The sequence below is a fragment of the Diplotaxodon limnothrissa genome, linkage group LG16, assembly GCF_057381915.1.
Source record: "Diplotaxodon limnothrissa isolate DT_005_m linkage group LG16, D_limnothrissa_male_GT1.1, whole genome shotgun sequence".
NCBI lineage: Eukaryota > Metazoa > Chordata > Actinopteri > Cichliformes > Cichlidae > Diplotaxodon > Diplotaxodon limnothrissa.
The window spans coordinates 18,694,243-18,837,413 of NC_140611.1; the positions used below are offsets into that span (position 1 = coordinate 18,694,243).

A 143,171-nucleotide genomic window follows, 5' to 3' on the forward strand; every position below is an offset into this window, starting at 1 on the left:
GGAAACACTTCCCGAAAGACGAGCTGTCCGACATTCACAGAATTTACAGAAAATGTTACATTTCTGTGATTTATATCGTTAGTGACGATAGAATTCTTATATCGGGATATGAGATTTTGGTCATATCGCACAGCCCTAATTATGGCCTAGAAAAAGGGTCAGTGTATGCCTCTGCAGATTTCAGATCTTCTATCGCATTTAGTAAAAGATTGCAGATCACAGTTTCCAGTTATAGTAACTGATTATCTATTTATAACAGAAACAAAGCACTGTGAGCTAAAATGAACAACATTATCTGTATCACTGAGGTAATTTGTCCAACACAGCATTTGTAGACTTGCACTCACTGACCACTTAATTAGATAAACTCATTCAACTGCTCGTTAATGGAAATATCTAATCAGCGAATTGTGTGGCAGCAACTGTCATTCAGGCATGCAGACATGGTCGAGATGACCTGCCAAAGTTCAAACTGAGCATCAGAATGGGGAAGGACGGTGATAAGAACAACTCTGAATGTGTTATAGTGCCTTGGTAGAATGCCCAGGCTGCTTCAAGCTGGCAGGAAGGCAGCAGTAATGCAAATAACAGAAGAGAAGTATCCCTTAACACGCACCAAGATCACACCAAGTGCCACTCCTGCCAGCTAAAAAAAAGGCAACAGGTTATAATTACATGTGGTCACTGGAGCTGAACATTAGAAGACTGGAAAAATGTTTCCTGTTTCTGCTGTGACATTCAGATGGTAGGATCAGAGTTCACACTAAACAACAAGAAAACATTTATCCATCCTTACTTCTCTCAGTGGTTCAATGGCTGTGGTGGAACACGAGATTCACAAATCCGACAGTCGCTGCTGAAAAATCTGCAGCAACTGTTTTGTGCTATCATTCAATATGGACCAAAATCTTTCCATGACTTTTATGAATCTGTACCATGAAATCCCACTCATTGCAACGTGTACTTACTAAAGTGGCTGGTGAGCATATAACTTTAATAGCTTTGTAGACTATGCCTGAATTCATGACTGACACACACAAATAATACTGATGCTACCATTTAGCAGAAGCATTCAGCAAAGTGAGGAAGCAGATGGGGTAAGTTAATGGGTTTTATTTTACAACAAAAAGTGAAAAATGAGACTGAGCTCCATAAATTTAAACAGAAACCACCACATTAAAAGCGTGACCCTTCAGCTTTACGTTCTCTTGTAAACAGTCCTAAAGGCAAGAGACAGAACAAAGTATTCACAGTAAAAATAAGTGATCCGTCCATAATCACCAAAGCAAAAGTGTTTTTAGAAAATACACATGTAAATGATGTTTGGTGCGGTGTTATGATCTTAATGTACTTCTGTATATATAGCAGCAAATATAGTAGGTGAAAGATTGGAGTCAAAATCAAAAGAAAAGCCTCAGAAGCATAAGCCTTCATATTTAGATACCCAGTCTGCCAGATTAGAGTGTAACAAAGTATAAATCACAGAAGTAACCAGAAGAGTCACCAACATGTATGTTTCATACAGTTCCTGACTGTACAGTGTTACTTACGCTGCCTGAGCTTTTGTTTTATTAAATCCAGTATAAGGGGAAAGTGTCCTGAACCTCATGGCTGTCCTGATTCCTCCTTGAGAATTTGTTGTCTGCATTTCTCTCTCAGTTTATCAACAGTCGACATCGACAGACTCTTAGGTTCCGTAAAGATCTTCTGCAAAGGAACATTTAAGGAGTGCTTAGGCTTTTTTCTACTCAAAATAAAAATAAAAACTACAATTAAAACTGTGTAAATACTTTTAACAGATTATCTTCTGCACAGTCTCATGGACTGGTGAAGTTAGAATAGCTGAAATGTAGCACTTCCCCATGAATTGTTTTTCTTTTTCGGGAAGTATTCTTTAAAAAAAGATGTTTTATGACCATAAGTAGTGTCATTTTTCTCTGGCCCCTTCCTAACCGTCATTGTATTTGGCAATCTCACCTGCATAAAGGTGTGGCAGTCTAGAGTGAAAGCCCCAGAAGTGATCTGTTTGAAGCATTCGCACACGTCAGGCAAAGAGCGCGCTCTCAGGATCTCTGCCTGGTGGTGAAGTATGAGAGTAAGAGCCACGCGGAAAAGTACTTTGGATCCCTCGTAGAAAAGACAATCCCAGACCCGCAGAACAGTCTGCAAGAATAAGACAGAAGGTGGATGTCAGTTAAATGATCGCCACATGCTTCTAGTTTGACCCCTCCACTAAAGCGCAGCTTTTGCCTCACCTCGATAGGGAGTACATCGATGTAGAGGCAGATAAACCAGCGAGACACCACCAGCGTCCATATGCCAGGGTACTGGGCCATGAGCTGTCCTACTGCAGGAGCTTTGACCTTAACCAGCTCACCAAGGACCTCCTGGTCAGTCTTCAGACCCAACATGGCCGGGGTGTAGTAGTCTGCAACACATTCAGATGAATTCCTCCTTTTCTTTTGCACAATTGAAAGCCATTGTAGTGCATTTATTTATTATAGATAATATTTATTATTATGTAAACTTTGAATTACATTTATTTATTTATTTAACAGCCCTCCTTAAGGAAAAGATCAGGCTAACTGATTATTATTTTATCCCCAGTACCTCAGAAAAACAGACTCACATGCTCACAGTTAATTTGCTGCTTAATAAACTGAACAGAAATAAATAATGATGGTCTGGAGCATTGTTTTATAAAAGATCTCAAATTTTTATAGACCGAGTGTCAGTTTAGGAAGGCGCTATGAGAACTTAAAAAAAAAGAAAAAGAAGTAAAACGGAAGAGAAGCGCATCTTTGGTCTCGTTCTCTGCCGCCTTGACATTTTGCTGTACGTTTCCTTTGTTGTGGTTGCAAAATGTTAGCTGAGGCTGCCGCTGGCCCTCGACACGAACACTGAAAACCCTGCATCTCTAAAGTGGAACTGGTTTAACCTATGGAGCAACAGTGCAGGGTAGGGGATGTTTGCTGTGGGGTAAACAAAAACAAAAAAAAGAGCTCTGAAAGGAAGCCGACGTTAACTGTCACCTTACCTGGGAGTATCCTGCCCACCAGTGCATCCATAAGCCAGAAGGATTTCTCTTCGTCTTTCGTGATGATCATGAGGTAGCCTGCAATGAAGTTCATGCCCTAAAAACGAAAGAGCATGCTGTGGATCGCTTAGAATAAGAACTCCTGCTGTGTGTGCATACAGTATGCCAGGTTTTACATTGAATAAGTGCACTGACCGATATAAGAGCTAACAGATGAAGGTTAAGACGGAAAATCCTACACATGTATTGGTTAAATAAGGAAGTAGCCAGCCCTGATCTTTAGGTAAACAGACATGATCTTAGATAGAGGGAGAGTCAGAGCTTGTCGCTGACTGCATTTTCTTCACCTGACAGTAGCCCACTGTAGGATTATGGTGTCCGTAGGCCAGCAGCACATTGAACAGAGCCTTCTGCATGCCTGGCTCTGCTTTGCTCTTGAACAGGATGTTGTCAGGAAAGGTCCTGTGCATATCTTTTAAAAAGCAGAAAGAGTGAGTGAATTATTGGGACATAATTTAAGCATTGAAAGAGCATGCTGTATGCTGCGACAGTTTTGGTGCACCTGTGTGAATGGTTTCTTTCAGCTTGGTGTCATGCTCCATGTCCAGCAGAGACTGGTAATAACCCGGCTTACTCTCCAGCTGTTCCTGGGCACCACTAGCCGCCATCCAGATCCTGGCACGGTGCTCATTAGGCACACCTTTACGAACAAACCTCTTCACTGCCAAAACATGTTTTATTATTACCCATCACACGACCAGAGAGCTGGAACGAACAAGCAAACAAAACCCATGGAGGTGTCTTTTGTTTTTGTACCTGTGAAGTTCTTCTCCACATGAGGCTTCTCCTGAAGGAGCTTTGACCATCTCATGGACCTCCTGTTGAGGACATCTACATACTGATTCATCATCTCCTTGTAGGAGTCGAAATCGCCACGTCTCTCAAAACCGTAGGCGTCAATCCTGCTGGGACAAATTCACACAGTTCTCCACCAGTGAAGGTCTACACATAACACTCATAGACGCTGTGAAATCAGGATTGCCGGTGGACCTGCTTGCTCCCCTCCCTTCTTTCATTCTCCTATTCAGTGATGGCAGACTCTAAAACTGCCTCCACTGGGTAGGGTTTCTGTAGCTGAGTGATCAAATGCTCCAGCTGGATGAATAGTTAAGTGTTAAATTACTTCTTAGGGGAGCAAGGAGAAAAATGTAAAAACTCTGACAAGCTCCTGTCCCTTAAAAGCCAACAGGTGACAAACTTTAATGGTAGATTTACACGTTATAAGATGAAATGTGAAGTGGAAATACAAAAAGCTGAAGAGGAAGAAAGATGTTGTAAAAACAAGAAAAGGTTGCCAGTGAGGAAGCTGCAGGCAGATATGCTGACTAAATAACACAGGCCGACAACAAAACAGATAAAAAAAGAAACAAGAAAAGAGAAAATGAACTTTTTAAAACGCAATGAAACAAAGCTTACCTGTCACTGTCATCATAATCGGCCAGAGCCTGCATAGCATTTCCTTTCATTTCCCCATCCATTGTGTCTCATGTGCTAAAGGTAAAGTAGTCCAAGAAAGCAGAAAAAAAGAAAAGAAAAAGAAAAAAACAACTGGGAGCAGGAAGCTTATTCCATTTTTATTCCCTGGAAAAGAACCAGCTGCTGTCAAGGTAAATAACAAAGCGGTCTGAGTTTCCTATGGCTCACCTTACAGCAGCCACTGCTGAGAGGAGGAGCTAGTATGAAGAAACCCACAGGTAACAGCCACAGGCGTGTACTTCTGTTCGCACACAAAACAGTTGGAGGAAGAGACACTGTGGTGTTTGCTCTTATGTCCTCTGCTGGCTGTAATTCCAACATTTTATTAATTTCCTGCAGCAGGTAAATTTGTTATTTCTTTAAAGTGATTTGGAGCCAGACCCAAATTTCCAGTGTTTCAAAGCTGATCTGTTTGGCAGACATATTATTAACACAGAGATGATAGGTGGACTTAGCCAATATTTTATATTTGGAATACATCGTGTTCTGAAACGTGTAGCCCGAAGTAATGAATTATTAGACAGCATTACTGTGGATCAGTCTCACCTTACTTCAACATTATTTTTGACAAACACACAGACAGCTGGCATCTAAAAAGCCTGATATAAAAGACTGTATATATAAGATGGACACATGCCTTTCCATTCTGTTAATTTTAACTTGGCATATTTTTCGTGTTGTATGGCCATGTCCTGTGTTATAAAGTTTAATAAAGTTTAAACAAAAGACTAAAAAAGATGGGGATGGATGTAGCCTCCAGGTCTGAAAAATGACCTGAAATGCTGAAGTGCCTTAAACCTGCATTCTTCTTTTATGACCTCAGTAAGCCCACTGGTAGGTTCATGTTCTCATATGACACTTTTAAGTCTCAGTTTTAACACAAACTGACTCGTTTGTACACTCTAGTCCCAAATAGACTCAAAACTGGTAAATAAAACAGTGAACACTTTAGCGCGTGGCTGCATTAGTTACTACAGTATGAGCGTGCAGTGTCACTCACCGCCTGTGATTTTAAAACACCAAGAATGCTCATCCTCAAGGCCCCAAAACAGGACTTTATAAACCAGTGGGTGATTTTATGGGGGGTTACAGCCATCTTTTATACACAGTTTTGGTCTACACTCCACACTCTGTTTTTAGCTTAATTGTCTCACCCTTTGGTGGGTAGTACAGTGCATAGAGTGACGGAGAAAGGCTCAAAGTGGACTCAAACCCAGGTCACTAGCCCTCAGCGCAACCAGTTGAGCTATAGTGGCACTCCACACGGAGTACTCTTAACAATATATGCGCCATACAATTAGTTTAACTGCAAACAGATTTTAAAAAAAAATAACAGTCATGTGTCCTGTTTTGTGGAATCATATTATGAAAGTAATCTGGATTTATCTCCTCTGAAACAACATTGTTGTACCTTCCTATTTCACTTATTTTTAGTCAGAAACTTATAGGAGTACTGCAGTTATTAACAGAGCTTTTACTTTCTAATTATTTACAAAGATGATCCCTGGAAATAAATAGATGAACCCTTAAGCCATATTAGCCCTAAAAGAAACTTTGCTGGAGTTGAATTACTTCTGGTGAAAAAGTATTTTAATGATACTTGAATACATTTGATTGACCTATGAGGGTAGCTTAAATAATTCAACCTACAAACATAAATGTGACTTGCCTCTAGAAGTCAGCGTTGTGCATGAGTTGCATATGATCCCAAAGCAGATGATGCCACACAAGAGAACGCCACTTCAACTGCTTGTTAACAGAAATATCTAATCAGCCAATCACGTGGCAGGAACTCCGTGCATTTAGTTATGTAGATAAGGTCAAGGTGACCTGATAAAGCTTAATCAAAGCATCAGAATGGGGATGAACGGTGATTTAAGTGACTTTGAATGTGGCAGACAGGCTAGTCTGAAAAACTGCTGACCTACACAATCATGTCTTGAGTTTATAGAGAATTACCAGAAAAACAGAAAATATTAAATGAGAAGCAGTTTTCTGGTATTTCCAAACATTTCCCCCCCTCAGTGTCGACTTGCCTTCGCTGTAACTGTGCTTTTTTGTACTCTTTAGCAGTTGTTTTTTGTATCTGTGATATTAAGCGTCATATTTCTCATCAGCAGCAAAAGAGCTAAATACACACATCATTATGGAAAAACTCATGCTTTATTCATCTTTCGTAAATGAACAATATTAGGCTACTTACACGATGTATCAACAATATTTTCTATTTTTCACTACCTTCAGGAACACTGAACAGATGGGGTTAAACAGAAATACAAATATCAAACAGACAGATTTTTAATCTTAAGGCTTACTTTGTCGTCCTGTTGTCGCCCTCTTTAGTGTCCTGATTTCTGTATTAAGGGCTTTGCACTGCCTAAACACACAGATATGTGCCATGCAATCCTAAAGGTCAGTCGTTTCCTAATTTCAGAATTTCTCTCAAGTGCTGCTAAACAGTTGTTTAAGCATAAAAAACGCATCAAAGTGATGAATTGATAAAAAACAAAATTGCTTCTGAAAGAAAGTCGACTATGTGACATTTAGGATTCAAGACCCACTCCCCACTGAGATTATTCAGACAACACAACCCAATATCCATGATCTAAATTAAAGTACTGCCTTTACTTTAGTGAAAATGTATTGGTGTAACCAGCCAGGGGTGACGTAAAATGTGTTTCAACATGCTTTTGATGAGAAGCTCACAATTCCATGACTTAACAGAGCCACCTAACAATTTAACCAACAGCATATCATCCACAATATTGAGGCATCCCGTTAGAGAACTTAGCATTTACTGTACATAAAACAATCATCTTTTGTATTTATAAATTGAACATATTTATATTATTCTTCATATAGCTCTCTTTGTAAACTGTCCCAATAGATACAGTATGTACAGTAAAAACTGCAACAGTTCTGTTGGTGCTGGTGTAGTGAGCACTCTGTCCCAAGGTTAGAATAAGACAATAAGACATGGGAACTTTGCACAGTCACTCAGAGCTTTGAGACACGGTTGACTAGGAAGAATCTTAAAACACACAGCTTCTCCAGTCCATTCAGAGTACACGCAGCCAGTGAACCTCCTCTCAGTGCTGTGTCTATGCCCACCTATGGGGGCTGTAGTGCTCCTCCTGGAGCAGAGCACAGGGGCATCCAGGATACTGAGAATCTGGCAATGTCCATATGACGCCTCAGACTCAAGAGGGCAGAAAACGTGGCCAGTTGTTCTCGTAGTTTATACTCAGCTCCCTGAAAGGTGGTTTCCTGACAGTTTCAAGTGCTTCGGTTTTCACTCTGAAGTCTACAATTTTCTTTTTTTTTTTCTCTTTTGTACAAGTCTTAAAAAAAACTATCAAGTCACTGTAAAAGAAACAATGTTCTGGTTTTCCAGAGTCGGGATTAGATTTAGAGAGTTTTGCGTTTTGATCCTGTTACAATTGGTCGAGCGAATTCCACAAAATCATCTATAAGGACTGGCCAAGCTCCTGGGTGAGAAACACCGAAATATCGTTAGTGTCACAGTGATGGACGAGAGCTAAATATGAAGCATGTATTATCGATTGTGCCGGCTCACCTTCCTCATCATAGTTTGACATGTCGTCTGCTATCATGTTGCCAAAGTCCAACAACAAGTTCCATGTGTCCTTTGGGATAGATCGTTTATGGTGTTCCTGAAACGAACGAGTCCTGGTAAATTCACAGGTACAGAAACAGCTTCACATGTTTTCATTTCCTTCCATCTTTAATAATAGATTTTTTTGTCACTGTAAATAACTGATGGACTGAATTCTAGAGTTCTGTTTCAACCAAAACACCAGGGACAGGTTGCACCAACTGTACTTTGCTAAGCCTGGTCCAAACACCTAAGTCAGTATTTCTGAAAAGCAGTCTTGAGACTGGACTTTACGCTCAATAAAAGAAAAAAATCTGTAACATTCTCCTGATGTCCGCCTAATTTGTCAGTTCTGCTTTGGAGTAGATTTGGAGGATCAAAGTAAACAAAATTGCCATTACTGACACAGAAATAAGAAAATTAAGAGCTGTGCAGGCAGCGCAAGAACACACAGACGGCCAAGTCCAACTTTATAACAAGCAATAAGAGAGCTAGGAAAGAAATAACGAGCACAATAAATCATACACTAACTCAGACAGCCTCTGTTAATGAAACGATGCAAAGAAAAGTGGAAAAACCAAACAAAGATGTTTCTTTGAAAAGAAATCCCTTCAAACCAGCACAGCTAGGCAGATTTTTATTAGCAGTATATAACTGTTTAAGTTGCCAGAGTGGGTGTAGTTTTGTCGGACAGCTGCAGGCTTGTGGTCCAAAAAACCAAACAAAAAACTGCAAGTCATGGTACAGCTCTTCAGTATGTTCAAAAAGATAACTCCTACAAGTTGAAACCACTCAATCACCCCCCTGGCAGCAGCCTGCTTATGTTATCTGAATAACTCTGACATCTAAATGTCTGTTTGCCTCAAACATTACGCCACTGGTACTTTAATGTAATGTGCTGTGTTGACTAAGCTGTCGGCAGAAATGGTCTGAATTTGGACTTTTACACCTGCTTCGGACTAAGATTCTTGAAAAGTGCAGGGTTGGTGGAAACATCATGGTGGAAACAATCTGGTTTTGCCCACTCTTTTTTGTGATCACGTAGGTATCTAACGGAATAATGGCCCAGGCCTCTAGAATGGATTCCTCCTTAATTAGAGGATTAAAATGGCTTAAAAAGTTTGGCTAACTGATTTAAAAAAACAAAACAAAAAACACACACACACATTTTATTCTGGAGCAAATAAAATGCCACTTAAAAAGGTTTAAAAAGAATTACAATCTTGGTGACTTTTTGGGGAAAAGTGAACACCTTTTTAGGTGTAATGAGGACATCACCTGACCTTTTTCTCTTAAAAATACCAGTAGTAGTATCTCAGCTCTTAGAACACAGCTCCTTCCTCACATTTAAAATCTGTATACATACATCAGTGTAAAAACAAACAAAAATAAAAAATAATTTGCACTTTTTTTTTTTAAATAATGCCCCAAATATCCAAACACTGCGCCTGCCAATAAAAATCAACATTACGGATTTCTTAATAAGCAAAAATTCAGGGTCCATCGTGCCCAGTTTTACTCCTTTGACTCACCAAAAGGAATCTATTCCAAAGATCGAGGAATTTAAATCGTCCCGAAAGGACCAGGTTCCAGTAGGCTACGGCCATCTCCAAATCTACACAAATGAGACAACTTTGTTCAGATGTTTGTGAATCTATAATATTAGTCAAAAATCTATTGTTAGGTCACAATCCGTGAACTTACCGAGACCCTTCTGGCCAGGATTTTTGGCAAAGTTAAAGGTGAATTGATAGAAGTCCTTGAACTTTCCACTATCTTTTAGCTCTTGTTCTAATCTTGGCAAAAGTGCCTTCAGTTTTTCTGGACTGTCACACCTAGAAAAAAAAGAAAAGAAAAGAAAATATAAGCAGCACATACACAAATCACAACACATGGACAAACAAAACTGTTCTAACATTCAGTGCCCTGAAAGCCTACTCGGACACCTGAGCCTCAAAAGTCAAAACACTGCAACTGTTTCATTGAGTCGTTCCACGAAGACACAGTATACCCAGGCTGTGGGCGGATGTATAAATAGACAGCCTTCCCTCCCTGGAGCAACACTAAGAGAACCGCCATGCGTAGATACTTCAGTAAGAGTGTTTTTGTCCCACTTTAGAGCGTGTCACGTGCCGTTCATGTCAACACTCACCCCAGCTCGGTCATTCCATCCATAAACTCCTTCTTGGTGAACTCACACTGAGTGGCGGCACGAAACTTCCACGCAATAACCAGCACAGAGATGCTGGCTGGATCCAGTGAGAGGTCGTCACAAAACTGCTGGATCCCATCAATACCAATCTTATTCTCATCCTGGGGATCTATCAAGACAAAAACACAGTTTCACTCGAAATACTCAAGCAAGCAGTGTCTGTAACTCTTCTGGAATAAGGATCTTTACACTGTTCTTGTAAACAAAATTACAGCCTTAAACACTGTATTTTAAGATCCTACTTGCCTTTGTAGCGATTGTAGAGCTGTTCCAGCTTCTTACGGTCTACTGAGGTTTTCATGGATTCCTTACAGTAAAGCTCTGGATTCTGAAAATAGTTGTCTGTAGCAACTTCTAGTTTCCAGTCATTCTGTGTGAGACAGTACACGGCCGTTTTCTCCCCAGCCTGTGTGAAGGACATGAACTGCCGTACCTTGTCCCTCTGCGAAGACTTCAGCTTATGCTGTACAAGTACAGGACAGGGGCTGTCAGGCACCGGTGCAATCAAACCAGTCAGTACAGACAGAACCACACAAATGCAGAGCGACACACAGACAAAAACACACAGCGAAACATAAAACTCCACAGGCATTCAGGCAACAGGAAGAAAGACTGGGACACGCTCAGGAATACTCCGGCACATATTTCAAAAGGTTAGTCAGTCACGCCGACAAACGCGCTACAAATTTTGAGCCAAGACGCGCTGGTAGTAATGACGTCCTTTCCAAAAACAAGGTGGGTTTTTCTGAAAGGGGTTGTTATGGATTCTCAAAGCACATGCTGTACCTTGGAGGGCCCCTCAGATAACTACATTCATACTTGTAACATGAGTAGGGACATAGGATGCCATCACAAGGACCCAGAGGTGCAACAAGTCTGGAGTGAAACACAAGCCGCCCCCCACCAGAAATACTCAACAAATACCCCTTACATAAAAATATAGAGTGCACTTTCATTACATAAATACTTATAAGGTGATTTTAATTCATTATGGACAGAGGAACAAAAGAAATTACTCAGTGTGCACTTCTCTTGGCTAAAATCAGTAATGTTCATTTAGAATAATCCACCACTGAATTATAGACAGCCATATAACAAGTTTTTATCATATCTTAGACCAAACCTTTCCAGAGATACTTGTGCTAGTGTGCAACTACCATCTCCTCTCCAGCAGAAATTAACCAGCAATCAATCATTAAAGCCATAAATCTAAAAGAAAAAATTGCCAAAAGTTATTTTAGCAGCTCCAAAGTCTAATTTCTACTATGAAAATAAAACGAATAAGTTTGGGATTGTGGACCGTTTGAGGACAAGTCTACCTAATATTTGTGATGCTGTATTCTGATCCAAAAGGTTAGAAAAGCTTTTAAACAGTTCTGTCTATTTTTGCAAAAAATAAATAAATAAAAAATCACCATCCTATGCCATGTCCTCCAACTAGCTGCAGCGTCTGAACACCTCACTGAAGATCAGCATGTCCTCAACCTGAGTTCACCGAGCTGCTAATAACTCCATTACTGATGTAGTCAATAACGATGTATGAAGTCATGTGTCTGTCCCGGTTTGCTGCTCTGGCAGCACGGATTATTGTTCTGTTACAGGAGGGTAACGTTGGGTTAGCATTGTCTTCACAAACACCAGCTAGTAACTTGCACTGGCTAACGTTAGCTGAGTTAGCCTCTCTCTCTGACATTAACGATGGGGTTAATATCACGGGAACAGACTGTCATTGTGGTTACGCGTTAGCCGGGACTTAACTCAAACGGCCCTGTGTGTGTGTGTCTTTGAGGTCCAGCGGCTGACCTGCTCACAGCCGAAGTTACCAGACTGCCAAAAAGGGACGTGTAGCTAATGCTAGCTGCTCTTAAAATATCCAACTGACCTTCCCTGTAATAGCAACGAACACGAGTAAATGGCCACTGTACGCTTGCCAAAACGCGACACATCATGTACTTTAATACCACGACAATAGTCTTGTAAGCAAACCTTACTGGCATTAAATCCAATGCCTGGGTTTGTGTTTATTTTGGTTACCTACCATTTTTACACCCGCTGTTTGACCAGTTTGGTAGTCCGACTGTCGTTCATTATACGCATGCGCGGAAGTCGCCGGATTGCATAAAAAAGATGAGGTCTGCGGTAAAGGCTCCGTTTGATATTTGCATTATTTGCGCTTATTTGATTAGAAAATATGGGCTTGTGCAAGTATTTGTCGCGCAAAGAGAGTTAAAACGACACTTTCAAATACGATGTTATACCAAGTGTAATACACAAACAGGAAAACTCCCTCAAAACTGCATTCAGCACTGTTAAAAATAAAACTCAACCCCACCCTTCACCCGCTACACACACAGACACACACTTGTTGACTGCCAACATCCTCACACACCATCCGCAACACAATACACACTGTAAAACACAGCATCAGTAATCCTCCTTCACGGCACATCACACCTGCCTTGCTCTGTTAGTGGCAGACATATGAACAGCTGACCGAAGAAATTTATTTAAACTGCATTAAAACAACGACTGTTGTAGACATCCAAGATTGTTAGGTGACCCAAAGCCTCAAAAAAAAAAAAAAAAAAAAAAAAAAAGTCAGAGCAGCCTTTCTGAAATGCCATTGCAGGGTAAGCACAGGTGTAATAACATTCATCGTGGCACTGCTCCATTTAGAAGGGTCAGGGTTTATTGTGCTTGCCAGCTCACTAGAACGACTGATAGACTGAATATAACAGGGTTATAATTGAGTTTAACACTTACATGCTTATTGTGGTATGAGATGTCAAAGTGGTTATTGTGAAAAAGACCTATTTTGATAGCAACCATTAATGAATATGGCTATATTAGCAAGAAAAAAATCTAGAGTATTGTTTGTAGTGCTTTGGAAATGTATTGGGTTATGCTTACAGTGTTTACTGAATAAGATAACTAGCTTTGGAATAGTAAAGTTTAAATATTTTTAATACAAGTCGCATCCCAGACCTATTGAATCAAGAAATCACGTAAATAAAACCTGTGTGACAAAGTAAAGTAGGGTAAAAGACCTCAAACATCAAAACATCATGCAACCATTTAAAGAAACTCCAGAACAGATAAGAAACAAATTCAGTGACATCCATCAGTCTGGAAGGGGTTACAAGGTAATTTCTAGAGCTTTAGGACTCCAATGAACCATGGTGAAAGCCATTATGCATAAAAGAAGAAAACCTGGAACAGTGGCAAGCCTTCCCAGAAGTAGCCGGCCTACCAAATTTACTCCAAGACTGCATTAACGACTCATCTAGGAGGTTACAAAATAACCCAGGACAACCTCTAAAGAACTGCTGGCCTCACTTGTCTCAGTTAAGGTTTATGATTCAACAGTAAGATTTGCATAACTTCAACATTCAACATCAATCACCTCAAGGTGCTTTACATTGTAAAGACCCTACAATAATAAAGAGAAACCTCAAAAATCAAAGCAAGTGCACACTTTGAGCAAGTGCTTGGTGAGAGTGGGAAGGAAAAACACACAGTCTTGTAGGAATGAAGCCTCAAGAAGAACTAATTACTAAAGTTAATTCAGAAAAATACCAAGGAGAAAAAAACTGCTGACCTAAAAGATCACAAAGGCTAGTCTCACATTTGCCAAAAAAACCCCCATCTTGATGATCCCTAAGACTTTTTGGAAAATATTCTGTGGACTGACAAGACAAAAGTTCCACTTATTGGAATGTTTGAGTCCCATTACATCTGACATAAAACTAATACAGGATTTCAAAAAAAAAAAAATGATATCAGAGGATTGGTTTATGCATCAGGACAACGATCCACCCCCCAAACAAACAAAAAAGACAACATCCAAAAACGTTTTTGGAGTGACCTAGTCAAAGTCCGGGCTTAAAGCCGATTGAGATTCTTTGTGATGACCTTAAACATGCCATTAATGCTCTGAAACCCTCCAACGTCGCTGAATTAAAACAATTCTGCAAAGAACACCAAGGCCTTGGTGTTCCCCCGGAAAAGGTGGAAAAGGTAACTAGGGAAAGGGAGTTTTGCTTAGGCTGTTGCCCCCACAACCTGGTGCCAGATACACATAAGAAAATAAATGGATGGATGGATGGATGGATGAATCTATGGATGGAGAAAGTTTACCTTGCCCAGCTTTTCAAGAGTTACAAATACACAACTCATATGATAATTCAAGCAAAGAAAGGCAAACGATTAAACCCTTATGAGCGAAGAAAAACATTTGTGACTACTTTATTAAAAAAAATTGTATGGTAACAGGGTTAAATGAGAGTAACAGGCCTGCACAAGATAACGGGGTTGAACGGATGTATTACTTTTATTTGTAGATTATGTCATACATCTGACAAATAAATACTCAGGACTACACAGAAATGTTGTTTATCTTTATATAATATCTTATATATTTTTTAACATGTTTGAAATGTTTGTTTTATATGTACAGTAACAGGATTGCAAATCAGTGCTGATATTAGAGTTTTCTCAGAAAAGGATGTAAGCTGATAGTTGACTGTGAAAGTCAAGAATAAATATAGAGATATAAACAAAGGAATTAAACTTTTAAATTAATTTCTATTTTGGTAATATAAATATCAAGGTTTGCATTGGTTGGAATGACACAATCTAGTCAGAAAAGACTGGAAAAATACAAAATATATCACAGAGAACTGACCTTTCATCTAACCACGGTGTTAACACGCAGCTCAATCGTGTCACTGATTTTTTGTCAAGTCACTCACTGTTTAGGCTGCACATAGGGTTGCAGTGCGTAATGACTCTTCTTTAATATATAATATAAGTTGATGATGAACAAAATCAAAACAAGAAAAAAAGTGGATTTATAACTATTTTTAACTGTTATAAATTAGTTATTGAGAATTTGGCAAGAGAAAAAAAATGCTATTTTGATAGTTCTCAAGAGCTATTTTGCATTTAAATGATATTTTGGAATTGAACCACCTTCACACTACAAATGTATGTTGTAGTCCTTTGTGAGTGGATTGTATTCAAATTCGTGTGTGTGTGTGTGTGTGTGTGTGTGTGTGTGTGTGTGTGTGTGTGTGTGTGTGTGGAGTGGGGGCAAAGAAAATCTCCTGCATTTGTACGATGGCTCACTAACAGTGACAAAAGTGAGTGTTAAGACCTCTCCAGTGCACTTGCTATCACTGTTATTTGCACCAAATCAGGTGAAATTGTTTCACAATGACTCATGGCTTCCTAACTGAACAGATTTGCATCCCTGGAGATTAACTAACTTTGTGTTAAACCTTCGATACTCTGACCCCTTACTTATTTCACGTCTTGTCATATTAACACATTTTTTATGGCGCACTCCTGTGCAGCAGACGGCGCTACATGTATCACGAGGGCTCTGGTATCCACCAATCCAAAGAGCTCCAGGTTGTGGGCATGAACTATTTTGACCGCTTTGCTTTCGTCTCATTCGTGCTGTCCAATCAAGCTCCACTAAAGCGAGGCACCGCCAAGATCAGATTGTGAGAGACGCTGCTGTAGCAAGGCTAACGGAAAGTCGATAGGAAAGGCTAGCGAGCGATCTGTTAACCTGTAAGGTGCACCGGTAAGCAGCATCTACTCAACTGCAGCTTGTCACTCAGCTGACGCATATGATAGCACTGACGTTAAATATCTGTATGACCGTCTATTGTTTAAGTATATAGGAAAAAAAATGTTACCGCCAATAAATACAAAGCTAACCGTCGAGGTAAACTTGTAGCTAATTCTGGGGTTGTCGATGACAGCTGGGGTTTAGCTTCTGTGCTAACCCACTAGCTAGTCAGTGGGCTAACAAAGCGCTGAAGCACCTACTTCTTGAAGTGCAATCGCGAGCTAGCTCAGTGTTAAAATAAACATTTTAATAATAAAGTAAAGTACCTTTTGCATTGCATTTAATATATCCTCTTTCAAGTCGCTAACTTACGGCATGTAGCTGACGGTAACGAAGTGAAGAGCAAAGCTAGTTTTTGCGGTTCATGATGATTGTAATCGACCTGATTACAGTAACGTACTTGTATTGGATCCATATGCAACAGTTCGTTTGGAAGCGAACCTTATAAAAACTAATATTTAAGTTTTAGACACCTCAAAATGGCCACCTTTCTGTGAATTTAGCGTCAGGAAAGTATTCGTAAGGCTCTTCGTGTTTTATTAAGAACAAATAAGAAAGGTTACGCGATTAAATGCGTGGAATAATAATAATAATGGTAATACTAATAAGTCGAGGGTTTAAATGTAACTTCCAGACAACAAAGCGTGTTATTCATTAGTTAGCTATGTGTTTTGATACTGGTTACTACACTGGCAAAAGGAGGTCAGCGGTTGACAATAAAACGCAATCAACTCACGGAGTATATACGGCTACCTGCAACTGGTATTTTAGAAGTTGTGGTTAACTGTGGCAAAAAAATTTATCGTCTGGATAAAATCCACCTTGCTGGCATCGATGGCAAACTTTGTTTACTTTTTCAGTCTCTTTGACTTGGAAACGATCACTCTTTGTACAGCTAGCACACAGCAAGTTATGCAAATCCTGTCATGGCTTGTTGTATTAAAAAATAAGCTTAAAAGTGAAATACTCAATGTGAATACATTATTTCGTACTTCAAATGAACTATATAATTGTTAAAAAGTATCTCGACATTTCTTAGTTTGTTTCCTGTTTAGTGGGGATTTAGACCTCCTCTTCCTCCATTCTCAAATGCCAACAACAACAGCCGTCGAGGAGACAGAGTGCACTCGTAAGCGCATACAGTCACCACAGTGAAGCTCATTCATCGTGCGAAAGGCACGTTCACTATTTTAAGTGTTAACCCATGCTGAAGTGTAGCTGGGATCTGCAGCACGGAACCAATAATCGCAACATTTCTACATGAATCGTCTCAGAGCGTGCAGGAGCTAACTAGTAAGCTAAGACCAGCAAGCTGGGTCTACCGCTAGCTGTTAGCAGCTAGCTGCGTCCAACAAAAGATTGTTCGTGCTAATCGACATATAATATGACCGCTGTTACAGTATCATGCAGCCACAGTGCCTGGAGCCATATAGTGCCTTCTCTGTTGCGACATTATCAGTTTAGCGCTGTTGTGATAAAGTTCGCTTGTTTGCGTGACCTGTAGCAGAAGTTGGACGGTGCCTCTCCTCCGGACGTGCTCGGTACCTGAAGTAGGCCTTGTGCACACTTAGCGTAGTAAAAGTTGTGAGCATCAAGGGATGGCTTAATATGGTTTCCTGCATAAAAAGAACACTTAAAAGTACTGCTCGGTGGCTCGTTCACGTGAGATTGGTGTGAGAAGCGTACATGTCTGCGCATTTTGGATAATAAAACAAACAGTGACGCTAACATTGGTGATGTAGTTAGCTTTCTACAATGTGCTCTTAGCAAGCAGACCAGATGGGCCTTACTTCAGAAATAAGTTTAAATTTCCTCTCCAAAACAAAGTGAAACACAGCTTAGCTTGGGAAACAGTATTGGGAAATATAATGTTTGGGTCAAACTGCAATTTTGTCATTATTTAAGTAATAGTTTGTTCTCTTTCTGTTTGCAGGGGTCTGAATAGTGACTGGCAGAAGAAAAGTCTTTTTAACCTAAAGCATACCTCTTTTCGGTCCTTTGGGATCATGGCTAAAGATGTAAGTAAATATATACATGGTTTCATGAGAAACATCAGGCTATTTCTGCGGTGTCACTTAAGTACTGTAGCTAATTTGGGTCCTTCAGTTTACTGGCTGCACTTAGTCTTGTAGTGTTTTCTTTTCTTTTTCTCTTTAAATAGACTGTGGGATTTGTTTAGTGACTTCATAGTGGAGTGGTTTATACATTTGCCTTACAAAAGATCCCCTGTTAGGTCCTGGAAGGTGACATAGTTCCATTGAATCAGGAAGGGCATCCGGCGTTAAAACTGTGACAAATCAAACTTGTGCAACTCGCTGCGGTGACCATTCGTAAATAAGGCATCAGCCAAAAGTAGCTTCTACTGTATGGAGTTTGTTTAACTTGACTCGTCTTCAATTCTTTGGTTTCTGTAGTATATTAAGTTGTTCTCTTTTACAGGCTGGTCTAATTGAAACCAATGGAGAGCTAAAGGTTTTCATCGATCAGAATCTGAGCCCTAGTAAAGGTATATTTTATGTATATTTTACAGAAATTGTGCATATGTGATATGCAGGGCTTTCTAAGCAACATGTACAGTCTAGTTTAAGAGGCAGCAGAGCTGTTTGTTGGTAGGTGGACAATAGGGGGCAATGGTGTTTCATTCAAAAGCTTCCCTCATTAATGATCTTCTCATGTCTCCTATAAGGTGTCCTGTCCTTGGTTACTGTCCAGCCCACAGCTGCCCCTGTGGCCAAACAGCTACTACCCAAAACCCTTGGGCCATCCAATGTGAACATCGCTACACACATGCAAAATGTGCCACACATGGTGAGTGAGGTCCTGTTAAGTCAGCATTATGTGGTTTCTTTTCTCTTAAGGCGTAGAAACCCTCAGCAAATTTAAAGAATGCTTTGGCTCTGCTAAATATTAGCTAGATGAATTTTTGTAGGGTTTTACTCTGCTTTATATGAATGTTGTATAAGCCCCCTCCATTATCATTGTGAGGTGACCGGGGAGAGGGTAGCTGGAGGCAGTTGATCCTAAGCTCATCAACTCTACAGTCAGCAGGATTACACCCATCATCCCATTATGTACAAGGAATGTATACATAACGGAAATCAGCTTAGATATCACCTTACTAAAGGAATAGATCACCCGTCTTCAAGATGCCTCACATTGCTGTTAGGGATGCAGTTTTTTAAAGCTGTGTCTTTAACTGTCATCAGCCCAATTCAGCATCAGGTTTTTACTAGTCATCATAAATGACTGAAATTCTAAAAATGTCTTATTTCTCCCTTAAAGCTGTATTCAAACAATCGCCAATGATGATTTTCATGACAAACCAAATATTTTGCTTACAAAGTCAAATTCTGTCAAATTAAATAACTGTCATTTAACTTTACTGCTTCACCTGTCAGCTATCTAATGCAAGGCCAAATGTATTTAAATCATTCCTTATTGCACTGAGGGTAGTTATAGCTTTCTGCAAGGTATCCTCAAAATGACAGAAATCAGCAGAAGATGCGCGTCCTAAAGAGAGTGAACAGAGTCCCACCTTGAGTTTATGTTCAGTGTGAATTGGTTCTTGTAGTTAAACATAAAATATTTAAGTGTGAGGCTTTAGAAGAAATATTACATGTCAAGATTTGAGTACATGAGGTTTTAGAGGAGAAACTCATTGTTGATGACAACAAAAGCATGACTATCAGTGTGTGTTCTTTCTCTTCTCTGTGGTCTTCCTGTAGGTGATTGGAACACCCCAGAGGCCTACCGTATCGAACACCATTTTGGTAAACAGTCCACACACACCCAGTTCCCAGTTCCTCACACAGAGTCAACCAGCCGATGCCTCTCCTTGGTCATCAGGGTAAGGCTTCAAATTGCCCTTAAGATTTTAAGCTTGGGACATTATTGGTGAGCTCTGTCCAGATTAAGCTAAGCATTTTAGAATGGGTCAAGTCTGATAGCTATTCATAGCAATAATAAAAAAAAAAAAAAAGTGAATGCCAGATTGCCACACATCAGTGTGTTTGTGTTCATAGTGACGTGGGCTCGTTTTTTTTTTTTTTTTATGTTTGCAGAAAACGTGGGAAGAAAGGGGAAAAGAATGGGAAGGGCTTGAGGCATTTTTCCATGAAGGTGTGCGAGAAGGTGCAGAAGAAAGGAGTGACCACGTACAATGAAGTGGCAGATGAACTGGTGGCAGAATTCAGCTCATCAGACAACCACATGTCACCGAATGACTCAGTGAGCACTGCCGCTGTGTGATACTGTCTCAGTGATGCAGACTGATTACTCCTGATGAAGATATTTTAATTCTAAGATATATTTTTTAATGTTTTGAATTGCGTCTTTTTTTTTCTCTCTCATTTCAGCATGTGTATGACCAGAAGAACATTCGGCGACGCGTTTATGATGCACTTAACGTGCTTATGGCCATGAACATTATTTCTAAAGAGAAAAAAGAAATCAAGTGGATTGGTCTACCCACCAACTCAGCGCAAGAGTGCCAAAACCTAGAGGTAGAAACGCACAGCGAAGACAGTCACTCCTGCTTTTGTTACCAGTGTTAAAACGCTTTTATTTCAACTGTAGGTGGAGAGACAAAGGCGGCTGGAGAGGATTAAGCAGAAACAATCACAGCTTCAGGAGCTCATACTGCAGGTTGGATTTGAGTGCTGGTACTTGTGTGATCAAAGGGGGGCTACAATTATAGTCTTTATAGTGGTAATTGTGCATCAGGGCTGCAGAAGACGCTTCATAAATACCCCACGAACTGATTGGCCTCTTTAGATTGCTTTTGTCTGCGTTTTGTCTCTTTTTGTGATGCTGGATCATAATGAATCAGTAATAAACAGAAGTTCTTCTCATTGAATCTCTATATATGCAAGTAGCACATGCAAAATGGCAACTTAAAATTGTTACAATGTAAAAGAAAAAATTAGTATTTAAAAAAAAAAAAAAAAGCATAAATATATCCAAGAATGCTGTAGTGCTACACTTAGTTCTTTGCAGCTGTTTGAGTTTTAACTTGTCTTTGATCTTGTCTTACAGCAAATAGCTTTTAAGAACCTGGTTCAGAGGAATAGGCAGACAGAGCAGCAGGCAAACCGACCTCCACCTCCCAACTCCATCATCCACCTTCCTTTCATTATTGTCAACACCAGCAAGAAAACTGTCATTGACTGCAGCATCTCCAATGACAAGTGTGTGATCATCAGCTCTGTTATTTAAAATGCTGGCACTTGGAATAATTTGTAACTGGGGGGGGGAAAGAAATTATCCAAAAAGTGGGGGAGGTGTTCACATTTTCATCGAGGCGCTGGTAGTGCTTCACCGGGCTGTATTTATTAGGGCTTTAATAAATAGTTGCGGAACAACATGTACTTGACAACAGCCCGTCAGCCACATAAGCTGCTTTATTTTTTCTAGCCATGTGACATGATTGTATGTAATACCTTGGAGCTGCATAGGTGGGAAACTCAACTATAATTGCAGGTTAATTGTGTTCTGGTTCTTGGCAAATAAGCTAAAAGAGGCTTGGAAGCCTTCTGTCAGTGCAAAGCCATTATAGTGTGGTATCAAGATGTGCATTATAACAATAACTAGAATCTCCTCATTTTTAACTCAACATTTCAGTGTGTATAGGATTAGTGGCTGACTTGAAGTAAATATGAGGCCTTCCCACATGCAACTAAACCAGGGGTGTCCAACTCCAGGTCTCAAGGGCCGATGTCCTGCAGGTTTTAGATATCACCCTGGATCAGGACACCTAAATCAACTGATTAGTTCATTACCAGCCTCTGGAGAACTTCAAGACATGCTGAGGAGGTAATTTCGTCATTTAAATCAGCTGTGTTGGATCAAGGACTCATCTAAAACCTGCAGGGCACCGACCCTTGAGGCCTGGAGTTCGACACCCCTGATCTAAGCTAATCCCCGCTTTGTAGATTAACTTTATTTTGAAAGGAATACTAGTAGCTGTCCTCAACGGGCTAACTAAAATACTGAAGAACCTTTGGCTAATTTCTTCTTAGCCAAAGGTGTTGAAAATGGGACCCATGTTCTATTCTATTCAGTATGCTGTCCTTGATTTGGTACCCATGATCTTCTTTAAAATTAGAACGAACACTTGTTTGGATAATTGACCCTTTCCCATTTTTCCACTCTTCAGGTTCGAGTATTTGTTTAACTTCGACAGCATGTTTGAGATCCACGATGACATCGAGGTGCTAAAACGTATGGGCATGGCCTGCGGCTTGGAGGTGGGAAAGTGTTCTCCAGAGGATCTGAAAATCGCACGTAGCCTGGTGCCCAAAGCTCTAGAGCCTTATGTTATAGGTAAGTGACCAATATCCCTATGAGTTCGGCCCCCCTACCCCCCCTGGAAATTACGCCCCTGGTACTTGGTGCAGTTGTGAACACAGTAATCACACTTGGATGGGGACCAAACAATTGGACCAAGACCCTTTGGAGCAGCGGTCTCCAACCCCTGGGCCACGGACCGCTACCGGTCCGTGAGTCATTTGGTACCGGGCCGCAAGAGTTGAGGCTCAGGTGGGAAACTTATGGTTTTCAGAGTTTTTATTAGTTTCTATCGTTTTTGTTTTTTTAATCATTTTTATCGTTAACTCTGTTTCCCTGGGTCTTTTCCCCTGTGGTGCAAAAAAGGTTGGGGATCGCAGCTTTGGAGGGCAGGGTCTTGGGACACTTTATAAAGAAAATAAATTAAAAAAAAAAAAAAAAAACCTCCAGTGCGGCTTATGGTATGATGATCTGACCTAACTACCAGGTCTGCATTTTCTGAAAATGAGTGAAAAACAGCTACACGTTTACAAACTCGTCAACTCGGTCTAGAGTGAGAGGTGAGAAAAACAAGCTTAGACAGAAACTGCTTCAAAGGGTTAGTCTTCATCTGCAGTTAAAGTAGGCAAGAATCTGATTGTGCTTTCTGAATCCCTTTGTTCTATATCTCTTATCCCCACTCAGGTCTGCAAATAGTCGAAGGTCTTCATTCTAATTCATTTTCTCTTTATCCAGAAATGGCCAAAGGTCCCATCAGTAACGTCTACATCACTGGAGGTTCCTCTGCTAATGGAGCCCGTTACCCTGCAAACAGGTAAGAGTTGCTAAATGTGATGTAGCTCTAATGTGCACACTGCTTTTTCTAACATTTCCCCATCCTCTTATGCAGTGATGGCTGCACTGATGGCACCATGGCGTCCAGTTCAAACGATTCTCACTACAGCGGGTCTCGTGTGGAGACTCCAGTGTCTTACATGGGGGATGACGACGATGAGGATGAGTACGATGAGAATGACGATGAAGACTAACCTCCCTACACCTCGCCACTCCAACAAGCACAGTCTTCAAAACCACCCTCACCGTGGGAATTTAGTCCACTGTCGTGTGTGCTTTTTTTTCCTTTTCTCCCCCCCCCCCCAAAAAAAAACAAACAAAACTCCCCTCCGCCCTGTTTACCTGTATTTCTGTCTGGCTTTCTCAGGGGTGTCGATGAAAATTAAAAGAACAGAGGTGTTTGCACCCACCTTTTTCTGCTCCTGAGTCACCTGCACCACAGCTCAGTGGGAGGTGTCGTCCAAGGGAACTGTAGTCTTTGTCCCTGCCACCTGAAGTCTTTGTCTAATCCACTTCTTAATAAGCCATCCCACTAAAAAGCAACTCTAAGGCCTACTGCTGTTGGAGAATGTATAATGTACCCGTTTGACTTATAATTTTTTTTTCTGCAGTTGCATATGGCAGACATGATCAAAATGTTCCAAGGTGGCCAAAGTGTCTGCTGTGAGATGTGTTGTTAGTGCAACACCATGGATTCGGAATGGCTTAACACAGATGCCACTGCATCACAGTATGGGGCTCCATCACATCTCGTCATGCTTTGTTTGTTTTGTTTTGGTTTTGTGTTCTGAGCAATTTGAAATGGTTTCCCGATTGTTTTTGGGCTGGCTTCCTTCTGTTCCGTAGGCAGCTGCTTTCCTGATCTTCTTTGCTAGTTTTATTTGTATTCCAGAGTTGAGGAATTCTCCATCACCGCCCTGTTAATGCCTTGGTAGTGTTTACAAAATAATGGCAGCAGCGAGGTAAAGACTTTCATAACCCAGGCTCCTAGGTAAATAAGCTTTCTTTGTTAATTACATATATGAATCCTACAACAATTGTAGCTTATAGTTTCCTTTAGAGGCCAGTGGTAAAGATAGACCTACAAAAATTATTGATGTAACAATGTGTGGTTGTATAGGTCTTTATGTACACCCTTCAAAGATCTCCCTTTTAAAACTGAGCAACACGTGTACTGACTCTTCTAAATACCTTTTTCTGTAATCTAATATAAGTTTGCAAATTAAATATAGATTGTTTTAATAAGTTTGTATCCACAATTCATGATTTTTCTGGGGTTGGGGTAAGGTCGACTGTCTGTTGGGTTGGAAACAAAGTTTGCTTAAATAGTAATATGAGAGGTGAGCAGAAGGCGCTAGAAACGTCTAGCTGGGTCGTTGTCTCAACCCTGTCTATTAAAAGAACTGGGGAAGGAAACTAGCTCGGGTTTTAAAGAAGTTGACTGCTTGTCAAAAGAAAACCACAAGGGATACACTGCTTGGATGCCTAACACTTGGGAAAAGGATGCCTGACAATGATTATGCTGCTGCAGTGTGATTGGTTCTTACATTATGCTAGTTTGCTTTCTGTCAGCAGTTTTTAATTAGATTTGGCCAAAAACTGTGGATACACTGCAGATACTGGAATATTGGGGGGGGAGCATTTATTTTAGCATCTGTTAATTCTCTGATAAACCGGATCCTGTGACTTGTTTAGAGCTGTTGAGTTCTTTTAATTCAGAAATCCTGGAAGACTAACAGTTTATCTAATTTTGGCTCTGGAATCCACCATAAAAAATACAAAATAACACACAGATGTGGTTGGAGGGAGTTTGCTTAAATTTAATTAAACTGTAAAATTACACCAATTTTATACATGGGCCCCAATGAAATTAGACAACTTCCAATAAAATAAAGAAAAATTACAAATGACTGAAATCTATAAAACTATGGATATTACAAAGAATGAGTTTTGCCATTTTTGATGTCTTGCCCAACCTCCTTTGATTGTTTGTTCGTGGGTTTTTCTACCTAATTTGGTTGGTTTGGCATTGTCATTGCATAACTTTCCACTTTACCTTTGTCCAAACACATTTGGGTTGCTCTTGCATTAACGTTTAATTCACTGTTTTAAGCTTTGCTGCGTTTGGCTGAAGACAGTAAAGCTCTGTACGATTCAGAATTCATCTTGCTGCTTCTGTGTTTTGTCACATCATCAATAAACAGTCGTGAAACCAGTTCCAGTGGAAGCATGCATGTCCATACATTACACTGCCTCCGTTGTGTTTGGATTATGTAGTATGCTTCGATTCATATTCTGTCCCACGCCTCGTCCATCCTGTTTTGTTTTGTTTCTCCCTCCCATCATTCTGTTACAGGCTGCTGTTGTAACTGTCCAACAGTGCTGTTCCTCAGTATGATTTGGGTCAGTTGTCCATCCACAGTTCACAAGAATCACTACTTCTCCTACAGTGCTAGTTAGTTTTTACTTGTGCACAGCTGTCACCCAGTGGGTCTTTAACCTGTTCTCATGATCATATTCATAATGGATTGTGAGCCAGATTAGGCGCTACTTTGATGTTCTTGTTGTAGATGGTTTTGGTCAAGTCTGTATGTTCTTTCATGGGCTCTTTATGGTAGACAGGGACCATTCCTTTGACAGGATAGGTGGTGTTTGTCTTTACCATGGAAAGGATCCTGTGATCATCCCGCTCTATTTTTATTCTGTTTACTAAGCATTTTCACTAGTGCGTTTTGTGTTGTTGTTGTTGTTTTTGTTTTTTTGCTGTCAAAGAGTGGCCTGTTTAATTTGCATTGAGGGCTCATTTGAACATATAGAATTTGAAAGCTGCCGTTTCCAGCAGCAGCTTCCAGAAGTGCTATACTTGAACGTGTTGCCTTTACCTGCTTGATTTATGACAAAATGACAGGATTAGACAGGTACATTCTGGGTAGGATCTCATAAATTGCCGACAACAAGAAAAAGCAAATTCCTTCCGTCCATAATGGAACCTGGGGGACTGAACACACTGTTCTTGCAACCTGAACTAGATATATCGCCATTCAAAGTTAAATAAGACACTTCTGAGGATCATCCTTATGTAGGGCCTGCTTTAAACAGTGTTTCTTTGCTGACTCGTGGCTAATGGAGTGATCTCAAAGACTTCTCTTGGCCTTACATTTAGTATTTAGCCATATTTTCCATTTTAAATGCAATATTTTGAAACTTTTAATATTTTTCCCTATGCTGCCAAACCCTATTGGCTGTTAAAAACATCCCAGTGCATTTCAGCATTTGGTAGGCCTTTTGGGTTATCTCAAATATTATTCCTCATTCAAACTGAAGCTTTAATGTGAAGCAGAGTGGTGCTTATAGGCTGTATGAACTGCTAACTGGTTTGCCAGTTGACTGGTAATATCCTGCATATATGCTGCTTGTGTTGTTCTGTTCCAGCATGTGCTCGCACACTTTGTCTGGGGCATTGGGGTGTTAATGGATTACTGAAAGGTGTTGACTCAGGTGTGTGTGTGTGTGTGTGTGTGTGTGTGAGAGAGAGGGTGGTACAGTGCTCAAAGTGTGCTGGGATCTAGTTCAGTCTCCAGTTCCCGTTTGTCTCTCATGCTCCCTCTGCCACTCTGCTGTGATCTGTCTCCTGTTCTCTCAGTCTTGCTTCAGCCTGTCCTCTTTTTCTTCCTCACCCCTGCGCATTAGTTGGCAGCATTTACCGTTCACCGCCTTTCTCTCTTTGCGATGTCTTCTTTTTGCATTGCTTAACAGTCACTTACCCTCAACATGGATATCGGAGGACTCACAACCGTGGTAGCAAATTCTGCTTACATCAATGCTCGTGGAAGCATCGATGGCTCTAATCCAGCAGCAGCTCGGGATAAAAAGTACCACTCTCGCCTCAAATTGCCCCACATCACTGTGTGCGAGGGTCTGAAGGACACCCTAGATTTATCCTTTGACTCAGTCTGTGTTGAACAGCCAATTGGCAAACGTCTCTTTAGGGAATTCTTGGACGCAAACAAAGCGTATCACGGGGCATGTCGCTTGTGGAAAGACATCGAGGACTATGACCTGGCAGAGGACTCTGAAAGGGCAAAAAAAGCTTCGAAGTTAGTTCAGCGTTACATGGACCCCTCTGCCAAACACTTCTGCCCATTCCTCAGTGAGGACATCATAACGAAGGTGAAAGAATCCCTCGAGGCTGTAGGTGATGATTTGTTCTCTGCAGCGCTGGCCAAGACTTTGGACTATCTGCACGAGGCCCCCTACACTTTCTTCCTGGAGAGCATGTACCTGAAGAGGTTCCTGCAGTGGAAATGGCTGGAGATGCAGCCCATGGATGAAGACTGGTTCCTCGATTTCCGTGTGCTGGGGAAAGGTGGGTTTGGAGAGGTGTCTGCCTGTCAGATGAAAGCCACGGGAAAACTGTACGCCTGTAAGAAACTCAACAAGAAGAGGCTGAAGAAGAGGAAAGGCTACGAGGTGAGAGAATTAATGTCATTTGCTCGATGCTCATTTACTGAACATGCCTTTGGCTTTTTGCCTCCCCCAGTGGTGGAAGAAAACCATTTTAAATGGGGGCAAAATCACAGCATCGAAATACTTTGTGAGAAAACATTTATCAACAACGTAGAAGATCTCATCAGGCAGAGTATTTCCTCTAACAGGATTATAATTATTCATACATTTATATAATAACATGGCTTTCATAATGCAGCTCCTATCTGGGGATATTTGAACTACTACCCGAGTAACTGCCACGACTAACACAACACACTGACATAATCATGCATAATTCATCTGTTCATTCTTTTTTGTATTATCTGAAGTAAAAGTTACTGCAAACTACTAGTAAACAAGGTAAAACGAACAAAACATACTTCAGACCCTAATGAGCTTTTGCAGATTTATAATATCTGTTTCAGCTGGATGGTAATAAATATATTTAAAAATGAAATGGCTTTCTCTCCATATAATGAGATGTGGAAATTGGAAGTGTGATCAGGAGATATTTTATTTTGTATTCTCACAATCAGTTATCATTGATTAATCATTTACCATTGTTGAATCTGTTGACAGTATAATCTTTTAATTACATCTGTGTTACTTTGAGCAAATATTAATGCACACTGACTGTTTATATAAAGTTGTTGCACGTTAGAGCAGTCACACCATTTAGACCCACCAGTCCTGTTGGGCCTGGGAGGCCTGCGTGTGGTTCTGCACGTACGCCGGCCTGTAACTACATGCACGCACTTATGTAACACACACGCACGTTCACCTACACACTTAGTAATAATAGGAGGGTCATCTGAGGACAGTTTTTCTGATAAATACACTTTCACAAAATGCACAATGTAATACACACTTGTTTTTCTTTTAAGAGTAGCAGTTGATGTCTATATAAGGGAGAACTTTGGGATAGGCGGGGAATTGTTATCATTTGAGATCATTTCCAGTAAAGATCCAACTGTGATGTCATAAAGGCAATATAAGGAGACTGATGCTTCAGTTGACGAGAGGATTCGATTGCAAATTGTCTTTTCCCACTCTTGTGCACAGAGTGTAATAAAGATCACTATTTTTGACACCTACTTCGACTTGGGCTTGCTTTCTTCTCTTCCCTAACTCGAACGAACCTTAACAACCTGGTGCCGAAACTCCGGGTGGGGAGGAGTTGCAACCTGCAGCTCGTCGGGGAAGGTGACAAAGGGGGCAAGGGCCAGCAGCCTATCTGAGTGACGCCAGGCGACATAAGAAAAGGTGAGTGCCACCTGTTGATTTTTATCCAAAGGCGCTATATTGGAAGTTAAAACTAAATTTAATTAAATAATATTCACTCAGTCTGGGCTTCTGGCGTTGGTCCATAGTGATCTTGACTAATTAGTTTTAAAATAGGGCATAGTAGTCTGACTAAATTCATTGTTGTTCATTTTGGGGGTGAATTTTGAGTTAAGAAGTTATGTGTTTAAGTTAATACGGTTTAAGGTGTGTGGAAACAAATAAATACGGTTTAAGAGGTTTATCTGTGGGTTGACTGGGATGCCAGCCAGTCAATCGGTAGTGTAGGGATAATTTGGTTTTGATTGAGTAGCAAAAACGCGGTTTTGGGTCTCAGGTAATTAAACTGGAGGGCAGGGTACCCACAGTGAGGCTTTTAAAATAAGTAAATTTAATTTAGGACTGGGGCGCGGCCCCTAGGAATGCAGTTGTTCAGCGTTTTGGCAGACGCCACATGCAACGGACGCGTTGTTATGTTTAAGCTCGGTTTTGGCCTACCGGGGGAATGTTGGGACGCCCTTAATGGCCAGGCATTCTAGGAGTGAGTGTCTTATACTGCATTAATTGGCAGGTAGAGTCGCGGACCGGCTGCCTCCTATTTAAACGTCAGGAGCTTGTGAACTTTAAGTAAAGCCAAAAGCGTGATCTGGGATATTTCACGCCGCTGGTGGAGATCCGGGTGTCCGGGCGGGGAAGCAGTTTTAAAGTACTAGAACTTAGTAATGAGGCCGTTTTCAAGGCGGCGTACTTGAAACGTGTAATTGATCAGCAAGAGCGAGGCTCTGGGCTGAAAGATGCTTTTAAATTAGTCAAAAATTTAGCAACACCAGCAGAGAAATAGAGAAGTGAGATAAAGTTGTTCTGGCATATGGTGTTTTTTAGGAATTTGAGCGCTATCGGGAGGGCGTTCCCGAGGTGTGTATTGACCAGCAAGGCGAGGCCTGGGCTATAGGTGCTTTTAAATTAGTCAAAAAAGTTAGGAGTAACCTCTTCTGGTATATGACGTCTATGGGGCCCGTGTATACTGTATATAAATTATTCGTGTGTCTGTGCATTTAAAAGTGTAAATTGTATAAACTGTCTTGTGTTGTTGAACTTTTTCTGTGTGGATTCAGAGTGTGTGAAAAAACGAAAACGCCTTTCTCTTCTCTCGCTCTCAGGGAACAGAGAGTGTGTGTGTATCTCTCCCAGAGGGGAGGGGTTGTGTGGTGCGGCGCAGTAGCGGGCACACGCGCGCGAGTACGAGCGGAGTGTGTGTGTGTACAGCGGCGGCCCTATTTCTCCCTTTCTGTCCTTCTGAGCTTCTTTTCGTTAGGTGAAGGGGGGTCTCAGAAGTATGGTTGAAAGATTTCAGTATATTAAATAAACTAAACCTTGTAGTTTTGTGTTGGTGATTTCCTAATGTGATTATGGTTTAATAGAATTCCATGAGTAATGATCCCTTGTGTAAAACTCCAGTAAGGTAGGATGCGGGGATAAATATCTTGACAAAATTTGAGAACTTTGGGTGATTGCTGGGAGATTTTTAGTTGGGTCGTATTTCTTTCTCTACCTGGAAAAGGCAGAGATCTGTGCTCTATTTGATGTTGTGTAAATAAAGCTTTTAAAAGTTGGTTGAGTCTCTCGTATAAGGAGGGAAAACGGTGCGTAGTAGATTGTTTGGATTATTCTTGTATGTGAAAACTTTGTAGTTGTTAGGGAAGTGAATGTGAGAGTGAATTTTCGCTGGCTTTGCGTGCTTAAAACTGTTATATTAGACGTTTGTCAAGCTTTGAGCTTGAAAGGAGGATTAGAGAGTGTGTGTGTGTGTCTGTGGGCGGTCTCTCTCTCTCAGGCTGGAGCCTAGCGGAAGTTCGGCTTGACCAGCTTGTGAGATTCTGACTGCCGAAAGGAAAATACAACGAGGCAACCCCTAGGGGAGGAGCCTAAGACCGGCCATTTTGGTAAGGTAAGTGAGGTCAAAAAGCAAAATGGCTGAAGAGGAAAAGGCGACCCCTGGAGGGGGAAAGAGATACAAGCCACTGAAGGAGCAAATACAGGAATTGAAGAAAGCCATTAAAATGACTGAAGGGACGTCTTCAAAAGAGATTGCCCGTCAGTGTCAGGATTTAGAAAAAGAAGTGAAGGAATTATGTGAAAATCAACAGAAGACATTGGAGGACAGAATCCCTCTCCACTCCCTCTTTCAACGACAAGGGGAGAAATGTGAAGAGAGAATCAAGGAGCTTGAAGAGGAATCTTTAGGACGTTTCCAGGGGAGAAAAATAAAGGCTGAAAAGAAACTTATGATGGAAAAACAAAGTAAGTATTGTAAGCTTATGATTATCTCCCAAGGTGTTTCCCACTGGATGCAAGAGGAAGTGAACGACATCCAGCCAGCCTTAAAGAAGGAAGCTGAGGCTGAGGGAAAGCTATATCCCAGCCTGAAGGACTTCCTGAGTGGCCCACCCCCACCTTATATTTGTCCAGTGGTGGCTCTGGAGGGTGGTACTATGTGGGGGCCGGAAGGAAAAACAGGAAAAGTGACAGGTGGAATTGTCAACTTACAGGAGAATCCTCCATCATCGACATCTGCTCCAGCCACAGTGGAGGCAGACACAGGAGTAGTGCAGCCACAATCAGGGGTACCTGCACAGAAAGCGATGCAGTCCCAATCAGCGGCAGCTGCATCAGAGGTAAGTCAGCCTCACCCAGTTGCTGGGACATCACAAGGAATTACTACACGGGGGTTGATCTTGATTCCTCCCGCTCTTTTTAGCCCAGATAGAGCTACAGAAGAAGCTCAACCTGTGGCGTCTACAAGTACCGGACAGGTGACAATGCAACAGCCCAGCCAGGAAAATCCATCTCAGGAGGTCTGGACTTCAGAGGAAGACTCACCTTCAATGCAGTATCAGAAGGCGCCATCAAAGGCGACCCGAAAAACTAATCAGAGGTCAACGGTTGATGAGTCTGAGAAAGAACAGTGGCAAGGCCACGTTTTTGGAAAAGAATCTGACAATCGGGAGGCTGTGATACAACTGGAACGCCTCTTGAGAAAATTGGAGGAGGAAGGCGTAGCAACACCACGTAGCGTGGCACAAACACTTTATGCCTTGGAAAAGGACTTGGCGGCCTCAGTAGAAAGCAACACACGAAAATCTAGAGAAGTGTCAAACCTGCAAAGGGGAGGATTTGCCCCAAAGTTTCAGACTCCCACGGGAAGGACGACCCTTCGCTCTGGGAGGGTTCTGGAGGAACCAAGAGATAAAAGACTGTCCATCTTTGAGAAGAACCAGAGGAAGACTGTTGCATTGCCAACTGAAGAAGGGCAGGGTGACACAGAGGAGGAATTATCCCTCACAATGCCTTTATTGAAGGGAGGAAGGGGTGAACCAGTCTACCACCCCTACAATATCAGAGATCTTGAGGCTCTGGTGAAGCAGCTGCCCCCAATCACGGAGGGAGGAGCCGCTTGGTTGAGGAGACTAGGAAGTCTTACAGAAGGAGAGGAATTGGCTCTGGGAGATTTCCGAGCTATCGGTGGGAGGACCTTCAGAGGAGGAGGCCTCGCAGATGTAGAAGAGATAGCAAGAACTGTATGCCAACCAAACGACGTCCCCTATGCAAGGGTGCGAAATGCTCTCTCTGACGCAGTGCGTGAGAAGTATCCGACTCATAACATGGGCACTACACCTAGGATTGTTTGGACCCCAGAACATTCCCCTAGAGAGTATATGGAGCATGCAAAAGAACAGTGGATTCTTCAAACTGGTGAACATCCTGGGCAGAATGGTGAACCAAGGGCGTGGTTCCGATCTGCAGTATTAGCAGGTCTCCCAGAACGAGTAAGAACAGATTTACAAAAGAATCCTGATTTTGCGGTGGCGGATTCAGCAAAATGGGAGAGGCACATTATACATCGACTTGAGCTGGAGAAAGACGAGGTGAACAAGAAAAAACAGGAGCTGGAGGAGGCGCAAGCGCAGTTAGTGAAATTGAAATTGGCAGAGGCGAGAGAAAAATCAAACGAAAAGAAAAAGGAAACCAAAGATGGACCTAAGAAGATGCTGGTGGCGCAGCCACGGGGCGATCCGGGGCCTGATTGGCCAGATTTGAATCCGGTTCTGTACCCTGATGACCGATGGCCCGCCAATGAATTCCCAAGGCAAGGAAGACCCGCGGGGAATTGGGGGGCTACTAGGTCGCTGAGGGGACGTGGTGGATCCCAAAGGGGAGGTGGACCAAGGGGCCGTGGTCTGGGGGGACCTATGCTGGACCCGAATGTATGCCGAAGGTGTGGAGGACGAGGACATTGGGCTCGTAATTGTCCTACGCCATGGCTACCAGAAACAGCTTATTCATCATCACCCCAGGCACAGGGAACTTTTCGAGGCAGAGTGGGCCAGACAAGGGGACATCAAGCTCCAAACCCAGGCATGGCGCCAGCGGCTCAGTATCCCCTGGGATACTGGGGCGGAGAGGAGGAGCTGTACTGACGGGACCCACAGAGGCCAGACAACATGGGAGTGGCAGATCCTATGTTGTCAATGAGTGTGGAAGGGGATGAAATGACCTTCCTTGTGGACACTGGGGCTACCTATTCAACACTGAAACAAAAACCAAACAGTGCCACACTTTCCAACCATGTGGTCAGTGTTGTTGGGTTTTCTGGGGTACCAATGACGCTGCCAACAACCAATCCAGCCCTGACGGTGCTGGGAAAACAGACATTAAAGCACAGCTATGTGGTGTCTCCCCATGTGCCTGTGAACTTGATGGGCAGGGATCTGCTCATTAAATTGGGGGCCACCATCATGTGTTCAGCTGATGGACTAACAGTGACACTTCCAGGAGGAAAAGAGTTTCCGTGCCTGGGGACATTTTCAAAGAACCAGTACTTGCTGAAAGACTGTGAACAAACGACCGCTGACATCTATTGGGGTCGTGTGGTGGAAGAAGGCATACTAAGACAATATCAGTTGTGGAAACCTTGGATTATGGCCTTGGCAGTCTTCTCTCCCCCCAGGGATCCGTTCCATGTCACCCTCTATTATGATAGAAATGATGATGAAATTTACAGGGACCTGTTCCAGTCTGACCTTGAAGGCCAGACTTGGAATGTGTGTTCTCAAAACATCTATGTCGGTCCGGAGGGCGTCGCGGCAGCAGTAAAATTAATCGACGAACAACGGCCTTGGTTCAAAATGGGACCTGATTCAGTGCCCCATATAACATTGGCGGTCCATGAGAGTCATCAGGCGAAGGAGCTGGGGACGATGGTCAAAAGAGCCCTCGAGGAACCGGGCTGGCAAGCTACTCAGATTCCAGACGTTTGGTACTCGCCAAAATGCAAAATTTATCGTATCACTTGTCAATCAGAGGACACAGTGATGTTGGAGCATCAACAAATCTCAAGAATTCATGGGAGAGAAAGAACAGACCATGCGGATGCAGTTGCCGCACTTGCGACTCTTCCTGACACTTTGTGGTCAGCAGGGCCTACGGATGTGGGCCAGGCCACGTGTTCGCCTGTTTTGTTCCAGCTGAAGTCTGAAACGCCAATTTGGAAACCACAGTATAGGCAAAAGAGAGAAGCTGAGGAGGGAATTGCAGAAACTATTGAGGGGCTATTGAAAGTAGGGGTGCTTGAGCCCTCTCAATCCTACTGGAATACTCCTATTTTGCCAGTAGAGAAGCATGGGACAGGAAAGTACAGAATGGCACATGACTTAAGAGCCATCAATGCCATTTTACGTACTGACACGGTGCCAGTCCCAAACCCATACACAGCCTTGACGGCATTAACACCAGACCAGAAGTGGTTTACATGTATTGATTTAGCGAATGCATTTTTCTGTCTCCCATTGCATGAGTCTCTGAGGGACATTTTTTCATTCACATATGGGGGACAACAGTACAGATACACAAGGTTGCCACAAGGGTTTGCACTTTCCCCTGGCATTTTCAACCAAGTGTTGAAAGAAGCTTTATCGCCATGCCATCTCCCAGAGGGGTGTTCACTAGTGCAATATGTTGATGATTTGCTCATTGCAGCTCCGTCTGCTTCGGCATGCACGGCAGCTTCACTTACCATACTGAAGAGACTCGCTGAGTGCGGTTTCAAGGTCAGTAAAGAAAAGTTGCAGTTGGTCCGGCCAGAAGTAACATTTCTGGGCCGTGTCATTGCTCACAAATCAGTGGGTCTGCTAAACACTCATCGTGATCAGATTTTGACACATCCAAGACCGCGTACGGTTAAGGAGTTGCTCTCATTCTTGGGGTTAACAGGATACAGCCGGCACTTCATTCCAAATTATGCAGGCAAAACAGCCCTGTTGAGGGATTTGGTAAAAACGGCAGGTGTCAGAAATCTTAAGGCTGAACTGCCATGGACATCGGCCACTGAGTCGGCATTTATTGCATTAAAACAGGACTTATCCAGATCGGCTGATCTTGCTATCCCTAATTACGAACAACCCTTCTATCTTGATGTTTCTGAAACACACGGGATAGCTAATGGGGTGTTGTTTCAGAAAAAAGGGGGAGGAAGAGATGTACTTATGTACGTCAGCATCAGGCTGAATTCATTAGAGACAAGGCACCCGAGATGCACTCAGCATGCCATTGGGGTGTCAAAAATTATACAAAAGACAGCACATATAGTGAGGGACCATCCGTTGAAGGTGCTGACCACCCACAGTGTGGTGGCATATGTTAACTCACAAGCCTTCACCATGACACCTCTTACACAACAGAGAGTGTGTAGAGTTTTAGACGCTCCTAACTTGACCTTCACACATGAAGGAATTAACATGGCAGATTTAATGGAGTCAGGAGGAGAACCTCATGACTGCGCAAAGAGAGCTGAAGTGGACGAGAAGATAAGAGAAGACTTGAAAGCAGAACCTCTGACAGGAGCTGAAGATTGGTTCACTGATGGATGCTGCTACAGGGATGATGAAGGATTAAAAGCAGGCTACGCGGTAGTTTGCAGAAAAGGGGCTGCATTTGAAGTGAAGGAGGCTGGAAGACTTGAAGGGCAGCAGTCAGCCCAAAGAGCAGAAGTAATTGCTCTAAGTCGAGCTTTGAGACTTGCAAAAGGAAAAAGAGTCAACATTTACACGGACTCAGCTTATGCTTTTGGAGCAGCTCATGTGGAGCTCGCCCAATGGAGAAGAGCAGGATTCAGGACAGCAGATAACGCACCAATCTGCCACAAAAAGGAAATGGAGGAACTTGAGCAGGCCTTGGGAGATCCAGAGGAGGTGAGCATCATAAAATGCAAAGGCCACTCCTCAGGGACCAGCCTGATGGCCAGAGGAAATCAGGAAGCCGATCGAGCTGCCAAAGAGGCAGCGGGTTATAAAGCATCACGACAGATGGTACAAATAACGGTGGAAGAAGAATCAGGAGTTAACATGCTAGAGGAGGCCAGGAAGGCCCAAGGGGAGGCTGCCCCAGAAGAGAAGGGGATCTGGAAGAGTCGAGGAGCCTGGGAAGAAGGAGGTCTCTGGCGAGGACCTGACGGTCGACCAGTGTTGACAGCCAACTTGGCAAAACAGAAGATTGCCGAAGCGCACGGCCTTGGACATGTAGGTGTCGCCCAGATGGGGAGACATCTGTGCCATTGGTGGCATCCCTTTTTGAAGGATATGATCAAGGAAAAGGCTAGGACGTGTCTGATCTGTGGGAAGCACAATCCAAAGCCAGTGATTAAACCAGAGGCAGGTAAGTTCCCCATTCCAGAAAGACCAGGTGAAGAGATTGTCATTGACTTCACTGACATGATTGATCCAGGTCCAGGAGGAGTTCGATATCTACTGGTAAGTGTAGATGCTTTGACGGGTTGGCCTGAGGCATGGCCTACCAAGAGGGAGGATGCAAAAAGTGTGATTAAGTGTTTAATCAATCATTACATCCCCCGGCATGGTTTCCCTAAGCGGATTAGGTCCGACAATGGGACTCATTTCAAAAACAAAGATTTGGCAGAGGTAGAACAGAAGCTGGGGTTACAACATAGATTTGGCACAGTATATCACCCCCAGTCGCAGGGAAAGGTAGAAAGAATGAATCTAAACCTGAAGAATAAAATTGCTAAGATTTCAGCTCACACGGGGCTAAATTGGGTAGCGGCCCTGCCAGTTGCATTGATGATAATAAGATGTTGTGTTAATCAATCCACAGGTTTCACACCATATGAGCTGTTGACAGGACGACAGTTTCCAGGTCCTTGGACAACAGTTCCGGCGGAAGAAAGTGTAAAAAGTAATAGAAAACATATTGAATGTTGGAAAGAATTAAAAGCTCTTGTGTCTAGTTTCACACAACAGGTTGGAGAAGGGGTGAAAGCGGAGGACAGGTCCATCCCCGATGCCAAGGCGGTGTGGCTGAAGGTCATTAAGCGAAAGTGGAGAGACCCAAGGTGGACCGGACCTTTCGAAGTAATTGCCCGAACCACCAGTGCTGTCCGTCTAAAGGGGAAAGGGGAGACCTGGTTCCATTGGTCTCAGTGTGCAGTCGCGGACGAGAGTTTGTTGGAGCTGGCTTCCACCCAATCGACGCAGGAGGGAACATAGAGCCAGAATAATACTCGTTCCCCCTGTGCTACGGTCCTCCTCAGTAGTCTACCTGAGTGAGGCGGACAAAGGAGAGGAGCGTCACGCGCCAAGGAGGAATCCAGTACAGGCTCTAGTCTAAAGTATTTGATAGTTTGAAGGAATCGTAATAGTTTTGTATGTTACTCGCATATTTTTATACTCATAACCTTATATTCTTTTTGTAACCTTATCTTTTTAGTATAGAGTAAAAGTAAACGAGCCTGGGAACAGTCATCATGAAATTGTGGGAAAATTGGAAAATAACGGGGTTGTTGGGGTTAATAAGTGTTATAACGTGTTTCTTTGTTTTTTGGCAGACAGGTGAATTGCCCAGACACAGAGGTCTATCCGCCCCTGAGCCCGAACCGATCAAATCGTCGAAAAAAGTCAAGCGTGCGGTCGGTTCAGGTGGGAATGATGGGTGTCTCAAAGCCAGTGGCGGAGTCGAGTTTGGGTATGTTAATGGATCCACAACAGCGTTCACATTTGATTTGTGTGAGGTAATTAAATGCTCGGGTGACGGGAATAGCTGGAGAACATATAATGTGTGGGTTTGTTATCATCCAATGATGTGTTACCCTAAGTCGGTGTGGGGCCCATCATGGGATAGTGACATCCACACTTACGTAACGGATCAGTGGTGTTCTTGGCAGGATGTGGTCGCGTGGACAGGAGTAGGATGGCAGCCAACGGTGCCACCGGCCCTTGAAGGAATAGCTATTCAGAGAGATTATTCTGTTACAAATAACCCTATTACTCTTTCCCTAGGACCATGGAGTGAACTCCCTGAACCTGGGTTTGATGGAGGTGCGTTTTATTTAGTAGTAGGGGTAGATAAAGTAGGGACAGATCCATTCGGGTTAATTCGGGTGAATTTATTTAATCCCAGGTCTAAACCGCTGGGAAATGACTCAGCACTGAATCTCACGGTGCAAACAGATCCCGTAGAGACACTTATTTACAAGGATCCAGAAGAAAAATGGTTTGTTGCCACTGATTATACTAGGTTAAAACCTCAGGAGTTGATAGAGCGTGCCACAGGTTTTGGAGATAGGAATCTTTGGTTAGATTGGGTGGCTCAAAATGCTAAGGAGCAGAAAGTGGTTGATTGTGTTGCTTGTGCTACCGCTCGACCACATTTGTTTACTGAACCCGCTCCTCTGTATCCAGAGGATGAGTGGGGATATAATTGCATGTTGAGATTAACTAGAGAGGCGGTGGACACAGGTAACTGCACCACTTTGTCAGGTTTATATCCGCCAATTGATAAACGCACACAACCAGGTTCATTCACACCAAAACGAGATAATTATACATGTTTTGAGTTTTCTACAGACAGAGTGAGATTTAGGCTAGGAAGGATTAATCCAAGCTGGTGTCAGAGGACAATCACAGGTAGGACTACCAATGATGTAAGTGACCCAAGCACAATTATAGGCACCTGGGCGAGAGGTGGGCTATATTATTATTGTGGGGAGTACACCCTTTTGGTGCAGGTTCCCTTGGGGAGTGTGGGAACGTGTGCTTTGGTGCGCCTAGCTGCACCTTTGATGCTCATAGGCAGTAGGCTAGAGACAATTCCACAGCAAGGTGCGAATGTGTCTACAGCCAGACGGAGGAGAGCCACAGGAGCTATCCACAAGTATGATCCAAGACGGGACTCGCCAACCTGGATAGACTCAATAGGAGTTCCCCGAGGAGTTCCAGATGAGTATAAGTTAGTTGATCAGATAGCGGCCGGGTTTGAAAGTGTGTTTCTGTGGGTGACTCCAAATAAAAATGTTGATCGCATTAATTATGTTCATTATAATGTGTTGAGACTCTCTAATCTCACCAGGGACGCGGTGGAAGGTCTTGCAGAACAATTAGGTCCGACGTCGTTAATGGGAATCCAAAATCGCATGGCGCTGGACATGTTATTGGCCGAGAAGGGAGGCGTTTGCGCGATGTTCGGAGATTTATGTTGCACCTTTATTCCCAACAATACAGCTCCGGACGGAACGGTCACGCGGGCGTTGGAGAATTTGAAAGCGTTATCTAGAACCATGCATGAGCAATCAGGCGTGAACTCGAGGCTGGGAGACTGGTTCACATCTGTTTTTGGGCAATACAAGGGATTGTTTATGTCTGCCATGTTTTCTCTTCTAGTTTTTCTAGGTTTGTTGCTGATTGGGTGTTGTCTCATTCCTCTGGTGAGGCAGGTGTTGGGTAATCTGGTGAGCAGGGCCATAGCTTCTGGTTCAGCTGGGTCAGCTGGTCCGGAACATATGATGCCGTTGCGAGAAGCCGCCTGGACGGAGGAGTGACACAATATCTCTAAATGTTGGCCTTTTTTCAAAAGGCCAAAGAGGAGGAGTGTGATCAGGAGATATTTTATTTTGTATTCTCACAATCAGTTATCATTGATTAATCATTTACCATTGTTGAATCTGTTGACAGTATAATCTTTTAATTACATCTGTGTTACTTTGAGCAAATATTAATGCACACTGACTGTTTATATAAAGTTGTTGCACGTTAGAGCAGTCACACCATTTAGACCCACCAGTCCTGTTGGGCCTGGGAGGCCTGCGTGTGGTTCTGCACGTACGCCGGCCTGTAACTACATGCACGCACTTATGTAACACACACGCACGTTCACCTACACACTTAGTAATAATAGGAGGGTCATCTGAGGACAGTTTTTCTGATAAATACACTTTCACAAAATGCACAATGTAATACACACTTGTTTTTCTTTTAAGAGTAGCAGTTGATGTCTATATAAGGGAGAACTTTGGGATAGGCGGGGAATTGTTATCATTTGAGATCATTTCCAGTAAAGATCCAACTGTGATGTCATAAAGGCAATATAAGGAGACTGATGCTTCAGTTGACGAGAGGATTCGATTGCAAATTGTCTTTTCCCACTCTTGTGCACAGAGTGTAATAAAGATCACTATTTTTGACACCTACTTCGACTTGGGCTTGCTTTCTTCTCTTCCCTAACTCGAACGAACCTTAACAGAAGCTCTAAGGGAGAAATTTTATAACAACCTAAAAGTAGAATTAGTTTTGACCGTATCAGTTATTTATTTTATCACTGTGTAATGAGTGGCATCCTTTGGATTTATACTTTGGAGTAAGTGCCTTCCACTGAGCAGGGCTGCAATGGTGCTAATCATCTTTGTCCCTGCCTCTGTCTCATTTGGCTTTAGCCTGCAGTATTAAACACTGAGACAGGGATAGAGTGATTACTGGGAGCTTTATGGAAAAGCTCTTCTGAAGGGAACTCCTTGGCGCTGTTGCATTTTGCCCTTGTCCGAGGTCATTCTCTGAAGTGTATACCTGAACCTCTCCTCCAAATGGCACACACAATGAGACAAACATTACAGTTTGGTTCAACCTGAGCAACGAAACATCCATTTAGTTTCACATTGTTATTCTTAATTTAAAAGATGGCATGTGAGCATTTTTCAAAGTTCTTTCCTATTTGTTTCCTGTAGGGGGCGTTGGTGGAGAAATGTATTCTTGAGAAGGTTCACAGTCGCTTCATTGTGTCGCTGGCATACGCCTTTCAGACAAAGGAGGAGCTTTGTCTGGTCATGACCATCATGAATGGAGGAGATCTCAAGTAACTTTGTTTTGAAGCATGAACATCTGGCTGTAGCACACACCCCTTAACCCTTATTAGCATGTTGTTGCTTTAGTTGCAGCCTAAACTTCTATAATCTTTAAGTATCTCCTTTGCCAGCGAAGCAAAGGTTATTACAGAGATGTTGAAGTCCGCTGTAATGTGCTGGAAATGACATTCACCCAGATGTGTCAGTGTTCATCTGCAGACTTAGTGTAACAAGTGCAGAGTCAGATTATGCACAATTTCAGCTAAAATATAAAGTATTTGCCTTTTTAGCTCAGATTACTTAGAAAGCAAGACAATAGATTTTTTTTTTCTTATTTAAAGCAAACATCCTTTAATCCTAGAAAATCAAATTTTAATGCTTACAGTCTGCACACGTAGAACCAGCAGCGTATGGGCATGCTTAAGATGTAAAACACTGCAAATGTGTGCATATTGAAGGTCTTTAATAATTAGCCTTGGCTTATCTGTTCCCTGTAGGTACCATGTTTACCTGGTGGATGAAAACAACCCAGGGTTTGATGAGCCTCGAGCCTGTTTTTACCTTGCCCAGATCATCCAGGGCTTGGAGCACCTCCACCAGAAAAGAATCATCTACCGAGATCTCAAACCAGAAAATGTGCTGCTTGATAATGACGGTAATACATTATAATCACATTTTTGGAGAATAATATGATTATGAGCTAATAATATATGTTTTTTTAAATCACAACAGGGAATGTACGTATATCTGACTTGGGTCTTGCTGTGGAACTAAAAGAAGGCAAAACCATGACAAAAGGCTATGCTGGGACTCCAGGTGGGTCTCATCTGCACCCACTGAGAAATCTGTATGCAGGTTCACGTTTAAGGGTAATCTTGCAGGTTTAATTTTTAATTGTAGCTCATCTTGTCGTTGTTTTTATTTTTATTTTTTGCAGGTTACATGGCACCAGAGATGCTAAAGGGAGAAAAGTACGACTCCTCCGTTGACTACTTCACTCTTGGAGTGACTTTATATGAGTTCGTGGCTGCTAAGAATCCGTTCAGAAACAGAGGAGAGAAGGTGAGAGTCTAAACTGCAGGTGGTACTTTCTGTGCAAAGAAAGCAGACAGAGGAAAGAAGAGGTTTAGAAGCTGTTGATCTTCTTCTCAGGTGGAACGTGAGGAGATGAAAGAGCGTATGCTAACTCAGGTGGTGACCTACACTGACAGCTTTAGTGAGCATGCAAAGTCGTTGTGTGATGGGCTGCTGGCCAAGGAGGTGGATCAGAGGATGGGTTTTAAGAATGGATGCTGTGACGAAATCAGAGCACATCCATTTTTCAGCGGTATTAACTGGAGGAAACTGAACGCAGGTAACCTTTCGATATTTGCTCAAGATCTTTTTGATTTAGGAAAAAGTTTGAAGCCACTAACCATTTAATGTGGTGCTTAATTCAAATTTGTCACTTTATTTCAGGAATTCTACCTCCTCCTTTTGTCCCTGACCCCAAAGTGGTGTATGCTAAAAGTCTGGATGACGTCGGGGCATTCTCCTCTGTGAAGGGGGTGGCATTGGAAGATCCTGATAAGAACTTTTTTGACGAGTTCTCCACGGGCAACATCTCCATTCCTTGGCAAGAGGAGATGATCGAGATGGGAATTTACGGAGAGCTCAACGTTTGGGGCCCTGAAGGCACCATCCCCAACGATCTCCGCAGGGAGTCCATACTAGAGCAGCCAAAGTCATCGACGTGTTGCTTATCTTAGAGTCACTAACACGCGTGAACTGCACAGACTTTCGTTTCTTTAGAGCATGCGGCATGAAGACACCATGAGAGACACCAGTCGGTTCTGAACTTTGTGATCGCACACTGAAAAAGTTTATGTCGACATGGGAACAGCAAGAATAGACTGGAGGCGGACTTCCAGCCTGAAATGAACTTGATCATAGATTTAGGTGTTGAAAAATTCCAAATTGCTGACATCTGTCATCTATTGTCCCTTCAGTCTTCTGCCCCTCATCTCCTTTCACCATCAACCTGCTCACTTACTTCTCTTTATATGTATATGTGATGAATTATTGTAAAGCTTTTAGATTTAAAATGCATTAAAAAAAATCCCATTTTGGAGCCAGGGTTTAGTGATGTGTTATCTTTGGTGCTAAGTGACAGTTACATGTTGACCATGTAAGAGCTGCATATCTGCTCCTGTAGGGTTCATGCCACTTAATAGAAGGTGTCTTTTTTTCTTAGTGTTTAATACATACTAAATGCTAACACATCAGAGATGCAAAGTCTCGTGCCTGTGGAACTCTTTTTCTTAAGGGGTTTATTTCATGGGTTTTGATGACTTTCGATGGTTTTATGACTATTCCAGCGCAGAGTCACTTTGATAAGTTTATGTAGTCTAGATAGTGTGAGACAAATATGAGTATAGGATGAATGTTTACGGTAAAATTATTTATTTTCAAGAACTGTCGGACTGAAGTTGAAATATCAAATATTTGGGACAAAACACCCCAAATCTGGCAAATAAAATAGCTTATTGAAACTTGAGTCAGGAACTTCATTTCTGCTTAATGATGGTTATAGCACTGTCCAGGAATGTAAGCACAGATCAGAACCAGGCGTGGAATATCTTTCATAACCTTTGACATCACTGGAAGCTCCCACTCCTAAAGCCTCCTTGTCACTCCTTTGCCATGGCTTTATAAATCCTGATCTCCTGCTGCGGCAGCTCGGTCAGCAACGTGGTGTTAAAATGGCTCTTAAAGCACTCTGTGAACCTCAGGTCTGACTGGAACCGGATCTTGTTGGCCCACAGCAGCGTTGTTTGACTTCCTGGTGGGCAAAAGTGACGCATAGTTTTCAACAGTTCTTCAATGCAGTCGTGGTGATAGACCACATCAGCTGCGAGCACGAAGTCGTAGTGGTATGATGCATAGGGGAAGTCTCGATCCAGGTCCTGACCCCAGGAGAGAGCAACCACTTGAGGGGTGTAGCGGCAGCGGCCCCTGGTGTTTCGCAGCAGGTTGAAGGTCAGGTTAGATAATATGTCTGGCAGATCTGTTGCCGTCACCCAAGCACCTGGCAAAAAGTGGGTTGAAACGCAAAACAACAGAGACATCAAAACATAATGATTATTTTTTTTAATTTTGTAATTATTGTGCATTTTGTTATGGAAGCTTGTTTCCCCCTCTAAAAAAAAGAAAACTATTCCTAACTGGCAGTCAAAACTTCAAGTTATTTTCTCAATTTGGTAAATATATTTTTTTAAATAAAAGCAACAATTCTTAACTTGTGGATAACAAAAAACTAAACTAAATATAAACTTACAGGCTGCTTTGAGTTTTTCACTAATTATAGTTTCTGCTGAACCAGTAGCAAAATGATTTACTCTAATTGTAAGGAATTTTGGTGAGCAAGCTGAAGTTGCATCGTTTTTGTTTTATTTATTTATTTTTTCCAAGTTTTTTACTTTAAATTCAATCATTTTATTTTATTGGGAATAAATGAAACCTTTGTTTCCACTCTGGGCTTAATGGAGGGGCTTATGGATAACAGCATCAATCCAGTGATCGCTGTATCCATAATATATCTAAGTTACAACCCCTCTGTTGTATGCAGTACAGGAGAACTATGTGGGAGGATGGTCGTTGTGCTTTAACAATGAATTCCAGTGTTTTTAGTTGCGTCATGACTTTTCCCGCGAGTTCCATCACCAAGCTGAAATGTAACTTTTGCATAAAAGCAGAAATATGAAATATTCAGTGCACACATTATGCGCGAGTGGGAATTAACCCTTTATGGATTTTTCTTTGTCTTAAAGCCAAGAATATCACCACTTAACTAAGTCCTAAGCAGAGATGGGCAGTAACGCGTAACTTGTAAATAATTACTTTTGAAAATAAGTAATCAGTAAAGTAACGGGATTACTTTTTGGGGGGAAGTAATCAGTAATTAGTTACCGATTACTTTTTTTAAGTAACTTGACCAACACTGGTCCTAAGTAACAAATATAAACTAGTGTATTGCCAGTTTATTAGGATGCATCATTTATTCTTAAATGAATGTGTTCCCAACATCAAATCTAAAAGATTAAAGGTAAAGTTTCATACATGCAGCACATGCACAACTGCATTATCAAAATGCACTTACCAAGCAGACTTGCTACAATAGAAGCTAAGCCAGTCCCAGCTCCAATCTCAAGTACTGCTTTGTCCATCAGGTTCACTTGTTGCTGGTTGTTCTCCAAGAACTGGCACAAAGCTATTGCCTACAAAAATAAAATTCTTGTCACATTTGCAACACATTTTCAAAATGAGCCAATGCCCACGGCAGCCCCTTACCCCAGGCCAGATCAGAGCACCGTACGTATCCATGGACTCTCGGATGCTGATGTCATGACCGGCAAAATGAAAAGACTCGTTTCCCCGAGCGTAATAAACACTCGGCTCCCAGAGGTTCCTCCTGCTCAGAGCCTCTTTTGCCATCACCCTCTGGTCTGTCAGTACTGCATGAGCAGAGCGTGACATGAAGAGACAGGTTATACTAACAAATTAGCAAAGTTCAGTTAAAAAAAAAAAACGAATTATACTTGCCTGACATGCAAAAACTAGACTTGTACATAAGAGATACAGTTTGAATATACCTTTAATAGCAGTTCCCTCCTCCTCCACCTCCTTATCATCTTCCCTTTTCTTTCCAGGAGGCTTTTGTCTTACTGGCTGGCTGAGTGCAGATGATCTCTCCATAAGCATCTTAAATTAAAGTTCCCATCATGGGTCAAGAAAAAGAAGAAAAAGAAAAAAACCCAAAACAAAATTATTATTATTATTATTATTTTTTAAAAAAGGCCCCTTTATGTAACGATTGTTCATTTGAATCTCAGTAAAAGTTGGAATGGATTCAGAGTGGACTGGATTTAGTCCGCTAGTCTCTTTGGCTGCCACTGGACTGCGAACTGGAGCCCAGAAACACAGCTGGTTAAATCCTGAGGTCAACAAGCCACAGTCATGGATACAGAGCACACTGTGTTTACCTCAGATGAAAAGCACACTCAGATAAATTCCAGTGCAAAGACTAAAGTTACATTGCCGTCCTGGGAAAAGCAAAGCATATGTTGGATCAGAAAGCACTGCACATTTTATACTGTGCTTTACTACTGCCATATATGAGCTACTGTGTAGAGGTCTGGGGAAACACATACAAAAGTAACACACAAACAATAACTATAATACAGAAAAGGGCCATTAGATTAATAAATAATGTAGGGTACAGGGACCATACAAATGCACTCTTTGTCAAAATGCAAGCTATTAAATTCCAAGACTTGGTGAAGCTTAAAACAGCGCAAATAATGTATAAAGTCAGAAATAAATTGCTTCCCAAAGAAATCTGTAAATTGTTCATAGAAAGAGAAGGTGGGTATAACTTAAGAGGGAGATGGAATTTAAAAATACAAAGTGCTAGAACAACTTTAAGAACTATGTCAATCTCAATTGCAGGAGTTAAATTATGGAACAGTCTAACAGAAGAAATAAAAGACAGTCAAAACATAAAACAGTTTAAAGTAAAATATAAAAACCTAATTTTAAATAAGTATAAGAATGAAGAAAACGGGGTTAATCCAGGACGGTAATGTTGCTGGTAATGGTGTTGCGGTTCTTTTTTGGTTGTTTTTTTGTTTTGTTTTGGTTTGTTGTTATTCCATAACTTGTGTATCTGCAAATATACACATTCTGTATTTTTCATATGAAAGAAACTATACTGTGGTGGGGCTTGCTAATTTCTTGTTTTTGATTTATGTATGTTATGTTTTGTTTTACTTCATATGTTTATATGTTTCATATGTTGTTTGTTTAATTTAAGACAAAAAAAATTAAATGAATGAGAGGTAAAACTTGAGGGGGTAGGGACAAATAAGTAAATACTTCAGCCTACTCCTTTTCAAACAAATAATGGAATGATATTTTGTAATGATTGTGAAGGCACATGTTTGAAATGTTTGAAATAAAAATGAACTGAACTGAACTGAACTGAACATTTATACAATTTTATAAAATAATTAGCGTCATTTTAAGAATTTTCAAACGAAATATATTCTTAATAAAATAGAAATAGTTTGCAAGAAGATGTGAAACCTACCAGTAGGAAGTATGCCCCGTGTGTTTTCTTGTTGTGTGTCTGCACTTGCCTCTGTGTGCTCTGAGTTTATACACAGAGCATCGTCTGTGACACACCCCTGAGTAAAGCTGGGGTCTGCTAACATAGTTTCCCCCTCCCAGTAGACTTTATTATATACGCTTTTATAGAATTGCATCCTGTTATCCTGTTTCAGCACTAAGATTTACTGCAGTGAGCTACTTGTTTATTCTCTCCTGTCATCATTAATGCATCACACATCTGTCTTTAGGTAGGTTACAGGTAAAGCTATGGGGACATGTAAATATTTGAAAACAAAATGTTTTCACAGTGAGCCCAATTTGCATATTCATATCAATCATGACAGGGCTCTCAGCCAAACTGTATGAGGCTTTGCAGAGTGGGTGCAACCTGGCATGTCCAAAGATTAGGTTAATTTCTAATGTGCTCAAAGTATAGATCCAGTCTCAGTGTCCAGTCTTAACATTACTTATATGGTTAGCAGTAGTGAGTGAGTTCGTGAGCTCAAAATAGTCGAGCACTTAGTGACAAACGCTACATGTCAGTTTGTGAAATTTCTTCCTAACACTCCTCTGGCATTAACGTCACCACAAACTTGGTGAGCTGGAAACTTCAGGTGCATTCAAGCCTTAAATCACCACCAATGTATAGCATGCAGCCTGTGGACTCTGGAGCAGTGGAAACATGCTCTGTGGACTGTCAGATCCTCTGTCTAGAAGTTCAGTGGATCAGTCTTGGTTTAATGAATCCCAGATGAACTAAACTGTGGTTTTGTGGAGGAGGGATAAGGCTATGGGGCTGTTTTTCTAATTAATCACTAATCTTACAGGACTATCCAGAATATATATACTGTATATTGCAAAATAAAGAACCAAAAGTTGTCAGTGGGGGGGATGATGTTAATGTTTCAGCTTATCAGAGCATTTCGGACAATTCTCAGTTTGGGAAATCCCCTTCAAAAAGCAAGGCATGGTTGGAGGAGCCTGGTGTGAAAGAACTTGACTGGCCCACGAAGAGCTCTGACCTCAGTCCCATCAAACACTTTCGGGATGAGCAGAGAGAGCCAGGTCCTCTCGTCCAGCACAGGTATCTAACCTCACCAATAATTTTCTGGATGAATGGCAAAAATTGTCACAGAAACACTGGTAACACTGGTAACTGGACTTCTTTAGGACATTTCACCTCTCATGGATTGTCTTCTGTTTTCAAGCTCTTAAGACCACCATGATCTAGATGACTGAAAACCTGCTGAAAAGGGGGGGACCAACCAACTGCATTTGGCAGATTAAGTTTTTGTCAATCGCATCATTTTGCTCTCTTTTACAGTAACTTTATTGTTGAGAAGCCCGGTTTCTTCTTTCCGTTGCTTCTCCATCAGTCAGTCAGTGTGTAAACACTCACTAGTCATCTTTTGGTTCCTACTACACACCTGTGAAGTTTTGTAAATGCACAGTCGGGACTCAGATGGATTCTGTACACAAATGACAGACAGTTAATCACTTGCTCAAGAACTTAGAGCCTCCTTTACTCTGTGGGTCAGAGCAGAGACTCACAGAATGGAGACAGAAACAGCTAGCCCGATGCGTTGATGATAATATGCAGAATAAGCTGCAAGATTCGTTGCTTGAGAAAAAGTAAGAATACAATGTGATTTGGTCTAGGCCATACTTACAAAGCAGTAGAAGTGTCTTGCTTTGCAGATTAGATTAAAAACTTAAAGTATGGATGATTTCTCATTTCAAATATTCACAAGTTTGATTGTCTTTTGTCTTCCACTTGCCTATTGATCAATTAACCACCGCTTCCTGTACCAAAGCCAAGGTGAAAGGTAACCCCCCCCCTCCCAAAAACGAACAAGTTAAATTTCACAAAAACTAATTTAAGTGGTGGAGCAAATAAGAACCCGTTCATTTTGGTGCTGCTCCGATTTGTTTGCTTAACACTGCAAGGATGGAGGGCTGTGCTTTCTGAGTGGCCTTTTACTTTATGTATGTTTTCTCCATCCATCCTGTTTGGATGTCTTTCACAGCTACTATAGGGCGAGAGGCAGGGCGCACCTTGGACAGGTCACCAAGCTGATGCAGGGCTAACACAGAGAGACAGACAGCCATTCACACTCACACCTATGGGCAATCTAGATTCACCACTTAACCTAATCCTACTAACTGCATGTCTTTGGACTGTAGGAGGAAGCCGGAGTACCCGGACAAAACATACAAACTCCATGCAGAAGCCCACAGCCAGTGGGCACAACAGTGCTAACAACGTTGCCACCGTGCTACCTCCTTTACATTTTCTCAGCATTTTAAAATAACGGAATTCTGATAAAAAATATAAAGTGGATCCATTACATCAAGGTCCATTACTATTCGGAGGTAAATCAGATTTGAGTACAAAAATGTAACATGCTGACTTACTTTCATTTATTCTAATGGTATACACTTTATTAACTTTATCAAACCACTGGTTTACTCACAAAAGGTTCTCAAAATTGAAAGCCTTCAAAAATGAAAATACATTGTAAAATACTGCTTTAGTTTTGTGGATATATATTCATATATTTTGCTAAAATCTAGTGATGTTATCTGGCAGTTTAGAAATGTCATTCAGAGCAAAACAAACAGGATGCTTAATTCTGTAATTTGTTTATGTGGAACTGACATGATGAACACCGATGAATTTAGTACACAGATTAGTGCTGGTATGCATCATCTCTATAAAAGGGAGTGCTGTAAACACTGCTCAGAGTCTGTTTTTGTCGTAGCGGTGGAGTCCAGGCTGACCATGGATACAGGGGTATTCACTGTACCAAGTAGCTGTAAGCCGGGCTGTAGAGCTTTAGGTGGGAGGATTCACAGCCTTGCATGAGTGTACACTCAGAGCGGCCAGGAAACAGCTGGTTGTGCCGCATGAGGTTAGAAAATGACTTGAACTGACAGACGGTAACAACCAACACTCAGTCACTGTCATCTAAACAGCAACACAGGTAATGAGTCAAAGTATTTGGAGCTTTCCATCACAGCAGGGCGGCATTATGTCGCCCAACCCACTGGATTTAATTTATTAATCACTACTGATGAAATTCAGTGTGTATAGCTGCCTCCTAATGATGATAAACCATAGCCGATAATGTACTCAGTCTGTTATGAAGCCACACAATGCTTGGCAAAGCTTTAGGAGATAGCTCTCTATTAATAGATCGAAGATACACATTCAACTGGGATCTCTTAATTCCAGGGAAAGCCATTTTTCCTGGTGGGGAACAAAAGAGAATTACCAAGGCTCAGCCTTCAAAAGATAGCTCATGCAATGCTGAGCTGAATCTTTTTGAATATTGATAATAGTGTGTGAGTATGGTGGCGGACCGGTCAGCAAATATAAGAGAAGGATAAAGAGCTGCCAGTCATCACCTTAGGGTTGGTAATCCTCACCTCCGCGTCTAAAGGTCAGGAAAAGGTTGTGTAGGCCAGCGGAAAATGAGTCACCATCACACACAGCAGCACGTGAGCTGCAGCGGGCTTACAGTAGCCACGTGTGCAGCGTGATTGTGTGAATACATCACTTAATGGGCGCTAAGCTCCCTGTTATTTTAAAGGGTGTAGTTAAGAATGATACTCACTGTGTCTGGATGCCTCTGTGACAGAAAAACGTAATCAAACGTTTAAGCAGACAGAAATGATGCAGGTATTGAATTTGGAATTTGGAATCTGAATGTGAACAGCTTTTATCCCCCTGAAAGATTCTGGGCACAAGAACAAATCGCTCTCTTAGGGTCTTCATGGGGTGCTGAGGTTGCCATATATGGGGCCTTGGATGTGCTGGAGGTTCATTTAAACCTCATTCTCACTTTGCAATGCTGCCTTGACTGACGGCAGTCAAATAGAGCATCTCGTAACAGTCGATGTTGTGTGACTGTCCTGCATTCAGTCGTGCGTTTGAAAGGTCTGAGTTCTTCAGCTTTGTTGAAAAATTCTTATTCAGTTTTATGGTCATTATCAAGGATGTATTTTTGGATTCTGGATAGGGTTATGCATGTCTCTACATTGCAAGCAGTGGCTTTGGCTTACAGTTGGTCTTCTGCTAATTGGGAGGTTGGTGGTTTAATCCCTCGCTGCTCCAATCTGCATGCCAAAGCATCTGCGGGCAAGATACTGAAACCCCAGTTGCTCCTGATGCATTCACTGTGTGTGAGTGTGTGAATGTTAGATTGTGTGTTTGAATGAGTGTGTGTCAATAGGGGAATGACTCATATTTGAGCACTCAAGTACTGAAGAAAAGCCCCATTTACAGCTTTAACATTTGTGAGATTCATTGCAAGACTGTGGCATTAGTATTAATTCATTTGGCACATAAACTCACAGCTGTCTTGAGTCACATTTTCAGGGATTTTATTAAAGTGTCCAGAGTATACAAAAAGTATTTATTGGTTTCTGCATTTGACAGACAAAAAAGTGTGCGAAATCCCCAAACCTCCACATAAAAACTGCTTTTACTTATCAGGGCTTCTAGTCAAATTTTCAGGTTTTTCTACTTCAAAAACACTTTTTTTCATAGTAATATTGTATTCATTATTAATAATGTAGCAACAAACAGCACAATGTAGATATTTTTATTACGTTTTTTGTGTAAACTTCTTATATAAGTATATGAAATGTGTCTTAGAGAGTTGACTGTGGATTCAGCATTGTGATGGAAAGATTTTGGTCCATACTGAGATGACAGCATCACACAGTTGCTGCAGATTTGTCAGCTGCACATCCATGATGTGAATCTCTCGTTCCGCTGCACGTGAAAACTCCTCTGTTGGACTGACGTGTGGTGACTGTTGAGGCCATTTGAGTACAGTGAACTCATTCTCATATTTAAGAAACCAGTCCGAAATCATTTTACACGTGACGTTGTGTGTTATCCTGTTGGAATCAGCCTGTTATTAGAAGATTTAAGATGGCGGCGCGCACAGACGCAGCGGCCCGGAGCTCCTACACTTTTGCACAATAAATACTAAAAAAAAAAAAAAAAAATGAGAAGAGGCATCAAGACTGCCAAGCAGCAGCACAGGAGGCGTATCGAGGCCAGGTTTGAGAACAACACAAACCCAAGGCAGGTCTGGGAGGGCATCAGGGCTATCACGGACTACAAAAGAAGAACACCATCACCCTCAGCCGACAGTTCTACTCTGGCTGAGGATCTAAATCTCTTTTATGCCCGTTTTGACAGGGAGAACACCGACCCTGTCCTGTCCCCTCTCCCCTCAACCGACCCTGCTCCGGTCCTGAGCACTCATGAGCTGAGGCGTGTGTTCCGGAGCATTAACACCAGGAAGGCGGCCGGGCCGGATGGAGTGCTGGGCCGGGTGCTAAAAGACTGTGCTGCGGACCTGGCGGACGTCTTCACCTCTATATATAACACCTCGTTGTCCTGTTCACTGGTACCATCCTGTTTCAAAGCAGCAACCATCGTTCCCATCCCAAAACAGTCAAATGTCACATGTCTGAACGATTTCAGACCTGTGGCACTCACCCCCATTCCCGCCAAATGCCTGGAGAGACTGGTCATTAAACACATCAGAGCTGCTTTTCCACCATCCCTGGACTCGCACCAGTTTGCATACAGGGAGAACCGGTCAACCGAGGATGCGATCGCCACAGTGCTGCACACATTACTGAAGCACTTGGAACACAGGAACACCTATGCACGGCTCCTCTTTGTAGACTACAGCTCGGCTTTTAATACCATCCGGCCATACAAACTCCGTCCCAAACTCCACCAACTGGGACTTAACTCCTCTCTGTGCAACTGGATTGTGGACTTCCTCACTAACCGTAGACAGAGTGTCAGAGTGGGTAAGAACACCTCTTCCACCCTTGTGGTCAACACCGGTGCCCCTCAGGGGTGTGTTCTGAGCCCTCTGCTATACACTCTCTTCACCCATGACTGTATTTCCTCCTGCGCGTCCAATCTCATTGTTAAGTTTGCAGATGACACTACAGTGCTCGGACTTATATCCAACAATGATGAGACAAACTATAGGACAGAGGTGCAACAACTAGAGTCATGGTGCCACGACAATAACTTGGTCTTAAACACCAAAAAGACCAAGGAGATCATTGTAGATTTCCGGAAGAGGGGCCATAACAACCATCTGCCTCTCTTCATTGGCAGTGAGGCGGTGGAGAGGGTGAGCAGTTTTAAATTCTTGGGGGTAACTGTGACCGAGGACCTGTCCTGGGGCAACCATATCACCTCAGTTGTACGGAAGGCCCAACAGCGCCTCTACTACCTGAGGAGACTGCGGAGCGCACACATTCCCAGATCTCTGATGTTGAACTTCTACAACTGTGCCATCAGCAGCGTTCTGACGTATGGATTTCTAGTGTGGTTCCCCAGCTGCACCAAGGCCGATCAGCAAGCACTCCAGCGGGTGGTGAAAGAAGCTGGCAGAATTATTGGAACAAGTCTGCCAGAGATCAGTAATATCTTCCCCACTCGCTGTCTGAGGAGGGTGCACAGTATCCTGCGGGACCAACATCACCCTGCGCGCCACCTTTTCCATCTGCTGCCCTCAGGGAGAAGGTACAGGTCTATACAGGCCAGAACATCCAGACTGGCCAACAGCCTGTATCCACAGGCTGTGAGGCTCCTGAACTCTCTGCCCCCCTCTCACGGACAATAACCATATCCAACTTCTTAATAGCAATGAACTGGTCTGCATTGGTGCATCATATCTTTATTCTCTTCCCCCTCCTGCCCCCCCCTCTTTCTTAAATAGATAACTATCATATCTGATATCATATCTCACAGTACAATAATATTGAATGGGTTGCATTGTTGTATTTTGTCATGTTTCTCAGGTCTTTGTCTGAATTTCTACGAACATTATTGCTAAGGATTGTCTTATTGCATTGGAGTCACACTGGGTTAAATATGTACACTTGGGTTTTAAGGGGTATTTATTATTTTCTTCTTTTTTTTGGGTTGTATGGAAGCCCCAAACGCAATTTCATTGTTCTTGACAATGACAATAAATAAATAAATACTAAATCAGAAGATGGATACCCTGTGGTCATAAAGGGGTGGACATGGTCAGAAACAAATGTTTAAAAGCCACAGATAAGCTGTGGCCTTTAAATATCCCACACACATTTACACCACCCTCAGCAGCATGAACCATTGATATAAGACAGATGGATCTATGCTTTCATGTTGTTTACATCTGAATGTTGCAGCAAAAAATGGAGACTCATCGGACGAGGCATCACTGTATGAATTGTAGCCTCATTTCCTGTTCTTGGCTGACAGGTGTGACTGTCTGTTGCTTTAGCCCGTCCACTTCAAGGTTCTATCTGTTGTGCTTTAAGAGATGCTCTTCTGCATACACTGGTTCATACACAGGCTTCCAATCAGCTCAAAGCAGTCGGGACATTTTCTTCTCACTTTAGGCATCAACACTGCATTTTACATCAGAGGACTGCAGCTCACTGGATATTTTCTCTTCTTTGGACCATTCTCTGTAAACCTTAGAGATGGGTGCTGAAATCACCTCTCCTCCCTGTTATGATGCTCGGTGTGAACTACAGCAGGCTGTGTTGACCTGGTCTACTTGCTCCCATATGACTGGGTGATATTTTAATTTAACAAACATTTGAACAGATGCACCTAATAAACTGGCAGGTGAGTGCTTATACAATTATGTATACAAATGATAAAGCATAGTAAGAAACAAGAAAAAAAAGCTCTTAAACACATTTAATAACAACACACTGACTATACCACAACACTATACTTTAACTATACTTAAAGTGTGATGGTAATAATGAAAAACTCAAGAATAAAATATCAAATTTCCTTTATTTACACAACAAGCCGTATTATCAAAAACAACATTGTCCATACATTTTGTCTAACTTTATTAAATGTGACTTCTTTATTTATTTATTATATTTCTAAATACCAAATAGGCAATATTGCATTTAAACAAAACGATGGATGGGACTCATTTACAAAAAATTTACTTTCAAATGTGAAATAACCAGAGCGTCCTAACTGAGGTTAATGCAGGTAAATGAAGAGTCCCGTGACTAACAGATGCTGACAGTTCATGGTTTCTAATCATTTACTTTCCAATTTAAGATAAACTGCAAGTAAAGGGGAAAAAAAAGTTCAAACTCAGCACCCAGCATCTGACAAGGATAAGAAAAACACCTCACTGTACATTAACTAATTGTAATAGGAGCAGATGAAAGCCTGGGGTTCCCAGCACGTAAAGTCGTTAAACTTCCCGTTTCCTGAAAAAGACGGACAAACACAGGGTAAGAAATAAAGTAAGTGTGTCTAATAATTTAATGTGAGATCAGTTCAGCTTTATTGAATACATTAATCATATTTATTCAGCAACGTAACTTCTTACTGACTGGTTGAATAATTAATTCAGAGCCATCTTATGAGTTTGGGAAAAGTTCGATTTAACTAACATAACTACACATTTTTGCATAATTTGCAACAACACAGACAGATTATCCTTTTAAATAAAGAAAGAAAGAAAGAAAGAAAGAAAGAAAGAAAGAAAGAAAGAAAGAAAGAAAGAAAGAAAGAAAGAAAGAAAGAATGTCCATGTAAGTATAATCAGATAAACACTGTTTTAGGAGCTAGATTGCACCTAGATTGCAGAATTGTTCCGCATAAATTTTCACAAGCACCACCACCACTATTTATGTATTTTGGGCTTCTTTCAGCTTTGTAACACTGGTATCTGTGCGTTAGTGATGCTAAAAAAAATGCTAAAAACAAAAATGAATTAACACAAATGGAGGAAAATGAACTAAAATAAACATCTTGGATTAAACCGACTCATACCCCAAGGCAGAACTTCCAGGCAGTTCTCCTTATTTGCTGTGTTATTGGGCTCCCCTGACAGCCAATCAGCGTAGTCCCATTTGGACCCGTCCAACCAGATGAAGCGACCAGTCTGACATGTAACAAGAGATTAATGAGAGTTAATCAAGAGCAGTAGTTTAACATAATGAGTCTCTAGATACAACACATCAGGGACACGAACAAGGTCTCATAGTGCAGTTAATACAAAGGTAAATCATTATTTTGTGCGCTCAACAAGTTCAAGACCTCCACAGATCCCCAGCTCAAAATACATACGTCTAGAAATCGAAGCCCTCCAATCCATGTGCGCGTATACTTTCCATTTTCCTTCAGTATCATCTTCATCAGCTCAGCGTGGTTGTGATTGCTTGTGATGGAGGCCAGATGGCCACCGGGGAACGTTTGGCAAAAAAGCTAAAAAGGAAACAGTGAAAGATCCACATTAATGTCAGAGTTTATATGGAGTCATTGGTGCTTAAATGGAATTACAGAGGATGCATGAATACCTCAGCATTTGCAGGCGTCTTTGGCCCTTTAAAGAACTGGTAACACTTCTCTCCTAGTACTACACCAGGGCAAGAGCGCCGCCCTGTGGTGAAAATTGAGATTACAACATTTAGTAATTTAGCTGGCCTCAGAATATGCACACATGACTACATTTCTGTCACTCTAATTACTTTCTTTGTGCATATTCAGTATGGGTGTTTTACCTTGCATGGCTTGTTTGAACCTGCTACGATTTTCTTCTTCTGACACCAGACCACTCGGCTCACCATCATCAGGCTCAATCTGGTCTTCTGTTTCTGGCTCTCCATAGAGCTGCACTTGTGATTTTTCTTCCCCTGCGAGTGGGGATTCCTGTTCTTCAGACCTCGCTGCCATCTTAGCTTCTTCATTTGGAAAATAGTTTTCCATAAGTGACACTGGCTGCTCCATTATGTCCAGCGCTGGCCCTTCTTCCAAGATACTAGGATTTTGAAAAGGCTCTTCCATCATCTCAGGCTCCAGTTCCATCACTGGTTCTTGATCTAAAGCATAGTCCCGCTTCCTCATGAACAACTCCTCTTCTGGCAAAGGTTCAGCTGGGCTATTATCATCTAGAGGCTCTAACTCCATGATTGGCTCATCCACCATTTCATTTTTCGCCTCCTCCTCCTCCTCCTCCTCTGGCTTAGGTTCAATGAGTGACTCTTGACTCTGAAATTCTGCATTTGCAGCCTTTTCTTCTTCTGTCAGTTCTGATTCAAACAGGTTGTCATCATCTAGAGGCTCTAACTCATCCACCATGTCATTGTGACTTTCTTCTTCTGCTTCTTCTACCTTTTCTTCGTACTCTTCTTCTTCTTCTTCCAGACCAGAGTGAGCTTGAAGCTGCATAGGCTCCTGATAATTTTCTTCATCTAACATGTGCTTCTCCTCAGGTTCTAGCTCCATTAGAAGTTGATCTGGCTCAACTTTTACCTCTGACTCCACCTGGAACTCGGGGTCATCTTTGAGCTCTTGGTCACCCTCACCTTCTGGATTAACTCCAGCCATTTGAGCCTCAGCTTCCACAGGAACCTCTGCTTTAGCTTCTTGCTGTGCTTCAGACTTTTCCTCCACCTTAACTTCTGGCTTCACTTTGACTTCTAGTTCCACTACACCTGCTTTCTCCACCTCAGCCTCAGCCTCAGGCTCTGCTTTCACCTCTTGCTCTTCATCTGGCTTTACTTTAACCTCTAGTTCTGCCACATTCTGCTTCAGGTCTTCTTCAGCCACTTTTTCCTGCTGCTCTTTGGAGGGTAGTACGGCCTGTGGTGCAGGATTCTCCACCTGTACATGACCCTGCAGTGGAACCGAGTCTCCCAGCAGAGGGAGCTGGTTTTCTTTAGTTAAAACTGGACTTTTTTCCACACCACGGGGTAGTGCTGGCAATGCCAGAGCCACTGCAAAGAGAAAATATTTGAATAATTACTGAAGAAATCACACAGACATCAAACTTTAATAACAAATGCTATGTCTTTTTTTGGTGGTGATCTACCTTCTAATTGTGGGGGAGCCTGGTAGGCCTGTTCAGTTCAATAGCTAACAATCCTCAACCCAGCTTTGGTTTTGAAACACTATATAAGTGAAGTTGTAAATGTTCTAACCCATTAAAAATAGCAACATAATCATTACTAGCTGTTATATCAATATAACACCTAGAAAGCAGCTCATAATGAGTGAATGAAATGTTTTCATTTGATTGATTACATCTTACAAATGACTTCAAATCTAAATTGATTTCAGCTATTTAGGAGAAAAAGACCGTAAAGAGCACAGATCGGTCACGCTCGAGCAGCCTCTTACCTGCAAGGCTCAGTGAGAGCAGCGCTGGCGTCTTCATCTTCATCTAGATGTCAAAATCTGTAAAACTGTTTCATTGACTGTAGACTGATTGACCATTAATGTTTAGCATCTGGGCTACAACTGTTGGATTGTGCGCTTTGAATCTTTATAAATAGTGTTAGTCCCTCCCATTTCATTTAAATTTCCCATAAACTCATAAAGGTGGGTCGTCTCCCTCCCTTATCTTGTCTAAAGTGCTGTTTTTTTTCTTTGTTTCCTTCTGGCGAAGTATAAAGTTCATGTTGTTCAGGGCTGCAGACTTGATTCAGAGGTCTGACCTCCAAACAGATCAGAGTAATAAATGATGTCAGTAAGAGACATGAAATCTGATCACTGTTTTCACGTGCGCTTGTTTTCGACGCCTGACACGTGAGCAAATAAAAACTGAAAACGTAAACTGCTTGTTTATCTGTTGGTTGAACTTTGATAGTTTTAGGAAGTAGAACAAAAAGCGTGCTTGACAACAGATATAAAGAAATATTGGCGGATGCCGGTGTTATCTCTAAGCCTCCTAGTAAACGCGTCTATGGTATAAATGTGAAAATCCTAGAACGTTGAGCATGACGTTGAGTTCAGCATCGCTGAGCTTCAAACTCTTACAAGATTTTTAGTAGCTAAACCAATGTTATCACTTTGAAAATAGATGACTTCCTTCTGGAGTTATCGTATTTACAAATTCAGGCGTCCATGATGCCCACCCACACATCAGGGTGACGACAGTACTTCATCGGCCTTTTACAACTGAGTAATAAAAGCTGAAGACTGTCTTAAAGAAATACAGTATGAAAGTATATAGTTTCCTAGTAAGGCATGTTGATATTTACCTAACAAACTAACCTTACAAGCTATAACATCAAAAGTTTGTACAGGAATAATTGTCATGTGTCTCCACAATAACCCACCACACAGTCAGATACTGATTATTAATTTATTATTACTATTATCATTTTCTCTCTTGGACAAAATTAGGACCAGTGCTTTTAATTTGCAGTAAAAGCAAATAAAATCAATATTCAGTGCAACGAAATGTAAATATTCTCCATCTAGTTCACATGCAAATATAATATCTTCATCCCTTCACAGTAAAAACTAAAGGTGTTTATCAGATATAGAGCTTGTTTTGATGTTTTTAGGCTTCTCATTCTCTGCACTTCTACCATTAAAGCATACAACAATACAGCAAAAAGCAGTGAACCCCATAATGCACATCTACGGAAAAGGTTCTCACACCCTTACAGTGACTTTCTTTAAGTAGTCAGTCGGGAAAAAAAATGCAAATGAAGGAAAATCTCTGATGGATTTAATGGAAGCAATTACAGTTTATCCAACCGAAACATGTCAGGCACCTATGGATGTGACATCCTGGAGGAGCTGCACTATCTGTGGATCCTGAATGTGCTGCAGGGACCGTCTCATATTACAGCAGTGACAGACAATAACAGAAAGCAAAAGTAGATTAAAATCAGTCAGGAAAGAGCCAGTCTGTGGCCACCAGCTTCAAAGCCTTTCCCTTTTTTGGGAGGGTTGTCGTGTTGTTGCCTCTCCAGTGCACCTGTTGTCACTTGGATTTTCACTCCATTCAGTTTCCACCAAACCAAAGCCTAACATTAAATGGCAGCTGTGTCGCTCAATATTCATGGACTGTGGTCAAATCCTGATCCTCTGTGATATGTTCAGGTTTTACAAGTTGCTGAATGTCGCTGTTTGATTTATTAAGAAAGAGATCGTCGGCCAGTAGACTGCTGCTTTCTAAGAGTATGTTGGATACTCTTACGCTGAACACCATGGGGATTATTGCAGTCTCTCTTTGTTTTTTGTATGAATGACTGTATTAAATATTTTAGAAACTCTGTGATGAGAGCAAGGGTGAGCACAGCGACAGTCCTGATCTCATAGTGTGGCTCAAGGTTGTTGGTTTGAGTGATATCAACAAAACAGAGCTGGGATCTCTGATAACTTTGGCAGCTCCCAGTTTGGGTTCAGGAGACAGACAACCACTCTACTTTTAAGAATATGTTTAAAACTTTGCTTTTTAATAAAACTTACAGTTATAGCTGGATCAGGTTTCATGCATCTCTTGGTTATGCTCTTACAAAGAACAAATCAGGTTTTTGTTGTAGTAAAGTGTGAGGTGGACAGCTGCTCCGCTGGCTGTTATCAAAGGTCACCGTGCATTTGAAAGTCACCCGTCCTCTGAGATTCACTATCTGACTGACTTTGTTTCTGTATGTTTGTGTAAAGTGAGCAGTGGTTGCTGAGATGTGCTGCTATGCATGTGCATGTGTGTGTTACATGACATCAGTGTGTCCCGCTCCGAGCAGAGCAGCTGGGACTGTCGATTGTGAACAGGTGTTGCAGCTGAGATTTAGGGAGTTAGTGTTTCACTGTTTCTCTTTGTGTGTACTTACGCACACGTGTCTGGATGTATGTCCCCCGTGTGTGTCTTTGTGTGTGCGTATGGCCACAAATGTAAGCATGTGTGCACATTAACCAGAATGAGTGACAATGTGCCGTTGTGTGGGCGCTGGTGGTGAGAAACCTAATAGCCAGAGACACAGTAGCTCAGCAGCAGCTGCCACTTCTCTCCGACTTAGGCTCATCACTGCAGACATATGGAAAACTCCAATCCCTGTGATTTCCATTCTTTATATGCAGGCAAAGGGTTACATGTTCCCAAGAAATACTTAAAATAAGTAGAAACACAAAGGCATCAAATACATTTATTTGTACTATATAAAAGCCTTTCATGAACAGAGCCCTTTACAGTACAGTTACCTCTACAACTGCAATTCTGGAGTTGCTGCATGGTTTGGGACTCCGGTGGACCACAGTGAGAGCCATTATTCATGACTGGAGAAAACTTGGAACAGTGGTGAACCTTCCCAGGAGTGGCCAACCTACCAAAATTACTCCAAGAGCGCACTTTCAACTCATCTAGGAGGCCACAAAAGAACCCAGAACAACATCTAAAAGAACTGCAGGCCTCACTTGTCTCATCCATGGGAGATTTCTGCTGAGTAAAAAACTCCACAAAGTCTCGACTCACATTTGCCAGAAAACATCCTGATGATTTGACCAGGCAGCTGTCAGCAGGTTTCACCTCTGCAGTCACTAAACTGTTGCTATTGGAACCTTTCAACCCCCTGAGGTCTAAGTCATCATTAGTGACTAACCCTATATTAGTCAGCGAAAGGCAAAACAAACATGTAAATATTATTTTGATGTTTCTTTGTTGCCTGACTGGGAAAAAACGATTCAGCTTGCTAGCCAGCATTAGTGGATAAATTAGCAGTCAACCCTCTCAATCAAATTCACCCACTCACATATGGTGTCAAAATACTGTGATGGCAGCAGGTAAAACTAAAGGCCATTATACACTGAACACGTTGTGAAAAATCAACATGAAATTCTCAATTTTACAGATCGGAACTTGCCGTGTGAGTTATATACACACCCAACACAAGAAACTCAACACGTTCTTAAACAAGAAAAGGAGGAAATGGGGATTCTGATTTCATCCCATTTTCACGAGACAGCAGCAACTGGGAGATCTCCATAGTTTGATCCAGCAGTTGAAGCTGGATCACGGCCGCTTTCGTATATGTTTCAGTGTGCCAGTTTGAACTCTTGGGAGCACATCTGTGGAGGCAGGTAAATCCTTTCAGAGAGCCTATGAGCGCACTTGTTGTTCCGACACAAGAAACTGGAAAAATCTCAGTAGGTTACAAAAATAAATGCCAGTGAAATGACATGGTCAGTTGAACTGCTGCATTAAGAATACGTGAGTCCGAAAAATATTTTGACTCACGAAATATTCACAGGGATTTTAAAATCCTTTAGGCTGAGGCTTCAAAGTGTGAAGAACAATCTATTTCCATCTTTTATATACAGTCTGTGGTCTCTAGAGACTACAAAAATGATGTGATGTACAAAAAATTCCAAAGAGCTTAGTGACAATGTAGTTAATAAAATGTGTTTCATGTAACGAATCCTCAAACGCTTTTGTGTTTAATGGCTGAAGAAACCATTCAAAAGCTTCCTTTCTCATTACTACTACATTACTACTCGATACTACTACAGCCGGGCAGGTCCCCCTGTCAGAAAGAAAGGCTCATGTTTCCTCTGAGAGCTTTGTCTGAGAAGAGGGGGTAGTCACCCTGAACTTGTGCACGCGCCCCGTAAGTTGTCCGGGATACGTGAGCGCGCACGTGGCCGTTGCACATGAAACTTGAAGAAGCTGCAGAGAGTTTAGAGTAAAACTCATCTGCTCCACGGACACCGACAGACCTCAGGAAAGAGCTCCGACACCCGAGAAAAGCCATGAAGATGCTGGCGCTGCCTCTGCTCATCACCATTTTGCACAGTGAGCTTTTTATTGTGTTCAAAACTTCAACAATTTCTGTTTTGATACTGAATCAGAGAGTGTGTGGAGCTTTTAGAGTCAGCCAATTTTTACGTTGCATTTATACACAGTAACAGTGCAAACATGTATCCATACGCGATGTGAGGTTGAACTACATGTTTTATGCATTTATTTATTTTAATGTCAGACCTTTTTACAGACTTATAAATATGTAATTACGCATTTTCTCCTCTTTCTTTCATTCTATTGCAATATAACAGTTAAGGACCTACTTTATTTTACTAAAGAAAACAACACATACCACCGTCTTACGTGATTATGCAACTCAAGTTTTATCTTATTAAGCTGCAAGAGGCCACCGAAACAAAATGTAATTTTGGGCCAAATTAACAACTTTAGAAACGACTGCATGTAGGCTAAGTGTCAAAACGGGCATTTACGAGGCTCTGATATTTATTGATTGATTATTAGTGTGTGAGTTGTAGAGCTTGTGCGTGATTTCACAGACAGCGCGGAGGAGGTGCGATGTGTTTGGGGAGTGCAGTGGGGGTAGAGATTGTGCAGGGAGTGGCTGGGCTTCATGTTTACACTGAACCCGCTCTGATGCTGTTTGAACCCGAGATCCACGGGCTGATGAGACGGATCACGTGACCCCCGCGGAGGAGATTGAGATCCCAGAGTTTCAGGGAAGATAGCCCCTGACTGACCCTTAGTTGTTAATTGGACTGAGATGAAAAAGCAGTAAAGAAAAAATGCATTTGATGCTGCTGTGGGAATCTTAAAGGCCAAAGGCTGTCGTCCAAACAACATGTTTTACGCAGTTAATTGCGTCTTTGACGTGCATGTGTTTTGATTTTTCTTGTATTTACATGTGAGGACCAAAAGTCCTTGTAGAGATGAAACGATTACAATCTGTTTGTTTAGACACACTGCCTTTTAATATACTCTGAAAATATTTTTTTCATTACTGCACAGGAGGTATCATAGGTGGTTTTTCAGTTAGGTTACAATGTCTCCTTAAAACAGCAGAAACCCTAAAACACGTAACTTTTTTTAATAGTAGAAGCGGATTAAGTTTTAGGGTTTTCAAGTGCACATTTGAATAAAATAAAATATGTAGTGTTAAAACACCGTTATTATGCATTCTGTATTAAAGTAAAAGTAAAAGAGTGCAGGGTGTTCAGGATCAGTCAGCAGAGATCCTCACAAGTGTGTTTTACAGATGTCTGTGCATGTGTATGCTATGCCAGCTGAGAAGGGTAAGGTTACTGTCATAAAGAATGGCTTTGTGTGCAACACACACACACACACACACACACACACACACACACACACACACACACACACACACACACACACACACACACAGAGTGTGCCACACAAGAAACATGCATCGCTACATCGCTAGTCAGGGGTTAAAGTGGGATTTGGCAGGTGTAGTTTGGGTGTAGCATTGGAAAAAGAATTACTAAGAAATAAGTTACAATATGATGTTTTTTGGGCTCCAATATAATTTTTATTTATTTTTTAAAATCTGTAGAGGTTTTAATCAGCTGACCTGTGCTGCTACATTATTGTTAACTGTTTTTTAAAAACAAGATATAAGCAAAGGCTTCTGATTTTCAGCTGTTGACACAATCCAGCTAATATAAAAGTTAGAATTCAGAGAGCGAGTCTGATCAGAATCATCATGTGAAAAATAAACTGATGTTTGCTACCCTTTATATACATCCTTTTTTTTTTTTTTTTTTTTTAGAAGGGGAGAAAGAAAGAGGGAAAGAGAGAAAGCTGAGAAGAGGGACGGGGGAGAAGGGCAAAAGACAAAAACCAACAGAACGGGCAGAGAAAAGAAAATGCATATATCGATCACCTGGATCACCTGTTGAGAAAGAAAAAAGAAAGCAAGCAGAAGAGAACAAGAGTAATAGAATAAACAACATCACAATGATATATGGGAATATGACAGTAAATACTAAATGTTAAACATTATTGTGCAGCACATAAGATCAACAGAACACAGTGTGCTTTGAGGTAGGAGCCAAAAAGGGTGTAGTTTGTGGGTGTGATCACCCGTGTGTACACCTGTGAGCATGGACGCGCTTGTTTTTTGTTTTTTAAAAGGTTCCTTCATGTAATAATCTGCTAGAGGGTGTGGGGGGGCCACAGCCCTGTCCTCCAGGGCATGAAGCAGGTGTGGAGGAGATCAAAACTCCAGACATCCAGAGGCCCCCAGAACACAAGAGACCAAGGAAGACCAACAGAGGGGCAGCTGCGCCACTGTCCCGGAAAGAGCTGAGGAGAGTCCCAGATGAGGGCTCACTCAGCAGCCGCGGAGCAGAAGCCAGGGGGAGTTGCAGTGACGCGCCCGTGAGCTCCGCCGGCAGCCAGCTGCGCCTGAGTGACCGAGCCCCAGGCCGAGAGGCCGGGGGCACCCCACCTCCGAAGTGGCCCGAGCGAGCCCCAGGCTCCAGGCCCCGATAAGCGGCCGCCAAGGAGTGAGCCGGTGTGTACCTGGACGCCCATCCCCGGACACAAAGAACCACTAACGCACCGATGTCTGAGGGGGTCCACCACTGGCAGGGGAAGTGGTGGTAGGGGGAGATAGGCCTCCAAACCTTGGAGGGCCTGAGATGTCCCCAGAGAGGTGGCGCCTGACACCCAACCTGACATATAGACACAGACATACAGGCACACACAGATACAAACATCCATTCCCACCCTCATGCTCTCATATGCACTTACTCCACACTCAACCAACGTGGAGACAGACATAAAGAGACGTACACACGATCACACTCCCCAAGCGTACTCTACAAACCGGGTCTAGGTGCCCCCGCCCCTGGAGGGGGGAACTGCACCCAGACCCAGGTGGTGTTTCCCTTTTCCCTGCGGTGGGGGGAGGCAGACCGCCCCGACTCCGCAGCAGCAGGAAGGCTCCACACTCCAGACCGCAGTCGGACGGCCAACTCCTCCTCCTCCTAGCCCCCCTGCTCCAGCAGGTCGCAGAGAATGGGGGTGAGAGAAGACTCCAAACCTCCCTCCACCCGCTCATTGTAGTGTTGATGCATGTGTGTTCTAAGGTGCATTTAAAACCCAGGAGGGCATGGAGCTACCTGCCAGAGAGCAGCAGGTAAGCGCATGGTCCCTCCTGCTAGCCCTCAATGTCTACGTGTATTTAAAATTGAGAGGTGGGCAACGATGCCAGGGGTGGGGTGTACACCCTGATGGTACTTTGGACTCCGTGCATCGTGCCCACCCCCAAGATCCTATATGTATGTGTAATGAGAGTGTGAGTAATGTGAATGTCTAAGTTGTGGGATAAAATTGAGGCAGAGGCAGCCAGAAGGGGACAGAGGGGGGGGGTAGCCTCCTCTGCACCCTGGTGACATACCCCTACTCCAAGGCCCTGCATGTGTGGGTGGTTGTGGTGGAGCGGGAAGAGGGAGGCAGCTGGAGATGGGGAGGGAAGGAAGGGAGGGGCAAGTGACCCCTCCCTGGGGCCAGCTCCCCCGCTGACCCCAGTAGGCACCCCCATACTCCGCGACCCGCCAGGGAAAGGGGGCCCAGGCCCATCCAGACCGGGGCCCAGTGCAGCAGCGCCGCCCGGCCCCACAGAGCCCGGGACAGTCCACCCAACCCCACCACAGAGAAAACTGCACCCACCCCACCATCCACTCTTCTTCCAGACTACATAAGATAATAAACACCCAGGCTGAGATCTTCCTCCACCTCTCCTGTATCTCCTACCCTTCATATACATCCTAACATTGCCCACGGACAACACAGCCTGCTGTGCACCAGTAAACGTCACTACAATACTGCAAACGTATCGGTTTAGCCAACACTAAACTTTACCAGACTGCTTGGTATTTTCACGCAAATTTGAATAGCATAGAATTTGTAAGCTTCAATTAGTTTGTCACATGTATAATTCCAAAATCGGGTTTAAAAACTCTAAAATCAATTAGGACATTATATGTAAGATTTAAATTTCAAGTTTCAAGTTAAACCGATTTCACTTGATGACCATTTCCTACCCTTAAAAATCTTCTTGTCCTCTCTTTTCTTACCTCTTTCTCCATCTCTCACATTTACAACTATGCATTTATTAGCAGTTATTTTATGTAAGACTGCACAGAAGTACTTTGTCACACAATGTTTTTACCACATATTTGTCGTATTTTTCGAGCTGTTTGCAAGTTTTATTTGAAATCACCAGCCAAAAAAATGTCACTCAGTTCATGCTCGCTCCTCTTCTGTATCGCTAAATGCTGGACGGAGTGACTGAAACTTTGAACACCGTTAAAAAGAAAAGAAAAGATGCGTTAAAAGCACAAGTGGGCTGTGGGATATCATTATTTTGTTATTACTGAGCATAATCCATACTGTCAGTCTACAGCACATGAAAAATTAACTCATTGGTCAGTAATATGCATTAATCTGTTTATCGGATTTAACTGCTCGTTAACTGAAGGACCGTTCCAGCCCACTTTCTCCCCATCTTTAATCCTCAAGTACAAGCCTGTTATGTAATTCAGTTTTACTACCAGTCTCCTCTCTGCTGCTTTCAAATGTTTATTTTTTTTTTACTTAAAGCACACTTACAGCTGATGGTCACGTGACACATTTAAGTTTCACAAAGCAGCTCCGCTTCAGTTTACGTGATGTCAAGGGAGTATCCTGTAACAGCAACCTCTGCGAAGCTTCCAAGTTCTACAATAAAAACTTTATTTCCAGCAAAATTGCTTGCCAATAATATAAAAGTCAGATTTTACAGCCACGTTTGAAGCGTTTATTTATTTTTTAGGTGGCGTGTCACTCTAAATTATTTTCTCTTATCTCTTTCTGAAGGCGTCTGCTTAATGTCGAGGTAAACGTGGGTGTTTGATTGCGTGTGCTGAAGGGACAGATCACTGAAGGCGGTTATCAGGTCGCCTTAAAGCAGCTTGTCAGAGGGCCATCCATCACTTGCATTCCTGCACAGCACCGCTCCTGGCACCACCAGGATGTAGCTCCACACTCAGTGTCTGTTTGTCTCTGTCGGCATGTATTACTATGTTTATGGGCACCAGTTGCAGTTTGAAACTTTTCTTGTGAAGAACATTTTGCGTTGTGAGAACATTCAAGCCCCACAGGTTATTACTGCTGTTCTATACTTTGCGTTAAGGCTTCGACTGGAAAGTCAAATGTGTGTGAGTGCGACTGCTTCCACACAAAAACCAAGCATTAAGCAAACGTCCTGTTTACATATGAGTAAGCTTCTTGTGTCTGATGGTTTACCATGTAGCTCCTTGATCTGAAACTATAAAGATGTTTAACATTTCCATTTATGTGCTCCAGTAAACATTTAAAGATTGTACTCGATGGTCTGAGAGTAAAACTGGTCTTTCACAGGACGCTGATCTTCTCTCTTCTGCAGGTCCTGTCAGTTTATCAGTGACAGTAAGCAGCAGTAAACCCAAAGTGGAGGTTCACGAGCACACTGGTGAGACCGACGCTGCAGTTTTTCACATTCCTGAACATAATTTGTCTGCTATCTTAAAATGGCCACAGTCTTATTGTTTCATCTTAATAAAATATATTTCATATTTAACCTATTGTAATTCCAAATAATAGGAAAACAACAAACTAGATATAAACATATCTAATATCATATTGTCCAATTTCTGTCTTTTTCTCCTCTAAAAAAACACATTCATGTTAACTGAACACTTTCAAATAATTATTCTTTATTGAAAATTGCAACTACCAGAATATATTTCAGAATACATGGATATAAATAAAGAAATACATCATCCGTAGTCATGAGTGTGCATGAGTTGGTAAAAATCAATTAGTTTGAGACATTAAAAAAGGTAACGTAAGGATTAAAGATGAATATTGTTTTACTTTTACTTTTAGACGCTGTGCTGTCCTGTGAGTTCAAGACAGAGAAAGATCAGAACCCTCGAATCGAGTGGAAGAAGAAAGGAAAGGGGGTGACTTTTGTTTACTTTAATCACAAATTCACAGGTGAGTGACGGATCATTACTGCACGCATTTGTTTTTAAACTTAACCTGATTTAATAAAGAAGATTTTGTGTGGCCTTTTTTTTTATGTTTGCTGACACTTTGCTTTGATTGTTTTCTTTGTTCATCATTCTCCGTCTTTTGCACTTTAGGGTCTTACGCTGGACGGGCTAAGATAGAGGGAGCGACGCTGACGATACACTCCGTCACTCAGAAAGATTCAGGGGAGTACCGCTGTGAGGTGACAGCCAGCGAGGATCACGTCAACCTCGGAGAGGCCACTGTGACACTTAATGTTCTTGGTATGAATATATTACGAACGTACATAAGGATAGGGATAGGACAGATCTGTGTAAGAGGTGAACACTAAACTATTTCAGGGTGCAAGTCAATGGCACTTAACTCCTGTGATGTGACATGTGAAACAATAACGTACATGTTGGTGGAACCAGGAGGATTCACAGCAAATCTTTTAAATGTGATTGTATTGCACAAATAACTGCAAACAATTCACACAAGCCTCCCTCACCTGAATTGTGAGATTAGGGTGAGGACAGTCGTTAAAGGTGCAATATGTGGAGTAATTTACGATAGAAGCAGTTTCTTGATAGCATGGAGCAGCCACTCTGAATCCGCTCTGCTATGGATAGGAAATTATAACTGTTACCTCAGTGCCCGATCCGTTTATGTTGGACTGCTGTACAGGGTGCTACTCTGAGTAACTACCCCATCTCAGGCTATAGCCATATTACATTAACCTTTGGACCACCATGACTTTATTAGCATGCTAACTTTAGTAGAACTCTCCATTATGCTTGGCACATGGGTTGTTTTGCACAGACAGTGAAATCACCACAGGTCTGTACTGTTTACATCAGGTGTCTCCACTCAGGCAAAACCTCCACATCGGCGCTCGTATATGTGGAAAAGAAGTCAAAACTGAAAGCAGAAGGTGTGTCATCCTTCAATTACATCACAGTGAGGCGACAAATGTTGTGCAAATTCAAATGTCATGTTCATTTAACAACAGATACATCATAATTTTCTCCATTAAGGTAAAAAAAATGATATAGAACAAAGATTTTCTCCATTTCTGTCAAATGTTGATGTCCAAGATACATGGTAATGGTTGCTAGGTGACAGGAGCAGAGCATCCAGTTTAACAGCTAAGAACTTCTGTGCGTCTCTGTCTTTACGTCCTTTTGAGGATGCGATCCCTGAATTTGGACACATCCAATGAAATCCCTGAGACCTTTTCTGCCACTTTTGTTGTACGGTGCTGTTCACCACACCGAAAATGGTGAGCGCAAACGAGCTGTTACACAATATCCGAGCGGCTTGGTAGTGCATAGGTGTTAAAAATGACAATCTATTAATAAATCAGGTTGATTTTTTGTGTTTCAACATTTTTAAAACTTAAATGTGTAAAAGTGCTAGCCAGATGAAATCAAATCAGCCACCCTGCTGCTATGAATGTTAGGCCAGCCACCCACTAGCCATCAGTGAAGTGTGGTATTATATGATGTGGGATGTTAGGTTATCTCACTTCAGTTCAAGATGAACTTTGTGATGTCGAAGACATTTTGACATTTCATTCAAAGAGAAAATAGAGTTATTTCGTATCTTTTGGAAATAGGTAAAAATGGTTTCTTTGACACATCCTCAGCTTGAAATGAGAAAAAATGGGAAAAGTAACATTAGATTCATAACTTGTATAATGTATAATAATATATATATTCTTTATTTTCATTGTGATTTTAATCAAGACACATATGGTACTTTTAAAGGAAACACAATGTTGTGTTCTTCCCTGTGCGGTACATGTGAATATACTCTGCACTGAACGTTTGAACTCAAGGCTGTCAGGCAAAAGTCTACATTGCCTCACTCAGCTTTCAGAAATTATAAATGAATTGACTATTTTGTGCATTCCTGCTCGAAGAGATATGGTTGTTTCTCTGAGGTTCGAGGATAACGACTCAGTAGTTTATGCATTCCTGCCATAGCACAAAGATCCAAGCTTCTAGTTTCCACGTGAAGGTCCAGCACGCACATAGAAATACCTCTGGATGCCCTTTGATATTGTTCCCATTTTATTTACATTTCCAAAGAGAATTTAGATTTTGGGGGTTTTGCAGTTTGCAGCATGAAGTAATGAGTTTACAGAGTATGTGAGATATATTTGGCAAACCACAGAAATTGTGCAAATAACAACTTCTTATAAACTTTATAATCTCTTCCATTAGGATATGTTGCAACAGGCAGACTGTTTTGTGCCAGTGTAGTTTAATTTTCTTTAAGATTATTCACCAACTTATTGAAAAAAAGCCTCATTATTATTAAATCTAAATGTCATTTGAGGTGATTACATATATACTTTCACAAAAATAACATGGTTGCAAAACAAGAGTTTCACGGATAAATTCTGTTGGCACTCTTAATACAAGTCGTGAAGTCACACGTGTCATCATATTGTGGTAAAACTACACACAGTTTCTTTTACATTGTTAGATTTCAATGTAGGTCGATGCTCACATGTTGGTCATTTGTGGACATTGTAAAGATAAAAGAATGATCGCACAAATGTTTTTTGTTGGTGGAGTTCCTGGTTGGCAGCCTCCCAGCTGGCACGTGTGAAAGCCTCACTTTGACTGATATCTCTGGAGTGATGTATGGGAAACATGTTTGGCTGAATAGACACTTGGTTGGTGGCTGCAGGAAATGCACTTCCAGATCAATACATCAATCTGACATAATTTATAACAAAAGGAATCATCAGACCTCTCTAGTTTTGCCTAAAAAAGTCTATTAAGTGATATTACACTATGCAGATGTTAACATTTTAAGCATTTGTAGGGAGACTTTCGTGTTGTCTTACAAATTGAAAACATAATATATTTAAAAAATATATAGTTTTACCTTTCTCTGTCTTTCCCCCCTCTCAGTGCCGCCTCATGTCCCTTCCTGCAACGTGCCAAGCTCTGTGTTTGTAGGGTCAGGCCTGGAGCTTCTCTGTAAGGACAAACTGAGTGTGCCTCCCGCTACCTACCGCTGGTACAAAGACAACAAGGCACTAACAGCCACGGGAGAGACTCCTTACAGCATTGACACAAACAAGGGCACACTGGTGAGTGCTACCTAAAGTTTTCAAATACAATATAATATAATGTACAGAATGTTATACAAGGGTCCAAAAACACAACTGTTATTCCTTTCGTGTACCCTGCCGCCTGCCTCTGTTTGTCTGGAGCAGAAGTTTAAAAGTGTGTCCAAGGTGGATGCAGGGATGTATCGCTGTGAGTCCTCCAACAGTGTGGGGGCGCCCAAGAGCTGTGTGGCCCAACAACTCAAAGTTATTGACTGTAAGTATTTTAAGAAAGTACTCACTGGAGATTATGCATCACGCTCTGGAGACCAAATATTAAAAAAAAATCTGATTCTGCTGCTTCCAGATCCTTTGAATATGACGATTTTAATAGCAGGTGCTGCAGGTTTGGCAGCGTTCATGCTTTTCTGCTGCATCTGTGTGTGTGTCTGCCGACACCGAGGCTGCTGCAAAAGTAAGTAGTGCAGTGCTGCCACAAATGTGTTCAATTCAATTCAATTTTATTTATACAGCGCCAAATCACAACAACAGTCGCCTCAAGAGCTTTATATTGTAAGGTAGATCCTACAATAATACATGCAGAGAAAAACCCAACAATCCTATGAGCCCCTATGAGCAAGCACTTTGGCGACAGTGGGAAGGAAAAACTCCCTTTTAACAGGAAGAAACCTCCGGCAGAACCAGGCTCAGCGAGGGGCGGGGCCATCTGCTGTGACCGGTTGGGGTGAGAGAAGGAAAACAGGATAAAAGAGCACGTTTAGGCGTGTGAGAAAAACACTCGAGTGCGTCCTGTCATGTAATAATTCTGCATTATTCGCGTAATATGCCAACGATTTGTCACGTCCCGAGGCGTTCCATGGGAATGTGAAAGGTGACCGTCTGCGTTCCTATGCTACGCACCGGATTGTGCATGAAATCGAATGATACTCCCGCTGTAACACACAACCCAGCTGTGTATTCCAGCCCTAACCACCACCTTAATCATATTATATAGTGTTTTCCAAAGCGATTTAAGTAAAATAAACGTACATGTGTAGATTCATTCCAAACGGTTCTCGAACTCGTAATATAGGGATGTGTTGGGTGACCAAAAGCGTAATATACCGATGATTTGTCACCTAGCGTAAAATGTTACGCTTTGGGAGTGAGAACGTGTTGTTTTTTCACACCTTCACTTATATTTAGTCCATCCATTTGGACTTGTTTCTCAGAGTGCATGTCAATTTATTGATCTGCACCTAAGCAACCAGATGAGTGAGCAGCTATTTTTTTAGGCTGTCAGCCTTTTATTTAAAAATAAATAAATACCAGATTAGATGAATTTCGTCTATGGCCGTGGAACAGGATTGAGTTGACAAATGCAAAGTTTAATTGTAAACAAAATTAGAATGAGAACAATCACGTGTATGTGTTTCTGAACACGGTACTTTATCAAATATCCAAGAGCTATTTGGGTGGAAGAGGTCCTCTTTGCCAGTCTTTCATATTAAAATGAATAGTTTTTGCAGAAAGTATTTGGTTATTCTTCTGATCAGGTTGTAATTCTAATGCTCATGCTAATGTTTTGAAAACAACAATAAGGTGAGAAGCACAGAGAAAACAACTCTGATATATGTAGTAACATAGTGTCACCATTTAAAAATGCTCTCGTGAAAGAATCCTTCCTGCATTTAAAGCCTTACCTAAAAAAAACCCTTTCAATTGTTTGGATTTTACTGCTTTCAGATTTACTGTTTTACTGCTCTTCTTATCACTGTTTCTTGCAAGCAGTTGTTTTCACCAATAAACTCTCTTTGCACAACCGGACTTAGCACCAAATAACAGAAAGACACATTTGGTGACTAAATGAAGGGTTTGGTAGAGACCCAACAGAACTAATAAGAAAAACTTCAGTTAAACATAAAAATGACTACTTGAGTAAATCTCTGTATTTTCGAGTTCTCCCAGAATTGAGGTATTGTGACCACAACTGACAAATTTTCATGTATTGACTAATTTTTTCTTTGTTTTTTATTCGAACAGAGAGCAAGAAAACAAAAAGGTGAGAGTTTCTTCTTCCGCCCTGCATGTTGCCCTTATTGTTATTCCAAAATAATAAGTGTTGACTAAACTGCCCTCCCCCTTGCCTTTCAGCACCAAGTCCTACAACCCTCCTCCTCCTCCCACCCGCAATGTGAGTGATCAAAGGCCTCGTTATCAAATCAGGGCTTGTTATGCATGCATTCATTTGGAATGCAACTGTTGATAAGCTTCCGATAACACCAGGCACAAGCTAATGAAAGGAAATGTGTCACTGTATGTCTCTCTGCTCCCTACAGCTCAAGCACTACAAACAAACTCAGTCCTTCATGATCTGAGGGCGAAGCCTTCTTCCTCTTTGACATCAAACCATCCAAAAAACCAAAGTAACTGCAGTTACTGCTCAAAACACCGGGAGGTTGATCGACTGTCGCCTGCTCGATGCCGTCTGGGATGGAGATGAAGATCGAGGCCTCTTGAAACGTCAAGCAAAAGCAAAGACGTGAAATACTTAGCAACAGGTTTGCTGCTTTGTAAATAAAATAACGCACTGACAGTTTAAAGGTAGCTCAAGCACACGTCAAAATGTATGACTTTACCACTTTATCAAATGCTGTGTAACTGTTTTCACGATGTTCTTTGTCTTCAGTGTTTCAAAACACTTCTAAAATCGGTTTTCCACCTTTACTTGGAGAACGTTTTGGCTCTTTAGTCCCACCTACTGGTCAGGAACTAACCACCCACAGTATTACTGCATACACTAAACCATGGATCGAATCCTTCTTCCTGGTTTCACTTAATATTACATATAGAGATACTATTATATATGTCGTTATCTTTCTCTTCGTGTTTTTACATATTTTTCTAAACCTATTTGTGAGCCGATCTCTTCTGTATTTTTATATCTTTGGTTGTATTTGCTTAAATTCTGATCATATAAATTGAGTGAGAGATGAACAGGTGTCTGCACACACTGAATGACGTTTTGGAAGCTTTGTAAATGTTTTGTACTCAAATCTTGTGATGACTTTAATCCAATAAAGAAAGGATAAGAAAGCTCTTTGCAATTCAAGCTGGATTATTTACTGTCACAGAGTCAGGCACACAGTCAGGGCAATATGCTGATTTGTGCTGTGACATTAATGTCGGTATGTGTTCAAAGTATTTGTGCAAATTTCAAAGAATAGAAACAGGATTTACATTTAATCCTCAACATTTTGGGCAAAGCTGCTCTCAAAGCAAACTTTCCAAATGCTTTTTTACTCTGCACTGGAAGTTTTTGAACTACAGCAAAACTCCCACTTTATGTAAGATTGCACAGTATTGTGTCCCCTTGTCCCACATATTGTTAACTTTTGACATTTCTATTGGCGTCTTTTATAAAAACAAATTGTCTGCTGCTCAAAGAGAAATGTTTTTCTAGTACTCAAAAACATTGTAATAGTTCTTGTCATAAAAAAGGAATACGCAAGTGTACAAAGAAAACATCGAAACAAACAAGCTCCATTCAAACTGAATACAGTGTACCTGTCCTTCACATACCACAAATCTTTAAACTGCACTCATAGTGTTTCTTCTTTCATCTCTTCTGCTCCAAAATGAGTGACTATGCTATTCTTTGCCACCCGTTTGGTGTCAAAGAGAGAATCTCATTTGGGAACTGAAATTACTTTTAAAGGTCATTCAAACTACTTAATATACTGTAAAAATAATGTTGAAATAAATAAACTGATTATTACTGCACGCTGTGAACATAAGCAACAACAGAATTAATGTGCTTTCCTCTGCTTACCCACTATGATGTGTGGTTTTAAGGACTTGTGTGATATGATCTCTCATCCCCTCTGTGGGTTTTTGTCTTTCCAGTCAGGCTAATAGGAGCAAAACTTTTAATACTAAAGATGAAAGATTTTATAGGAGTCATCACTTATTTGTAGCAAACAGCTTTTTGAGTGTGCACACATTCCTTACATTCCTCACTTGACCACTAGAGAGCAGTGCAGCACTGGCTGTATCTGTTCATACCACCAGAGACCACAGGCCTGTGGCTACAGGATGCCTTTATCTATTATTTGTCTACGAACAGTAGCTCTATTGTCATTCTCCTTGTGTGCTTTTTGTTCTCCTCATTGTGATGCCCATAAATTAAAACCCTGAAATGCACTTGTTTCCTGCAGCTTTTATTCCATTTTCTTTTCCAGGGGAAGATCTATTATCGCTTAATGCATCTATATTTTTTTTAACATTTGATTCACGTTTTACTCAGATCTTCAAGATCCGTAATGGCTACAGAATGCACAATGTCAGGAACCGGCAGGATCTATTCTCGCACATGGTAATAACCTTTTCTAATGATCACAGTAAGCACATCCTATTGATCTGCTCCTATGGCTCTATGGAAGCTCAGATTATTCTCTGTCTCTCTGGCTGCAAAGGACATTAGGCGAGCTATAAAACGCAAATGTTCTCACAATCTGTCACGTGTGGGGGAAATGTATCCTCAGTGGGAGCCAATTTTGATTTTAGCATAATGACAACACATTTTTGTTTCATTTTTTCAGTAATTAACTGCTCACCATTGGGTGTAGTGTATGCAGATGAGATGCCTTCCACGCTGTAGGCCTATGCATTGTGCAGACACTTTTTATGTCTGTCTGTGTAGTGCACGATGGCCGCTAGCTCTCAGCTTAAAGCAATTATTTCAAAACTCATTAAGGTTATTTTGAATGTTATTTTAAATGCACCAGATTAAGACAGAAATTTCTATTACACATTTAGCCAACAATGGAGCACGGCAAGAAAGGAAGGAAGTGACCCTTCTTAGTTTGTCAACACCTACAAAATGTAAAAAAATCCTATTTTTAGATTTCAAAAACCTTTAACCTTCTGAATCTATCTGGTTTTTGAACAACATGCGCTTTATGTAAACTGAGCATTGCAAGTTTAAATAGTGATGTAATTTGTTCGTTCTTGATCCAGTCCTGCAAAGTAAGAGACTGTAGATGTTTTGCATTCACAGATTGGCTTTAGAAATACATGAATGTTTGAGCAGCAAAATGGATTTAAAGTGTCAAAAGTGAAAATACTCAACATGCAGAATGGCACCATTCAGAGTGTCACATCAATTTGTGAATTGTTATAAATGATGTGTTAAAATGCTGAATTTTAATGTAGCTTGTAGAGATGAAGCCAGCTGAGACCATTTTCTGAGCACTTGGATTTCTAAAGGCTCTCCATGCCCGTGGTCCAATCCAACTCCAGTTTTTTTTTTATCACTTAATTAGACATACAGGGAGTGCAGAATTATTAGGCAAGTTGTATTTTTGAGGAATAATTTTATTATTGAACAACAACCATGTTCTCAATGAACCCAAAAAACTCATTAATATCAAAGCTGAATGTTTTTGGAAGTAGTTTTTAGTTTGTTTTTAGTTTTAGCTATTTTAGGGGGATATCTGTGTGTGCAGGTGACTATTACTGTGCATAATTATTAGGCAACTTAACAAAAAACAAATATATACCCATTTCAATTATTTATTTTTACCAGTGACACCAATATAACATCTCCACATTCACAAATATACATTTCTGACATTCAAAAACAAAACAAAAACAAATCAGCGACCAATATAGCCACCTTTCTTTGCAAGGACACTCAAAAGCCTGCCATCCATGGATTCTGTCAGTGTTTTGATCTGTTCACCATCAACATTGCGTGCAGCAGCAACCACAGCCTCCCAGACACTGTTCAGAGAGGTGTACTGTTTTCCCTCCTTGTAAATCTCACATTTGATGATGGACCACAGGTTCTCAATGGGGTTCAGATCAGGTGAACAAGGAGGCCATGTCATTAGTTTTTCTTCTTTTATACCCTTTCTTGCCAGCCACGCTGTGGAGTACTTGGACGCGTGTGATGGAGCATTGTCCTGCATGAAAATCATGTTTTTCTTGAAGGATGCAGACTTCTTCCTGTACCACTGCTTGAAGAAGGTGTCTTCCAGAAACTGGCAGTAGGACTGGGAGTTGAGCTTGACTCCATCCTCAACCCGAAAAGGCCCCACAAGCTCATCTTTGATGATACCAGCCCAAACCAGTACTCCACCTCCACCTTGCTGGCGTCTGAGTCGGACTGGAGCTCTCTGCCCTTTACCAATCCAGCCACGGGCCCATCCATCTGGCCCATCAAGACTCACTCTCATTTCATCAGTCCATAAAACCTTAGAAAAACCAGTCTTGAGATATTTCTTGGCCCAGTCTTGACGTTTCAGCTTGTGTGTCTTGTTCAGTGGTGGTCGTCTTTCAGCCTTTCTTACCTTGGCCATGTCTCTGAGTATTGCACACCTTGTGCTTTTGGGCACTCCAGTGATGTTGCAGCTCTGAAATATGGCCAAACTGGTGGCAAGTGGCATCTTGGCAGCTGCACGCTTGACTTTTCTCAGTTCATGGGCAGTTATTTTGCGCCTTGGTTTTTCCACACGCTTCTTGCGACCCTGTTGACTATTTGAATGAAACGCTTGATTGTTCGATGATCACGCTTCAGAAGCTTTGCAATTTTGAGACTGCTGCATCCCTCTGCAAGATATCTCACTATTTTTGACTTTTCTGAGCCTGTCAAGTCCTTCTTTTGACCCATTTTTCCAAAGGAAAGGACGTTGCCTAATAATTATGCACACCTGATATAGGGTGTTGATGTCATTAGACCACACCCCTTCTCATTACAGAGATGCGCATCACCTAATATGCTTAATTGGTAGTAGGCTTTCGGATGATGTGGACAAAATACTCATTTGCCTAATAATTCTGCACTCCCTGTATTTACAGGACTGTGCAGATGCACTCTCGTTTACTCTCCTGCGGCTATGCTTCATCAGCTCCAGTAGTGTATAGAGTTTAGGGATTTCCAGTGGAGCTTCGCATATATCCAACCTAAGTCATTATTGTTTTCTCTGTGTGACTTGTTCCTAGTTTAGTTATCTGTATTTCTAGTTCTTGGTCTTGTCTCTGTGTGTCCTCCCCATCATCTCCTGTGTTATGCCTTCCTGTAAAGTCTGTCTCGTCTCCTGGTGTAGCTGCATGCCCCTCGCTCTCTCTTTCCTGTTTTCCCTGGGTTTTGTCTGTCTGCATCCCGGTGTGTTTCTCCTACTTCCTGTTTTAATTTGACAGTCTCTTGTCTTGTGTGTTCCATGTTCAGCTGTGCTTCCCCTGTCTCATTAGTTAGATTATGTTCAGCTGTGTTTCCTCGTTTGCCCTTTTGTGTATGTGCGCATCACCATTTGTCCTTTGTCGCGATCTCCCTCATTCCACGCTGTGTGTTCTGCCTGCTTGTTTAGTTCCTGTTCAGTCCAGTTTGGTTTTTGTATAACTGTAGTCCAGCATAAAGCTGCATTTCAAGTTTAGTTTTGTCCACCAGTCTGCATTTTGGGTCCTCCAATCCTGCCTGCCTCACATAGCTCATAACAATAACTGCACCCATGTGGGTTTGCAGAGCCTAAATCTACAATAAGGTGGCTTTTACATCATATTTGATGTATAAGCTGATTGGATATTTGCAAAGCTACATCTCAGACTTGACAGGCCTCAGTTAGAGTGTTAAATGCTGAAGTTCATGGCAGTACCATTAGAAAAAGACTGAACAAGTAGGACATGTCTGGAAGAGATACCAGGTGAACAAGGCACATCTTAAGTTTGCAAAGTTACATCTGAACAAACTGCACAACTTGTGGCACATATCAAAGTGGAGATGTCTGGCCATAAAGCAAAAAGTCACATTTGTAGAAAGCCAAACACTGCATATCAGCACAAAAATCTCATCGTAGCAACTGCAAAGCATGGTGGTGGAGGAGTGATGGTTTGGTCTTCCTATGCAGCCACTGGTGAACTGTCCAGGCAGGCACTTTGCAGTCTCTGAGTGCAGTCTCACGCACAAAGTATTCTAGAGTAAAATGTGTGGCCATCTATTCAACACATAAAGCTTTGCCTAAAGTGGGTCATGAAACAAACACAGCAGCAAATCAAAACCAGAAAGGCTGGAAAAGAAAAGAATCAAGGTGCTGCAATGACCCACTCAAAGCTCAGACCTGAACTTGACGGAAATAAGAGGTGAGAGGAAACAAATGGTTGCAAACCTCAAGAGCTTGGGGGTTGTATTTGATAGTAATTTCACCTTTGAAAAACAGATTAGCTCAACTGTGCACTGGTCTTTTTTCAAACTGAGGCTTTTCTCTAAGGTGAAGGCTGACTTTGAATGGGCGATTCATGCTTTTATTACATCCCAGCTTGACTATTGTACCTCCTTATATGTTGAAGTTAGTCAGACCTGCCTTGCAAGACTGCAATTGGTCCAGAAAGCTGCAGCTTGTCTTCTGACACAAACTAGAATACATGAAACTACTTCCCTTGTGCTTGCCTCTCTTCATTGGCTTCTTGTTCACTTCAGATTTGATTTGAAAATGTTATTGTTGACTTACAAATCTCTGAACAGACAGGCTCCTGGGTATTTGTCTGACCTCTTGCAGCCTTATGTGTCCTCTAGATCTCTTAGATCGAATGATTTTTAGCTTTTAACCATACCAAGGGTTAGGCTGGTTCACAGAGGTGATCAGGGGCTTAGGGTAGCAGCACCTAAACTGAGGAATAGTCCGCCCCTACACATCAGACAGGCTCCTACTGTCAATCTTTTCAAATCATATCTAAAAACACATTTGTTTTCACTGTTTTTGCTTTTAATACAGTATGAGAGTTATTTGGTATTTGGTACTAGTTATTTTGTATTTCTGTACCACCTGTAGCACTTTGGTCAACATTGATGTTGTAATTAAATGTGCTATATAAATAAAAACGATAACAATAACCACATTGTGAGAGACTAATAAAGTCTCCCAGAATCCTGTAAATATTGAGCAATGTTGGAGCAGAGCATTATGGGTAAGGCGTCAGTGAATACAATTTTGCCTCCAGGCAGCAAAGATCGGGGGATGTCCTGGCTTGAGTATTTGAATTCTAAGAAAACAGTAGTCCCCACACAGACATCTACATCAACAATATTTTACACATGCAAGTAACACATGCTCCAACCTGGGCGTACCTTCCAATTAATTTATAGGGAGAAAGAGGTGAAGGAGCACTCTTTACATATTTATTGCCGCTGAGAACATATATCTGTCACTGGAGCTAAACGAATATGATAAGAAAACACACAGACCAACAGGTGTGTTTCGTCTTCCTTGGGGGATATTAAAATGACTTTGTGGAGACTCACGCAAATGAAAAGCAAATATTTACCATAAGACTTGGTCTTTATGCACCATATAGTCAGACCTGTTTGTCTTCATAAAATTAAAAATACAAGTACACACACACACAGTTCCTTGTAATATCCAGTTCCTGCTCAACTGCTTGCTGTGGTCATTTTTTGCAATTTCCTTTGAACATCCTAACAGGCCTCCTTTATGGATGCTCACTCTGGATTACAGCTCAAGGGGGCTGTTACATCACTTTTGTGAATGTGTGCATATCTGTCCAATAGCGACAGTGGGGGGTGGAGGGGAGTGAGAAAATAAGTGAGACGGCACAGTTGAGTGCGAGTGGGCGGTATCTGTCAAATAAATTCTGTGTCACGATTGCTGCTTTCTTAGATGTTAAATCCTCGAGCCAGGACATCCTCTGACCTGTGCTGCTGCCTGGAGCTGAAATTGCCTTCACTGGGGCCTTACCCATAATGCTCTGTGCAAGATAAGACCTCCCTCCCCCCACCCCAAAAAAAGCACCTGATTTTTATGAGCAGGTGGCACGACGTTCACAGCACGTGGCGCACCATTCTCACAGAGGACTTGACTTTTTCATTGTTCACAAGTCCTGATCTGCTATAAGAATCTTCTTCTGCGAGCTGTGTTTCTTTGTGTGTGATGATCATTTTGCAGCACATTTACAGTTGCCATAGCCTTCCACCATTAGCAGCTATTGGCTTATGCAAAGCTTACATCATACGCGCATTAATTCATTCGTGCCTCAGGGAAACTGTTGCGACAAAGGGAGCTGGAAAGAAGACCAGTGACACGCGGATTGCCGCAGGAAACTGTCTCTTCCCACTGTGGCAGTAAGAAATAGAAACAGTTAAACATTTAAACCCCAGCAGAAAACGTCCCCCACACTTTCATTAAATCTTCATGCCGTGGTTCTCTCTTACAATGCAAAGAGTCCTGCTGTGTGTTTGTGCGTGAAGCCGAGAGGGAGAGCAGAGGGAAAGTTTGCTATGTGAGCTCTCTCTGTTTCATGTCCATTTGAATTGCGCTGTTATTCAGCGTCGCTCCCTGACAGGACTGTTATGTGCAATTACACAGGATGGAAATGGTTTTGCCACTACACGCACAGACGCACACACATGCATACACACATACACACTTGCACCAGCAATCAGTCAGGACTCTAACTCCCACAACAACATTGTAATTCTTCTTTGAGTTCAAACAGTGGTGTGAGCGGAGAGGAAGAGACAGAGTGATGAAATGTTTTGTTTGCGTATGTACATTTATGTGTTTTCTTTGTAAACTTTGTTTTGTTGTTTTTTGTTGCCTTAAGTCAAAGCAGTTTTTATGTTTTATATGTTAAGCACGTGGAGTTTAAATAAAATTGCTATTGCCATTTGAAGAAGCCAAACTGTGTCAAATCTGGGGTGGTGCAAAGCTTACAGCAGGGTTCAAATCCACCTCAAATCCAGTTTGCATGTTCTCCTTGTGCCTGCGTGGGTTCCCTCTTGGCACATACCTTTAAAGAAATGAAGGTGTTCAGGCTTTATGGGCCTTATTAGTGCAATCAGCAATAAACAATCAGCCCTGATGCCACCCTTCTATGTGTAGGAAATATGTCAGCCTTATATAATGTGTCGAGACCTGCAAGAAAGTCCCTGTGTAGGCGCGCTGGCTTCCTCTCACAGTCTAAAGACATGCTCGGGAGGTTAACTGGTGATTCTAAGCTGGCCGTAGTTGTGAGCATGAACCGTGTGCTTCGGTGTGCGTGCTAGTCGTGCAGTAGACTGGTTAACTGTTTAGGGTGTACCTTGCATCTCATCCTACAAGAGCTGTGATACACTCCAGCCTTCCTCTGACATCCTAAATCGGATAAGAAAAGCAATGGGTTGCTCATCCATCAATCTTCTTCAGCTTATCCGGGGCCGGGTCGCGGGGGCACCAGCCTAAGCAGAGAAGCCCAGACCTCCCTCTCCCCAGCCACCTCCTCCAGCTTGTCCGGGGGAACACCAAGGCGTTCCCAGGCCAGCCAAGAGATATAATCTCTCCAGCATGTCCTGGATCTGTCCCGGGGCCTCCTCCCAGTGGGACATGCCCGGAACATCCAGGAGGCGCCCAGGAGGCATCCTTGTCAGATGCCCGAACCACCTCAACTGACTTCTTTCGATGTGGAGGAGCAGCGGCTACTCTGAGCCCCTCCCGGATGGCTGAAATTCTCACCCTATCTCTAAGGGAGAGGCCTACCAGGGGGCAAAAGCTTCCGGACAACATAGCCGGTGGGATTCCTGGGACACAAACCCCTCTACCACAATAAATTAGCGATTCATGGAGGGGTAAAATTCATCCTATAATTAATAAATTTTTTTCTGCTCTGTTCTGTTTTTTAAAACCCAGCTTGAACAATTTAAAGAAAACTGAAGACACTACTGATTATGTCTGATTATTATCGTCATTATTGATTCAATTACAACGTTGTTGACAGGAGGCCAAGCTAGAGGTGACAGAGTTGAAGATGCTCAGATTTTCAGTGGGTGTGACCAGAATGGACAAATGAGTATATCAGAGCGACGGCTCGGGTTGAGCAGTTTGGAGGTAAAGTTAGAGGAGAGGTAGTGGATATACTGGACAAAGGAAGTTGAATATGGAGCTACCAGGCGGGAGTAAAACGGGAAGACCTCAGAGAAGATTCATGGATATAGTGAGGGAGGGTTGGTGTGAGAGAGGAGGATGTTAGGTATACATAGAGATGCTGGCAGATGATCGACTGAGGTGAGATGAGAAAAGAAGAAGGAGAAGATGGAGAAGACGGGTGTTAGTGTTGAGATGTTTGGCATAAATGATGTTCTGCCTGATAAAGAAATGAGGTTCGCTGTGATGTGTTCAAGTGTAAAGTGAGGGAAAGGTTGGGAGCTCATTTGTGAATTTTCTGGCCTCCAGAAAAAAAACAAAAAATCCCACTAGCTTCTTATTATTCTTTTCAGTGATATTCAGGTGGCTGACTTGATTTTCTGCTTTAGCTTGTTTACAATTTTACTTGCTGATCTGTGGCTGCAGAGGTTTGTGCTGATTTCGTTTCTAGACCTGCAGGGTTTCAGTACATTAATTTACTCCAAACTAGCCGTGTGCAGTTGTCGTGCCGGCGATATGAAATGTTTACGAGGAGAACGTGATGTAGAAAGCAAACATGTTGCGCAAACAGTGAAATCCCCGAGTGTGATGTTCAAGCAAAGTGTGAGCCCCGCAGGCTAATGTAGCGCGCATAAACAGTCCTGGGTGCAAAGGTAAAACAGCAAAAACTGTTCATTTCAGTCTTGCTGATACGCTGTGTGCATTTTTTCTGTTTTGGCATTCATCAATACTGCATATGGTGAGCTATATATGGTGCAATGGGCTTGTTAAAAGAGGATTCTGCTGCACTAGCCTACTCCTGACCTGAGTCATTCAAATTTAATGATTTAATCAAATAAAGTCAAATACTCTCTTGGATTGTCCACCTCATGATTTGCATAATATCTGACCTTTATGTTGTAAAGTAAGAAATATGAGCTTAGTATTTTTTTTTCAGTCTCTGTTGATCACTTCAATGCGGAGAGAAAGAACATCCAGGTCACAGCTGTTTGTTGCTTTCTTGTGTGAACTTTCACTTCATTTACCTATAAATTTATATAGGTTTAGTGTTAATACTGTAATTACATGCCATGTGAATGCTCTCTACAGACAGCATTGACACAGTTTCTGTACAGTGAAATTAGTGCAGAGCTGCAGGTTTTACAACTAACCCTTATCACCCTTTGTTTAATGGTAATGTGAAATCCTTTATTAAGGTAAAGTAACTCTTATCTCTTTGCTGCAGTGTTGCCTCAAACGTGGACCAGGTCCTAATTAGCTGATTATAGTTTCAGCACTAAAATCACGAGTCTCGTGAGTTATGATTTATTTCAATATTTACACCGGGAGGTGTGCAGTCTCGTCAGATGTCTGTATAGCTTCTCACTGCCCATCAGTACCTATGATCCTGTGCTGCAGTGTGCTATTTGATAAGGCTGCTTAGCATTCAAGAGGAATCCTCAGCACTCAAGTACTCTCAGTATTATGCTTTTAACTCATTCCCCCCTGAGGAGCAGTGGGATCGAGAGAGAGGAGGGAGTGGAAAGAGAGGCAGAAACAGAAGGATCCTTATGGGAAGAGTGAGATTTCACAGGACAAAAGCGCCGTTATTGAATTCTTGTCATGATTCTTTGTATAATAGCCTCCACTATCCAGCCCCCAAGATGCATTTAAAGGCTTCCACAATCCCACTCCCATCGGCCGGCGCTGGCTGGATGAGCCTTGCTGTGCACAAGCCCTTGCACTGTCCCGCCACTTGCTGGATGTCGCTGAATGCCTCTATATTGGATTAGACTTTCTGTCCCTTGAGCAGAGCTTAGAAAACAACCCAGTGCAACCCATCAGTATGTGAAAACACAAACGATGATCATTTTGTACGTGGTCTTCATACTAACGACCAGAGAAAGCGGTACCCCGTTAGGAAGGGAGGAAAAGTGTACCTGAGCCTTCACTGCATGCTGATTGTCTGGCCGTGGGAGCTATGATGAGGCCTGATTGCTGTGTGATTTGAGCATCCTCAGACCAACAGCTCATCAATATCCCTTGCAGTAACACGCTGCACTGCAGCAGGACGCGGGCATCGGCGAGATGAATATTTATCAAAGCCATGAAAAGACGAAAAACAAATATTTGCTGCAGAGAACAGACAGAGGCCAAAATTCCCCTCATCAAAAATGACCCTTTAATAATGTGGTTTCTACAAGTTGTTGGTGAATTAAAGGATGCTTTGGTGAATTAGCTAAAGTCTTGTGTTGTTGTGAATTTAAAATGATAGTCTGCTAATCTGCTGGGATTCATTAACAGCCTCAGACAGCCACCAGGATTGCAGAGTGAAGAGTGAGGGCAGAGCCCAGAAGAAGCAAACACCGAGGAGACAGGCTGATTTTATCCTCACCCTATCTTGAGACACAACTTCCCACTCCCCCCACCTCCTTTTTTTCCTTGCTTTGCCCTCCTCTGCCCAGTTAGGATGGGGAAAAACGCCCGCCTCCCAGCTTATTAAACCCCCGAGTCTCTACAGGAAGAATTTTTGATGCGTAGACGATTTACATAAGGAGGCAAATTTACTCAATTCTGTGCTCATTTCCTTGTGCCCTTCTTTATGCAGCATATTTGAGTCTGGCTTTGCACAGTATTGTCCTGGCATCGGTAATTATTTTTCCCCTCTCTGTTTCTTTGCTCCGATTAACACAGAGTGGCGTCTTTGCAACAGGCCACATTTGATGTGCTGGCTGTGATTAGTGCATGTTAAAAATACCACCCTGCTACCCTTCCATTTACTCGATCCTGCCTTCTGTCTCTTCTTTCTGTCCACCTCTCCCACTCTGTCTGTGTTCGTTTTTTTTCCTTCTAATTTCTCAGCCACACAGCTTTCCTTTGTCTCTTTCTCCCCGTGTGATTAAAGGCTTTCCTTCAGATGTATTTTTATCAAATTCTTCGCCTCTTTGCTGTGATTATGTTTTTTTCTTCTTCTCTTTTGTCACGCTTTGTCTGTTTTCTGCCAGAGGTCCATGTTTGATTATAGCATAACTCTTTCTGATTACGACCTCTTGTCTCGGTGAGTGCTGCTGTCTTCCTGGCACTCCCCACCACCACCACCACCTCCACCTCCCGCCGGCTATAGGGTGACCTTGGTAGAAAAACAGAGACAGAGACAGAGACTTATCTTGTTACAAATGGGAAAAAAGACAAAAGTACAAAGATACATGTAAGAAATTATAATAGAAATTTTAAGGTTAAGCGGAATCGAAAGGATTAATAGATGGATACATTTTTCCCTGAGAATTCATTTAACTGGAATAAAACTCATATATAATTCTCAAAGTGTTACAATATCTCAAAGTTATTATTCTATAAAGACAATAAGTAATAAATCAACAACAAATACTGTGCTTGTTTCTGATGTTGGTCACAGCAGGAACAAGCATGACTGTCCTTACGCTTTAACTTATTACAAATTACTGCTAAAGAGACAGACAGTGAAAGTGGACAGTATATCCTCGGTTTCTTAACATGAAACTCATTGTTGCAGCCAGAAGCAGCACAAATGTGCTCCCCTTAAACTGATTTTTAGCTCTTATTTTTCTCTGAGTTATCCATTCTGTCACTAGTTAGCTAGCATAAACTAATGTGAGTCTATTAGCTTCAACCACCCACTTAAATCATTGTCAACTGAGTGAATTTTTTATCTGTCATTTTGAGTCTGTATTAGTTTATAATGTCGACTAGTTTAATTCCTAAACAGGATTACTGCAGGATGTGACATTTAACTGTAGTGGCTTAACGAGAGGGAGTCAGGTGGAATTGGGAAGCTGCAAGGAGTAGAGGTAATGAAGGTAGATGAGTTTAAATACCTGGGGTCACCATCCAAGGAAATGGTCAGTGCACAGGAGAGGTGAAGAAGAGAGTGCAGACAGGGTGGAGTGGGTGGAGATGAGTGTCAGGGATGATTTGTGAGAGAAGGATGGCAGCCAGAGTGAAAGGGAAGGTTCACAGGATGGTGGTATGATGTATAGATTGGAGATGGTGACGCTAACAAGAAAGACAGACGTTAAGCTTTTAACTGGGAGCGACTCTGATGGACAAGATTAGAAATGAGCACATCAGAGGGACACAGAGCATAGAGCAATTTGGAGATAAAATTAGAGAGGCAAGCCTGAGGTGGTTTGGACATATGAGGAAAAGTAGTGAAGGAGGACATGTAGAGGGTTGGTGTGACAGGGTAAGATGGAGGCAGATGATCCGCTTAAGAAAAAGGAGGAAAAAAGAAACTGCAATTGGAGCAAATTCATCACAGGCTACAGTATTTAATTTATATAATTTATTTTTATACTAGTGATATAATATAGCTGCATGACAAACACGCAGAATTAATTATATTAGGGAACTTTACTAAATGTATTTTAGTTACATGGCACCACTAGTTAGGGTACAGTGGGTAAGCTGCCGGCTTATGATCCATAATACAGTCGAGTATCTCTATTTTTAGCAGCTTTGAATTAGCATCAATTCCCATTGGCTGTGGACCAGGTGTCACAGATTTGACCAAAGAGGCAAATCCACGAGCAAGTCCAGGTGTCAGCGCTGGTGCAGACATTTCTGTAATAGCTGGAGGAATGGGAGCACAGAGCAGAGATTATAAAAGAAAGGGGAGAACTATTTCAGACCACCAACTACCAACATAATTTCTCTTTAAAGCAATTGTACTTTGACTTCCTGAAAAGTTGCAAAGGTTTCAACATCGGATAGCAGGTTGCTGTAGAAGACGGCCATTTTCCTTTGAACGTTGCAAGAAAACCCCAGGAACACGCTTCAAAAAGACAGATGAAAGAAAAGCAGAATCTGAGATTGCGTTGAGTTACAATACGTAGCGGAAGAGAGACCCGACACTGTTGCTTTGACTCAGGAAAAATGCTTTAAAATACGCCACTAATGGAACAAGAACTTAAATATAAAAGGAGATTTTTTTAGCGTAGCGTGTTTGCCGAATCTCTTTGAAAGCAGAACAGGACCAGATCTCATTAAAAAAGAAAGAAACAATTTAATCAAAGCTAATGAAAGAATGAAGGGACTGTAAATTAACACTCATTAATTAATAATCTGCTGAGCTTTAATTAATAGCATAAACTCATAATAGGCTGTTCATTTCCAAATAGAGGAAGACTTACATTAACAGCTATGGAGTCGGCAATGATTCATGCATCAACTAATGCATTTTGTGCATTTTGAAGTGTTACATCAAAAAAACATGTTCTCCAAAGATGAGCAACACCAGCTGATTCCTCTGCTTGGACAGTGATCTTTTTATTAAAATAATCCTTTGATGTTCACTGCATCAAAGAATACTTTCACCTTATCGCAGACCTTAACTCCCTTCATAATCTATGAACATAAGGGTAGAGAATAGATGTAAAAGCCCTCGAGCAGAGCGTTTGGCACTGTCTGAAAGAATATCAGTGAGAAGCAGTTCCTCTCTTCTGCTGTCCCTCCTGCTGATTGCATTTTCAGACTTATGATTCCTTTGCAGCGCAGGCAGATATCCATCAATCCAAGGACAAACTCAGAGCCGCGCTCTGTGTCTACATACTGCGTTGCAGGTGGAAAGGAGAGCGAGAAAATTAATGTTTGCCCTGTGGAATTACATTCTCCCCCTCTTACTTTACCTGCTGTTCGTTGACAGAAGAAAAGAGAAAAAAAAACACCCCAAAGTAATGAGCACAGCGCTGAATCGCTGAATGTACGATATTATCAGTTGCACAATCTGCAAGCGGCTGATTAACTACGACTGAATGCTCATTTTATGACAAAAACAAGATCTTGTCCACAAAAATGTGTGAATTGGTATATTTTTCTAATCTATCAGGGCACAGTTATGAGTTGAGGAAGAAGCTCAGGTAGTTTTTTTCTCTCCGTGTAATAGAGCAGATTTTTGTGTTTGAGAGAGGTTTCATGTTATCATGCATATAGTCAGGGAGACATTAGAGTCAGCCACATTCACCATCATCTGGGCATCACAAATGTTCATGAATTTCACTGTTGGAGCTTGGCCATTTTATCATATTCTAAATTACACACAGGGTGTCCTCTTGGTTGGGCAACAGTGACAGGGTTTCCTCCCAGATGTGGCCACCTAGGGTGTCCAGATCTCTCTTATCTTCGAGTTAATCTGGGGTTACATGAAGACAGTGAAATAACCTAAATACTCAAAGCTGACTTCTCTCTGTAAACTGTGCAAAGTGACGTCACATGTAATGTTTTACAGACATAATGTATAAAACATTTACACAAAACTGAATCTGGATGATGCGTTTTATGTTCCACACTGTGTTTTTAATATTGTATTTGTGGGGGTAATTCAACTGTCACAACTGCTTTTAACAGATGGCTTACTTGCAGAAACCACCAGGGCTGGTTGAAGGACTTCCTCGTTGTGATTAAACCTCTTGATTTGGAGGTTTTTTGACTTTCTAGTTGTCTTCCTCCTCTCTTTTGTGCAAAGTCTCCCTCAGTGATGTCATTCCTGTTTTATTTCTGTAACCTGTGTCTAGCGTGTTTGGTATTTATTAAATGTCCCTTGTCAATTCTGTGATTAGTTTCAGCTTCCCTCATTATGTTGTGTATTTATTGTCATTGTTGCTGTCTCCCCTTGCCCTTTGTCTAATGTCTCACTAACTGTGCTGAGCCTAGTGTTTTCCCCTGTGCTTTCTCATGGCTTATGGACTTTTGTTACCTGTTTCTGGATTGCCTCTTACTTGTTATTTTTCTTGGAATAAACGCTCAGCATTACATTCAGACTTCGTCTACCACATCCTGCATTTGGGTTGTCAATATTTCAACACAACTCACACAGCACAATACATATTTTCTTTAGGGATTAATAAAGCATTCAGATTCAGCTGGTAGAGCTCATAGGAGGACAAAAGTGAGATGGCCACAGAGGTTCAAAGCCACAGGGAAGCTCTGCTAAAGGAAGACTTGCTCCTACTATAAATGAAAGTCATTCATCATTCTTTCACTGCAGATGGGTCTAAGTTATCAAACTTTCTTCTTTTCCTCCTTTCTCCATCTGTCATATCCATCTCACTGCATCCATCATTCCCAGTTACCGCCTGTCTCCGACTCCACATTTCTGCCACTCTTCCTCCACATTTTAATGATAGCTCTCTATTGTTATTAGCACTCTTCAGTGTTGTTTTCTTGTCCATTAGAAGCACTCAGTTGGCAGCACTTCTTAGCAAAAGTTACTTAAGCTCCATTTTTTCCTCCTTTTTTTAATCAAGTCATGAATTGATTAATGACTATTATAATCAGAAATCAGTGAACAGCTTAACCAGCTCTGAAATGCTAACAACAAGATAGAATAATGTTAACATCCTGATGCTCAGAAGTTCCACCTCTCCTAATAGTTAGTACAGTAATGTACAGATGAAGTTGATTGGAGTGTCCTTAGCTTTTCATGTATTTAGTCATATTCCTAAGCACTAGAAATAAAATTAAAGACTGACCCTAATGATGAGGTTCAGTCTTTATTATGCTGATACACTCTTTATATGTACTGTTAGAAAAAACATCCTTAAAAAAACAGTAATATTCCGGAAGCTGGAAAAAAAATACTACCGTAAAATAACAGAAAATAACTTATTCATAAAAATAAGGTTATTTCAAGTAATGAAAATACAATTTGTTGCCCTAATTTTACATGGGATTTTGCCTTTTTCAAGTGCTTTTAAACATTAAATTAGGAACAATTTAATGTGACTAAACAATGAATTTACCTATAAACAAGGTCAATGAATGCGGCAATATGAATAATAATACTTAAATGTACAGAAATATACAGTTAACAGTTGGTTTAAATAATAATGGATTGCATTCATATAGCGCTTTTTGAGACCCTCAATGCGCTTGACAATTCCACTTTATAATTCTCCTCTGGCCAGCACCAGTAGGTGAAGTGTCTTGCCCAAGGAGACAACGACTGAGAGTGTCCGAGCCGGGGTTCGAACCGGCAACCTTCTGATTACAAGGCGAACTGCCAACTCTTGAGCCACGATTGCCCTGAATACAGATACATTTAAAAAACAAGAAAATTATGTTTTATTACATTACAGTGATTTTACGTTAATTTACATTTGAAATGTGAAATCACAGTCTATTGATGTAAATTTAATGATATTCTTGTTAGGTGACGGCTGTGTGCGGACAGGGATAGGACCCAAGGTGCAGACTCCGGAGACAGAACTTAAACCAAAACAGCTTTAATGCTGAACGCAAACATAACATAACTGGAAAAACTCAAAAATAAACTAACACCAGCGGATTGACAAAACACACAGCAAAGTAAACGGTAGATCGCGACACGGACACAGAGAAACACTGGGCTTAAATACACAGAGGGAGCAATCAGGGAATGAGTAACAGGAGGGAAACACAGCTGGGACAAATCAGAACTGACGAGACCAAAGAAGCGTAAACTGAACACACTGAGATAAGACACAGACCTTCAAAGTAAAACAGGAAACGCATAACACAGACTGAACAAAAGACACAGGCTCATAAGCAGGCACTACAAAGGGAACAGAGACGTGGGAACAGGGCAGACACAAAACACTGACTGAACACGGGGATATAGGAACTTAAGATACACATAGACGCGAACTAGACAAGGGGATGCAGGTGATAGGGGAGACAGAGCAACTAAAGAAGACAGACCTAAGCCATAAGACAGAACTCAAAGAAACCAAAAACTAGACAGTATAAATAATATCGTAAACTCAAAAACCCTGGGTCGACGACCCAGGCATCCTAACAGTACCCCCCCCTTAAGGGCTGGCTTCCAGACAGCCCAAACCAAAACATCAAAATCAAAAAAACAAAAACAACCCAACCAGGGTGGGTGGCGGGGGAAACAGGATGGAGGGCTTGAAACAAAACAAGGAGCCAGAAACAACAACAAAAAAAAAAAAGTGCAAAGTCCAAAACAACAGCACCAAGGCCCAGGCAAAGTCCAAAAGCAAACAAACAAAAGAGCTCACGAAAGGCGCAGAGGCCCAGGCAATAGTCTCAAAAAAGTTCAGGGGGGGGCCGGCCCGGAGGCTAACGGCACAACAGTCCAAACCCGGGCAGGTCAGGGGGGCGGCCCGGAGGCTGATGGTCCAATAGCCCAGAAAACAGGTCAGGAGGCCGGCCAGGCGGGAGGCACCGGTGGCGACGGAGCAGATCAGGAGGCTGGCCGGGCGGGAGGCACCGACGGCGACCGAGCAGATCAGGAGGCCGGCCGGGCCGGAGGCACCGACGGCGACGTAGGTCAGGGGGTCGTCCATGACGGCAATGACGTCCAGTCATCGGCCGGACAGGACGTGCAGGACGAGCAGGCCGGACAAGATGTGCAGGACGTGCAGGCCGGACAGGACGTGCAGGCCGGACAGGACGTGCAGGAACAGACAGCATGGAGACCTCAGGAGCATACGAAGCTGAACACTCGGAGGCCGGACCAGGCGGAGCTACAGAGGCTGAGGCCGGATCAGGCGGAGCTGCAGACTCGGGGGCCGGACCAGGCGGAGCTGCAGACTCGGGGGCCGGACCAGGCGGAGCTGCAGATGCAGGACCAGACGGAACTGCAGACTCGGAGGCCGGACCAGGCGGTGGAGCCGGTGGTGGCTGAACGGGCTCGCCAGAACCATCAGCAGACACTGGGACGTGCTGGCTGGGTCCTCCCGGACCCCCAGCTGACGAGGCAAGAGGCTGAACGGGCCCCTCGGATCCTCCAGCAGAGACAGGAGGCTGAACTGGCCCCTCGGATCCTCCAGCAGGAAGAGACGGCTGAAGCGATTCCTCGGACCCTCCAGCGGAGACAGGTGGCTGAAGCGGTTCCTCGGACCCTCCAGCGGAGACAGGTGGCTGAAGCGGTTCCTCGGACCCTCCAGCAGAGACAGGTGGCTGAACGGGCCCCTCGGACCCTCCAGCAGAGACAGGAGGCTGAACTGGCCCCTCGGATCCTCCAGCAGGAAGAGACGGCTGAAGCGGTTCCTCGGACCCTCCAGCGGAGACAGGTGGCTGAAGCGGTTCCTCAGACCCTCCAGCGGAGACAGGTGGCTGAACGGGCCCCTCGGACCCTCCAGCGGAGACAGGTGGCTGAACGGGCCCCTCGGACCCTCCAGCAGAGACAGGAGGCTGAACTGGCCCCTCGGATCCTCCAGCAGGAAGAGACGGCTGAAGCGGTTCCTCGGACCCTCCAGCGGAGACAGGTGGCTGAACGGGCCCCTCGGACCCTCCAGCAGAGACAGGTGGCTGAACGGGCCCCTCGGACCCTCCAGCGGAGACAGGACGCTGAACGGGCCCCTCGAACCCTCCAGCGGAGACAGGACGCTGAACGGGCCCCTCGGACCCTCCAGCGGAGACAGGACGCTGAACGGGCTCCTCGGGTCCTCCAGCTGACGAGGCGTGAGGCTGAACGGGCTCCTCGGGCCCTCCAGCTGACGAGGCGTGAGGCTGAACGGGCTCCTCGGGCCCTCCAGCTGACGTGGCGTGAGACTGAACGGGCTCCTCGGGTCCTCCAGCTGACGAGGCGTGAGGCTGAACGGATGACCGAGGAGAGGAGCGACGGTGGCGTCGCTTCCTTTTAGACGAGGGAACAGGAACCGGTGGAGAAACGGAGACCTCCTCCTCATCCTCCGACCACACAGCCGCCAGAAAAAAGGCAGGCGAACGGACAGGCGAACAAGGTCCCGGCTGGCGTGAGGAAGGGGAGGAAGCCTGCAGCGGCGATGAAGCAGAGTGTGCGTTGTCCTGCGGCAGCGGTGGGGAAGACGTAGTGAGGGAGAGAGCAAGCTCACTAGCCCTGACTTGCTCTCTCCAGGCAGTAATGGTGTTCCCCAACTCAGTGTCTTTAGCAAACTGGCTAAGCCGGGGATTATGCCGAATGATGGCCTCCACCGCACTCAGCCCCACTGCCATGGTCCTTAAATCCGGGGACCGGGCGATGCGGTCGAGCAGGTGCACCAGCCGCTCCATCTCGCCGTAGAACTCAAAGAAAAAGGAGTCTGCAGGGTCCATGTTCTGGTCGCGATCTTCTGTTAGGTGACGGCTGTGTGCGGACAGGGATAGGACCCAAGGTGCAGACTCCGGAGACAGAACTTAAACCAAAACAGCTTTAATGCTGAACGCAAACATAACATAACTGGAAAAACTCAAAAATAAACTAACACCAGCGGATTGACAAAACACACAGCAAAGTAAACGGTAGATCGCGACACGGACACAGAGAAACACTGGGCTTAAATACACAGAGGGAGCAATCAGGGAATGAGTAACAGGAGGGAAACACAGCTGGGACAAATCAGAACTGACGAGACCAAAGAAGCGTAAACTGAACACACTGAGATAAGACACAGACCTTCAAAGTAAAACAGGAAACGCATAACACAGACTGAACAAAAGACACAGGCTCATAAGCAGGCACTACAAAGGGAACAGAGACGTGGGAACAGGGCAGACACAAAACACTGACTGAACACGGGGATATAGGAACTTAAGATACACATAGACACGAACTAGACAAGGGGATGCAGGTGATAGGGGAGACAGAGCAACTAAAGAAGACAGACCTAAGCCATAAGACAGAACTCAAAGAAACCAAAAACTAGACAGTATAAATAATATCGTAAACTCAAAAACCCTGGGTCGACGACCCAGGCATCCTAACAATTCTAGAAGAACAGTACAAAACTGTAAAATACTTTTATATTAGGATTTTTTTTTTTTTTACAGTGTGCATGAATCTTGACTCGGTGTGCCGTGCATCTCTATGTTTTATTACAAATGCAAAGTCTCTGACTCACTGTTGCATTCTTAATCATTTTGTGGGCTGGCCATCACTGACCACTCAATGAAAACAGCACTAGTATATTTAGCTACAGTTCTGAGGTATGTGAGGAAAACAGCATTTTCTTACAATGCACATTGGACATATACTGATTTATAGAATGGGTAAAATTTGAATATATCTTTATCGCTTGGTGAATTTAAAAGCACAAGAAGGAATGTTTTTTTGAGAAGTCACTTGATGTTTTAATGTTTTATGTTATGGGCATTTTTATATTGTGCATTTGTGATTTATGTTTTTTGTTGTATTTGTAGCATTTCTGAGATGTTTTTATGGTTGCTACTTGAGTTAGGTATCTATTGTACAAAAGAATGCGATCTCAGTGGGAATTCCTGATAAAATAAAAGTAATAAATAAATAACAGTATATCTTGAATTAATTCAGCAAAATTCTAACTTCATAGCAATGCATGTAATGGATCATGAAAAAGCACACATTGTTAGGGGATGCTGTGTGGCAGGCAGGATGAGGACCCAAATGCAGGACTAGTATCGCAACAGCATAAACGAAGAGAGGCAGCTCAGCTGTGTGCTTAGAAACTAGATACAACAAACTTAAACTTGGGACAGGGAGTGACGAGGGACCCGAGGCACAAAATGAAACACAGCCGTGTGGGATGACCCTACAACAAGCCAAGGCAGACAGAGGACTTAAATACACAGCTGGAAGTAATCAGACACAATGAGACAGGGAGGAAACAAAACTGAATACATTGAACACAGGACAAGGAACTATCAAAATAAAACAGGAAACACATAGACAGAAACTCAGACTCTAGACATGAAAGCTTAACACAGTGACTGGGGAGACATATGAATAACCATGGAGACAGAACTTAACATGCACGGGAGACAAGAAAGGGTACACACACACACAGGCATGAAAAGGAGGCAGACTAAAAGAAACAAGAAACTCAGAACTAGAAATATAAGTGATAAAACTAGGAAAAACAAGAAAACTGAACCACGAACAATATTAACTCACAGAAACAGAAAGGCCCCAGCAGACACCTTTGCACTGTGACAGTAACGACAGCACCATCCTTTCTTATAAAATGTAGAAATTCATCAAATCCTTTGAGAAATGTTTTTTACAGGAGGAACTAGAAAAAAAAGAATTAGAAAAGAATTTTCTCTGGCACACCGATACAACACAACACAACACACCAACAACAACATCATCTCCCAACTTCACAATATTTTCTTTACATCTTACATCGTTTGCATGTATCTTTGACCTCTCGTCGTTTTACTCGTGCATGCATCACCGGGGAAGCAGAAAGCTGTCTACCACTTTCTGGTTTCCCATCTGCTCAGTGGCCCTATCCTCCATCAACCCCCACCAAGAACATGAAACCAGAGGTATGTAACCCTTGTCTCTGGATCTCTACTGAGTCAGGAAGCCACAGAGGAAGTAAATTTACAGCTGTTTCCAACAGGAAACTGTAAAGAGGAAGTTTGGAGAGGCAGAGATGCCACATATGAGTTTTCATATACAAACTTAACACGAGTGGTGAAGACAGCAGATAACAGATGCTAAATGCATTCTAAATGCTATGTAAGACTTCAATGGTTAAATCATATTAATGCCTCCATTAAGTTATCCTACGATATTGCTGTGAAATACAGTAGAAAACAAGAATCTCAGTTAGTACTTTTTGAAAGAAAATATCTTAACGTGACCCTTCATGATGAACAATATTTTTGTGCTACTTTATTAATAAGCACATTACTTATGAGCTTTAAAAAAGACACTGTAATAAGATCCATGGAAAGATTGGAAAGAAATGAACAATACATCTGCACAGCTGTGCAAACACTGTGTGACATGATCAGGCTACACTGATCCAGTTATATGAGTAATTTAAGCTGTGGACTTTTGTGCCGTGGCTTAATCTTACTCATAAATACCTTATTATACCAATAAAAGTTAACTGTTTTACTGGGATGTGTAGATTTGTATTTCAGGAGTTGTTTCTGTCATTTTGTGTTTGTTTTTCACCTTGAACCTTCTTGTTATAAAGTGTAATTGTCATATGAAAATGTCTGACTGTACTTTGTAGTGGTTTTATGGGTGGACAGATGCAGAGTTGCACACTTTATCAATTAAAATTTTATTACTGTCACTTGATGGCTCTAAACTGTGCAAACCGTCTGCTGATCCGTGTCCGTCTGAACAGGAAGTCTCTGGCTTCTGTTATGAAAAACATTCGTCTCTCTCAGATCGAGAACATGATATTGTAGAGAAATGTAAATAAAAATTCTCAAGGTGGTTTATCTTTTAAATTAACCGTGAAAGAGTGTATGTATACATGCGAAGGCAGAAAAAAACCATCTGGAGGGAGGGAGAAAGACCAAAAGAAAATGTTTTAGAGTTAAAACACACATGAAGGCAGAAGCGCACAGCGCTGTGGTTGGGTGGGGTCACTGCTGCAGATGAGCTGGACCTTAGGGTCATGTTTTTCACTATGCTATAATGCTTATTCAGCCTTCTCCCTGCGGTGTGTCTGTAGGAGTATCTGAAGCAGCAGCCAGGCCTTGAGGGAATGTTCATTTCATCCAGCTGCTCTTTCATGTGACTGAACTCCTCTCAGCAGCTAGACTCTCTGAATCCCCATAGAGTTTGACTTTTTTTTCTCCAAGGTTAAAGAACACAGGCATAAAACACAGCTGAGTATCTAGGCTGAGTGTTTCAGTTGAATGTATCAGCCCAGGGAAACCCTGGGGAGCACTTATGCAGTCCGAGCCAAGAGACAGATTCAAGTCCAACATGAGTGATCTGATATGGCGTCAGATGAAGTTTACGATTACTTTATCACAACCAGAGAACATCAAATTATGGCTGGCTGTGTGGTCTGTATGTTTTCTAAATGCATACCTGAGAAGCAATCTGAGGAGGAGCTACCTTAAGTCTAGCGATGGTTTTATCTCCTCATAACAACTTCAGGGAGTAAGATCCCTTTGCAGCATTTGCAGTGTCACAAAGTTCACAAACCACAAGCTTCTTTTTGTAGAAATAAGTCATGTAAACACTGATTTGGGGCAAGTGTGCTTTAAAAAAAACTTATTTTTTAATGATGTCTTTTTGCTTCGCAGAGTCTAAAGTTAAAGTGACACTGAGTTAAATGAGAACTCATCTGAACGATCGCTAAGACAGGTCACAGATGGCACTGCACAGTGTTTCCTTCCTGCTAAAGTGTAGCACTCACTTAAATTCATCTTTCTTTAATGTTGTCCTCATGAAGTCCCACTAGTGCTCCTCTTGTGTTAACTTTAAATGACTGATTATGTAAGTGGCTTCCTACTGTGTCCTCAAAAGCGACAAGAGGGTAAAAGAAGCACTGACCAGTCTGCTGCCCATTTGCTCTTGATCCCTTATTTTTCTAAAATTCATGCATGAATAACTTATAGTCCACTTTACACTGCAGCTGAGGTAATTATTTTCTTCAACCACATCTATCTATCTATCTATCTATCTATCTATCTATCTATCTATCTATCTATCTATCTATCTATCTATCTATCTATCTATCTATCTAGCAAGAACAGGGCTGTTGTTTTGGTCCATATTGACAGGAGATCATCACACAGTTGCTTCAGATTTGTCAGCTCAACATTAAAAGTGTGATGTGTGCACTGTCCTGTTCCTCTACTGGCTTGAGATCTGGCTTGAGATCGACAGCAATACTGATCGACAGCAATACTCAGGTAGGGAAGTGTTTACAGTTTTTCTCAGTTGCTTTGGTGCATTTCTCACAACAGAATTGATCTCTGCACCACTACTAAGGCTCTTCTCAAAACAATTAGTGCAAACTGCAAAACATGGTGGATAACTTGCAAAAGTGAGTCACTTCATCAAAAAGAAAAGTCAGTTGTTCAAAATAAGTAGTCAATGCTTCAAAAGCAAGTCCCTTAATCAAAACAGATAATACATTCATCAAAAGCAAGTACTTATATCAATCAAAGTGTCAGGGCTGTCACAATTACAAGTCATTACACCAGCACCTTTGGTCACAAAATCAAATGGTTTGAACATGTTCTCATTGTGACGGATTTCTTTGTAGGTGCTTCCCAATGACATGTCAAGTCTGGACAGCATGCATGGCATGTTGAAAACCATAAATTGTAAAGGAAAATCAAGACACTCCATATGCACTCTTGATAATATTTAATTGAAACTGTTCACAGCATTGTGCAAACTGGGGAAATACAGTAAATCAAACATTTTACAGCAAACATAAACTCACTTAGACAGTAAACCTCACTCCAGTGGTTATGAAACAAAAAAACAAAACTGAAAAACAGACACTGCTGCATATCAATCATTGATATCTAGACGCTCCCGTCTGTCTGCCCACATATTTGCATCAACATCACAGCGAATGTCAGCTCTATCGATGCATCGGGGAAAGTATCTTCTGGAGTGTCAACTCCACCCTCTGCAGGACTCTGCTGTGATGTCATCACAAGCTGCATCCATAGCTGCTAGCAGGGTCATTTGGGTATGTGGATGCCTGTCATATACCTTCCACCTCCAGGAAGAGAAAAACTCCTCAATTGGATTTAGGAATGGAGTGTAAGGAGGAAGAAACTCCATAAGCATCCTGTCGTGTGCTGCAAACCACTGCCCGACTACAGCAGAGTGATGGAAGCTAACATTATCCCAAACCACTACATACATTGTCCGATTGTCACCAGGATCATCCCTTTCATTTTGTGGGATTAGGTCCCTATAAAGAGCGTCCAGAAAAGCCAACCGGTGTTGTGTATTGTATGCACCAATACGAGGAATATGGGTGTGAATGCCATTTTCTGAGATTGCTGCACACATTGTAATATTTCCTCCTCGTTGGCCTGGGACATCAATGGTGGCTATTTCTCCAATGTGATTTCGTTCACGCCTTTTGCAAGATTGAATCCCGCTTCGTCAAGATATACAAACGTTTGCAGGGGTTTCATGGAAACTCCTTAAAAATAGGGTTTTCAAAATGGGTGTACAAAGTGTTTGACAAGATGTTCAACAATTTTGAGTGCACTGACACAAGCAATGAAATGAAGACTATTAGTTGTAAGGACAATGACTATTCAGCCGGTACAAGTATAAATAATTGTGACATTCATGATAAAAGAAAGGAGATAGTGATGAATAGCAAGTCAAAAGTGACCATTCTTTAGATATTTGTACTTACTCAACTGCTTCATGTCCAAAGGCATTTGCCTTTGGACGCAATGAACATGAAACCGCCACAAGGTTGTGCCAAAACGACTACATGTTGTGGAGGTTGAACTAACTGTTGTGCAAAGTTTAATTCTGTTGTGAGAAATGCACCAAAGCAACTGAGAAAAACTGTAAACGATGCTCAGTTCGTTCCAAGTCTCAAAGTTGGCTAAGGAAATACCGCCTATACTAGCCTGAACCACTGACACACGATGGAGCCATGCCTTCAAACTAAAATTTGACCGTACTATCAAAATGTTGCAGCAGAAATTGAGACTCGTCAGACCAAAGAATATATTTCCAATCTTCTGTAGTCCAATATTGGTGAGCCTGCTCAAAATGCACCCCCAATTTCCTGTTCTTAGCTGCATGCCTTGGTTGTCATGAGTGTTTTGGTTTTCGTGAGTTACTGTTGCCTTCCTATCAGCTCAAAGACACCTGGACATTCTCATCTGACCTCTGACATTAGCAGGGTATTTTCTCCCAGAAAAATGCCACTCAGTGAATATTTTCTATTTTGTGGATCATTCCCTGTGAACACTAGAAATGCTTGTGTGAAAAAAAATCCCAGTAGCTAAGCGGTTTCTAAAGTGCTCAGATCAGCCCATCTGGCAGAAACAACCATGCCACGTTTAAAGTCTGACCTTCAACCGGTCATCTTGACCATGTCTACATGTCTAATTGCATGGCGTTGCTGCCATGTAATCCGCTGATATTTGTGATAATGAGGAGTTGAACAGCTGTACCTGATAAAGTGTAAATTAGTTCAAAAGAAATAAAAGAAATAAAATTAAAAAGATCTGACTATAATGGTCTTAACTGAATATTGGACTGATTCTCCCGAAATGTTTTCTTTGGAAGCCTGATTACTTCCACTGGAATTGTATGAAATTTGTTGTCTTTTAAAAATGTTTACCATAGAGTACCCTGTTTTGTCAACTGGACTGCTGACTACTAATATTTATCAACCCTTTCTGTGATATGCCTTAGATAGTACAGCCATCTTAGACTCATCTGTCATTGCCTTTTCGCTCCAGCTCAGAAACCTCGTAGTGACAGAGAAGCCACTTCCTTTCTGAGCAATCCATTAATGTTTAAAGAAAGCAGTAAATGTGGAGCATGCTGAATAAAAACAATATTCTGGGGAAATTCCAGAGAGGCACTTGGGTTCACTGCAGAAACTACACAGCAAAATAACCTTTGATCTGCAGGTAATGGCTTCAGCTCTTTTTCTGTCTTGTTCCTTTTTTGTTAAACTGTCGATATTTTTCATACAAGGACTGCAATGTGGAACAAACAACAAATGCACAGATGTATGTTATTGTAGTTGCTTTAAATTGAGGGAACATCAATGTTCAGTCATGGGGTGAAAATAAAGTATTAAATGGTGCAATTATAATTTGATGTAATGTGCCAAATGCATCCAGAGAAAAACATGTCAAGAAAAAACAAAAACAAGTCAGCAGTAGTTGTTGTAAAAATCTACAAAAGAAAAAAAAGTGGAACTGCAAATTACATGTAAGCTAACACGACCTCTGTCTGTGATTTCACTTGTCTTTTCTTTACTTACTGCCAAAACACACCCCAGCTTTCTTCTTGCCGTCACCCCGCTACTAAAGTAGTCCAGCCAAGCATGAGATGGTTGTAAAAATGTTATCTCACACACAGGGTAACCTTTTAGGGGCATCATGCCAGGAAAACACTCCTACTGAAAGCCCTGAATAGATCAGTGGTGACCCATGCATGCCCCACCCGAACTGGTCGTCACACTTGGATGAGTGCACAGAAAGAGTTTCTCATTCCAGGCTTTTAATGGCTGCCTGAAGCAGGAAGTCACATAGATTCAAAAAGGAAAACGCAGCATTCATTGTGATGATTCGTGATTTAGTGAATACACCTCCTGTCACTGCATATCTGAAATCAATCCTGAGAAGGATAATAACAATGTAGGAGGTTGCAAGTCCCTTGTGACACAATATTGGATTTTTGTCAAGCTGTAAAGTCTAATAATTTGATAGAAAATTGTGAATTAAATTACCAGTTCCACAGACTTCTAAAGATAACACATTATAGTTTCTCATCGTCAACAAATTGTTGAAATTAGCTGAAAAAAACCTGCTTTTTGTGTGCCTAGTATAGCTTATGTCCACTGTGACACACAACACAAATACAATTCCAGTCCCGGCCCCTTGATTTGTCTCTTAAAGAAAGCAATGGTAAGTCAGTTGCACATGCGGTGAGGTCTCTTTGTTACCATGAACACCGTAGTTTGTTTTGAATCCAACATACACCCTCCAAAAGCACATAATTTCCACATAAAAATATTACACAGCAGTTGCACTACTGACTTGTGGCTTGTTCAGAATTACTGTGAGATTTCCCAGCAGACATGACTGAAAAAATGACATCATTTCCACGTTCACAACTGGTTGTGGTAAAAACTGTACCGGAGACAGGGAGATGATGTTTTTAGCTTCATTTTGTTCTAACTGTTAAAATGGATGATAGAAAATAGATCTAGACATTAACGACAATCAGACAGTAAGGAGGAAGTGAAACTAAACCCGGCACCAGAGATACGTAATTAGCAATAACAATAACTTAAAACAGGAAACACGGAAACATGAATGAACTTAACAGAGGGGGTTCACACAGAGGAAGCACCGAGGGGACCAATCAAAGTCTATAAATACAAGCAATAAGCAGTCAAGACTAAAGGCTCAGGAAACTGAGGGAACCTACGCAATAAATATAACTAATAATAAAAAAACAATAAAGTAACAAAGCACAGCAACTCAAAACTCCAGCCAAATAAAAACCCAGGGATCATGATAGGATTGGCTCAGCACAGCAGCTCACAGTAAATTAAATTACCTTTATTGTCTTTATTGTATTAAACATTATAAAAGTGATATATTAGATATATTAATGTGTTTTAGTTGCATACCTACTTCAAAAGATAGAAGTTTATTGTTTATTACCATCAACAAATTGTCAAACTCCCCAACGCCCCCATCGGTATGGTTTTTCAAACATTTCCAGATATCGTGCTACATATCAGCATTTTGCGTGGATTTTTGCTTCCTTGGTGACATATTTTGCAAAAAAGAATTTAACAGGTGAATTCAGCTAAATAATTTGGAAACTGTAAAAAATTAAAAACGCTCCTCATGCAAAGTAAAGTACCTATTTGTGATCAGTTTCTGAGAATCATCATCAGAGCTGAGCACACCAGGTTCACTCAGATGTCTACTAAGACTCCTGCTGCAATGTAGTGCTGTCTTTGGTCTCTATATGTTAATTTATGTCATTTAACCCTCTACTGCATAGCGTTGCCCTGAGGCAACAAACCACATTTTCATGCCTTACGGTGGAGCTTCAAAAAAAAAAAAACTTCTTTTTTTTTCAAACAATGTTACCAGGCACATCTCTTTCCAATAAAATGATGAGTTGAAGGTGGTGTGACTTTGATTTGGGGGGGGGGGGGGGCCTTTCTGCAAGCTGCACTACATGAGAGACATTTCCATTAGGAAGCAAGATAAAGATCACTATTTTACATGTTTATAGTGAAATAAATGTATATTACAAAAATACTTGTATGTGCATGAATATGTTAAGAAGAACATTTGATTGTTTGTTCTACTTTTTTAAATTTATTTATACTGTAAAACTGTTCATTTTCATTCGTTGCCTCAAGGCAACACTGCGCAGTTAGCCCAATTTTTTTCAGGCAATATAATGCATTTGGATGTGTGTAGAGATGTGTTTGTGTGCATTTATATGATCATAGTCAATGTTTTTTTACTTTACAATCTACTCATAATTACAGGACATGGATGTAAAAACTTTTTATGCAAGGAAACCAAGGGAATGTGCACTTTCTGTCCTCAGAAAGTGAGGACAGTGAGCTTTCAGGGAGTGACAGTGAAGTAGAGGAGTGGATCCCTGAATGAGGTTTGAGGGACACTTAGGAGCTCAGGGGTCAGGGGTCAGTTGGTAAAGTAACTGTGTCTGTGTGTGTGTTAGTGCCCACATAGCAAGCAGGTCTGGCCAGGATCTGGTATCAAGCCGGCACTTTGAGTAATCTGGGAGAGTAGAAAAGCACTACATAAAAATCAGTCCATTCACTGTCTGAACAGAGTTTCGGCATGTTACTTTTGCACTGTTTTGCATGTTCTGGCACATGTTGTTGTTGCATGGCTTGATTAAGGTACACATTATGCTGACATCTGGGGCCAGAGCTGAAACCGTTCTGGGCCAGCACAGGGCCAGCAGTGTGTCTACAACTGGCCCGTGGCTGCACACCACCTACAGATGGCCCACATACCGCAATGAATAACGGCCCTTTAGTGGCCCAGATCAGGTTTGCCAGAGGTAATCCACACATAGGCCAGCACAGGACGACCAGGGTGTCTGAAACTGGCCTTGTGCTGGCCCATGTGTGGGCCACCTCTGGCAAACCAGGTCTGGGCCACCAAAGGGCCATCATTCTTTGCGGTATGTGGGCCATGTGGAAGCACATTGTGTGGGCCTGATCCCTGCCATACCAATATTGCTGTGTGGGTGTCAGTGTGTGTGGTCATGTATTACTTATTGTTGTGGGGACACAAATTTGTTTACACACTCATATTGTGAGGTCTCGCCTACTTTATGGGGACAAAATGCAAGGTAAATCATTCAATTTTAGGGTGAAGGCTTGAGTAAGGGTTAGGGTAAGGTTCAGGCAGGGACTTGTGATGGGTAGAGACAGGATAAGTCTCCAGGAATTTAATGTAAGTTAATGTAATGTCCCCAAAAGTGATGGAAACACAACGTGTGTGTGTGTGTGTGTGTGTGTGTGTGTGTGTGTGTGTGTGTGTGTGTGTGTGTGTATGCGCGCGCACGTGCATGGGGTTAGGGTCAAATGTTGGATGCATTTTGGTGTTTCATTGTTTTGTGAAATGTTTACATTGTTTATTTGTTGTTTATTTATTTGTTCATCCTTGTTGTACTAATACAACTTATTATAGAATAACTTGGCATTTTACTGCCCTTGTTGCACAGTGTTGCCTTGAAGCAACAAACCAATATCTGTTTGGGGGGGTCAGGGTGTCAAATTTTATGATTGATATATTATTAGGGACCCTAAAGCTCCCCCAAAATAGGGAGAAATATTTTTTTCCCCCAAAATTAAAAAGTCATGCAGTAGAGGGTTAAACCTTTGAATATAAAAAAAAATGATCACACACTGTCAGCTCTATCATTTACTTTATTACTGCTCTTGTGGAAAAGCCATAATGTTTAAAACATTAGACATCTCAGCACAAAAAACTAACTTGTCAGGCTAACCATTGTTCAGTACAATTCTGTGTTATAATACAATGGATTATTCATAGTCACTCAGGTATTCAGGCTACTTTCTCTTAACGTGCACACACTGTCAAACGATGAGCTGCCCTACATATTCATCCTTCACATTCAAACAGTCCAGTAGCCATGTTCATGCAGACATATTAATGAAAACAGTATTATCTTTGCTCATAATTTCTTTATCTTTGCTCATAAATGCTTCTCCTGCTGCTTTTTTTGGCTGCTTACGGTGCTACACTGCTCGGTCTGCTTTGCCAGCCTAGCCTCCTCCTGTCCTAGTTTTTTGTTGTCATACCTCTCTGGATTGTCTTCTGTACATTTCATGCATTCCACTTCAGTGTCAGGAATCTGCTGAGTATTGTTTAGAGGGGTTGTTAGAGAGTCACTGTGCTCCCAGCTGAATCGTCTTTCTGCTGCACTTCACTACAAAGCTTGACAAAAAATTATAGCCTGAAACAATGCATGTGTCTAATTTTTGCATGTGTTTTGAAAAACTTCATCTAATGAAAGACTCATGCTCTACCTCTCATAAATGACACTTATATGTGGATTGTTTCCCCCTGAAGATGCGCTATTGTGAGATAATTGGAAGGAGAAACTGAGACGTCAGGTGAGCGAGGTGCCTATTAGCTCATACCTCCTTTTCAAAATGACAAATATTATCCTCCAGTGCTTTTATCAGGACTGAAGTATCCCAGTGTGTACTGAAAAAAATGAACACGAACATTTCCACAAGAATTCAAGGTCACCAAAGTATGAATGTGGCTGACAGCCATGATCCTCTTGATTTCTTACGAAACGCTACCAGCAGGCCAAATTTCTTGACATATGCTGGTGAAATTGGTGCAGAAATCCATGGCTGGCAGAGAGTGTACTCTGAAGTTGTTGTTTTTTTATAGTTATTGGGTAGGTTTTTGTGAAAACTCAAAATATAGCCCCAGCATATCAAATATTCTTGTTAAGTGAAAGTTGTGTGATGCTAGTTAGCGGACATTAGCATGCTAAACCAAACCGTATTCAGCATCATAAAACTGTGAAACCAACTTCCCCAACACTATAGCTGTACACTTGTTCACACATACAATAACCATGCTTTTTGCAGGCATATATAAATAATGTGTTAGAGAAAATACAGAAAAACTGCCACAGAAAGTTGGCGCTAATTAGAATGCAGCAAAGTAGACACTTAGCCGATGTAAATTGTGCCTTCACATGAGCTGAAAGGCATCTTGAGATCTCAACATGCAGTAAGGGTGACTAATGATAGCAGAAGTAGCATGAAATTTGGGAGGAAGCAATATGTCAGTTAATAGTGTTTTTTAATGTCTTTTAAATTTCACCTCCATTTAGCTTGTTCTTCATTGCTCATTATAGACACCACGAACATTTGTTTTTGCACATGGTTAGTTTAGTCTAAAATGGATGAAACAAAATGATATTTTTTGCACAGCAATCTTGCAAAGTTGCAGATTTCTCTAGTGATGAACAAAGTTTAAGCTGCGCTAGTATGGCCTTCTGGTATAAATAGATGTAATGGAGCTAAAATCTGATTTTACTTCATTCCTGCTCCTGGGCACCACAGCTAAATATACGACTGCCATCCAAACGTGTCCTATTACTGTCTTCCAATCTCTAATTCTGCTGTGCTAAATCAGTCCTTCTGTCTCTTATAGTCGCAGGGAGTCTTACTAATTACCATTTCAAACCTCCACTTTGGCTTCCATGTTCCCTCATTATATCTGATGGGGAGTCTGGCCTGTTTGGGAAAAAGGAAACAAGCCTTCAAAGCCTAAACAGAGCTCAAGTGAAATTACATAGTGCTGCTCAGAACCACACACCGATAAAGAAACAATAGTGGGTTTGGTGGTTAAAGAAAAAAAAAAAAAGCAGACAGGCAGACATGCACCATCTTGTTGTGTATATACTTCATAATGTTGCATATATGCAGTCAATGCAAAACAAATCGGCTCACAGCAAAATAATTACGACCACGCTCTCTAGTAAACCACAGAGGGAATGAATTATGTATAACTAACACTGACTACCAATCACGCCGCACATGTCTGCTGCCTACCTGTTGTGCTTTTCAGTGTAACAAGATGAACTCGTGCTGTGAAATTATTCAGGAGGCCAAGGCAATTTCATTTAGTCCTCTGCATCTTAATAGCATTTCACTAGTTTGGTTTGTCAAACAAATCCTGCTTTCCCAAAACTTCTTGATGGATTAGACAGGCTCTTTTCACTGAGGCTTGCAGCACGTTAGTCTACATAGGCTACCTGTATTATACTCTAGCTAAACCTGTAAGAGGATTTTCATAATAGAGAAAAAACAAGGTGTTTACCTTGTGTACAAAAGAGAAGCATATCAGGAGAGTGAAATGTGTACTAGAGGAAGTGACATCTTTACTGGTTAATTTGCATTTAGCAAGTCTACGGTGAGCTAGCATTTGAAAATGATTATATTGCATAAAAACGAGGATCTTCTTAGAACTGTGTGGGTTGTGAGTCCTGCTCTTCTTGTGAACTACTTACCAAGACATATGGTGTCTCTGACCTGCAGGTGTTGAGCTGCAAACCTGCTGGAGTGAAATCACGCTGTCACTGCAGATAATTACACTTGGCTCAGCTGCAGTTTCCTCTGATGATGCTGTTGTTGTATTTTTTCTTAAGTGAATTGTTATTAGCTCTCCCTTAACAACCTGAGTAGAAAACCAGTGATAGTAACAATATGGGTTTCATGCGCTGTGCAGTTAAAGAGGGAGGATATAGGGAAAATAAGTGAGAAATCTCATCCTACTCACCCAGTAATCCTTTAAAGAGGGCTTTACTGCCTCTCACTGCCAAACACTTTGATACATCCCTTTTGAAAATAACTGGGAAAGAGGCCGGAACAGAGTCGTTTTAAAGGGATTTTGAAATAGAGATTTGTGGTTATTTCACATCCATTTTCAGCATAAAAAACTTAAACTGATCTACAGTGGGGCAAAAAAGTATTTAGTCAGCCACCGATTGTGCAAGTTCCCCCACTTAAAATGATGACAGAGGTCAGTAATTTGCACCAGAGGTACACTTCAACTGTGAGAGACAGAATGTGAAAAAAAAATCCATGAATTCACATGGTAGGATTTGTAAAGAATTTATTCGTAAATTAGGGTGGAAAATAAGTATTTGGTCACCTCAAACAAGGAAAATCTCTGGCTCTCACAGACCTGTAACGTCTTCTGTAAGAAGCTTTTCTGTCCCCCACTCGTTACCTGTATGAATGGCACCTGTTAAAAATGGCATCTGTATAAAAGACACCTGTCCACAACCTCAAACAGTCAGACTCCAAACTCCGCCATGGCCAAGACCAAAGAGCTTTCGAAGGACACCAGGAAAAGTATTGTAGACCTGCACCAGACTGGGAAGAGTGAATCTACAATAGGCAAGCAGCTTGGTGTGAAAAAATCAACTGTGGGAGCAATCATCAGAAAATGGAAGACATACAAGACCACTGATAATCTCCCTCGATCTGGGGCTCCACGCAAGCTCTCATCCCGTGGGGTCAAAATGATCATGAGAACGGTGAGCAAAGATCCCAGAACCACACGGGGGGACCTGGTGAATGACCTGCAGAGAGCTGGGACCAAAGTAACAAAGGTCACCATCAGTAACACACTACAACGGCAGGGAATCAAATCCCGCAGTGCCAGACGTGTTCCGCTGCTGAAGCCAGTGCATGTCCAGGCCCGTCTGAAGTTTGCCAGAGAGCACATGGATGATACAGCAGAGGATTGGGAGAATGTCATGTGGTCAGATGAAACCAAAGTAGAACTTTTTGGTATAAACTCAACTCGTCGTGTTTGGAGGAAGAAGAATACTGAGTTGCATCCCAAGAACACCATACCTACTGTGAAACATCATGCTATGGGGCTGTTTTTCTGCCAAGGGGACAGGACGACTGATCCGTGTTAAGGACAGAATGAATGGGGCCATGTATCGTGAGATTTTGAGCCAAAACCTCCTTCCATCAGTGAGAACTTTGAAGATGAAACGAGGCTGGGTCTTCCAACATGACAATCATCCAAAACACACCGCCCGGGCAACAAAGGAGTGGCTCCGTAAGAAGCATTTGAAAGTCCTGGAGTGGCCTAGCCAGTCTCCAGACCTCAACCCCATAGAAAATCTGTGGCGGGAGTTGAAAGTCCGTGTTGCTCGGCGACAGCCCCAAAACATCACTGCTCTCGAGAAGATCTGCATGGAGGAATGGGCCAAAATACCAGCTACTGTGTGTGCAAACCTGGTAAAGACCTATAGTAAACGTTTGACCTCTGTTATTGCCAACAAAGGTTATGTTACAAAGTATTGAGTTGTATTTTTGTTATTGACCAAATACTTATTTTCCACCCTGATTTACGAATAAATTCTTTACAAATCCTACCATGTGGATTCATGGATTTTTTTTTCACATTCTGTCTCTCACAGTTGAAGTGTACCTCTGGTGCAAATTACTGACCTCTGTCATCATTTTAAGTGGGGGAACTTGCACAATCGGTGGCTGACTAAATACTTTTTTGCCCCACTGTATATTAGAGGTAATGAAACTTGTTTGGGAAAATGAGATTGCTCAGCAACATCTAATGGCACTTCTTGAAAGTTTCTTTATGCCGTGTTACTCTTTCTTCACTGTGCTCGGTCACTTATAATCTGGACATAATCATCAATCTCTAGCGCTAATCTAAGTGCTCAGATTTGACTGTATTCAGATTCTTTTAGGTTTTAATACTTTGTCAATACTGCATTATGAGTAGAAATGTTGCACACGTAGTGGAAGCATATATCTTTTAAATAAGACTATTAATACTTAAATGACTACTCGCTAATACAGAAATGTGATGCAGGCTTTACCATTAAGGCTGATATTATTGGATTATTTTTGCCATTTTTATTAAAGTGGCCTTAATATGTTTCACATAAGTGCAGGGCTTACAGGGCTTATTTCAAAAATTAATCTAAGTACCCCAGAAACTAAAAGGAAGCCTACAGGTTGAGAGTGATCTGTTGGGGTGATTGGATTGTCCTGTTAAAAAGACGAACCAAGACAAAGGTTCTTTGTCACATGGCTAATTAAAATCTGAGCCTTTTACCCTGATTGGTCAGGCGACAGGCTCTAAAGGGGTTTTGGTGGTTCCAAATTTCTTTCACTGACAGATGATAGAGGCTGCTGTGCTCATAGAAACCTTTAATGCTGTGCCTCTGTATTTTTCCTCTGTAAAGACAATTCCTTGGACTTCATGGCATGGTTTGTGCTCTGATATGCAATTGTCAACTATGGGACCTTATATGGACTGGTGCCTTTCCAAATCATGTCCAATTAACTGAATTTGCCAAAGCTGGACTCCAATCAAGTCGTAGAAACATCCGACAGGTGATCAGGGGAAGCAGGATGCACCTGAGCCCAATTTTGAGTGTTATAGCAAAGGCTGTGAATGCTTATATATATGTGATATTTTTGTTTTGTATTTTTAATACATTTTCAAGAATTTCAAACAAACTTCTTCACTTTGTTATTATGGGGTATACGTGGAATATGGACTAAGTGAAGTGCTGTGAATTGTTTCTGTAAATAGTCCTGTCCTTCCTCATGAATAATGGGTTTCCTTCTAGTGGTTCTGATTTGACTTGTGTCATTTTTCAATTTCACTTTGCTCAGCTGTTTTTTGTGTTTTTGTTTTAGTTTGTTTGCTTTTCTTCAACAAGAAAAGTCATTAAGGTCGGCCTCTCTACATACTTGCATTTAGGTCATCTCAACATCCCTCCGCTCCTAAATGCTTGGTTTCCAGTGTTTTTTCCCCACTCCTTTGTCTTATTGATGTCAACTGGAGTGGAATTCCTTGAACGGTCAACTCCACAGCTGAGCACAGCATTGTTCAGTGTTGCTTGAGTTTAATTTGTCAGTTTTTACAAAAAATATTTTACTAGCACATGTTTGTCTCAAAGCAGAGCTTTTAAAAGGGCACTCATTTAACAAATGATGCAAAGCTGTAGTTCATGGCTGCACAGACTAGGTGGGAATCTCCAAGAACGCCCTTTTTCTAGGAAATCTCACTGTTGTCTGGAAGGATCACAAATAAACAGCATAAACACACAACACAAGTCAAAAGTCTGGACATACTTACTCACTGTGTGTCCAAACTATCTATCTATATATATATATATATATATGTAACGGGTGTATTAAAAAATAATTTATATTTCACCAAAGATCCATCCTGCAGTGTTATCTTGCTTTGTCAGTATTGGTTATGTATATGTGTTTATTTATATATGTTTATTTTCTGTATTTATATTTTGGGAGCTTTTATTTTGTTTATGTTTGTTATATATGAATATAAATACATTTTAGCAGTATTATTTGGTAATTGGATTTGTTGTGATGTTGCACCTCAGTCGCGTAGAGGCCCTGCTGAGGAGAGGTGTTCATGGTAAATAGCCTGTATTTATATAGCGCTTTACTAGTCCTTAAGGACCCCAAAGCGCTTTACATATCCAGTCATCCACCCATTCACACACACATTCACACACTGGTGATGGCAAGCTACATTGTAGCCACACCCACCCTGAGACGGTTTATCCTTCAAGCTCGGGTCCTCTACCAGAGGCCTGGGAGCTTGAGGGTCCTGCGCAGTATCTTAGCTGTTCCCAGGACTGCGCTCTTCTGGACAGAGATCTCCGATGTTGTTCCCGGGATCTGCTGGAGCCACTCGCCTATTTTGGGAGTCACCGCACCTAGTGCTCCAATTACCACGGGGACCACCGTTACCTTCACCCTCCACATCCTCTCGAGCTCTTCTCTGAGCCCTTGGTATTTCTCCAGCTTCTCGTGTTCCTTCTTCCTGATATTGCTGTCATTCGGAACCGCTACATCGATCACTACGGCCGTCTTCTTCTGTTTGTCTACCACCACTATGTCCGGTTGGTTAGCCACCATATACGCATATACATATATATATATATGTATATATATATGTATATGTGTATATGTATATATATATATATATATATATATATATATATATATATATATATATATATATATATATATATATATTTTAGGGGTGCAACGATACACAAAATTCACGGTTCGGTTCGGTCCGATACTTTGGTGTCACGGTTCGATATTTTTTCGATACAAGGAAAATGTTCATGCCTTTTTAATTTGTCATTTATTAAAATTATAAATATATATTTTAACTCAAAAGTACAGTTTTTAAATTTAACCCTAACCCTTGTGCGTGTTTTTTATTTTGACAGCGAATGCGCACCTGCGGACCACTTATGTGCAGCCCTGGTTATTTAGCTCGTCATATTGCAGCCACAGAAATTCTTTTGTCCATGAAACCATAAAGCTGCACTTTCTTTTTGCCTTATAGTCTGATTTGTCATAACTTCTCCGTTTTGTGGTAAGCTTTTCTTTGGCTGTCACTTCTTCACCCTGACCTGTCTTATTTGGCTCAGCAGAACTAAAATATATATCTGTCTGTGAAGGTTCTCAGTCATCCAGGTCATCGTAGTCAAATATATATCCTGCTGCTTTTACACACGCACTCACATAAGCTCAGCGATTCTCTGCGCGATCAACCTCTCACATGTTTAAGCTTGCTGCGGGAGATTTCACTTGTCATGTTTGCATAGTAAGCTAACGATTAATAAGACGATGTCAGAGGAATTGGTGCACAAATTATCATCACTCACAGATCAGTGCTGTTGCTCTCTATACACAGTTCGCGCGATTGCAAAGTGAAAGCAAAAAAACAAGCGCAAATTCAAACGCGATTGCAATATGTCACATATTGACAGTGGCTCACCGATGCCAATGACATAATTACCCAGCTACATTTCTGAAAGAATGTAAAAGCATTGACATATATTTTTCCTTCCTACAATAGCCCGACGGGCAGGGCAGAGATAGATTTTGGTAAACCGACTGAAAAAAATCGCTAGCCCCGGGACGTCGGGCTAGCGATATTGCAAGCCCTGTATCTGATTGAGGAATCACTCATCTTTGTAAAAGAGAGTTTATTACAGAGAAATGTCTCTTTCCAAAATAAAAGCTATACTATCCGCTTCTTCTGGGCTATATTCTCAGCAGCATATTAAACATATAAGGAGAATCATGTGCTAACAGCTGTCTAAATGACTCGGCTAAAGTTAGTAGCATGCTTGCTTGTTTTTTTTCTGCTTCCACTTGTCTTTGCACTAGGATGATGTCGGCGTAAATGTGCAGTCATATTCGTTGTGTTCCCACTAGTGCTTTCAGGTTAATCTCGTTGAAATGACCTTAACGCCACAACACGGCAAATCTCTGTTAACGAGCTACCGCCGATCGCCCCGTGCATGGGGCTAGACGGCCAACACGTTAACGAGCTAACTGCGCTAACACACTAGTTCCCACCCATGTAATTGAGCATTGCGTGGCACATCCAACATACTGTTTTACTTTAGTCCATGACTCGCTTACCTTCAGGGTCATACGTCACATGAAAACCAAAATAATTCCAAACGCCAGATCTGAATGAGGGTGGGGGAGGTCCATGTTACAAGGAGAGCTTAACTTCTGTCTCGCTAGCTTGCCCTGCGCTCTTCCTTCTGACGATGCTGTCTGTGTTGAGCGCTCAGTGAATCTGCGTTCGACTACTCCGCCCAGGCTGCACTGTCGAGCCTAGGCAGAGTAGTCGAACGCAGATTCACTGAGCGCTCAACACAGACAGCATCGTCAGAAGGAAAGTTGATAAAATAAATTACAAATGTTGTATTGTTCGATACATATGCGTACCGAACCGAAAGCACTGTATCGAACGGTTCAATATCGATACGAATATCGTTGCACCCCTAATATATATATACAGTGGGGCAAAAAAGTATTTAGTCAGCCACCGATTGTGCAAGTTCCCCCACTTAAAATGATGACAGAGGTCAGTAATTTGCACCAGAGGTACACTTCAACTGTGAGAGACAGAATGTGAAAAAAAAATCCATGAATCCACATGGTAGGATTTGTAAAGAATTTATTTGTAAATCAGGGTGGAAAATAAGTATTTGGTCAATAACAAAAATACAACTCAATACTTTGTAACATAACCTTTGTTGGCAATAACAGAGGTCAAACGTTTACTATAGGTCTTTACCAGGTTTGCACACACAGTAGCTGGTATTTTGGCCCATTCCTCCATGCAGATCTTCTCGAGAGCAGTGATGTTTTGGGGCTGTCGCCGAGCAACACGGACTTTCAACTCCCGCCACAGATTTTCTATGGGGTTGAGGTCTGGAGACTGGCTAGGCCACTCCAGGACTTTCAAATGCTTCTTACGGAGCCACTCCTTTGTTGCCCGGGCGGTGTGTTTTGGATGATTGTCATGTTGGAAGACCCAGCCTCGTTTCATCTTCAAAGTTCTCACTGATGGAAGGAGGTTTTGGCTCAAAATCTCACGATACATGGCCCCATTCATTCTGTCCTTAACACGGATCAGTCGTCCTGTCCCCTTGGCAGAAAAACAGCCCCATAGCATGATGTTTCCACCCCCATGCTTCACAGTAGGTATGGTGTTCTTGGGATGCAACTCAGTATTCTTCTTCCTCCGAACACGACGAGTTGAGTTTATACCAAAAAGTTCTACTTTGGTTTCATCTGACCACATGACATTCTCCCAATCCTCTGCTGTATCATCCATGTGCTCTCTGGCAAACTTCAGACGGGCCTGGACATGCACTGGCTTCAGCAGCGGAACACGTCTGGCACTGCGGGATTTGATTCCCTGCCGTTGTAGTGTGTTACTGATGGTGACCTTTGTTATTGTGGTCCCAGCTCTCTGCAGGTCATTCACCAGGTCCCCCCGTGTGGTTCTGGGATCTTTGCTCACCGTTCTCATGATCATTTTGACCCCACGGGATGAGATCTTGCGTGGAGCCCCAGATCGAGGGAGATTATCAGTGGTCTTGTATGTCTTCCATTTTCTGATGATTGCTCCCACAGTTGATTTTTTCACACCAAGCTGCTTGCCTATTGTAGATTCACTCTTCCCAGTCTGGTGCAGGTCTACAATACTTTTCCTGGTGTCCTTCGAAAGCTCTTTGGTCTTGGCCATGGCGGCGTTTGGAGTCTGACTGTTTGAGGCTGTGGACAGGTGTCTTTTATACAGATGATGAGTTCAAACAGGTGCCATTCATACAGGTAACGAGTGGGGGACAGAAAAGCTTCTTACAGAAGACGTTACAGGTCTGTGAGAGCCAGAGATTTTCCTTGTTTGAGGTGACCAAATACTTATTTTCCACCCTGATTTACGAATAAATTCTTTACAAATCCTACCATGTGAATTCATGGATTTTTTTTTCACATTCTGTCTCTCACAGTTGAAGTGTACCTCTGGTGCAAATTACTGACCTCTGTCATCATTTTAAGTGGGGGAACTTGCACAATCGGTGGCTGACTAAATACTTTTTTGCCCCACTGTGTGTATATATATATATATATATATATATATATATATATATATATATATATATATATATATATACAGTCACTTTAAAAGGTACACAGTCACTTTAAAAGGCACACGTTTGACACGTTTGTCAGTTGTTCTGGGTTGGACCCTTTTTGTTTTCAGACATATCGTAAGTCATCATAACAGAGATTCAATATTGGGGTTGCTGCTTACACGAAACTTTGACCCTACCATCTGGATGTTGCAGCAGTAGCTGAAGCTCATCAGGCCAAGCAATATTTTTCCACTCTTCTGTTGTCCAGTTTGGAAGCTTGTGTGAACTGTAGCCTCAGTTCCCCAGTGTGGTCTTCCACTGCTGTAGCCCATCTGTTTCAAGGTTCAGTATGCTGTGCATCCAGAGATACTCTTCTACAGTATTCTAACCTACTGCATATTTTGTTTGTGCTTATTTGAAATCATCAAGGCATTTTCCCCCAGAGAACTGCCGGTCACTGAATAGTTCCTTGTTCAACCCTAGAGACGGTTGTGTTTTCATAAATACTCAACCTACCACACTCAAGTCACTTAAATCAGCTTCCTTCCTCATTTTGATGTTTGAGTTTCAGCAGGTTGTCATGACATGAGCACTCTCCAGTAGCTGCTTTTAAGCTTTTCCTAATATCACACAGTCCATTTCAGCTTATGGAGATTGGCCTGTTCACATAAAACATACAGACTAACATATAGCTTTGATTTATAAATGGAATTACAAGTATAAAAAAAATCTGCACTGCAGTACAGTACCTGAGTACATGTACTTTTTTTCTAGCTACATTCAACCACTCTGCACAGCTAGTAAGTTAGTAGTTATGTCACCACATATTAAAAGCATTTAACGTCATGCAAAAGCATAATGTAGGAGGAGAGATAAAAGGATGCAGCGTTTGAATCTGAAATCTTTGTTTTGTTTATTGTTTTCTGTGTGATCAAGCAACACTAAGTCGGTACAGAAACCAAATTTCACATGTTGGGCACTCAAATTCTTTTGTGTCTGTATGTACTGTACAGTGGGTGGGAAAAACTGGCAGTAAGAAAATATGATGTGGGCGTTTGTTCCTAAAAGTAGACTTGCTGAGTGCAGGGTGTGAAGGCAATTTGATTCCTACAGCTGGCTGACAGTGAATGCATCACTGTACACAAACACACACACAGATATATAACCAAATATATCGAATCCTTATATGTAGACTTTGTGTTATGCACCGAATACATTAACAAGTAGACATGCCAAAACCTTAGCATCCAGTTTGGAAGACAGCAGAGGGTGGAAGCTCACACAGCAGACCAGCCATCATACACAGACCTGTCCATCACATACTTGGTCGTCATGGAAACAACCTAGTTCCAAAGTAGCGCAAGGCGGGTGCTGCAACATAACGGAAGACCATACAGAGCAGTGCCTGCCAGAGGATGTGTCTCTTTAAAAGCGACCACCCTCATCCTTGTCTTTTCCAGTTAGACAGAATGGAACTGGGGGAGCGAGAGAGAGAGAGTATGACACAGTATCTGCCTGTGTACCCAAAATATACACAACTAGAAAACAAGCTGATGGATGCTCAGCTGCAAAAACACTGTAGCTCTGTATGTGGCTGTTTGTTTTTTTCTTTTTTAATTACTGAAATTCATACTTAGGCCAAAGGCACCTGACCGTTTCTCTGGAGAAGGCTTAGAAAGGATTACACAATCATTTCATAAAGCTCAAGAAGACTTATCATATCAACAATATCTTAATAACAGCAGCAACAACAACAACATGTGATAATGACAATTACACCCAGCTTATGCGAGTCAAATAACAGATTGCAAGCAGAGCCAGGAGAATCAGATGTAGGACAGGAGAAAAAGTAAGAAAGTCAGAGATAGAAATAGCGGCTGTTAAAAATGTTTAGGATGTCATGGGATGATGGCGGAGCTTGTGAGGAATTGCAGGGATGTGACATCAAACTAAAATCTCATCAGCAAAGAGATGAGTGCGAGCTCTCCCCTGTAAGACGTGCAAAAAGACGACTAATTGCTATTTCCAAATGTGTGAAGCCTGTGCAGGAAATACTGTGAGGAAGAAATAAATAGCAGAACACGGTCCTGAAGCCCCGGAGACACAAAGAGTATTAAAAGTGACAAAAGGTGAAGTGAAGCAGTCTGCTATTGCCTTATGCTTAGGCTGTGGGAGCAGGGCTGACATCTCCAAGGAAGTGACAGGTACAGTGTGAAGAGATCTCAGAGAAGCCTCATGGGGACCAACAGTACTGTGAAAACAGCAGTGCAAATGAATATAGCAGCAAGTGAGAGGAAGTGGGAAGATCCAAATACTCTGTGGATCCACTGCAATAAAAACATAGGTTTACAGGCAGAGTTGTTGCCATCACACTGGCATGTTTAAATCTCTGTGGAAAAGTCAAGCAACTTTGAAAATGACATTTAAATGATGGGTGTCCATATTTTCAGGCACCACCTGTAAGGATCTATACCAGTATGGAAACATGTGAACAACAGAAAACATCTGCTTAACTGAAGCGATCAATTAGAAAACATAAATCTTGCTAATTGCTTAATGTTTCATGACACACGGGGGAAAAACTTTACTGGCATTAGATTCTTTCTTCTGCTTGTCTCTTTTGCACTATTTCTCAGCACCACAGCTATAAAGACTGAAAATGAATTCTCGACGTGAGCAGTCTCTGGTAGCTGCTCCTAAGCTTTTTTTCATCACATGGTCCCTTTCAGCTGATGGAGTTTGGCCTGCTCACATGCAATTACAGATGGTTATACTGCTATTTTCAGACCACCTTAAGAACATCTTGGCCATGTGTGGTTAACAGCTGTCTGCCAGACTCAACAGGCGTGTCAGGTTGTTCTCTCCTGTTTTGTCCTGATAACCTGTGCTGTACGAGGAAAGTTTGCAATAATGCCTGCGTTGTGGGAAGTGCTGTCTTTTCACGCAAACATCCTTTTTCTCTGAAAGCTTCTTTTTTTTCTTGGAGTAAAAATACAGAACTTTACCAGGAAGTGCCAAAAAAAGTGCTTTGTTTTTTCAAATGTAGACCTGTTTGCATAAATGTGCTCTGAGGTGACAACCAAAAGTATTTTCACCCCTCCTGCTTTCTAAGGTTTTTGCATACCTATTACAATCCTTTTGTTACACTTACATGTTTCAGGTCATGAAACAAATTTTAATAATGGACAGAAGCAGGGGTGTAATATCCAGTGGGGTTAGGGGGGTTATGGACCCCCCACTCGCCCCGCTCCAACCCTACAAATACAACCCCTCATTTCAGGTATTACCAGCAAAATAGTGGCATGTTTAATCATCTGGGAATTTACCCATATTTATTTATTTATTAAGACAGAGATCTTTGCACGGTTTTCTCCTCGAACTCTCCCATGAATGCCATTTTTCCCCAGTCTGTTTCTTATTGTTGAATCATGAACTCTGACCTTAACTGAGTCAAGTGAGGCCTCCACGTCTTTAAATGTTGTTCTGGGTTTTTTTGTGACCTCCTGATGAGTCATTGATTCACTGTTGGAGTAATTTTGGTAGGCCGCCCAATCCTGGGAAGGTTCACCACTGACTAGATTGATTCACAATCATGTGATCAGCCATTTAGGAAGCTGTTCGCACTTTGTCCTCTCAGCCATGGGGTGCTGAAAATGTGAGTGTGAAGTGTGTTACTGGGGCAAATGTGATGAAGAGAGCAGACTTCAATTGATGTGTCATAAAGTACAAAACCAACTGCCAAGCTGACTCTAAAGGCGCCTGGATATAAAGTATAATTATGAAAGCCTGTTGCGACTTATCATTACTTTGCAGCACTTTCTCAGGTGTGCAGTAAGACAGTGGCTTGAGGATATCATCATACTCCAGTCCAGCATTTTGGAAATGTTCCTTAGTTTTAACTTGAAAACTCAGAGTTTGTTTTAGTGTGGCTGGGCAGAGACTGAGCCTATTACTCACATGCTTCCTGACTGGGCTGAGTCAGTCTCTATTCAGCCTTCCCAGCATCTCCACGTCTTACATGACCCTTTTCCAGAAAAGCCCCACACTACAGCAACTCCCAGTCTATTTTCTACCAACACCTCATATGAACACCTCATCTCATATTTTATGATTAAAGTCCCAACTTGTGTTTGTCAGAGCAAATACATTACGTCTTCTATTTTTTGCCAGTGCTGTTTTGTTTTTTTGCAGCATGTGCATTCCCAGTGTACATGACCGGTTGCACGATATGCTCCAATCACCACCTTAAATGCCTCTCTTGGGCCAGTGGGATTAAGATAATGGTTTGCTGGAGTCCCAAAGCCCTAGAAATGGCTTTGTAAGCCTTTCCAGGCTGATACATGTTAGTGACTCTTTCTCATCTGTTCTTGAGTTTCTTTAGATCATGGCATGAGGTGCTGCTTTTTGAGATCTTTTCACTTTGTCAGAAAGGTTCTGTTTAAGTGATTTCTTGATTAAGTAGGTCTAGCAGTAATCAGGCCTGAGTGTGGCAAGTGAAATTGAGCTTTTGAAAATAAATGTGATTAATCACATCTAATTAATGTTTTCACCAGTGACATGGAGGTAAGTACTTTTTTTACATAACACCAAGTAGGTTTGGCTAGATATTTTTCTATCTAAAACACGGTTATACTTTAAGCATTGCATCCCAGCACCTCTCTGATTTGTTAAAATGTGTTATATTAGTGTTATTTCTGCTCATGCTTTCACACAATAAACTATTGTAAGGCGAAGTAAAAGTGTGAAAATAGCCATTACCACAACTTTTATTGTGATGTAGTCACATAACTGAGAGGAACTACATAGTCACAACAAGCCACAAACCAATTTACACACATTAAAAAGACAAGAAGTAAAAAGTATCAACTAATAAAATACAGCGTAAATGTAAACGTGAAGGTTACCTGAGAGACTTGTTGTTTTTCGTCAACTGATGATGAAATTTTTTTTTTTACTATTTCAGTATCATAGTGCTGGTGTAGAGGACTGTGTATACTGAAGGACACATTGGATGTCTGTCTTCCTCCACAGATGGAGGTCACGAAGACATCAACGGTTTCTGTTACGATGAGGTGCTGTTTCTACATTTCCCCGTCTTCGGTTGTTGAGTTCATGCTGTAGATGTTGAGCACTGGAGAAAATGTGGAAAAAAACAGGTGGAACTATTACCACACATCCATCATCTGCTAGTCTCCCTAATGCACATGTAATATTTAGGTGGAACAAAGTAGATGGGGGAATGAAGCAAGCTAAAGGAAGAAAAGAGGGGCAGAAAGCTACTTGCAAACCTCACCTTTGGTTTGAACTATTTCAAAAAAAATGCAGTTTGTCTTTGTTTGCTCCTGCATGTTTGTTAGTGGCAAGAGCTTTAGCACATAACTGTACTCCTACAGTGACATGTTAGGTTAATCTTCTGTGAAAAATTTCTGAAAATAGAAAATAAAAGGAGAATGCAATCATAAACTGCAGCAAATGACAGATTTTCTTTTGTTGGTTTTTCGACTTTTTGGGGGTAATTTAGTGCAGTGTCTTTCAGCTATGCTTGGCTCCTCATGGATTTTTCAGCCCTAGGATTTTGCTTACTTCATTTTCCAACACTGTTGAATGTCTTTGTGGAGTTTGGGGCACTTTAAGTGGTTCCTGTGGACTCGTTTGACCGTTATATCCCTCTGTTTTGTGATTCTTTGATTCACCATCTACAGTGCTCCTGCAGCTCAGCTTTCTTTTCTGTTTGTCTTGAGCAATAGTTTTGGAAAGAGATCAAAAAATCAAATCAAATCAAATCACTTTTATTGTCACATCACATGTGCAGGTACATTGGTACAGCACATGTGAGTGAAATTCTTGTGTGCGAGCTTCACAAGCAACAGAGTTGTGCAAAATACAATAATGTAAACAAGCAAAATACAAGAATGGCTACATCTGAAACTAATAAATATATGTACAATATATAATAGTATATGCATTTCTGGATGTGTATACTAAATATTTTTCTACGTGTGTGTGTGTGTGTGTGTGTGTGTGTGTGTGTGTGTGTGTGTGTGTGTGTGTGTGTGTGTGTGTGTACACATATTTTACAAATTAAATAGAGTCAACAATAAATAAAATATATAAAAATATACAGAGTTGAGACATGTGCAAAACAGTGGCATTACTGTACAGTATGGAGTGCATAATGTTAAAGTTCCAGTTGTGGAGGTGAGGTGTCTATGACGTGTTCAGCAGTCTGATGGCCTGATGGAAAAAGCTGTCTCTCAGTCTGCTGGTACGGGACCGGATGCTGCAGAACCTCCTTCCTGATGGAAGCAGTCTGAACAGTTTATGGCTGGGGTGACTGGAGTCCTTGATGATCCTCCCCGCTTTCCTCAGGCAGCGCTTCCTGTAGATGTCTTGGAGGGAGGGAAGCTCACCTCCAATTATCCGTTCAGAGCACCGCACTACTCGCTGGAGAGCTTTGCAGTTGTAGGCGGTGCTGTTGCCATACCAGGTGGTGATGCATCCAGTGAGGATGCTCTCAATGGCACAGTGATAGAAGGTCCTGAGGATGCGGGGGCTCATGCCGAATCTTTTCAGTCTCCTGAGAAAGAAGAGGCGCTGCTGCGCCTTCTTCACTGTTTTGTTTGTGTGTACTGACCACGTAAGATCCTCAGCCAGATGTACACCAAGGAACCGGAAGCTGCTCACTCTCTCCACAGCAGCGCCGTTGATGGTGATGGGGGTGTGTACTTCTCTGCACCTCCGGAAGTCCACTATCAACTCCTTTGTCTTTACGACGTTGAGGGTGAGATGGTTGTCTTGACACCAGTGGGTCAGGGCGCTGACCTCCTCCCTGTAAGCTGTCTCATCACTGTTGGTGATAAGACCCACCACTGTAGTGTCGTCCGCAAACTTCACAATGATGTTGGAGTTGTTAGTGGCTGTGCAGTCGTAGGTGTAGAGTGAGTACAGGAGAGGGCTCAGTACACACCCCTGTGGAGCACCAGTGTTCAGTGTGATGGGGGATGAGATAATGCTGCCCAGTCTGACCACTTGGCGTCTGTCAGACAGGAAGCTAAGGATCCAGCTGCAGAGGGAGCTGCTCAGTCCTAGATCCTGCAGTTTCCTGTCCAGCTTCGAGGGAACGATGGTATTGAATGCTGAGCTGTAATCTACAAACAGCATTCTCACATACGTGTCTCTCTTCTCCAGGTGTGACAGGGCAGTGTGTAGTGTCAGGGCTATGGCATCATCAGTGGACCTGTTGTGGCGGTATGCGAACTGTAGAGGGTCCAGTGAGTCGGGTAGTGCAGAGCAGATGAAGTCCCTGACCAGCTTCTCGAAGCATTTGCTTACGATGGGGGTCAGGGCTACAGGTCGCCAGTCGTTCAATGAGGAGATGGTGGAGGATTTGGGTACAGGGATGATGGTGGCCATTTTGAAGCAGGCTGGGACTACAGACAGAGAGAGGGAAAGGTTGAAGATGTGCGCGCATGACTTGAGGACGCGGCCGGGAATCCCGTCCGGACCAGTAAAAAGGAGCTACTGTAAAATATCACTTGTGTTATTTTGCACTTGCTCTAGAAAGGCGTGCCCTTGTTCACAAAGATCTTTCCAAGCTTTGTGTTCATGAAACTTAAATTTGTAAGCCCATTCCAGTAGCTTGTAATTATGACTCTTACACCAATATAATGTCATTTTACAAATTCAGATTAAAATAAATAAAAATTAAATAAAATAATTTTGCAATTTACAGTTGTTTTTAAAGTAGTAAAATTTCTGGTGATCTTATAATCCCTCTTTCTCAAATAGGGCTTGTACCAGTCATATGTTTGGTGGTGTTGGTGGTCTTCTGTAAAATGGATAGCCTTAATGGAGTTGGGCAGAAATAAAATAAAAAAATAAAAGCAAATAAATAAAAATGTGTGTGGGGAATGATCAAAGGGGGATAAAAAAATATCTCCCCTTTATGGCCCAAATTTGTTTCTAGTTTTCTAAGCTAATTACACAAGAAAACAGCAAAAAAAAGGTCTAAATTGATTCTCTGGGCAAATGCTGAACTATCAGCAAACTCGTCCCACTAACTAAATGCATTTTATGACTAGACTAATTACACAGAGTTCACTATTCCCCAAACGATGGAAGCAAATGAGAGAATTAATAATAAAAACCCATCACATTACTTGTTGTCACTACTGTCTGACAGTTTATTATTCAAAAGTTCTAAGAAGAAGTCTTTTGCTAAATAAATAATTCCATACTTGTGTTATGTAACACTGATAACTCTCCACTCCCAGTTTAACTTTTACAGCCTCATATGCTGGAGAAACATTTGCTATTCTGGCTGTGCGTCCACCTATAACTACACGACCTGTTAAATGAGAGCTTCTACACGTTTCTTTCTATCTTTCTTGTCACCATCAGATTAGAAATGGGAGTTATAAATTAGTTCCAGATTCCAGATTAGCTCTAATTGATTTTAAAATTGCCCCCTCCACCAGAAGCTGCAGTATTGTGCAAAAGTCTTGAGTCACCCCTCATGTATTGACTGTATGAATCAGTCATTAATTCATAATAATTTATTCATTCCAGTGTGGTACCATGATAGGATGCTACCTGTGCAACGAGTCCAGTAATGAAATTTCATCGTACCTAAATATTCCACTGTTAGTGGTATTATAACAAAGTGGGAAAAGAGAGCTTCACAGAATGCATTTCCAATGGTGAGCAGCTATATCCAAGTCTTGCATCAGCAAGCATGATGCAAAATGTTGGATGCTGTGGTGTATCCGTAGGATTATGGTGTGGGGTTGTTTGTCAGGAGTTGGGCTTAGCCCCTTAGCCACAGTAAAAGAGATTCTTACTAAGACAATATGACAAATTTCATGCTCCCAACTATAGGAACAACAAGAGCACTATACAGGAACAGTTTGGAGATGGCCCATTCCTGTTCATCTGCAAGGTCCATAAAGACATAGATGAGCAAAGTTAGTGTGGAAGAGTTCGACTGGCCTGCATAGAGTCATGACCTCAACCAGACAGACCATGTTTGGGATGAATTAGACTCAGGACTGTGAGCCAGGCCTTTTTGTTCAACATCAGTGTCTGAGCTCACAGATGGGCTTCGAATGATTAAAAATGTCCATAAACACCCCTAAACCTGTGGAGTGTGCCGCATTAGTTGCAGTAATGCAGTAGCTATTCTTTCTGTGGTCACAGGAAGTAAGGATTAAGAAAAGGATGTCACTCCAGTGCATTCTCTGTTAGGACTGATAGGTTCTCCTCTAACACTGCTGCCCTGACCTGTGGTGTCCCACAGGGCTCAGTTTTAGGTCCATTACTATTTTCTTTTTATATGCTTCCTTTAGCTGGTATCATTCAATCTTTTAGCAACCTGTCTTATCATTTTTATGCTGATGACATTCAGCTCCATATGTCCTTTAGGCCTCATCAGCTGGATAGGCTGTCCACCCTAGTCCAGTGCTTAACCCAGGTTTCTGATTGGCTTTCAAGCAACTACCTTGTTCTAAATACTAACAAGACCGAGACCATGATCATAGCTCCTCCTGAGCTACATTCTAAAATCAGTCAGGTTCTTGCCTCTTTCTGTCCGTCTGTCAAGTCAAATATTCGAAATCTTGGAGTAATATTTTACTCTTTCCTGGGCCTTGACTCTCATGTAAAATCTTTGTGTCGTTCCTGTTTCTATCATTTAAGAAACATATCTAAACTGCGACATATGGTTTCTTCAGCTGAACTGGAAAAACTCATTCATGCATTTGTGTCATCACGCTTAGATTACTGTAATTCCTTGTTTACTAGCTTGGATAAATCATCTCTCTCTCGCCTCCAGACAATACAAAACGCAGCAGCCAGACTACTAACTCGCCCTACCAAGCGTGTTCACATCACTCCCATCTTATATTCTTTACATTGGCTCCCAATAGAGTTTAGAATTCGCTTTAAAATTCTTGTTTTAACATACAGAGCACTAAATGGCCAGGCTCCAGATTACTTATCCAAGCTTCTTTTAAAATACACTGCTGCTCGTCATCTCCGCTCACAGACTCAGAGTCTCTTAGTTGTTCCCCGTACACGATTGAAGACAAAAGGGGACAGAGCCTTTCAGTCTGTTGCACCAAGGCTGTGGAACAGTTTACCACTACAATTACGTTTGCTTGACTCTGTGGATTCTTTTAAAAAACAGTTAAAAACTCTTCTGTTCAAACAAGCCTTTTGTTGATCTACATATTTTATATATTTTTTACATTATTTACATTTGATCTTTTACATTGTATATAATGTCTATTGATTTTATTGTTTATTTTAATATTTGTGTACAGCGCTTTGTGATTGCCTGTCTGTGAAAAGCGCTTAATAAATAAAGTTTACTTACTTACTTACTATATGCGTGTGAAGGCAGATGAGCAAATACATTTGGCAATATAGTTCACATGGAAACAGAATATTAGGTAAAACAGAGTTTGCACAATTCTAACAACCCTTAAAGTTAATATTTGGTGAGGTCATACCAAATATTAACTTTAAGGGTGTGTTTAAGGGTGTTTGTTCTTCAACAAATCCTGAACTCTCAAGTAAGCCGTCTTGTAATTTATTCAAGGAGTGGAGTGTTCGGGAATAGTTCTCCAGGGATCTTCAAGGACATTCAAAGCTCTTCTTTGGATGTTGGCTGCTTTTTGTTCTGTTTCTGTCAAGATGATCCCACACGGCTTCAATAATTGCAATACCAGTTTTAATGTTGAAGTCCAATCACTATCAGTCCATTGTGTTTTTTTCTATCCATGTATGCTTTTACTGCATTGGCTGTGTGCTTGGGCTTGAAAAATGATGCCAATCAGAAATTTACCAGATGGTATTGCATGGTTAATCTGATGTTCATAATTCCATCAAATTTGACAAGATTCCTCACACCACAGGCTGAAATGCAGAACCTTTGCCATGTTTTACAGATGGCTGTAGGCAGTCACTGTTGTAATTCTCTCCTGCATGACCTGTTCCACATATATTGACGAGAATCCAAAAAGCTCACATTTGGATTCATCACTCCATAAGACCTGTTGCCATTGATTTGTAGTCCAGGTTTTGTGTAATTTGGCATATACGGCCATTTCTCCCAGTTTCCCTTCCTTAGGAATAGCTTCTTGACAGCCACACTCTCACTGAGACCATTTCTGACGAGGCTTCAGAGAACAGCAGATGGATCAACTGAGGCACAGATGCGCCTTTTAGGACCTGTGTCAGGTGTTTGCTTGACTCATTCCATGTTTCTTAAGTGGATGACTTTCAGATACCATCCATGGTCTGTACATACATACATTATGGGAATCATCTTTTTGGTTCAAAAATGTGATTTTCTGCATGTCAAATAGTGTTGTCTTTGGCATTTTTCATAGATTGAACAAAAGAAATGAGAACAAAGTGGCCATAGAAACCATTTAAAATTGGTTCTTTGATAAGATGTAGACACAACACTGGTTAATCTCTTAAGTTAAGCGTCTTTTTATGTATGAGTAATTCATAGGCCAGTGTTAGGTTGCTTCACAAACAAACAAAGAGAACATTTCTCTGAAAATGCTCAGGTACAAGGCCTATAGTGAAAACTGAACAAAAGAACACAAATGTCCAAAGCACGACTTTGATAGGTATCGAGAAAGTCTGGAACACTATTGCTCAAGTCTGCCTCTTTGGAAAGTGAAACTTTTCCACAGTATGCCTTGGGCTGATCAATTCATTTCATGAGTTCTGAAATGTTTTTCTAAAATTTCTGCAATACAGTGACATCAGACTCAGTGGAGCTCTTGAACACCGGAATAACAAACAACTTTTTTTCTGCTGAGTCTACATAGTGGTCAGACCACAGACTGCATATAAAATATGGATGTACCCATCTTGAGTTCACCCACCAGCTTGTGGACTCCTGCTTCAAAGCTTCAACTCTGGCAATTTTCCCCACTTCGCTATATTTGTAACACTGAGTAGCATGAGGACCTATCAGGTAAGCATAGCGTGGCAAGCTATTTTATTTGGAAAGGTGAAACTGTATTTCAGGAATTGCAGCTTTGGCATTTTGTTCTTATGGACAAAGATGATCAGAAATTAACAAGGGAATCAATACAGCCTTTCTCTACTGACTGTTAAGCAGCAAGACATCGACACGTTTTCCACTACTGCTGCTGTTTAATGATCACTTTGTTGTGTGTGAGGCGTGAATATGAGCCTGAATGTAAAGCATCCGTATGTCTCATCTTCATTCTGTCAACCTCTCATCAAACACTAACAGGCAGCAGTTCGTCGATTCAAGCGAGCCCATAAAGGCTTTCATGATTTTGTGACGCACATAATTTCCAAATCAGTTGAGATATTTCGATCAGGAGAAACAGATGGCGTGAAATGACCAGGATATGGCAGGCTTGAAACACCCTAGCACATCAGTGTATCACCATGGAAACCGTCACGCTCTTGCAGGTTCCTAGTCCACAATTAGTTGAAAGGGACCACAAAGTGGGTTAGATTAGAGAGATGGGCAGATGTTCAGATATGAATTTAGCAGTGGCAGGAAGCTTTGACTGCACTCTGATTCATCTTAATCACAGTTATGAGTCTCGGCGATGATTACGCAGGTAGCGAAGATAAGCCTGGTGCTGGTGGCAAATGCATGCACAGAGACGAAAGCTGAAGTGCTCACTCTACCCGACTTCATGCATGTATTTTAGTGTTTTAACCTGAAACATTAGATTGAAGAGATAATACCATGTCTTTGTTAGTCTGTTGATTGTCCTTTTAAACACAATCAACAGTATAATGAATTAAAGGACTGTTTATCTAGTATTAAAATAAGCTTCGATTAACTAGATTGCAACTTACAATACTAACCTTGAAGAATCTTAGTAGCTCTTTTCCTTAATTTGGCGGTTTAGTGGTTATGTCAAAAGATCATCAGTTGTAACTCTTATGCTGCAAAGGTGATTATAACCAGCATCAATGGACTGCAAACATATTCAGTGCATCACATTAGCTTTAGATAAGCATCTTGGAAAGAAGCTTTTTAAGTTTCATGAAGACTTTTCATGCCTTTTCATGCGAGGGTGGAAAGTCCCAGGTATTTAAACCTTAGTGGGGGTTTTGGTAAATACCTCGGACTCTCCACCATTTGGTTTCAGACCTGAAGAACCCTCTTGGATGAGAGGTGAAAAGTCTCCACAAACCTAAACATGTACAGCTTCTTTATTTCCAAGCTCCTTAGACTATAATGACCTGGATGACTATAGGAACCTATACAGACATTACATTTAAACTACTGCCCCGCTACTAACAATCTGTTAAACTTTATCAGAATTTTATATTTAGTCAAAGTTTGCTAACTAGCACTAGTATTGCATTGACAATCCAGAAGTACATCCAGTCTGTGGGCTACTTTTGCAATGATTCAGGGTGTTGATCATGGTGTAATGCTGTCGAGGAAATTTGTTTGAGATAATCTGATTTGTTTAAGATAATCTGATTTGTTTGAGATAATCTCAAATTATCTCAAACTGGTTTCTTGAACAGTGCACTCAAATGGTTTTCACTGTGAACAGATCTCAGTTTAGTAGAGCACCTTTCCAATGCGGTGGAATGGGAAATTTGCATCATGAATGTACAGCCAGTATTTTGCATCAGCTGTCAGATGTTATCATGTCAATATGGACTAAAGTTTATGAGGAGTGTTTCTAGCACCTTGGTGAAGACAAGTATTATGAACTTGGGAAGTTGCTGGTAAGTGTATAATAAAGTATTTCAGGTGTGAACCTCTACCAGGAATTTCAGTTTTCACCCCTGAGAAAATTAGCTATAGAGGCCACAACCATGTTTTGTAGTAGACTGCATAGAGAATTGTTTCTGATGCCATGTTAGCAGTTTTAACAGGAGGGAATCTGTGTTTTCAGCACTTCTGGGTTGGCTTTATTTATTTATCTATTTTTAGCCCCTGAGGCTGATGATTGGCTGTTAAGCAAGGTTCTCCTTTAAACTTATAATCTTAACTTTTTGTTTTCACACTGTGGCAGACTGGGTACTTTTTCTAGTCCCAGTTATTTACACAAATTCTACAGAACTTTTCAACTAGTGGTGATGCTGACTTTGCAGCTGTGCAGAAAATAAACTAATAAACAGTCATGCTTCTTCGGTCATGACGCAAATACCATCCCAGCTGGTTACTCGCATCCCTCACTCATTCCTCTCTGGTTCGCCACTACAAAGACTGTGGTGTTATGAACTGTTGCTGACTGACACACACCTGGAGGAACATGATAAGCACCTGAGTCAGGTTTCCAACAAAGAGCTGCTTACTGGCTGCGGAACTGTTGAGATGACTGTAAGGCAAGGCAAGGCAATTTCAACACTATAAAAGTAAAATAAAAGAAAGCATTTACAATAAAACAAGAATCAAGACAATAATTTCTATGAAAAAATTAAAACAAACAGGTAGCCATAATAGGATCAGTTACACATAAGCAAGTCTAAATAAGTAAGTTTTAATTTTAGACTTAAAAGAGTTCAGTGTCTCTGCAGCTTTGCATTCTCCCGATAGTGTGTTCCAGATGTGAGGAGATTGCTATCTGGTCATAGTCTAGACCATAGGTGTCAAACTCTGGCCCTCGGGCCAAATTTGGCGAAGCCATACCAAATTATTATTAGAGCTGGCCTACTGGTATTACACAGCTAATATATATATTGTTTAGTATTAAGCTTTGCTTGTTCCATATTCAGTTTTTCAGCAAAACTCGTTTGAGTCCTTAAGAAAAGATTCATTCTTAAATCTGGAGGAAGATTTTTTTTTTTCAATAAATATTAATGTTAGCCCGCGACCTTGTTCTAGCTTTGAATTTTGGCCCACTGTGTATTTGAGTTTGACACCCCTGGTCTAGACATATTGCAGAGCAAAGGTCATTGAAATCATTAAAAAAGTTTGTATTAGATTTTGGTGGTCTATATATGTTTAGAAATAAAACTTTGTTTGGTTCATTTATTTCAGTAGCTAAATATTCAAAGGTGCTGAACTCACCTAGCGATACCTTTTTAAAGTTTAGTGATTGGTCAAAGATTACAGCAAGACCACCACCTCTTTTGTTTTTTTCTGGTCTCACTAATGAAGTGATAATCAGTCGGGCAAGTCTCTATTAATACAGCTTGTTCTCAATTTCCATCTAACCAAGTTTCTGAAAGAAAGAGAACATGTATATCATGTGAAATGATGTAATCATTGATTAGGAGAGACTTCCCTGATAGACATCTAATATTTAGTGCAGCTGCTTTAATATTTCTTTCAGTGATTGAGAGATTATTTTTGCACAGTATTATATTCAGATTCTGTACTGTTCGATTATAAGTACTTTTAGTGTGTAAGGATCTGTTGCCTATAATAAGTGGTATTTTGCTTTCAGTATATGAATGAGAGTGACCGGACACATTTTGGTGGGAATGATGCAATCTGGTAACGGCGTCCGGTCGGTATCAGATATCAGACTCGGTTAGGTGGAGTGGAGAACCATATTGTTTATAATTAGTAGGTGGGTGTGGTCCCACTTTTGGTGTCAGATGAATCCCTCTGTTTATTTGGGTTTGAAGGGGTTTGGGAAACGACTGAAATGGTGATATGATCACTGATGAGGATGAGGATGATGAAGGTGTACAGGCATCAGCTGGTGAGTTTCTGCACAGAGTTGAACCTGCATATTTGGCTGGAGTCGCTGTAATCTCTGCTGGAAGTGAAGTTGTTGGGGGCTGGCATAGTAACTCAGCTGTTTGAGCTATGCCAACTGATGTGTTTCTGCACAGCGTTGCTGAAAGTCTGTGTTTCTTTTGAGAGTCGTCAGGTGCCGTTGTTTTTGGGTCGGCTGATACGTCTCTGGCAGGCTTATCACTGAAAGGTGCAAGTACGTCATGGTCTCTGTGTGATACAGCTGGTTGGCGTCCACTGTGTGTCTCAGCTGATACTGACGTCTTTATCTCAATTTGAGAACAGGGCGATGAGTTCACGTGAGACAACAAGTTCAGAAGATAAAGCCTCTGACCTTTCTTATTAATGTCTGTGAAGGTTCTCAGTCATCCAGGTCATCGTAGTCAAAGGAGCTTGCAAAGAAAGCCACCTCCACAGGACAAGACTCAGCAGTCCATCTGCATCTTAAGGATAAAGGACACTCTTTCGAGGATGCCAATGTTCACATTTTGGACAGAGAGGACAGATGGTTTGAAAGAGGAGTGAAAGAAGCCATCTATGTCCACTGTGAGCGACCATCTTTGAACAGAGGCGGGGGTTTACGACACCAACTCTCTGCCATCTATAATCCAGTTTTGAGTTCCCTTCCCAGACGCCTTAACGCCCACTCACATCCTGGGCCATCTGACCTCAGGAATTCGCATGATAAGGTGGGGCCAGGTTTCACAATGAACACACCCGAAACTCTGGCTGATTGGGACCCACGCCCAGTTTCCCACCTTGGCTCAGGCGATTAGAGGATCCTCAGGGGGTCCTTTTGTCCCTCTGTGGGGGGGATACTCCCACTAGGTTTATATCTGGGACTCTCCACCATTTGACCTTAGAACTGAAGAAGCTTCTCGGATGAGAGGTGAAACGTCTTCAAGCAACTTAAAGAAGTCCAGACGCTTTTCTTTGCAAGCTCCTTTGACCCCTTTCTTATTAATGTTACGTTAATTTCTTGTAAACAGGCGCTTCCTTCCACAAAAAATCTTAAATTATTTAGATATCGAATTGACCTTTCAGCACAGACAGTTTTAACAAACCTGCTGGACGATTTCATCCTGCTATATTCTTCATCGTAGGGCGTTGCTGGAATCGGTCCAGATACGTGGAGTGGCACCTTGTGGTTGTCAAAGTTCTGAAGTAAATCCAAAAAGTCTTTCTTTAAAATTTCGGATTTTTTCAAAAGGATGTCAGCATCTCCAGCATGAACAACAACTGTCATTTGTGGACAATTAAAGACACTAGTATTGATGCATAGCTGTTCAATTCCTTTGATTGATCCGTCATGAATAATAGCAAGTGCTCTCGCTTGCTGTTCTCTGTTCTCTTTGCCCATTTCGTGCGGCTTGTTTTATCTTTATTTACATTCCGGTGACCTCGCTCTGCAGCTGACAGTCTTTGCGGGCTGGACGGTGATGAGCTGAGAGGCGCAAATCTAGTTTTTAGAGGACTAATTGAAGTTGTTTCTTGTTGGAGTGTCTTTCGATGTTCCTTTATCTTCTTGGGAGTCTCCCATCTAAGTGGGGGCAAAAGGTCTGATGAATGGGGAGTTCCTCCCGAAAAAAACGTCTTCCGCTTGGAGGGGTCTAACTCTGTGTTGATGTTATTGATCCACCCGGTTGTTGCTTGCCGTAAGCCACCGGCAGAGTTTTATTGCTTTTGCTTTTGGCGTTCTCCTCAAGGCGTCGGATTTTCATTTCCATGTCGTGGATTCTTTGTAATAGTTCCTGAAAAGCCTCGTCCGAGCAGAGGGCCATCCTCTGATCCTTGATTCCGTGCGCGGCCTCCTCGCTGTCTCCCACGCGCACCCATGAACACCACAGCTATTCGTCAGTAGCGCCAGCAGCAGGGCCGGTGTTCTGGGAATCCATCCTACCTGACAAACCAGCCTACCTGTTGTTTCTGCGCATGCGCACAACACGAAATTAAGTGGCGAACCATCCTACCTTTGTGAATGTGACCTACAACCATACTTTAAAAGCTAAATTTAGTGGAAAATTGTCCTACCTTTGTTAATCTGAGCTAGAAGCATACTTCAACAGCTAAAATTCAATGGGGAACCATCCTACCTTTGTGAATATGAGCCAGAAGCATACTTTAACGGCTAAAATTAAGTGGCAAATCATCCTACCTTTGTTAATAATAAATTTGTGCTGGAATTACTCTGTGACTGCAGGAATGTCCATAAACTCCTACTACTAGGACGTTTTGCCAAAGTAGGATGGTTGGTCAGAACACCGGCTCCACGGCCAAAAACGGAGACCGCAGGCAGCTGGACCGACCAGAACCGGGGGCCGTCCCGGTCCCGACAGGCGAAAGGACAAAGGGTCGTGGCACTCATAACCGGAGCGGCTAAACGACGGCGGTAAAATTGTTACCTTTTGTTGTTACCTCTTAGCCTCAGCCGGCCTCAGCAGATGACAGCCTGACAGCCTAAATCCTCCGTGGAGACTTATGGAAGCGTCACACAGTTCAGCCGATCTGTAGGAGCCATTTCAGCGCAGGGGTCTTAACATATTGCTCCGGGCCATAAACACACTTCCCACAACCCCCTCACATTCTCCGTGTTTTGCAGACTCTGAGTACACCAGTAAGTTCATGTGAGTCATCTGCCTCCAAATAGCCTGTTATTGAGCTTCACTTTGAACAGAACCGCACATGTGCAATGCGGCTATTACCTTTGGCTGAAAATTGTAAAGACATTTTGCATATCTGTGTTCATTCCCTGATGCATACGTAGGCATGTGTTTCTGATTCTTTGTGTACGTGTATTTGTCGTTGTTTGCAGGGAACATTTAACACCTTTTACACCACTTTATGTGTCCCTCCTCTATTTTACAAGAAGCCATCGCAGCACCCTTTCATTATTAAGAGGATAGAGGAGCATAAACACCATCTACTACTGTGTTTACTTTCCAGTTAGTGTTACGGTTCACCGGCAGCTAGTTAGATTTCTTTGTGCTGTGATTTATTATTCATCGGCACATTTGGCCATGCAGCAATAATTGCAGCATGCAGCCGGAGCGCCTGCATCTGATGGGACACAAATGAATAAATAAATCTAGATGGTAGAGCCATTTGAACGTTTGACATTTACTGATGAGGCAATTAACAGAGCAGCACACAAAAGCACAACCTGCATTACACTAGCTCATCCCAGTGCTGCACAAGGGTGCCAAATACAAACTGTCTCTCTTTTTCTCACACACATACAACAGAAAATCATTCACACTTTGGCGAATATCTGTTAGACAGTTTCTCTGCTGAAGCCGAAGACCAATGAAGTGTTTAATCAAACAGTACAGAGTGGCAGCTCGTCAACAAAAGGCTACTCAAATGAGCTGCACTGTATCTAGCATATTTTGCCCTACCTTGTCTTACCGCTCAGTTGCACACACAAAGCTACAATTCACAAATATATTAAAGCCTCATCCATCTATTCACTTGCGCTTATCCTTTTCAGGGTCGCTGGATCCTATCCCAGCCCTCATAGGGTGAGAGGCAGGATCCACCCTGGACAGGTCACCAGTCTGTTGCAGGGCTAACATATAGACACAGACAACCATTCGCACTCACGGGCAATTTAGACTTTCCAATTGACTTAGCCACACTAACCTCATATCTTTGGACTGTGGGAAGAAAGTACCCACCCAAACACTGGGAGAACATGCAAACTCCACACAGAACGACTGATGGTGAAATTGAACTCAGGACCTTCTTGCTGTGAGGCAACAGTGCTAACCACCATGTTACCATAGTGCAATCTAAAAATATCAACAACAACAAGACTGCTCTCTCAAGAAGAGAGAGTCAGTGAGTGGCTTAAAACAATATATTGTGGAGGTAGGGGTGGATAGATGGGTCAAGAGAACGTCAGTATTTTGATCTCTTTTCTCTAAACTTTGTCATTTTGTCTTAAAGACCCACACCAATGATCTTTAGATGGGTTGATGCTAGTCCCCTTGAGTTCAGTTCAGTTCAGTTTAACTCAGTTTAGTTTTATTTATATAGCGCCAAATCACAACAACAGTCACCGCGAAGTGCTTTTTTATAAAGACCCTACAGTAATACAATATTGTAGGGTCAATACAATACCAAATAGTTAACAATATTAACACAGTCACACAAAGCTTTGCTAAACAAATGTTTCAGAGCTACTGAATTCACCTTGTTTAGTCAATTGTCATGAAATTTCTTGTGTTTCAATTTAAAATGTTCTGGGCCCTGTGCTTCGTACGTCGCTTACTACATCCAAGATCAAATGAAACATCCAAGACCAAACCATCGCGCTAACCGTGAGCGCGCTAATCCGGTTCCCCGAACACACCTGCTGTTGACGATTAGTACAGCTGGACGCAGTAATGTGACATCACTGGGTGTCGTAAAAGGGGCTACGCATCGATAGTAGAAACATTGATCGGCAACCCGCTGATTGGTCGGCGAAAATGTCGAAGGGGCGTGCTCGGTATTTTCCGGCAGCAGAGCAAGAACTCATGAGTGAGGGATTTCAGGAGTTTCAGAGTTTAATTAAAACGCAAGAGAACACTGCAAAGGCTGCAAAAGCAAGGAGAGAGGGCTGGCAGAAAGTTGCTGACAAATCAAACTCGTAGGTAATTTAATAATAATAATAATAATGGATTGGGTTTATATAGCGCTTTCCAAGGCACCCAAAGCGCTTTACGATACCACTATTCATTCACTCCCACATTCACACACTGGTGGAGGCAGCTACGGTTGTAGCCAGGCTGCCATATCGCGCCATCGGCCCCTCTGGCCAACACCAGTAGGCGGTAGGGTAGATCTATCATATGACACTATATTGTCCAATATCATATGGCATTATATTATATTATAATATGTTATATTATATCCCCTTTCACATTAGAGCCACAACAGGACCCACAAGAACATGGGAACAAGTAAAGGTGGAATACAGGAGTATTCTACAGAATGGTAATATTTATCTCTTAGATTGCTTTTCGTCTCTTGGCAAGGTAATACTGGCCTGTAATACTCTAATACTCTGTTAGTTTGTTCATAACAGCAACCAAGAAAAGGGCAGAGGAAAAAAAGACAGGTGGTGGTCCTGCACCCCCTCGTCAACAAGTTGGTTAAGTAAATAATACCCTCACGGGAATATCGATATCTCTCAATGAGCACACTGTCGCGCTGAGCTAAAGGATCCTGTCTATCCCGCAATATACGCTGAATTCTGAGGACTCTCCTTATCAATCTTGCACCTTCCGCAATGGGTTGGTCGCGTATACGGACAGGACATGGCTGCGACAGGCTTCCCAAATCCACCTTCGCTTTTATAGCCGTGGTCTCTCATCTTGATTACATGAAGTAATTTACAATTACTACTCTGAAATATGAATTACATCTGTAATAATCACATACATGTAATAGAATGTTAATAGTTCATTTCCCTTTTTTAGGAAATGACCTGTATGTATCTGTGTGACATCAATAAAAGGATCAAGTGCTGCATTATCTTTAGTTACATTGATGTTATTTATTTATGGTGAAACAGTGGTAAAATATCGCTGTTGCTTTCGTATAAATGAAGCGGACATACCTGCGTGGCCGCGATCTAATCCTGTTTACATAAAGTAAACCTGCTCCCCAGCAGGTTTACGCTTACGGCTCTGTTGCTATGACAGCAAGTCCCGGATGGGCTTCGGGGAACCGAACGATCCAGGATCACGCGAAATCGTCAACAATCTCATCCAGCTAACTCACTTAGCGCGGTACGAAGAACAGGCCCCTGATCACAATAAAATAAATCCCTGACTTAAACACCTCAAAGTCAATTCACTCCTCTAATAAGCCTCTAAGACCAGTGTGAGAGGCCTTGTTTTGTCAGCTTCTATCTAGGGTATAAAAAAAGAGGTTGTAAAGGTTTGCTGCTGAAAATGTTTAGTTACGTTTTTCTAGGTTTGGTGTAAAATCACATTACTCAGTAGGATTAGTTATTAAAAACATAAGATGCTGTAGCTACAAAATAAGCTGCTCTTCAAAATAAATCCCCATTTGTAAATCATATTAGGGCATTTTTAGGAAATTGAGGCTATGCACACACATTATTCCATATGTCTAACTAATAATTGTTCTGGCTGATAAATAGTAGCTCAGCAGCGTAGTGGCTTACATGTTTGCCTAACAAGTGAAATGTTCACAGTTTGGTCCCAGGCCAAGATCCAATCTCTTTTGAGGTTGCATGAGGAACAATATGTAGTGTGAACGATCTGTAATCAAACATGTAGAGAACTGTACATGCTGAAGCAACCCTTTCTGAATAAGGGGGCAGGGGAAAGTATTTTTTTCTGGCAGATCATGTGGTTTAAAACAACATTTAACCACAGCACAGCCACCATATTACCTTGCTGTTCTCTCAGTTAGAGAGCCCACTATCAAAGAAATTTGCAGTTTTTCTGCTTTCATGTGACGCTGCAAGAGTCCTGAGATCCTCTGAAACTGGATCACTGTGTGGTGATGCATGGTTTGGTTTTAAACTAGATTCTGTGGAACTGTTATGCAATACACTCCATCTGTTTATTGTTCAGTGAAGTCATCTCACTGATGTCAGAAACAACACTAAAAACACATCTAGCACCAGATTTGTATTAATTTGGTTTAATTGCATTCATGTTGGGAGTGTGACAGTGGGTGTTTTGTGAGTAATGCTTCAGACTCTATTTTTGTTCATCAGTAGAGTCTGGGGAAGTAGTCATTGTTTAAAGCAAAAGCTCTTGCCAAAGAAGAAATAAAAGATTCCCTCAAAAGGATTACTGACTTTATTGTAAAACAACAGACTTTATATGCGTATTTATACACGTATAAACAAACATACAGGAAGAAATGTAATGATTTTGTCTTTGGTTCCTCCCCGGATACACCTAGCACTGAGTGAAATGGGAGAATCACTGTTTGAATTCAATTCAGTTCAATTCAGTTTCATCTATAAAGCGCAACAGTCAACTCAAGGTGGTTTATATCGTATCGTAGACCCTATGATAATTAGTGTTGGTCATGTTACTTGAAAAAAGTAATCAGTAACTAATTACTGATTACTTCCCCCCAAAAGTAATCCCATTACTTTACTGATGGCTTATTTTCAAAAGTAATTTGTTACTTACTTTTTAAAAAAAGGATTTACAACCTGAATAGGTTTTCAGCCCAATTCTATTTTTTCTGCCTAATCCATCATACAAAATGTAATCAAATGGAAAAGTCTCTTTTTGAAACTAGTTTTATTAGTTTTAATTTTTTAACTTTACGCATGAAATAAACATTAAATTATATGCAACATTCTCTGACTGGAAGAAATTTGTTTAACATTTAAACCTATTTTCTTCATATTCCAGCACATAAAATAAATTAGGTTTTTTGTGTTTACACTCACTCTTTCAAATAAATGCAAGTAAAACACAGCAGAAAATAAATAAAATCAAAGACTCAGCGGTCCTGTTGCTCTATTTTCACCTGTATAGCAGGAGTGGGGCAGGCAGAGGTTTGCCCTGGTGCAGGTGTGTCGTAGCGGTCAGTGGAAGGATTCCCGTGGCAGCGTACTGTCGGTGCTTGCTTAGAAGTTTATGGGTTTTTTCGCTGTAAAAAGAAGTTTTCTTCCCACACAGTGAAAAGTGGACACTAATGTTTTTATCACTTTTTACGGAATCAAATTCAAAGTAAGGTCAGTACTTCCACTCTTTAAACGCACGGTCATACTCTCTGCCGCACTCCTTATATTATCCATTGTTGATCTGCACACAGCTGTTCCCACGAACGTCGCACTCGCTTACGTAATTGTCATGAGACACTCTCGCAAAAAAATCACCGTTTTAGTAACGCAGTAACGCAGCGTGCTTACGGGAAAGTAACGGTAATCTAATGACCTTTTTTGCAATACTAATCCCTTACTTTACTCGTTACTTGAAAAAAGGTAATCGGATTACAGTAACGCTCATCTCTGATGATAATACATACAGAGAAAATCCCAACAATCATATGACCCCCTATGAGGAAGCACTTTGGTGACAGTGGAAAGAAAAACTCCCTTTCAACAGGAAGAAACCTCCCCCTGAAGCAGCTGTGGTGAGAGGAGGAAGTTGGGACAAAGGACATGCTGTGTAAGAGAGCCAGAGATTAATAACAAGTGTGATTCAGTGCAGAGAGGTCTATTAACACATAGTGGTTGAGAAAGGTGACTGAAGAAGAAATACTCAATGCGTCACGGGTATCCCCCAGCAGCCCTACCTATTGCAGGGTGGATTCAGGGTCACATGATCCATTCCTAACTTAAAAAATCTTAAAAGTAGAGGGAGTGTCTAATCGAATCGAATTTGATGATCATATGGCCATAAACTCAATTATTGCTTTATTAGGTACATCTGTTCAATTTCTCTTTAACACAAATATCTAATTAGTCAATCATATGGCAGCCACATCCTACCCGAAGACAAAATCACACACTTCTTGGCCACATCAATAGGTATACCTGTTCATTTGCTGGTTACTGCAAATCACATGTGATCAGATCAATGCATTTAGGCATGTAGATATGGATTTTCTGAAATACAAGGTTCAAACATCAGAATTGGGGAAGAAAAATGTAATTTAGGTGACTTTGAATGTGGCATGGTTGTTGTGACAGATGGGCTGCTCTATGTATTTCAGAAACTACTGATCTGCTGGGATTTTCCCACACAACCAGCTTTCGGCTTTAACAGAGAATGGTGTGAAAAAGAGAAAATGTCCCGAAATGAGGAGGGCCAGAGATCAGAGGAGAATGGCCAGGTTGCTTCAAGGTGATAGGAAGACAAGTTGGCATGTTACAGCCAAGGTATACAGAAGAGCATCTCTGAGCACAAAGCCTGCTGATCCTTGAAAGAGAAAATCACACCTGGTGCCATTCCCATCAGGTGAAAACAGGAAACTCAGGCTACCATTCACACAGGATCACCAAAATCTTTACAACAAGTCAGACTGGTGGGGGTGTATTGATGTGGGAGATATTTTCTTTGCATGTTGGGCCCCATAGTACTGTCTGTAGGATAGTTCCAGCTGAGCATTGTTTAAATGCCACAGCCTACATGAAGAAAAAACATACGCACTTGCCAGCCACATCATTAGGCATACCTCTTCAACTGCAGATTAATGCAAATCACAAGGCATCAAATCACATGGGAACAAATCAGTGCACTTAGGCACACGGATATGGCCAAGAAGGCCTGCTGAAGTTCAAACTGAGCATCAGACTGCAGCTGCAAACTAATGTGTGTGCCACTCCTGTGGGTTAAGAAACCAAGACTACAAGTTGTACTGGCTCACAAACGTTTGATAACAGAAGACTGGATAAATATTGCCTTGTCTCAAAAGTCTAGATTTCTGCTGTGACATTCTGATGATAAGGGTAGAATTTGGCATCATACGACCTCAAAGCATGGGCCCATCCTGCCTTTTATCAGTGGTTTAGGCTGGTGGTGGTGGTGGTAGGGGACAACTACTTCTTTTCTTGCCGCACTTTGGGCGCCATAGCACCAACTGACCCCACAGACACATTATTGCTGTTAACCATGCTCATCCTGTTGTGAGCACAGTCTACACATCTAATGATGTCAAACTGGTTTCTTGAACACAACATTGAGTTCTTTGTATTCATCTGGCTGACACAATCATTGGATCTCAATCCGGGGTTGAGAAAGTTGGGATATGGTGGAATGGGAGATTGGCATCATGGATGTGCAGCCGGTATTTTGTATCAACTCTGTGATGCTATCATGTCAATATGGACCAAAATCTCTGAGTAATGTTTCCAGCACCACAAAGAATTAAGCCTTCTTCAGGCAATGAACTTGCAACATAACAATGAAAAGAACTTCATATTTTCCAGTAACAGTCTGTTGTTGAAATTTTGAATTTCCAAGTCTCAGTATGAAGGGCTAACCTGACTGCATAGGTTTGGAATCACTGTATCAATATTAGCCTTATTGCCTTATTGCCATTTTTGCACACCATGACCCCTCATCCAACTCACAGTCAAAATCAAACTTAATTTTAATATCAGTTTCCTTCCTTTATCCCTTCTTTCCTTCCTTCTGGCCAGCAAGCCTTATCCGTGGCGCACTAACAAAGGGAAGAAAAAACCCCCCAACTCGCTGGCCCCGCCCCCTTTAAAAACGCAAAAAAAAAAGAAGGGGGAAAAAAAGGGCCAGCAACAATGTGATAGACAACACAGCCGCTCTGCTCTCTCAGCGTAGTAGTGGATATCTTCACAGTGACCAGAGAGCAGAGGCGAGCCAAAGCGAGCCGCATGCTCGCTGTGCAACAAGGGGGACGGGAGCAAAATGAACCACCGGAAAGCCGCAGCAGCAGCATCCACTGAGGACCCGTAACAGTATTTGGGTAAGGCTTTGTTTGCTCTCCCTAGGATTTCGATACAGTTCTGCATTTTCTGATTAAGAGCGCTTTGTGCACGAACGCGGAGCGGAACAAGGGGAGGATGTGTTCGCACGATGTTTGCTTAAAGCGCTGCAATACCGAGAATTTGAAATGGAAAAAAAAACCCTAAATAAAAAGAAAAAACATGCGGATGAGAATGTAGCCGACAGCGCTTTGTCTTCGTT

The 143,171-nt window shown here is 41.8% G+C and overlaps 7 protein-coding genes and 1 pseudogene across 10 annotated transcripts; 3 read left to right on the top strand and 5 right to left on the bottom strand.

Annotated features, from left to right (window-relative positions):
- Positions 1–1,605: 1,605 nt before the first annotated feature.
- LOC146616003 (growth hormone-regulated TBC protein 1-A-like) lies at positions 1,606–4,575 on the bottom strand. The gene is made up of 8 exons (XM_085374661.1): positions 4,514–4,575; positions 3,854–3,999; positions 3,600–3,758; positions 3,385–3,509; positions 3,038–3,134; positions 2,256–2,428; positions 1,978–2,163; positions 1,606–1,707 (listed from the first exon to the last, which is right to left on the bottom strand). Exons 1-8 carry the CDS (start codon positions 4,573–4,575, stop codon positions 1,606–1,608), a joined length of 1,050 nt encoding a protein of 349 aa, XP_085230787.1.
- Positions 4,576–6,734: 2,159 nt separating this feature from the next.
- Positions 6,735–12,295, bottom strand: dcun1d2a (DCN1, defective in cullin neddylation 1, domain containing 2a). 2 transcript variants are annotated; one of them, XM_085373848.1, is made up of 7 exons: positions 11,817–12,295; positions 10,648–10,864; positions 10,342–10,510; positions 9,894–10,024; positions 9,722–9,804; positions 8,151–8,247; positions 6,735–8,061 (listed from the first exon to the last, which is right to left on the bottom strand). In XM_085373848.1, exons 1-7 carry the CDS (start codon positions 11,817–11,819, stop codon positions 7,982–7,984), a joined length of 780 nt encoding a protein of 259 aa, XP_085229974.1. In that variant the 5' UTR covers positions 11,820–12,295; the 3' UTR covers positions 6,735–7,981. The 2 variants fall into 2 exon arrangements, with proteins under 2 accessions (XP_085229974.1, XP_085229973.1); XM_085373847.1 differs by lacking the exon at positions 11,817–12,295 and having other exon boundaries at positions 10,648–11,127.
- A 4,832-nt stretch (positions 12,296–17,127) lies between these two features.
- tfdp1a (transcription factor Dp-1, a) lies at positions 17,128–25,063 on the top strand. 2 transcript variants are annotated; one of them, XM_085374122.1, is made up of 12 exons: positions 17,128–17,168; positions 17,973–18,057; positions 18,479–18,545; positions 18,726–18,847; positions 19,765–19,886; positions 20,101–20,266; positions 20,395–20,541; positions 20,615–20,683; positions 21,074–21,225; positions 22,194–22,360; positions 23,009–23,138; positions 23,214–25,063. In XM_085374122.1, exons 2-12 carry the CDS (start codon positions 18,046–18,048, stop codon positions 23,350–23,352), a joined length of 1,293 nt encoding a protein of 430 aa, XP_085230248.1. In that variant the 5' UTR covers positions 17,128–17,168; positions 17,973–18,045; the 3' UTR covers positions 23,353–25,063. The 2 variants fall into 2 exon arrangements, with proteins under 2 accessions (XP_085230248.1, XP_085230249.1); XM_085374123.1 differs by having other exon boundaries at positions 23,060–23,138.
- A 1,866-nt stretch (positions 25,064–26,929) lies between these two features.
- On the top strand, positions 26,930–42,911 carry LOC146616006 (rhodopsin kinase GRK1-like). The gene is made up of 7 exons (XM_085375031.1): positions 26,930–27,628; positions 40,992–41,119; positions 41,606–41,763; positions 41,841–41,924; positions 42,046–42,170; positions 42,261–42,462; positions 42,567–42,911. The coding sequence occupies exons 1-7, from the start codon at positions 26,930–26,932 to the stop codon at positions 42,854–42,856; spliced, it is 1,686 nt and encodes a 561-aa protein (XP_085231157.1). The 3' UTR covers positions 42,857–42,911.
- An 866-nt stretch (positions 42,912–43,777) lies between these two features.
- On the bottom strand, positions 43,778–45,848 carry mettl21cb (methyltransferase 21C, AARS1 lysine b). Its single transcript, XM_085374713.1, has 4 exons — positions 45,740–45,848; positions 45,438–45,601; positions 45,247–45,364; positions 43,778–44,175 (listed from the first exon to the last, which is right to left on the bottom strand). The coding sequence occupies exons 1-4, from the start codon at positions 45,846–45,848 to the stop codon at positions 43,778–43,780; spliced, it is 789 nt and encodes a 262-aa protein (XP_085230839.1).
- Positions 45,849–55,470: 9,622 nt separating this feature from the next.
- On the bottom strand, positions 55,471–58,498 carry LOC146616008 (uncharacterized). Its single transcript, XM_085375066.1, has 6 exons — positions 58,456–58,498; positions 56,838–58,052; positions 56,634–56,716; positions 56,404–56,541; positions 56,107–56,218; positions 55,471–55,538 (listed from the first exon to the last, which is right to left on the bottom strand). The coding sequence occupies exons 1-6, from the start codon at positions 58,496–58,498 to the stop codon at positions 55,471–55,473; spliced, it is 1,659 nt and encodes a 552-aa protein (XP_085231192.1).
- Positions 58,499–62,564: 4,066 nt separating this feature from the next.
- jam2b (junctional adhesion molecule 2b) lies at positions 62,565–74,329 on the top strand. 2 transcript variants are annotated; one of them, XM_085374652.1, is made up of 11 exons: positions 62,565–62,573; positions 62,821–62,857; positions 68,277–68,342; positions 68,759–68,869; positions 69,019–69,168; positions 71,812–71,993; positions 72,120–72,228; positions 72,319–72,426; positions 73,995–74,013; positions 74,106–74,145; positions 74,291–74,329. In XM_085374652.1, the coding sequence occupies exons 2-11, from the start codon at positions 62,821–62,823 to the stop codon at positions 74,327–74,329; spliced, it is 861 nt and encodes a 286-aa protein (XP_085230778.1). In that variant the 5' UTR covers positions 62,565–62,573. The 2 variants fall into 2 exon arrangements, with proteins under 2 accessions (XP_085230778.1, XP_085230777.1); XM_085374651.1 differs by lacking the exon at positions 62,565–62,573 and having other exon boundaries at positions 62,800–62,857.
- A 13,933-nt stretch (positions 74,330–88,262) lies between these two features.
- On the bottom strand, positions 88,263–94,897 carry LOC146616010 (uncharacterized; annotated as a pseudogene).
- Between the last annotated feature and the right edge of the window lie 48,274 nt (positions 94,898–143,171).

Bases quoted from the DNA above. Each gene is read 5' to 3' on its own strand.
- LOC146616006 (XM_085375031.1), top strand. From the start codon at position 26,930: ATGGATATCGGAGGACTCACAACCGTGGTAGCAAATTCTGCTTACATC. The intron at 27,629-40,991 runs GTGAGAGAATTA...TGTTTCCTGTAG, and splicing joins AGAAGAGGAAAGGCTACGAG to GGGGCGTTGGTGGAGAAATG. The intron at 41,120-41,605 runs GTAACTTTGTTT...TGTTCCCTGTAG, and splicing joins ATGAATGGAGGAGATCTCAA to GTACCATGTTTACCTGGTGG.
- tfdp1a (XM_085374122.1), top strand. The intron at 18,848-19,764 runs GTGAGTGAGGTC...GTCTTCCTGTAG, and splicing joins TGCAAAATGTGCCACACATG to GTGATTGGAACACCCCAGAG. The intron at 23,139-23,213 runs GTAAGAGTTGCT...CCTCTTATGCAG, and splicing joins GCCCGTTACCCTGCAAACAG to TGATGGCTGCACTGATGGCA.
- LOC146616003 (XM_085374661.1), bottom strand. From the start codon at position 4,575: ATGGATGGGGAAATGAAAGGAAATGCTATGCAGGCTCTGGCCGATTAT. The intron at 3,759-3,853 runs GTACAAAAACAA...ATGTTTTGGCAG, and splicing joins TGTGGAGAAGAACTTCACAG to TGAAGAGGTTTGTTCGTAAA. The intron at 2,429-3,037 runs GTAAGGTGACAG...AATGTGTTGCAG, and splicing joins GGTGGGCAGGATACTCCCAG to ACTACTACACCCCGGCCATG.
- LOC146616008 (XM_085375066.1), bottom strand. From the start codon at position 58,498: ATGAAGATGAAGACGCCAGCGCTGCTCTCACTGAGCCTTGCAG. The intron at 56,717-56,837 runs GTAAAACACCCA...TTTTCACCACAG, and splicing joins GTTCAAACAAGCCATGCAAG to GGCGGCGCTCTTGCCCTGGT. The intron at 55,539-56,106 runs GTATGAGTCGGT...CGTCTTTTTCAG, and splicing joins CCTGGAAGTTCTGCCTTGGG to GAAACGGGAAGTTTAACGAC.
- mettl21cb (XM_085374713.1), bottom strand. From the start codon at position 45,848: ATGCTTATGGAGAGATCATCTGCACTCAGCCAGCCAGTAAGACAAAAG. The intron at 45,602-45,739 runs GTATATTCAAAC...CTGCTCATGCAG, and splicing joins GGAGGGAACTGCTATTAAAG to TACTGACAGACCAGAGGGTG. The intron at 44,176-45,246 runs GTAAGTGCATTT...ACTTTTTGCCAG, and splicing joins TATTGTAGCAAGTCTGCTTG to GTGCTTGGGTGACGGCAACA.
- jam2b (XM_085374651.1), top strand. From the start codon at position 62,815: ATGAAGATGCTGGCGCTGCCTCTGCTCATCACCATTTTGCACA. The intron at 62,858-68,276 runs GTGAGCTTTTTA...TCTCTTCTGCAG, and splicing joins GCTCATCACCATTTTGCACA to GTCCTGTCAGTTTATCAGTG. The intron at 74,146-74,290 runs GTGAGTGATCAA...TGCTCCCTACAG, and splicing joins CTCCTCCTCCCACCCGCAAT to CTCAAGCACTACAAACAAAC.
- dcun1d2a (XM_085373847.1), bottom strand. From the start codon at position 10,993: ATGCCTGTGGAGTTTTATGTTTCGCTGTGTGTTTTTGTCTGTGTGTCG. The intron at 10,511-10,647 runs GCAAGTAGGATC...TTGTCTTGATAG, and splicing joins GCTCTACAATCGCTACAAAG to ATCCCCAGGATGAGAATAAG. The intron at 9,805-9,893 runs GTAAGTTCACGG...TCATTTGTGTAG, and splicing joins TCCTGGCCAGAAGGGTCTCG to ATTTGGAGATGGCCGTAGCC.